Raw genomic sequence first — 137,566 nt, 5'->3', positions numbered from 1 at the left:
CTCTGCCTGAGGTCTGTGCCTGGTCTTTACTTAGATTTGCTGCTCACCCTTCAGGTAACAGCTTAAGGTTATTGGCTCAGGGAGGCCTTCCACGATGTCCCAGACCTAGTCAGGTCCTCTTGTTCCACTCTTTCTCCACATCATACCACAGCTGGGAGGTGTTTAATTGCTGGAACTAGTTCCAATGGGACAGGGGTTTCGTCTGATAAGGTCGCCTTATGTTACCAGCTGGTTTTTCGGATTAGCATGTGACTTATGGAGTGTGACATTGGGGTGGGTTGAGGGATGGTTGTACCGTTTCACATGGAGAAGTCTGGTAAAGACCAGTTTTGAGGATGATGATGATGGGTTCTGTTTCAGACAGGGTGAGGTGGGTGTGCCTGTGACTTCCAAGTGGGAATGTTGGGGGCAGTTGGACATTCAGGCTTGGAGTTCAAAGAAAGGGCCTGGTGTGGAAATGATAAATGTGGATGTTGTTCAACACGCTGTGGAAGGGATGTGGAAATGGTGAGCTAGAGGTGGTGGTGGGTGAGGGTGTCTAGGAAGGGTGTTGAGAAGACGCCCAGAACTGAATGTATGGCTTCAAAGTAGAGTGGCCGCTTGGAGCACCTCACTTGTACACAGGTTGGGGAGTAAGGAGCATGCGGTGTCGTGGAAACCAGGGGGAGACGTGATCTTAGGAGGAGCAGCAGCAAGTGCTGCTGAGTGGTTGTGCAGGAGGAAGGCCGGGAGGGGTCAGCCCGTGCTGGGAGCAGGTCACCGAAGCGGTCCTTCACTGTGTGGGCGGAACAGTGGGAAGGAGGGAGTGGGAGCTACTGGGGCTTCCTTCAAGGGTGGATGGTGTGCACCAGAGATAGGGTGCAAGACGGAGGGCGGGGGGCCACGGGGCACGTGCAGCTGGAAGCCATCAGAGGGGAGATGCAGGTGTGTTCAGGGCCTGGGGGAAGGGCCTGCTGGAAAATGAGAGGCCAAACGCGGAGAAAAAGGTGGGCGTCTGGGGTTTCTCAGGCAGTGGGAAGCTACGGGGTCGAAAGAAAGGAGAGGTCGTGGATGTGGAGGAGAAGGTTGGCTCAAGGCTTGGGCATGCATTCACGCGGACTGTATAGAAACCTCGGGAGTTCGGGGTGTCCATTTCCTCCTTGGACGGAGCAGGGCTCGGTGATCGGCTTCTAGGCTGGGTCACATGAGGCAGCAGCCGTGAAGTGTCCTAGGGCGACTGCTGGTTCCATGGCATCAGGGAATCAGGGAACCTCCTTCCGTCCCCGTCAGGGCTTCTGGCGGGAGCGCGGGTGCGGCCTTGGGTGTCCTGGCCTCACGGGTTGGAAGCTGTGGAGGCGGCGCTTGAGGGGTGTTGGCCGTGGTGTTCTCGTGGGCCCGGCCCCTAGGTGGGACGGAGCTGCGCCTCCGATTGCTGGGCCGCAGCCCCCACTCCCTTCTGCTTTTCCTTCAACCTTTTCTCACTTTTGGAGCGGGAAAGGCAACTTGGCAGGAAGCAAGGGCTTGCGTCGACGGGCGCCCTCTGCTGGGCTGGTGCGCCGCCCGCAGGCCTGGGGCGGGAGCTGCGCCTGCGCCCTTGTGACGACGTGGAACCTGCGCGTGCGGGCACGTCAGTGGGGGCGCCCGGAAGTGAGGCCCGTGCACAGGCGCAGAGGGCCGGCTGGGCTAGGGAAGCCGCGCATGTGCAGGGCTGCAGCCACTTTAAGGCAGGGCAGCTCGCGGTGTCCTCGACGCCGATGCCCTGGCTGTGGCGCCATCTAGGGGTGTGGGTCGGGAACCACAGGCCGGGCCGGGGCTACCGCTGGGTCTGGGGTCCGAGCGCAAGGCAGGCCGTGGCGCTGCCGAAGGGCCAGGAGGACTTGGGCTTCCAGATGTGCTGTAGGGGTTGGGGAGCCCGAGCCTACGGCTCCCCCAGCATCAGGGCTGGGGACCACAGGTGAGGCACCCCACTCTCCTTGCCCCTGCCCCTCGCGTCCCTAACTGAGGCGTAGCGTCTTCGCCCGTGGACAGCCCTCTGCCTCACTGGTTCTTGATCTCCGTGGCAGACAGGGCCCCAGGGTTCTCCTTTGTAAGTCCCGAGGTGTGAGCTGGGGTCCTGAGTGTGCAGCCTTGGCCCAGGCCTGGCCCCCTCTCCTCCCCCCACCCCGCTATAGGGTGGGGTCCCTCAGACACCTGGCAGCTCTCACTGGGTCTCAGACCCAGCCTGCCCACTCTGTGGCCCTCATGGCAGGGGCAGGGGAGTGCTCACCTGGGGCTTCCCCAGCGTCGTTCAGACCCCCAGGCCGATCCCATTTGTCCAGTCCTGGCCGAGACTCCTGACCCCAGTGGCCAGCCCTGGCTTCCTCTACTGCCGCAGCTTTGAGCTGCCCCTGCAGCCGCTGCCCACAGCCTGGCCCCCGGCTCAGAAGGGGGAAAACATGGCTGAAGAAGGGCTGGATGTCACTTTCTCTCCTTCATTTGTCTTGGAGGCTGACATGGGAGAAAACCCCAAAGGACTGAGTGCACCCTCACAGTTTCACCACAAGTATCCTGACCGGGCGTCTGGTGCCGAGCTGATAGTGCAGGGCCCGGCCGCAGCCCTGCCGGAAACCGCGCTGCCAGCGGTTGGGGGCCGCAGGCCCTGACAGGAAACGCCCCCAAGCGTACCCCAGGGCCCATGGCCTCCGCACAGGCCTGCTGCCTTGGACCAGGCCCTGGCGCCATTTTGAAGCTGGGCTGGACTCCGGGACCCTGGCCTGGGATCTGGGGACTTCTCTGTCGCCTGCCTGGACAGGCTTGGGAGATGATGGAGGGAAGAGAGACTGGGCTAGACCTGACCCAGATCCTCTCCCGTCCTGGGGCCAGTCCTTCCACGGGGCCTCCCACCCAGCCCTCTGCATTCTCAGGCTCCCTCAGGTCATGGGCTCTGTGTTTTCTGTGGCAGGCCCAGAAGGAAATGCAGGGGACGCACAAGTGGACAAAACAGTAGTAGTGCTGGCACCCGGACGAAGCAGACAGGACAGGGGCATAGCTAAGGGGAGTAATACCGGGGCCTGAAGGATTTGCATGTGGGGGGTGATGGTGAGGAGAAGCCTGGACTGCAGCCCCCAGTTTTGGCTTCCATTCGGGAGATGAAATCCAGAAAGATTCACTTGAAGCTGAGATAGGAGTGCATTTAAATGCTGTGGGAGGGAAAGGTGGTGGATCCAGGAGAGATCCACAGAGCAGGACTGGACGGGCTGAGGGCTGAAGGGGGACACCAGGGAGGTCTGAGCCACTGGGTCGGCTGCCCAGCGCCGCCTCCGAGGAGCCGCAGAGGCCTGTTGGGCTTCACCTTGCCGCGGCCTTCCTTTCCCCCTGGGCCTCTGGCGGCGCTCTCGAGGTGCAGTGGACTGCTCGCCTCCCCGGACTGGGGCTCACTCTGAGCAGAGTCCAAAAGCCGTCACAGCAACACCTGTGGTTCACTTAACAGATACATTTACGACGTGTCGGACCTTGTGCCTAAAAGGGCACAATCGCGTGTGACCTTAGAAAGAAACTCGAAAGCAGATGTTTGCAGGTAGGGACGGATGCTAGGAAGGACAAGATAGGGGGCTGTAGTAAACGGGTTTGGTCTGAAGGGCTGTCAGGGAGCGGGGGTGGGGGTGGGGGCAGCTGAAATGGGAGCAGAGGAAGCCAGGACCTCTGGAGGGAATGCCCGAGGCCCTGCGGCCTCTCCCCTCCCCGCCCTGCCCCGCCTCAGCACCCTGGCTACAGAAGCTCCGGTCATGGCGCATGGCGCCCATCCCTCCAGGGCAGCCCAGACCCTCAGCCTCCGCTCTGGCTTGAGGCCTGCCTCCTGAGGCCATAGGTCCTCGTGGTGTTCCCCAGCCCTGTGCGTCGGGGTGTGGTCGTGGCCCAGGCTCCTGACTGCCTGAGTGACCCACTCGAGACTTGGCTTGTTCTCTGGCCTCACCCTGCTCACCTGGAGGTTGGGGACCATACTGGGAGGTCTGGAAGGACCAAGTGACAGCCTTCCACAGCGGTGGCCCACGGAATGGAGTTTCTTTCCTCAACAGGTATTAGAATGATCAGCATGTAACCCTGTTGTCGGAAGAGCTCAGCTGTTTGCAAAGTGCCTTTATAAGCGTCTGTTACTCATTGGTTCAGGTGCTCACGGGGCTCCCACAGTGCCCCACTTGAGGTCCTGGGCATGGAGGCTAGGTCCCAGATCTGCAGCCAACTCCTGGGCCACCTTGGGCAAGTTGCTTTCCACTCTAGGACAAAAGTCTTCTTGCACAATGACAGATGTCTGAAGGCCCTCCTAGCAAGGGCACTGGAGGATGCTGGGGCCTGTCAGGCAGGGAGGAGCCTCAGTCGAGGAGGGAGGCACAGGGCTACCCTCTCTCCTCCCCCCCCCCCCCATTCTGGCTTCTTCCCAGAGCTGGGCTTGGTTCCTTGTTGCCATGTCATCCAGCCGTAGGGGCTCTGAGCAGAGCAGATCCTTCCTAAGCCTGCATGACCTACACTTTCTCTCTGTGTCTGTCTCCTGTGTACCCCCATGGGGGGCAGAGAAGGCCACAGCCACAGGCATGCAGCCATCCAGCAATTGGGCACACGCACTCAGTGGTCATAGGGACATGTGCACCCACTGGGCTGAGTCATAGATGCCAGATGCTAGGTGAGGAGTGGGCAAAGTCCCTGCCCTGCCGGACCCTCAAAGGCCACAGACTCAGTCATAATGACAGCCAGCACTCAGGGCATGCAGCTTGTATTGCCGCTGCTCTAGTTGCTTTACATGTCCACCCCTGTTCGCCCTCAGCCTCTGTCAGTAGGTGCTATTACCTTACTTTGCAGCCCGGAGGGCTGGCACAGCAGGTAGGCCTGGCATTCTGGCCCCCCTGGCGCTCTTGCTTTCTGGCCCTTGTTTTCTCACCTTGTTTTCTCTCCTTTGGGGTTAACAGGCTGCTCCAGGGGCACCCTCATGAACAGAAACACTTCTTTGCACCCTCAGGCCCTCCGCATGGGGCTCTCACATGCACCATTCCCATTACACAACTATTCCATCCCTTCCTCTTTCCTGGCTCACGTGGGCTTCTCAGTCAAGGGCACCTGTCTGTCTGTTTACCCCGTCACGGCCCTGCTCCTGTGGCTCTGACTCATACCCCTTCAGGCCTGGCACAGAAGCGCTCAGGCCTGGCCATCCCAATTAGCAGGGCCTGGATTATGTGCATGGCATGAGGCCTGCAGTAGAGGTAGGTCTGTGGACATAGTGAGGGAGACTTGCAGGAGCACTACGAAGGCACAGCCTCTCACCCACTGGCTCCCAGAGCTCTTCCAGAAAAACCAGGTTTTCCTGCTTGTGAGGCCCAATCTCTGGAGCAGGGTGCTCAGAGCCAGGAGAGTCCCTAGAGACCCAAGTGAGGACTCTGGGAGCATGGGGGTGGGGTAGGAGTGTTGTCAGGGGTGGAGACTGGGTCCTGAGGAGGAGACCCATTTGAACTTCGCAGAGCTAGAGAGGGCGACTTGGGGCGTGAGGCCTGGGATGGGCTACCTGTGCACTCAGGCATGGGAGGGGAAGAGGCAGCTTCCGAAAGGTGTTCTGTTAGGCTATGACCTGTGTGTGTGCATGTGCACATGTGCGAATTCCTGAGTGTGTGGTGGTGGTGGTGGTGGTGGTGGTGGAAGGCAGCCCTGGGGCAGCTGGAAGAGGACGGAATCAGACCTGTGTGGAATCGATTCTTGGTTCTTCAAGTCACTCAAGTCCACCCAGAGGGCCAAATGATACCTGTTATGAGCATGAAAAATATGAAAGTAAATATCCCTGCACAGTGTGTGTACTTAATGCATAATCGCGGTGATTCACTTATGTGTGTGTCAGAGGAGGATTTTAGGGCCCATTTAGGGCTTGTGACCTGCAGGTCCTGGCAGAGCTGGTCTTAAAGGTCCTTCCTAGCCCGAGTGTCCTGTGATTCTGGGGCGCTGGCACCTGTTACTCAGGACCCACAATACCCCACTATGGGCTCAGCACAGATGGCTGTCCTGGCTGCCGAGGCTCCCACATGACAGACATGGGCATGGGCACTTAGGCCTTAACCAGGGTCTGATAGGCTAGCTTCTGTGCTGGGCATTCTGTTATTAATCTTTTCTACTTGTATCTTTTTCTCAAATTGGGACCCACTGCCTCTGTCCTCACAGTATCTTCACCCTGACCCCCTTGCCATCCCCTGTCCCCATGGACAGCCCCCTGTGTAGAGTGTATGTCCTAAGATGTGTATGTGTCCTGGTAAAGCGTGTGCTGTGTTTTCATGCAGGTGTGTCCACTTGGCTCTAGATCATAATCTGATTCTTGTTGATCTCACTTGGCTCAATTTTGGGGGTCTACCCGTGTTGCTGTGTGTATTTCCACAATATTCTATACCAGATTATTTCACTGTGTGTCCTCCACCTCTCCACCCTCTACCCTCAGTGGTGAATGCCCACACCCTCCATATCCCATCATGTCCCACCCCTCAACGCCCAGTGATGGATGCCCATACCCCCACTTTCCTTTCTGTTCCATCCCCTAACCCCCGGTGGTGGACACCCATCCACCCTCACGTCCCACTCTCCAGTGGTGGGTGCCCACACCATTCATCTTCCCTCATACCCCACCCCCTAACCCTCTGATGGATGCCCATACCCCATCTTCCCTCATGTTCCACCCCCACCCCCAGTGGTGGACACTCATACTCTCATCTTCCCTCATATCCCATTCCCCACTCCCAGTAGTGGATGCCCACATACAGCCCTCATCTTCCCTCATGTCACACCTCCCACTGCCATGTTGGATGCCCATACTGCCCATTTTCTCTTGTGTCCTAACCGCCATTCCCAGTGATGGACACCCACACATCTCATCTTCCCTCTATCCCAAAGGAGGCTTCAGGGAGTAGGACTGGCCAAAGAAGCTGGGAGGGAGGACTGGTGAGTCACAGGCTCTGCAAGGATGGCCACCAGTTTGCTCCCCCCGCTCCGCCCACCGGTGGTGGCACTCTGTTGTTTTCAAATTAGTTTCAGAGGTAGAATTTAGTGATTCATCAGTTGCATGTAATACCCAGTGCTCATTCCATCCAACGCCCTCCTCAATGCCCATCACCTAGTTACCCCTCCCACCTGTCTCCTCTCCAGCAGTTTGTTTCCTATAGTTATGAATCTCATGGTTTGTCTTCCTGTTTGTCTTATTTTATTTTTCCTTCCCTTCCTCTATGTTCATCTCTTGTTTCCTAAATTCTACATATGAGTGAAATCATAGGGTATTTATCTTTCCCTGACTTCTTTCATTTAGTATAATACTTTCTGTTTCTATCCACATTGTTGCAAATGGCAAGATTTCATTCTTTTTGATGGTTGAGTAGCGTTCCAGTGTGTGTGTGTGTGTGTACATACACACCACATCTTATTTATCCATTCATCTGTTGATGGACCGCTGGACTCTTTCTATAGTTTGGCTGATGTGGACATTGCTGCTATAAACATTGGGGTGCATGGGTATCCCCCTGTTCTGATACTTTGTCCAGGGTTCTGTTTGGTCCCTACAACAAACCTGGCAGGTGTAATTCATTCCCATTTGCAGTGAGGACTGGAAGCCAGAGACAAGTGTGTCTTCTGGGGCCACACAGCCATTGGGCAGGTCTGGTTGCAGAGCAGGGGTTATGTGGTGCTGCCCACACAGTGCTGGTGCTGCGCCTGGTCTGGTCAAGGCGGGAGCCCTGGTCTTAAGCTCCAGTGTGCTCTGAGGCATCAGCGTCCCCAGAGAGCATCCATGCCCACTGTTGGAGCGACCACAGTGGTCATAGGGACATGCAGTTCCCCAGGCAAGGTCGGACAAGCTGACTCAGGAGGTGGGGCTCGCAGAAAGACCTAGTGGAGCAGCTGTGGGTCTTCTGAGACCCCAAAACATGTCATCTCCTCGCAAAGATGGAGCTGCTTCCAAATGCCAGGCTTCCCCTCACCACTCTGTAGCCAAATGGAATGCCTTTATTTGATTTACATTCTGCTTGTTTTTCACAGTACCTTTTATTTGGCCAGTGAAGTGGTAGGTTACAAAGTTTCATTAAAACTAAGTGAGACTATGAGACTGACCTCAGGGGCACAGGCGGCTTCCTGGCAGGCCCCTGGGGTGGACTGCTAGCTTCGTCACACTTGGTGGTGTGACTGGGCAAGGTACTCAAGTGCCCTGGCCTCAGTTTCCCCACTCATAAAATGGGGCAGTAATATTTCTAAATCTGAGGGCCGTTGTTGTTGCTAGGCCCAAGTGAACTGGCAGGGGCCAGGTGCCGACCCACCGCAAGCATGAGCTGGGGGAGACCAGAGCATTTGGCACAAGGTGTGAAGGTGAGGCTTGAATGCTGGCAGGCACCCATCTAATTCTGCTCCTATGTCAGAGGAGAAACAGAGTCCCTTTTGCCTTACGCCACTCTCCCCTGGACCCTATGGAACACAGGGGCCATTCCGATGCAGTTCGCTGGGAGCTGGTCCACAGCTTGGCTTTGGAATCAGCCTGGCATTGAGCCTTGGGTCTCATCCATAGGATGGGATCACCCCAGGATTGCCACAGTGGCAACGAAGACTCTCTTTGATGAAGTCTCCTCTCAGTGAGGCCCTGACTTTGTGGCTTCTGTGTTCCTCTGCAACACACTATTTTATTTATTTTTTAAAAAAGATTTATTTATTTATTTATTAAAAAATATTTTATTTATTTATTCGAGAGAGAGAGAAAGAGAGGCAGAGACACAGGCAGAGGGAGAAGCAGGCTCCATGCAGGGAGCCCAATGTGGGACTCGATCCCGGGTCTCCAGGATCACGCCCTGGGCTGAAGGCGGTGCTAAACTGCTGAGTCACCCAGGGATCCCCAGACTTTTTTATTTTTAAGCAATCTCTACACCCACCGTGGAGCTGGAACTCACAACTCTGAGATCAAGAGTTGCACACTCCACTGACTGAGCCAGCCAGGTGCTCCTGCAGCATCCAGTTTTAGCTAGAATCTTCTGATCAGGCTCCCCACCCCCAGCATACCCCAGGCGATATTGGATCCCCTGGCCTGCCTTCAGCAAAAATCCCCCTTCGCCTGATAGTTCCCTTTCCTCATTTCCATCCACTGACACCCCCTGCCCCATAAATTCCCCTTTCTTTGTTGTATTCAGGGTCGAGCCCCATCACTCCCCCACTACAAGACCTCCCTGCAGTGGCACCCTTGCCTAAAGTCTTTCTTCCTGTCTTTAGTGAGTGCCGTGGATAATTTTTTCTGTAGCAGGGGTCATGGGAGACTGTGTGCACGGAGAACATAGTGGGTGCTCAGTAAGGGCTGGTGTCCCACTTCATTCCACAGGCCAGCTGCTAGACATAGTCTGGCTTCTTCCTGCAGTTCTTCCATGGACTGTTCTGTGGCCCTGGACAAAGTTACCACTCCATTTTCAGGGCCTCGGTTTCCCCTTTGCAAAGTGGGGCCACTGGGCCCTAGCCCCCAAGTGTGAGCCAGGTTCAGGTAAGAGTTGGACCTGCCTCCCCTTGCTCTGGAGACCCTCCAAGGCCGCCGGGGACTCTGAGCCCTTATCGCCACCAGAGGGCACCCCCGCCCAGGAAATTCACACCTCTCTCCACCCAGAGGAGGCCTTGGCATCTGGGCATCTCATGCGGACTGTGGGTTGCCAGTTGGTGGCCTGTGCTCTGGCACAGAGGACCTCTATGGAGGGTAGCCATATACTGCTTTGGAATGATGAAGACACGTGGCACCAGGGTGTGGTGAGTGACAGCCTGGACGCTGGAGCCAGCTGGTCGGGGTTCAGATCCTGGCTTCTACACTCACTGGCTGTGTGTAGCCCTGCCTGCCTCAGTTTCCTCATCTGTCATGTGGGTTGTCACTGGAACTGCCACAGGGCTCGACTCTGCTTGTGCAGACTTGACGGATTGATGGTGGTAGGGCACTAAAAAAGTGGGTGTCAGGTAAATGTCAGCCACCGTCAGAGTTCCGTTCCAAGCCAGGACGTGTGGTAGGTATTTGGCATCCTCGTGCCCTTGGTCGTTCACAATTACCCCACAGTGGGAGGTTTTATTAAGGAAACTGGAGCTTAGGGAAAGACAGCAAAAGGTCCCCCTGTTGTGATGAATGTTTCTGGCCAGATTCAGACCCGGTGACCAGCTCCTAGTTGGGGGCTAGTCATGCTGGGCTGCTCTGGAGCTTTGCGACTACCAATGGGTGGGCCCGGCTCCCTTGAGAACCTGCACAGACACCATGGACAGGGTGCCCGAGGCAGCCGTTTGTCCTCTAGTGATGGACCGAGGTCCTCCTGGACCTCTGAGAGGTTGCTCCGCGCCAGGTTCTGTGAGGATGCAGGATGTTCTCAAGCTGCAGTCCCTGGCATGTGCTGGGATCATTTCTCAGGCTGCAGGTCCATGCACATGCCACCCACACCATCTTAATCCCTTCTTCCATTCCAATCCTGTCAATCCTTCAAACTGCAACCTTCCCCAGTGACCCCAACAGACCGATTTCCTTGGTCTGTGAGGAAGTTTCCTTCCTTGTCTGTCTGGGAGAAACTCCTCTTCATTCTCTAAAACCCAAGCTTCCAGCATTACCCCTCGGAAGACTTAATGGCACCGCTGACCTCTCTCCTAGATGAGGACGGTCGCTGCCTTGCTGGACATTCAGTGAATTGAGATGCAATGTCCTAACAGTATCCTTGCATGGGTTTGCAGACATTCATTAAACATGTATCCTGGTTCTTAAGAGTTGGGATAGTACTACATGCTCGGGGTGAGCATTCAAGCAGATCAGAAGAGAAAAGTAGACGCCTCTACCTTCCTACCTGCCCGCCGCTGCCGACCACTCTCCCGGAGGAAAACTTTGTTGGATATTTTTCTGTGAGGTCCCAGAAAACTCCCCATGCCTACATGAGAATGCTCGTCCTGTTTCTCTGCACCTTCATGACCTCTCTTTCCACCGCTCGCATCTACCACCCTGAGGCCTGGGATAGGGTCTGACTTAGGTGGCTGCCTGGCACCAGCTTGCACTAGGCCCAGAGCACACACCCGGAAGATGTTGCCCAGGCTGCTTTTATGTCTTCACGACACTGGCCATATGTGTGTGGGACCTGGTGAATCTCCCTGCTGCTGACTGGGGTTTGTCCCAGCTGGCCAGCAGATGTATTTTCTTTTCCTGTGAAATGTTATTACCATTATGAAATGCTGAATGAATTTTTAACATTTAAAAGCCAGGCGATCTTCCCTAAAAATCAGAATTTTTTTAAAAAAAATATTTTATTTATTTATCTGACAGGAGGAGAGAGAGAGAGAGAGAGAGAGAGAGAGAGAGAGAGAACAAGCAGGGGAAGCAGTAGAGGGAGAGGGAGAAGCCATCTCCCCACTGAGCAGGGAGCCCAGTGGGGACACCATCCCAGGACCTTGGGATCATGACCTGAGCTGAAGGCAGATGCTTATCCACCTGAGCCACCCAGGTGCCCCTAAAAATTGGAATTTTTGATCTCTTGAAAAAATGATCAGGCCATGGGGGGCCTGCACTCCCACCTGGTGGCTCTGGGCTGGAGTGACAGCTGCCTCTGGTGCCCAGTCTGCACACTATGTTCCCACCCTCCACTCCCATCCACACACTTGTGAGCTCCCCTTGCCTGGTCCGAGGTCCCTGAGTCTGTGCTTCCCCAGGATCCCCAGGAGCCACTCTTCCAGGTAGGTGTCACCTGGGACGGCATTGGGATTTGTGCTCTGGATCCTTGCTGTTCTGTGGATAGAGATCTCTGCACATGGAGGGTCCAACCTAGCGTAGCCCCCTCAGCCTGTCCTGCTGTGGATGCCAGTGTCCCTGGATAGGTGGACCCTGGGGCACTTGGCCCATGCAGGGATTCAGACACACGAGGGAGTCATTCCAGGGTGAGGGATGGGGCTTGGACTGGCTTGTAACAACACATAGGCCAGGGACAGGTCGACACGGTGTGGGGCAGCCAGGTGGCATGGCTAGCTCTACAGAGCACTGAGTGACAGTTGTAAAGAACCAGCATAGGGATCCCTGGGTGGCACAGCGGTTTGGCGCCTGCCTTTGGCCCAGGGCGCGATCATGGAGTCCCGGGATCGAGTCCCACATCGGGCTCCCGGTGCATGGAGCATGCTTCTCCCTCTGCCTGTGTCTCTGCCCCTCTCTCTCTCTCTCTCTCTGTGACTATCATAAATAATAAGTAAAAAAATTAAAAAAAAAAAAAAGAACCAGCATAACTCAGGTTCGCTTGCAGGGAAGAGCAGGGGAGGGAGTGAGTGGAAGAGCTGGGGCCTGTGGCACATGGGGACCCAGGTGGCTCAAAGCTTCTAAAACAAAGCTGGAAATACAACTTAGAAGAATGGCCTTCAAGATGTAAAGATGGAAGCCTGGATACCCATGTAGCAAATGCAACACACTGATGGGCCTTCACCTTGCCGTGTCTGATTGGCGAGGACCATCCTTTTCTTCAGAGAAAAGGTTGCGTTTTGTTTTGTTCCCTTAAAATATGGGGCTCTCATTATCTCCGTGTCTGGGGCAGCCATTTCAGTGGATGCATTTTGCTTTGTGGAAGACTCCTGGGGTTGCCCTCAGGATTTTTGTTTCCAGGCAAGGAGAGGAGACTTCATTGGCCTAAACCTACTGACCCATGTGAAGGAGACCCCGAATCGTGGTGACCCCACAGCCACCCCTGGGCCTGCCTGCCTCCTGCTGAGTCTGGGCCTGGAGTCACTGCCCAGCTGCAGGAGTAAAGGGATGCCCTGCAGCATGGTGAGGAGGCATCAGGCAAGGAGAAGCCACTTCTCCATCCAGCGAGGCTGGGAGGAGCCCCTGGGCCCTGAGGCTGCGGTCGTCGTCGGCCTGAGGGCCCGAGAGTCACCACACCTGTGGGGAAGCTTCCAGGCCAAGGGGGAGCTCCACAGGCAACGCTGTGTCCCCCTGCACAGTGAGGCCCTCCTCAGGCCCACAGCCACTTTGGGACTGACGGAGCCACCATGACGCTCTCTTGGCCCTGTGCATTGGTCTCTTCCCAGTTGGGGCACCCATGGCTGGGGGCTGCAGGTTGCGGAGGGAGGCCGAGCTAAGGGGTTGGGGCGAGCAGAGCTGTCCTGTTGCCTCTCTCTGCCTGAAGCCTCTCTGTCCCTCCTTTCCCAGAGTGCCCCCCCCCATCTGCCCCTGCTCCCCCCGTGGGGGTGCATCGTGGGGAGGTTGTTGACAATTTGTGCATTAATCTCTCTGCCTGGGGCCTCCTGGTCAGGTGGTGCTTATCAGGGTTCCGCTTGTCAGATGGGCCTTCCGGAGCCCGTGGGTGAGGGGGGGCGGCAGGAGCCCCTGCTGCAGGGCCTAGAGGCTGCCTCACCATCCCTGGGCCTTCACATCCCCTTGCCCCCTCCCTCCCCCGCGGGCTGCCTTCTTTACCACATCAGGATACAGAACATTGCATGAATTCCGGTCTCAATGGAATTATTTCAGAATTCTGGTCAACCGCAAGCTCGGGGTATTTCACAAACTATCTATCACTGCTGTGTGGTGGGCAGAGCCTGGGCTGGGGGCAAGTAACGGATGCAGGGTGGCCCCCATCCACTGTGGGGGTGGTGAGTCCCTGCCCACCTCACTGCCCCTCCAAGCAGCACCCGCAGCTTTGCAGACAGATGTCCCCCTCCCACCCCCTCTGTCTGCAGGGGACTTAGGGGGTAGGTTCAGGAAAGGTGGCAGGATGCCAGGCCCTGGGATGGCAGGAGAGAAGCAAAGGGGGGCTGTCCAGAGCGCCGAGGGCTGGGGTCCACTCCCAACTCTACCACCTACTAGCAGTGGGACCTTGATGAGTACTTCGTAAGGCTCAGTTGATTCAGCTGTAAAATGGGGTTATGATGCTTACCCTTCAGTTCACCAGAGAGTCAGAGATGAGGTAGGCACCAGCCCTTCCTAATTCTCTCCATACTTTTAGGACTGTTATGGGGACAGCATCCATAAAGGGCCTTGGGGAGAGTAGGTGCTTGAAAACCGTTAGCTAGGAGGGTGGTAGTAGTAGTAGTAGTAGTAGTAGTAGTAGTAGTAGTAGTAGTCTGCTGATAACCTCTCCCCATCTCTCTACTGGCAGTTATACTTTTTAAAAGATTTTATTTATTTATTCATGGGAGACACAGGCAGAGGGAGAAGCAGGCTTCTTGCAGGGAGCCCGATGTGGGACTCGATCCCAGGACCCCAGGATCACCCTCTGAGCCAAAGGCAGACACTCAACCACTGAGGCACCCAGGTGTCTCTCGGCTGGAGGTTATGCTTACAACTCGGAGAAAGGAGAGACCATCACCTCAAGGGTGACAAATACGCGGTCTGCACACTGCCAGTCCCCCATTCCACATCGGGCAGACATGGCCCATTGGCCACCAATACACTCTTTCCTTCAAGTTTGGACTGTGCCTTGAATTCCCATCGCAGCACCCGGGCAGCATGTCAGCTGACAAGAGGAGGCACATGAGAAGAAGCTTCTTTCTTATTCCAGTCCCAACTGACAGGAGGGATGTAAACTAGCAGGGCAAGAAGTCTACACTCTGCTTCCCACTCCCTAAAATCCTCTGAAGTGTCTTGACCCTTCCTCTAGGAAGCCACCTCATTGGAGGGCCTGAGCAGGGCAGGGATTGGAGGAGCCAATCACATCTCCTCCTCTGCAGGCTTCCCACCAACCACGACCATGATTGAGGAGGCCCCAGCCCAGGGTGGGACATGATAGTGGGGCCTGGGCTTGGCTGGCACAGGATATCCTTCCCACAGGGCCTGGGATTTGGGCCGTCTGTTCAGCAAGATGCTCCCGGGCAGCATTGTCCAGGCAAGGCCCGAGTGCCTGGGGTGTGGAGTGCAGAGGGGGTGGGGGGCGTCATTGCAAAGCCTGTAGCCAAGCTCGGTGGCAGCCCAGCCTGTGAAGAACGGGCTTCAGGTCCTGAGCTCGGAAGACCAGCCCTTCTTCCTGTTCAGGGCTGAGGGGAAGACGGGGCTGGCAGGGCTATCGGGCCACATGCCCAGACCATGGCTATCTAGTTAGCAAGCCCAACCTTGGGATACCCAGCTGGCCATGTCTGAGGGCATTAACAAGAGTGATGGAGGGAGCATTTGGAGTCAGGATGGTCCTAGCAAACCCAGCACTCCTGTCCCTCTGGCCAGTCCCCTATGCTGAGTCCCCAGACCCAGTTCTTTTTTCTTGCCCTTTAAACGAAGATGACCTCCCTATCCCCCCACTGTGGCCCTTCTGAGCACTTCCTTAGGGGGTCTGCACGCCTGCCTTCTCAGGTCCATGGCCCTTCCTATTGTGTTAGCAGTGGCGGAAGGTACCTGTCACACAACCTGTGGCACCTGCTTCCCTTTGTTTTGGAGATTGTGACTATTGGTTATGGTCATCTGCCTTGTTCTCTTGTTTTGGTGTTTAAACTTTTCCTTTAGAGCACCTGGGTGGCTCAGTTGGTTGAGCTTCTGCCTTCGGCTTAGGTCATGAGCCCTGGGTCCTCCTGGGATGGAGCCCCAAGCTCGTTGAGCTCTCCCCTCAGTGTTCCTGTCTTTGGCTCCACTGGTGACACTGATATCAATGGCCTTATATACACATCTTTGGTCAACAGGAAAAATGCCCATAAAATAAATTCCTAGGAGTAGGTTTGCTGGATCAGAAGACCTGTGCCTGTAATATTCGTTGGCCAGGCCATATCACCTTCTAACCCCTTCCCCTGTCAGGAGCCCCCACGGACTCACCCCCCAGGGTCTCCCCACATTTTACCACCTTTGCTGGTCCCCATCAATGATGTTCGACAGAGTTGAAAAAAAAAAGATGAACAGAAACATTACAAGTTTAAAACGAGGCCTCTGAATTTGTCTCTGAACTATTAGATGGCATCAATGAAATATGATTTTGCTAGTGATGATTTATTTCAGCTATGTATGAAAAGACGGTACTTTTTCAGGACGTGTCTTGGAGCTGCAGGGGTGGCGCGACATGAGCTAGGTGATTTACTTTGATATATATCAGTATAAAAAATAAAATGAATTAGAGTTTCCTTCTGCTGTTTGACTTCAGCTCAGAGTTTCACATCTGCCCCTTGAGGGACGGTGGTCATAAAGTTGGGGATAGGCTGAAGAAGAGGTGGCTCTGAGGACAGAGGGCTCATCATAGGCAAGGCGTGGGGAAGCTGAGACGTGGGTTTGGAGAAGCAGGAGAGGGCCAGAGGGTCTGGCAGGAGGCAGCTGCGGGGCACAGTGGCCGTGGGAGTGGCCCTGCGGCACCCCATCTTTCTTCCTCTGCCCGTACCCTGGAGCTGGAGGTGAATGCTGCAGGCAGGTCAGGGCAGAGGGGGGTTGGGGATAAATTTGAGGGTAGAAGACAGGCAAGGTGATACTGGAGAGTGGTGGGGCTTTGGGGGTGAGCTGGTGAGTCAGAAATCTTAGCACAATCCATTGTTACCACTTCTAATAGCAACTTAGAAGGACTTATTACTGGGGTGCCTGGGTGGCTCAGTGATTGAGCATCTGCCTTCCACTCAGGTCGTGATCCCAGGGTCCCGGGATCAAGTCCCACATCAGGCTCCCTACAGGAGCCTGCTTCTTCCTCTGCCTGTGTCTCTTCCTCTCTCTCTGTGTCTCTCATCAATACATTTACATTTAATTAACTCATTTGGTCTTTGCAGCAACCTTATGAGATAGATATTGCTATTGTACCCATTTTAAAAATAAGGACACGGAGCCAAAGAGAGGTAGAGAGCTTGCCAGCCACCCTCAGCAGGGTAGTGGAGGAGCCGGGTGGGAACCTGGGCACTTTTCCTCCAGGGTCTGCTTTTGAGCACCAGCTTCATGGTGACAGGGGTCCTGGGGTAGCCTGGAAGCCTTGAGATGCCTCCAGTTTTAAGACTCCATTGATGTAGCCTGAATTATTAAACCAACATAACATTGCAAAAAGTCTTCAAAATAATGAAAACAAAACAAACAAAATCTTTCCCACTAAACTGCATCCCCACTGAGATCGCTTGGGCATGTTTTTGCCCAGTGAACTTTTCCATGGATATAACTTTTCCTCTCCTCTTCTTTCCCTCCCGCCATCCTTCCCTCCCTCCTGCCTTTTCTCCCTCTTTCCCTCCTTCCTTCCTTCTCTCTCCTTCTTCCATTTTATAATTTTCTGTGGCTAGATTTCCAGAAATAGATGCATGGGGCAAGGTGGATAGGTTTTTTTTTTTTTTTTAAAGGTTTGTGGCAGCGATGGTGTGAGACCCAGCCTTAAACAAGGGAATTCCTGTTTGTGGAGGCTGAATATGGGGGTTTCACAGATCAGAAGATGTATCTTAGATCACTTTTCAGAGGCTTATGGGAAGCACCCAGGAGGTCCCACGTCATTACCACTGATGGTCATCTTCACAGCATTATCTGAGGCACTTTCAGGAAGTGTGAGGGCCTGGGAGAGAATGACCCAGCTTCCAGCCTCGGCCCTGCCCTGGGGCTTTCTCATGAGAGACAGAGGCACACCATAGAGGGGGAGTACGGAACACATGGGACCCTGACCGTGAATGTGCTACCTGAGTTGGCAAACGCCAAACCTGCTGGGTCAGGTCGTGACTATAGGAGGTACAATTCACAGGATCATGACCCGATGGGCATCTCCCGCCCTCTGGAGATGAGCAGTGCACAGCCTTGACAACTTGATGAAGCAGCTATGGCCTAGCTGCTCATGGGTGACCAGGACATGTGTCTGCAGTCTGACTCCATATGAATATTCTTCACTCCCATAAAATAAAACTCATGGCCCTTTGATTTACTTTCCATTTTAAAAATTTTAGGGGCAGCCCCGGTGGCGCAGCAGTTTGGCGCCGCCTGCAGCCTGGGGTGTGATCCTGGAGACCCAGGATCGAGTCCCACATCGGGCTCCCTGCATGGAGCCTGCTCCTCCCTCTGCCTGTGTCTCTGCCCCTCTCTCTCTGTGCCTATGAATAAATAAATAAAATCTTTAAAAAAAATTTTATTTATTTTTTAAAAATATTTTATTTATTTATTCATGAGAGACACACAGAGAGAGAACCAGAGACACAGGCAGAGGGAGAAGCAAGCTCCCTGCGGGGAGCCCGATGTGCGACTCAATCCCAGGACCCTGGGATCATGCTCTGGGCTGAAGACAGATGCTTAACCGCTGAGCCACCCAGGTGTCCCTCCCTTGTACAATTTTTGATAGAAACCTGAATCCGAAGAGCCGTGTCTCCACCCTAGGAAGAGCCACGGTATAAGCCTTGGCAAATGAAAACAGTAGCTCAGCTTCTGTGTCCTGGTGGCAATAGGAGTTAGGGGAGGGGTGGTGATGGTTGTGGCAAACTGGGGAGCACACGTAGCACGTGTGGAGGTGCCTGCTACTTGGCTCCGGCTGAGGGGTGCTATGTGAGGGTGTGGGCCTAGTGCTGGCAGATGGTCCATATTTTCACTAGAGAAATCCAAAATTTGGATTTTTAACAAATGTGCAGCCCTTCAGTCTTGACCAGCTGACTCGGGTGTGTTGGAAATGTTGCTGAGGCCTGACACAGCACACGGTGGGTTGGATGAGGGCCGGAGTGGCCTTCCTGGCTCCCTGGGGCTGAAAACGGCACCTGTCTCCCCTCCATGTGGCAAGTGGCAGGCACTCATAGGGGCCCCTGCCCACCCCTGCCCGCCCCTTCATCTCTAGTCCATAGGGGCCTCGGTCCATGTCTGCAGGTGGCAGTGAGTGAAACAGAGATAAGACTCTTTAGCCAAAGGGACTGATGATAGCAGATGCAAATCCCTTCATCCGTATCAGCTCCATTTAATCAGTTTACAAATGAGGAAACTGAGGCACGGGCAGGTTAAGGGCCTCGTGCAGGGTCACACAGCCTGAAGGAGGCAGAGGCTGGACACATCGTGGTTTCCCAGCCCTGTGCTCGGGCCCAGGTGCTGGCAAGTTCTCTCGAGGAGGAAGGGTTGCTGCTCCGATGAAGCATCTCGTGAAGGGACGTGCTGGTGGTGTTTTTCAGTGAACACGGTTTTGCTTTCTGCAAGTGATTCCCGCCAGAAGGGAAGGGGCTCCAGGAAAAGGAGAGGGATGTTCTTGAGAAGACCACAGAACTCTGCTCCATCACTTTGGTTTTCCGAGGGGAAGGAAACCACATTTCCTGAGCACCCACTGCCCGCCGGACACTGTTAGTCAGCCCTCCGTGTTGCTAGCCCCCCAGCACGCTGCCACAGCCCCCGTGCACACCCCATCAGACAGGCAGGAGGCCCCGGCTCTGAGAGCAGAAGCCCCTTATCTGGAGGTACTGGCTGTGGCTCCAGCTGGGCCTGCCTCTCAGGTGGGAGACCCCAAAACGTCCACGCCAGTCCAAGTCGCAAAGAGCTCCTTCTGTGGTCCGCTCTGCTGAAGTCTGCCTCCCCGACTGAGGCCTGCTTCTCAGTCCTGGCTCTCTGTGCAGCGGCAGGGAAGGCCGACTGTCCCACTGCGCAGACCGCCACGGCTCCTCCGTGGTCCCCTTGGAGGGCACTGCGCATGTCGTAGGGGTGGTGAAACCTTGATGGTCCTCTCCCGTCTTTCAGGCGCTCGTCTCCTTAATCCCATCTCAGCTCTGTCCTCAATACTCAAAAACTCTCTTCTAATCAAGCCTAAGCTTATGAAGCTGCAAGATGCACGTGCACTTTTAAAAATGGAAATCTGTATTCAGCCGATGTGGATCACAGTTCTTCCACCTGCTGGCCTTGCACGCACAGATTTTCATGATGGGCTCCTGAAGATAGAGACCTTCCCAGCACTGGGCTCCTTATTTGAGCCTCTCGACAGCCCTGGAGATCTGTACGGGTGGCCCACCAAGGAGTGACTTTGCCCCGATCCCGCTGCTGAGACAGTGGGACCAGGACCGGCTCAGGACCGTGTTACATCCACATACCTTTCCTTTTGCCTCGACCATTACATTATTGCTATTACTAGTATTTTAAAAAAGATTTTATTTATTTATTTGAGAGAGAGAGAGAGAGCAGAGCAGGGTGGAGAGGCAGAGGAAGAGGGAGAAGCAGACGAGGGGCTCAGTCCCAGGACCCTGAGATCATGACCTGAGCTGAAGGTAGTTGCTTAACTGATGGAGCCACCCAGGCACCCCTACTATTATTATCATTAAAACAGCCATCCATGTTGGTCAAAAAGGTCAAACAGGACGGAAGGGGACACAATGAAAAGTGTAAGACCCCTCTGGTTTTCCAGACTCCCTAAGGGAACCTCTGTTTTCTGGTGTTTATATCTTTTTCTATGTATTTACAAGTCGATATGTGATATTCCTTTTTATTAAAAAAAAAACCCAAAGCACACAGATTGACTCATACTAGACCCCCTGTTAACAACTGTTCTTCATTTAATCATGATCTTGTGTATCTCTCTGGGTATCTACGTATAGGTCATTTTAATTCCCTTCTTTTAAATCTAAATGCATCTTTTAAAAAAAGATTTATTTATTTATTTATTTATTTATTTATTTATTTATTTATTTATTTAAGAGAGAGTGAGAGAGAGTGAAAGAGCACAAACAAGAGGAGAGGCAGAGGGAGAAGGAGAAGCAGCCTCCCTGATGAGCAGGGAGGCCCATGTGGGGCTTGATCCCAGGACCTGGGATCATGACCTGAGCTGAAGGCAGATGTTTAACCAACTGAGCCACTCTGCGCCCCTAAATCTAAATGTATCTTAAAAGATAATACATTCATGTGATTCAAGATCTGAAAGGTACGAAAGAGCACACAGTGAAAGCCCTTTGCTTCCACTGTCCTTAACCCAGATACGCTCTGTAGACACAGCCAGTGTTCTTTGTTCCCTGGAAGTCCTTCTAGAGACGGCCTTCCTGTACAAGCATTTTTTTAAATATATTTTTTGAAATTTTTATTTATTTATGATAGTGAGAGAGAGAGAGAGAGAGAGAGGCAGAGACACAGGCAGAGGGAGAAGCAGGCTCCATGCACCGGGAGCCCGACGTGGGATTCGATCCCGGGTCTCCAGGATCGCGCCCTGGGCCAAAGGCAGGCGCCAAACCGCTGCGCCACCCAGGGATCCCCCGTACAAGCATTTGGCATATAAATTCTCCCCCGCCTTTTTATTGAGGTATAACCGCCATATTATATTAGTTGCAGGTGAACAACATAATGGTTTATTTTTTTTAAAGATTTTATTTATTCATGAGACACACACACACACACACAGAGGCAGAGAGAGAGAGAGAGAGAGAGAGAGAGAGAGAGGCAGAGACATAGACAGAGAGAGAGAAGCAGGCTCCATGCAGGGAGCCTGATGTGGGAATTGATCCTGGGACTCCAGGACCATGCTCTGGGCCAAAGGCAGATGTTTAACCGCTGAACCATCCAGGGATCCCCCATAATGCTTTAATATTTGTGTCGATCACAAGCTGATCCCCCACCACACCCACACATAGTCACAGAATTTGTTTTCTGTGATGGGACCTTTTAAGATCTATGCTCTTAGCAACTTTCAAATATACAATACTGTGTTATTAGCTGTATTTTGCCACACAGGACTTGTTTATTTTATAACTGGAAGTCTGTACCTATCGACACCCTTCACCTTATTTTGCCCACCCCCTGCCCCTCACCCCTGGCAACCATCAACCTGTTCTCTGTATCTATGAGCTTGGTTTTTGTTTTTTGTTTCTCCCTGCTTTTAGATTCCATATTTAAGTAGATCATACAGCATTTGTCTTTCTATCTCATTTAGCATAATGCCCTCAAGGTCCAACCACATTGTCACAAATGGCAAGATTTCCTTCTCTTCCTCCTCCTCCTCCTCCTCCTCCTTCTTTTCCTTCTCTTCTTTCTTTTTCTTTCTTTCTTTCTTTCTTTCTTTCTTTCTTTCTTCTTTCTTTCTTTCTTTCTTTCTTTCTTTCTTTCTTTCTTTCTTTCTTTCTTTCTTTTTCTCTTTCTTCCTCTTCCTCTTCTTCTACAGCTGAATATCAATGGGTTCTGCACCTTGATCTGTCTCCCTGAACAGTGTCTCTCTGGAATAGATTCTCTTTCCTCTTTTTACAGCTGCATAGTATTCCATTGCAATGTATGTGCTGTAACTTATGAAAAGTCTCTTATTTCTTAGGCTGATTCCAGTTGTCCTCTGTGTATACTGTAGGGGGTGAGAAGTTTCACGGTGCAATGCCAGGCACAGTGACAGGTGCAGAGAAACATTTGGGGGCAGGGGCTCCTGGGCGCTCCTTGGAGCATAAGTGCCCACCAAGGGCTGGGTGTCCTTGAGGCCCAGGGAGTCTCTGTGCCCAGTTGTCACGGGGATGTGTGTGTCAGCACATTTCCTACCAGTGACATTTGTAGGTTGGTGACTCAGAATGCTCTTCAATGTTAATCTTACTTCCTTTCTGCCTTTCACTTTTTCTAGCCTCCCTGCCTCATGCCCTCCTACCCCAAAAAGGCGTACCAAGTCTGAGACCTTGTGGAGATCTCCTGGCATTAATGAGTCGAAAAGGTCATCCTGAACTGGGACTGTTAGAATTTAGTTGTTTTTTGTTGGGATTATTTCCAGATAGATGGGAGCTGAGAAAATGTGGCTAAGGTTTCTTATTTGTGATCTTATGATCAGGGGCATGGTGACAGCCTCTGCTCTTCCTGGGGCGGTGGAGATAGAGCTCTAGTTCTGCTTTGACAGTTGATGAATTTGTGTGAACTTGGCAACAGCTCAGGCCTGAAGAGACCAGCTGGGCTGCAGCCTAGTGTCATGCTTACCTCTTTGATTATTTTTGGTGGTGTGGGTTTTGAAAAAGGAAATCTAATGCCAACAGTTTCATGGACATGCCCTTAAAGCGGCCCGTTTTGTTGAGTCAGGGAATATTTAAACGAAGGTTCTCCCTGGAATGCAACTCCCCTACGTGGGGCCCTAGGAATGGTTTGGATTTGGACTTTGGGTTTTTCCAGGATGTGCAGTGTAGGTGAACATAGAAAAATTTGACGTTGGCATTTGGCCCTTTTAGGATCTGATTGTTGAAAGTGCCTGGGGATGGGGGGAGGGGTGTGGAGGAGGAGAGGAATGGGCTGAGAGTGCACTGGTAGGAGCTCTCCGAATGGCTCAAGAAGGACCCCTGGTGACAGCGTGGGAGCGGTGCCGCCTCTGCCCCGGGTCCTGCTGGCTAGCTGGCTCTGGGGTCCACCTGCCTGGTCACAGGAAAGTCCATGGGGAGTTGCCTTCAGGATGCCCTGTGGTGTCAGCCTTGGGACAACAACTTTTCTTGAACTTCCGTTTCGCACCAGGTCTCCCTGCCTGTGCCTGGGCTGCCTCCAAAAGGCTTCCACCACCCTCTGAACGTCCTCCTCCTTGGACTTAGGTTTTTCTCAGGGGAGCCCCTGACTCTCCTCACATGCAGCTCTCATCCATGCTTCACTCACGTCCATGTCTCTTTCAAGCCTGCCACAGACTCTGCCAACTGCAGGCCTCCCCTTACCTGCTCCCTGTGAGGTCTAGTTCTTTCCTTCATGGGCCTTTCCTCACCCCAAGGGGCCACGGGGCATGAGAAGGTGGGGGTGGAGGTCACCCTGATGTTGCACATGGGCAGGTCTCAAACTCAGACTTCAACATTCTTCCTAAAGCAAGTCAACAGCAAGAGGATGAAAACACAAGCTACAAACAGATAAAATCTTTGCAAAAGACACATCTGATAAAGGCTTGTTATCTGAAATATACAAAGAATTCTTAAGACTCAACAGTAAGAAAACAAACCACCCAACTAAAAAATGGGCAAAAGAACCTGAACAGACACCTCACCAAAGAAGGTATGCAGATGGGTGGCTCCATGGTTGAGCATCTGCCTTTGACTCAGGGCATGATCCGGGGGTCCTAGGATGGAGTTCCACATCGGGCTTCCTGCAGGGAGCCTGCTTCTCCTTCTGCCTATGTCTCTGCCTCTCTGTGTCTCTCATCAATAAATAAAATTAAAAAAAAAGAAGGTATGCAGATGGCAAATTAGCATGTGGAAAGATGCTCCACATAATATGTCATCAGAGAAATGGAAATTAAAATGAGATACTATTTCATGCCTATTAGAATGACCAAAATCTGGAATACTGACAACACCAAATGTTGGCAATGAAGTAGAGCAATATGAACTTTCATTCATTCTTAATGGGAAAACAAAATAGTACAGCCACTTTTGAAGACAGTTTAGTGTTTTTTTTTAAGTGCAATTTGTCTTGAGGAGATTTATTTTGTTTTATTTTATTGAGAGGGATAGAGAAAGGAGGAGGGGCAAAGGGCAGATGGAGAGAGAGAATCCAAAGCAGGCTCCACACCTAGCACAGAGCCCAACACAGGGCTTGATATTGTAACCCTGAGATCATGACCTGAGGTGAAAGCAAGAGTCAGACGCTCAACTGACTGAGCCACCCACATGCCCTAGTTTGGTGGTTTTTTACAAACTAAACATACTCCTACCATACAACCCAGCAATCATGCTTCTCCCAAAGGAGTTGAAAACTTATGCCCACAAAAAACCTACACATGGATGTTTATAGCAGCTTTATTCATAGCTGCCAGAACTTGGAAGCAGCCAAGATGTCCCCTAGTAGGTGAATGGATAAATTGCAGCACATCCAGACCATGGGATATTATTCAGTGCTGAAAAGAAACGAGCTACCAAGCCATGAAAAGACATGGAGGAAGCTTAAGTGCATATTACTAAATGAATGAAGCCAATCAGAAAAGACTACGTAGTGTATAATTCCAACAACATGACACTCTGGAAAAGTCAAAACTATGGAGAAATAAAAAGATCAGTGGTTGCCAGGGGTTGTGGGGAGGGACAGATGAATAGGTGGAGCATAGGGGATTTTCAGGACAATGAAACTACTCTGTAAGATACTATCATGGTGGATGCATATCCTTATACATTTGTCAACACCAGTAGAATGAGCCCTCGTGTAAACTGTGGACTTTGGGTGATAACGATATGTCAGTGTAGGTTCATTGACTGTAATGAATGCACTACTATGGTAAGGTATGCTGACAGTGGCAGAGGCTATGCACGTGTGGAGGTAGGGAGTATAAGGGAACTTTCCAAGCTTTCCACTCAATTTTGCTATGAACCTAAAACTGCCCTTAAAAAGAAAGGTTTTTGTTTTTGTTTTTGTTTTTTTAGAAAGTTTGAACATAAGATCATAGAACTTTACTGACATGGCTGAAAGAAAGAAGATGGTATTCCTCATTTGACTTTAAATTTGTGTTTCACAATTGTTCTCACTCTTTATAGAGGCTCCAGATTAATATATACATATTTGTATAAATCTCCTAATTATATTGTGTGAGTATAATTACACTGTGGCTAGCTTTTCTCATAAGAGCTTTAGTTTGTTAAATGGAAACACTTAAAAGGTCTTCTAATTTAGGTATCATGTTTTGGCATTTAATTTTTTATGTGCTGGTGGTACTCAAGTATGAAGGGCCCCACCCTCAGTCCCTTTCATAGGCCAGTGGTGTTTCACCCCTTAAGCCTTCTTCTCTTTCCTGTCATCTCCTACCTAAGCCTCTCATTCTGTGTTGTCCTGAGATGGACTTCATCTTCTGTTGTTCCCTTTGTGATCCCCAAGGCATCATGTCATTTTGTTCCAACTCAGCAAATTCTGTCATCCTGCAGGCCTCCCTTCCCAGCCAGTCCGCAGAACTTTCTTCCTGGAGCACTTGAGGTGTCACCCTGACTGGAGATCCTTTCACATCTGATCATGCCATGCGGGGCAAGGCAAATGAGCAAATATGGGGTATCTTAATTCTATCATACTTGATGTCACTGTGAACTTGGATTTGTTGCTTGGGAGCAAGGAGATCCTTATCCAAACTAAAAAGCTTAAGTTAAAAATCCTATTATATTGAATTTGGTTGGAAGCATGAATTCATGTATTTTATGTTAAAATGTTAAATGTGTTTTATTCAACAAAAGGCCCCAGTCAAGGCCAACCTTGGTTGTTGGATAACAGCAGTGAACACCCCTATGCTCAAATTGTGGTCTCTAAACACCCCTCTCCACTGAATGATACTAGAGGTCCATGGAGAAATGACTGATTCTGGTTCTAGGACAGGAGACGCACAAGATGAGTTTGGAACATCCAGTTGCACAAGATTGCTATGTTATCTAGGGTTATGCTAGGGTTCTGTTAAAAATACTCAGGAGCCAGTTCTAATGATGCCCACTTGCCAAAGATTGGACAATCACCTGAGTATCAATAAGAATAAGAATGGTAAACAAGAAAAAAAAAGAAAAAAAAAGAATAAGAATGGTAATGGATTGTAAACATTTATGCTTAAATCCATGGGTTTGATACTAAAAGCAGAATCAAAATAACAAAACTCACTATCCCCATTGGGAATCTACTCAACATTTTGAAAATGGTACACAAGAGAGAAAGAATTTATCATTTATCCTTCCTTTCCTACATCATGGCACCACTGGGTAATCAAATAGTAGAAAGTAATCAAGCTTTCCTTTTATGGGTGTATTCCTACTAAAGAATGAAGAGGAATAATGGAAATAAAATGCCACCATTTTGTAACCCTAATGAATGAATGGATTTAGGCATTGATGGTCAACTTCTGTTAACAGTATAACTGAGAGACAACCAGGCATGATATACCTCTTGATGGAAGAACAATCACTACCTATGACATAGTCTTGGTGAAAAAAAATTGAACCTGAATCTGATCAAGCATCCAACTCTAACCAACAATTTTAGGAAATGGAGCAGAGAAAAGAATGTGAATTGTTTGTTTCTTGGGCTCTAGTGTGTGCACAAATCATTGGTGAGCTTGTGAAAATGAAGTTCTGATCCAGCAGGTCTGGGGTGGGCCTGGGATCCTCCTCGTTTCCAACAAGCTCCCAGATGATGCAGACCCTGCTGGCCTGTAGACATGCTCCCCATGAGTAGTGAGGTCTAGGTGACACCACTGAGATCCAAACAGCAAAAGCCACAATGTCATGAACTCCATGGGACAAACAACATGAATTTCTTTAACAAATAAATTGTCAACTCGTCTTATGAGGGAAGTCTTAAGAGACATATCAACTGGTCACAACTGGTGATCCTTGTTTGGATCTTGATTTCAACAGACAAACTAAAAAAAATGGTGACATTTGTGAGATAATTGGAAATTTAAACATTGACAAGATTAATTTTCTAGGGCTGCCTTAACAAAGTACTGCAAACTGGGTGGCTTAGAATAACAGAGATTCATTGTCTCACACTTGTGGAGGCTAGAAGCCCAAGATGAAGGTGGTGACAGGGCCACGCTCCCTCTGAAGGCAACAGGGGAAGGTTCTTCCTTGCTTCTTACAGCTCCCTTAGCCCCTGACCTGACAGCCCTTGGCTTGTGACAACAGAACTCCAATTTTCACAGGACATTCTCTCTGTATCTCCTCCCATGATGTTTTCTCCCCGCTGGTCTGTCTCTGTGACCAGACTTCCTTCTTCTCATAAGGACACCAGTCAGATTGGATTAAGACCCACCTTAATGACCTCATTTTAACTTGATCATCTCTATGAAGACCCTGTCTTCAAGTCAGGTCACATTCTGAGGCATTCTGAGCTAGGATTTCAGCATATCTTTTTATTTTTTGGTGGTGGTGGGGATAGGATTTAACACACAACACTTGATATTTGATAATATCAAGGAGATAGCGTTCATTTTTTTTTAAAGGTATGAGGATGGTATTATGGTTATGTTCTAAAAGTTTCATTTTCCTTCAGAGAAAGATACTAAAATACTTATAAATGAAATGTTATGGTGTATATGATTTGCTATGCAGTGATATTGAAGGGGGGCGGGTAAGTGCAGATCAACAAGCGGTAGAAAACATTGGCCCTGGGTTGATGGGTCTGCAATGAGTTTACTATTTACTATTGTAAAGGCTTGAGGTTTACTATTTACTATTTACTGTTTACTATTGTAAAGGCTTGAGGTTTTTTATAATAAAGGTAAAAGACAAAAAGACGAGCAACAAATACCAAAGATGTAAAACTTCTCACATAGCTGACTTGGCCCCTTCCCCATGCTCCCATGTAGAGCCCCCAAGGCTCACGTTCTCCCACTACAGGCCTCCCTTCATACAGGCAGTCTGGATGGGTCTTACTTCATAAATCCTGCAGGAACCTCTGAAGCCCACACATCCTGGTGGGCTGCACACAGCTCCCCACCCCAGACTTCCTCCTCTCCTCTTCTATGGGCACCCCCACCTTGGCCAGCTTCCCCTGCACAAGACTAGGCCTGGTTGCTGTCTTTGCCCTCATGGGGGCAGCCACTGCTCAGAGAAGAGATGCCCCAGCTCCAGTGCAGCTGCAGGCCAGGAGCTCAGGCCCTGGAGGATACTGCTGGGCCCCATCCTGTATGTCCAGGGCAGGCCTGATGGCTTCTGAAGGAAGAGTGGCTTGGGGATGGGCTTCCCTCCAACAGGAGACTTTGCTTGCATTCAGTTCTCTCAAGGCTCTCTGAGGGGCTCCAGGCCTGGCCCCAGGGGCACAACATGAAGGCCCAAGAGTTCCCTGACAGGGATACACTGTTCAGCAGGGGGAATAGAGCTACAAGGAAGAGAGTGTCCCCGAAGGGCCCTATGATCTCTATCCAGGGTTCCTCCCTCCAGAAGTGAGAGAACCTTCTAGAATATTAAGCAATGAAGGCAAGACAGAACAGCATTGTGGCCAACTGGGAGATCTTATAAGTGTTTGCATTGCATAGACTAATACCTTTAAGAAAAAAAGGCTTTTGTAAGTGTGACCTTACTTGGAGATAATATCAAAAAGTCTAAATGTAAGGTTTTTGTTTGGTGACAGTGAAAGTCAGATAAAATGACCACTTCTGGGTCATCTCACAGACCTCATCTGGCTGGTTTCTCACAAGAGCACTCTTCAGAGGCTCATAGGGGGACTTCTCATAGGCCAGAGCCTCCCAGAGCCTTTTCCATGACTATGATCCCATGGAGAAGAGAGAAGCTTGGCTTTTTAGATCCTCCTGAGGATGAGCTTCTTGGCCTCAGGGCCTCCCAGCCCAGGTGCCATTGCTAGAGGACCAGGGCTTAGTTTCCTTTGCACAAAGCTGTGGAATGACCAGCTACATGTCAGCCATAGATGTGCTCTGGCTTGACCTGCGCAGTAAATTCTTTCCACAACTGTTTGTTGGCACCTACTCCCTGCCAGAGATAGTTCTAAGTCCCTGGGACACAACGGTAAGCACAAGAGACAATCCTTGCATTCTAGAAGGGGAGTAGATAAGAAACAATAAATGCAGCAAGTAAGGAAATTGTGTTAGGGATGTGTGCTAGGGAAACATTGAAAGGGGAGTGGGTTTCACCTGGAGTTCAGGATTTTCCAGATGAAGAGGACTCTCTGGCGGTCCCCGGGGTTTGGATCCTGATGGGCAAGAATGGGTGGGGGGCACAGCTGTGGTGCCTTTCATTAGCCACAGTCCCCAGCTCTCCTTAGTGCCTCTTACAGGCCACCTCCCTCCTGTCTGCTCCTGTCGGTATTGACCCAGAATAAGGAATAGACACGTGCTCATCTTCAGCATTTATAAGTTCAGAGCAGGGATGCTCAGACTTTAATGTGTTTCAGTCACCTGCGGATCTTGTGAAAATAGAGGTTCTGTTCAGTAGATCTGGTTGGAGGGCCACTCTGAGCACACCCTGCTCTTCCATCAGGGCCTTCCACCCTGTACCCACAGTGGAATCACCTTGGAGAGTTTCCTAAAATACCCCCACCCCAGAGGAATTCAGCCAGGATAGCTTTAAAAGCTCCCAGGATGATTGCAATGTTTTATCAGGGAGTCAGGGGTCTCTGTTGTGCATGAGACGAGGCATCAGAAAGCCCCCCTGGAGCAAGTGAAAAGGCAAGCTGCCTGTGGATTGTGTTGAATGATAAGATGACATGGCTAGAGTTGGACACAAGCATCCAAGATCAGGGGAGAATGAAGCATGGGTGCAGCGTTTATATGAAAAGATTTAGGAAAGACCCTGCAGGAACCTCTTGAAGAACACTGTGCTTTAGCAGTGACTTTGGCATCTGGGGTGGCCCAGGTGGGAAGACTGCAGGGATTCAGGGGCTACTGTAGGGTGGGCACTTTGAGACCAAAGAGACTTGGGGAGTTGGTGGAGGCAGGTCAGGAAGGTGACTTGTCTTGGGGCTTTGTTTCTTTGGGGAATTTTATTATTTTTTTTAATTTTTAAAAAGATTTAATTTATTTTAGAGAGAGAGAGAGAATTTCAAGCAGACTCTCTACCGAGCACAGAGCTTGATATGGGGCTCAATCCCAGGACCCTGAGATCATGACCTGAGGTAAAATCAAGAGTCAGATGCTCAACCGACTGAGCCACCCAGGCCCCCCTCATTTGTGTATTTTAAACAGGATCAAATTTGTGCTTTAGAAACATTACTGCCATGTGGAGGGGGAGGGCAGGGGAGAAGCTGGAGTCAGAAAAACCAAATTAAGCTATTGTCTTATTGAGAAATTACAGGAGTGCCCTGTGGAGCAGGGGCTGGATGGGGTGCTAGGGTGGGGAATGTGGGTGGGGAGATCCCCAAGAAGGCACCTGGGATGTCCTCAGAGTACCTCAATGCTCTACAGATGTTTCCAGCCTCAGACCTGCAGATTTCATCTGTCCATAATGCCGTCATAGGTCAACTGAGGAGGAGGCTGGCAAGGAAGTTCCACCATCTTTCACTAAGATGACTCTTGCTCTCAACCTTATTTCTCCAAGGTTTGGAGGCTTACCTTTAATTACCACCATTCATGATTTCCTTAGTGGAGGGACAGGATTTGTAAGTTGGTCTGAATGTCTCAATGTCTCAATGCTTACTAAGAGGAAGGTGAGAAGTTCAGAGGCCAGGTCATTTTTGTGTCTCCTGCTGGCCGGAGAAAGCCCAAGAGAATAAAACTGGTGACATTTTGCCCAGAGATCTGCTTTGGTATGTGAATCTATCTATTCGTTCAGATTAGGCATTTTATTTATTTATTTATTTATTTATTTATTTATTTATTTATTTGGGCTTTTATTTGTCCTGCACAATCAAATTGGTTTATTTCCTGTTTCAGGAACTGTGTTCTTTATGTTCGATCCCTAACCATGTAGTGCACTACAGTACTTATGAGAGAAAAATAAGGGCCTGGAGACAGATAGTAAATATAGATAGCCAGCACCGGAGCTCTTATTAGGGGGGGACCCTCTTTATTCAGGAAAATACCTCTGTGCTGGGAGGGCAAGACTTGTAGTTTGGAAGGAGATGAGAAAATAAATAGAGCTACACTGTTGTGCTACAAAATGAGCTTCCCAGCCTGCCCTGCAGCTCTCAGGACCACGTCACCTGTTCTGACGATGGAGTGTAAGCAGCCCGCTTCCCCAGGGTTCTGGCCCACCCCGCTGTCCTCCGGTCCTCCCGGAGTCCTGGAGCCCCGGTGGCCTCTCCAACCCCTCTGCTCTCTTCCCTGAGCAAAGACCCGCCCTGGAGCCCCGCCGGGAGAGGTTCAGCGCTGGCTAAACCCTGTGGATTAAGAATTCTCTTAAGTCACAAAAGTAATATGTAATCAATGTAGAAAATGAAGATAAACCCAAGTATATACACTGAAAAAAGTGAAAGTCCTTCTGCCCTCCTTCTTCCATCTCTATCCAGAGTCTGAGGAGGTAGGCCCAGGTCACAGTTGGGGAGAAGCTCTGCACATTTTCCTGAGCTCTCTCTGCCATCCTGGAGCTTCTCCCTCCGAATTCTGGGCTCTGCATTTGCCTGAGCACTCAGGGTCAGCCACACTCTTTCCAGTGGCCCCAGAGGAGTCCCAGATTGGCCTCTATCCTAGCTTATTTAGTTATTCCTTTTTGAATGGATGGCTGTTGGCGGTGTGTATGTGTGTGAGTTTTTCACTAGAATATTTTTGCAGCCTCATTGCTTCATCTTCCCAAGAGGAAACCCTACTGTCATTGTCCTCATCATCGACATTGAGCGCGTTGCCACTGTATGTAGGACGCTGTGCTCCACTGGGGGACACAGACCAGACCTGGACAGGGCCCTTGCTCTGTAGGTTTGGCTGGGTAGATGGGGTCAATATGTCAAAAGGTAAGGTCACTCGCTGAGTACCAAATCAGGAATTTGGGGACGAGGGGGCTAGAACTTGGGGTGCTGGCCGGGGTGGTCCACACCTGAGGAAGTCATCAGAGCTGTTTCTGGAGGTTTGCACCCATGCCAGGGGAGCCAGGTGGCTGAAGGTTCAGAGGCAGGAAAAACGGGCTGACCTGGTTCCTGGGTGCTCCTCAGGGTGTCCAGCAAGCACTGGTCTTCCTAACAAAGGTAAAATTAAGGTGCCAGAATTCATTATCTGGCCTTTCTCAGGGCTCACAGGCTCATCCCTGCTTCGGTGGTGGTACTCCCCCCCCTTCTCTCTTTTAATAAAAATAACTATGAAGGGTTCAAGGCGCTTTTCTTTCACGACATCTCAGCACTTAGGTCCCAGCAGCGCATCGGTGGCAAAGAATGTCCCCTGTCACAGCGGCTGCTTGCCTTTATTTGAAGTGTCTGGCTGAGCTATCTCCCTGTGACATGCTTCTTTCAGAGCGAATTATTCATGCCCCCGTGGCCCCCACCTCTCCCTCAGCTCCTGGGTTCTGTTCATCCCGCAGGTGTGAAGACAGGCCCGGCCTTTGTGTGTGAGGAGTGTGTCCCCCCTCCTTCACGCTCCCCCTTGGATCCCCTCCAGGCCTGTCAAGGCTTTCCTCGCTCTGCGCTGTGCTGCATGCGTGCGGGGCTGACGTCTCCTGTCATCCTGGCGAGGGCTGCGCGGCCCCCAGCCTGCCTCTAATCTCCCCCTCCACAAAGGGCAGCCCTGTCACTCAGGGAGACGGAAGGCAAACCTGGATCTGGGGCCATGCAGTAATGTGTCCACCCCGCCTGGGGTAGGAGGAAGCAGGCCAAGTAGAGTGGCTCCAGCCCTCCAAATGGCAGCAGGGCAGAGGGGCAGAGAGAGGGGATGTGGAACCATTTGGGGCCACCAGGGTCAGGGAGCCAAGTTTACGTTGGGAAAATGTGATGGCATCATGCTCAGAGCGAAATGAAGCAAGCTGGCCAATCCAAGCAGTGCTATCAGTTGGTGTGCATGGGACGGGGGGGGGGGGGGGGGGGGTCTGGGTGATGCTCTCAGGGCCATCGTAGGAGAATGAAAATCACCTACAGAAATCCAGCCAGCATCCCCATGCTCCACCGGACTCCAAAACTCTTTCTCTGCCTCCTAGATGGACAGTGATGAGAATCTGATGTAGGGCAGCCTGGGGGGCTCAATGGTTTAGCACCACCTTGGGCCCAGGGCCTGATCCTGGAGACCCGGGATCGAGTCTCACGTCGGGCTCCCCGCAGGGAGCCTGCTTCTCCCTCTGCCTGTGTCTCTGCCTCCCTCTCTGTGTGTCTCTCATGAATAAATAAATAAAATCATAAAAAAAAAGAATAAAACAATCTGATGTAGGGAGGCAGGAATGCAGTGAGCAAACCGGGAGTGGCTGGGTGCTGCTGTCCTACTGGTTTCCCTTTAAGGCCCCAGTCTCCTTGTCGTGTCTGCTGCAGAGGGAGGACACAGAGAGAGTAAATGGACCACTGTGGGGGAAGGGCCTGGCAGTGCCTGTATGCAGAAGGTGCTCCCTGTTGTTATTGCTATCCTGACACAGAGCAGAAGTGCCAAGTAGGGCCTGCAGGGATGTGTTACCTGCTGACAGGCTTCCACTCACTTATCCAGTGTTTATAAATTTGTACAAATTCTAATGTGGAAAAATGTGGAGATTCCACGTAGAAACCTGGCCTCACGGAGCCCACCTTCCTTCAAGGCTGGAGCAGGCTGGAGCAGGCTGGAGCAGAGCAGCATCTCCCGGTTGTGTGCTTTGCCTGGCTCCTGCAGGCATTGGTGTTTGAGAGACACCTCTGGGACCTGGAACACACTTGAGTTTGAACCCCTCCCTGCTGTTTGTGATCTATATAGCTAGCCTCTCTGAGTCTCAGTCTCTTTATCTGTAAATGGCACTCACAGGCCCCAGTAAAATGAAAATGAGAGGAGCATTGCATACGTCACCTAACTGAACTGGGGCGAGAGAGTGGATCCTCAATAAAAGGGAAGACACTGTTACTGAGGTTTGGTTGTCATTGTTCCTTATCAGACCAGCGTGGTGTGTACCCCCTGGGACTAAACATCTCCCCATCCCCTGAGAGTGGGCGGTGGGTCAGCGGGCAGTGCACCAGTCAGGCAGGCCTCTGGGTTCCCAGGGCCTCAGCTGCAGCCCAGCCGCTGTTTGGTGCCCCACAGGGCAATGGGGGAACGTGGCAGGAGCAGCAGCCCGAGGGGCTCTGGGGGACCCCTCCTGAAAACCCTCTGCGGCCGGAAGCTGGCCTCTTGGAGGGGAAAACAGGTGCTGGCACGCCAACCCTGAGCTCCCCACTGTAAATTAATCCACCCAAGCAATTGGGAACAGAAAGTGCTTCCTGTCCCTGCCCGGGACAATGGACAATAAATGCAGCTAGCCCTCTGGGCCCCAGCCCCTGACCTCAGAGGCTCCAGGAAGAAGTTCCCAGCACACACACACCTGCGATGTGTTGAGCTCTTGGCACTGTTCTAAGCTTGGGGCTGAGCTGGGCTCCTTTCTCTCAGGAGCCTCCAGCTCTTTCTGGAACTGAGCCCAAGGAACCTTCCCCAAGACATGCATTTCCTGGGGAAGGAGACCCCCAGATGACACATGCTGAATAAGCTTCCTGAGGTTCAGTTTCATCTGATGCATATTTATAAAGCCCCTACTATGCAAGAGACCCATACGATTACCAGCGCATCATCAAAAGGTTTTTCCTAAAAGCTGTTGTCTAACACTAAGTAAAAGTACAGCACGATCGTGCTCCTCCCCATGTGGCTCCAGGTTGTGAGACTGGAAAGGCACAGAGGTTCGAACATCCGGTGTCACTTGGGAAGCTTAAAGGTGGGGCACAATGGGGACGCCTGGGTGGCTCAGCGGTTGAGCGTCTGCCATCGGCTCAGGGCGTGACTCTGGAGTCCTGAGATCGAGTCCCACGTCGGGCTCCCTGCATGGAGCCTGCTTCTCCCTCTGCCTGTGTCTCTGCCTCTCTCTCTCTGTGTCTCTCATGAATAAAAATAAAATCTTTGAAAAAAAAAAAAAGATGGGCACAGTGTAATATAGCAAGCGAGTGAAGACAATGAGGAAAGTGATTAATTACAATAATTTCTGACCCCAAAGATAATCATTATGTCAGTGAGACTCTTGTCTGAATTATTCCCTGGGCTGACAGAGGCTCCGGGGGAGGTAGGGTCCTTGGAGTGAAGGGCAAGGCCGGGAGATTCCCCCAGGCTCAGGGACAGAAGGCTCCTTCTTACCTTCTAAGCCTGTGGCCAGGGCTGTGGTTTGACCGTAAGGGACAGTTTACTTTCGGAGTCTGGGCATGAGCGCACACAGCTACCGTGAAGTTAGTGGCCATTCTGCTTTGCCCGGGGTGTGTGCAGATTCTTTTACAGAATAATGGACCATTGTGTTCTTAGGGGAAAAGGGAAGGTCTCACGTCCAACCTGAGGGGAGCTGGAGAGCCACTCCCAAAGCCTTTGGGCAGAGGTCGGGCGAGGGGCTCTCTCAATGTGTCTCTCCTGTTTTTCCCTGTAGAAAATCTGAGTCGCAGGGGAGAGAGGGACATCTGTTGGGAGCTCCAGGACAAGGCAGGGGGTGAAGGCTTCCTTGTCCTGGGCCAGCTCTGTGGCCGTCCAGCTCCTCGGTGAGCAGGTACTTGGAGAAAAATACATCCTGAAAATTCTTCTTTAAAAGCTTCTATTTGTGGAAATCAGACCTGCCCATGGAGTGAGGCTTCTGAATGTTCTCTGAGGCTGGATAGGGGTGGATGAAGCCGTGAGCTCATTTCTTTCTCTGGGTGTCCTCCTCACAGCCAGCTTGCTCCAGGCAAAGAGCCCTCTGGGGAGGTCCCGTGTGAAGGGCCGGTCCTTCCTGTCCCCTCCTTCTGACCATTAATGAACCACTCTCTCTCTCTCTCTCTCTTTTCCTTTTCAACGATTGGGCCGTTGGAATCAAAGCGGCCCTCCGGTGACTCAGGCGTTTCCCATTGCCCTATTCTAGCATCCTCTACTCTTAGCACTGAGAGTTTTTCACGTCCTATTTGGAACTGATAGGAAACCCTTTCATTGTTTCAGTACATGGATATTAGCACTGATGAAGGAAGCGTTCCATCAGATAATCGGCCGTTGCCGCGAGCTGGTTTCCAGAGTCAGCGCTCCCAGCATCACTGTGTCCCCACCTCCCAGTGACCCCCAGACTCGCAGGCCCTGGGACACCCTCAGTCAGGACAGACAGGGGATCCGTGAAGCCAGGGGCTCTGCGGCTACAGGACACGGGAGCCTGGCCCCAGCCCCAACTGCCTCCACCCTATCACCATTTGAATTGGTGCCTTCTTGTCTCCTAGAGAGAGAGAGAGAGAGAGGGTGATGACAACATCAGGGATGGGAATTGCCATTTCTCGGGTGCCCGCGGTGGGCTGGGACTCTGCTCGGCCACCTGCAGACATTTCCTCCTCCATCCCTCCCAAGTGCTGCTTTCTAGCTGTGCTCCTTGATGCCCCAGGGTCCTGGAGATACTCTCAGAGACCTCTGAGAACTTCCCTTTGATCTACTTTCCCTGCTTGCTTTTTGTGTGAGCCCCTTTATTTAAACAAAAGGTGCGGCCACTAAAAAGTTACCTGAAGAAAGGTCGCCTACCCATGGCTTTCTAGGGCAGAGATTTTATTTTGCAATTATATATTTGTGGGTGGTTTAAGTAAAGTCTGGCTCTCCCACTGGACTCTCAGCTGCGAGGATCAGGGCCATGTCTCGTGTTCAGTGTGGTCTCCTTGCCCCTGGTCAAAAGCCCAACCTAGTAGGTGCTCAATAAAAATCTCCAGAATGGATGAATGGTTGTCACCCTCCTCCCCCTATAGTTAGAGATGAGGATCTCAGGCTCAGAGAGGGCAAGTGATTTTCTCAAAACACACAGCAGGATTTGCACGCCAGGTGAGTGGCTCTTCTTTTCCTGAGAGAGGCTGCAGTTGGGAGGTAAGGCTCAGGCCAAGCCAGTTCTGGGAATGGGGATGAGGGTGGCGGGAGAGAAAGAGTGGAGGGGCTTCCCACAGCACTGTTCTGATTTCTAACAGGGAATTTCCCCTTGACAATTTCTGTCCCTTTTTCAGAGCTAAAGTGACAACCCATGTCCACATCCCCGGTTAAAGGTGCTCCCTCCTCTCCAGGAAACACATGTGCGTTTTGGATGGAGCCATCTGTGAGGGAGCTGCCCTGGAGGAAAATGCTGAACCGCTCGGCTATTCTCAGCTCTCACCTCTCTGCTGGTGCCAAGTGGGTCGGCGTCTCCTGGCTCTTGAGTTCTAACTGTAGCTACCATTTGTTGAACATCCCTTATGTGCCAGGTACCTTGTCGATGTTATCACCAACCCTCAGACTGAGCCCTCCACAACAAGCTTTGCTGTGCCTAGCTCAGAGGGGGACACTGAGACCCAGAAGGCTAGATGGCCTGCTCAAACTCACACGGACTTGGTGACTACGACCTGGATTCTTCTAGGCCTCTCTGTGCCCCCACCTGACACCCCAGCAGGCTGAGTGCTCACGGGGCATTGGGGAGCTAGTGGAAAACACAGATTCCAGGCCTTATGGAGAGTCAGATTCAGCAGGCCCCCAGGCAGGGTCCAAGAATCTTCATTCTGCCAGTTGTCCAGGTGATGGCCGTGCACAGGCAGGTCTGTAAATTGCTGGTGGGTGATTCATTGCCCCACTAGCTCCCCTGGTATAGGCATGGAGAGTTGCTTTTCTTGTGTGGTCTGGCTGAGATAGAGATGGTGGTAGGAGACTTATCTATTTTTTAGTCCCCAAAATCCTCCCTGGAAGGATGAGCCCTGGGTCCCAGGTTATCTTACCCTGGGATAACCCCAGAAATCTTATGTATGAGGCCATCTTTTAACAGCCATAGAAGAAAATCTCACCCATTCCCAGTGCTGACTTTAGCTTTATTTTATTTATGTATCCTTAGCGTGCTGAAATACACCCAATGGAGAATTTGCTGTCTTAACCATATTTAAGAGTGAAGCTCAGTGCCATTAAGTACATTTACATTTTTGTGCAGCCACCCCCACCATCCATCTCCAGAACCCTTTCATCTCCCCAAACTGAGATTCTGTCCCCATTAAACACAAACTCCCCACTCCCTCCCCCAGGCCCTGGCACCTACCACCCTACTTTCTATCTCTGTGTATTTGACTCCTCTAGGGACCTCATGTAAGTGAATCCTGCAAGATTTGTTCTTTTGCGTCTGGCTTCTTTCACTAGGCGTAATGCCTTCACGGTTCCACCATGTTGTAACATGCATCATAATTTCCTTCCTTTTTTATTTTATTTTATTTATTTATTTATTTATTTATTTATTTATTTATTTTAAAGATTTTATGTATTTATTCATGAGACACACACACACACACACACACACACACACAGAGAGAGAGGCAGAGACATAGGCAGAGAGAGAAGCAGACTCTATGCAGTGAGTCCGATGTGGGACTCGATCCTGGGATACCAGAACCATGTCCTAGTGCCAAAGGCAGGCGCTAAACCGCTGAGCCACCCAGGTGTCCCTCCTTCTTTTTTTAAAGGTCAAATGGGGATCCCTGGGTGGCGCAGCGGTTTGGCGCCTGCCTTTGGCCCAGGGCGCGATCCTGGAGACCCGGGATCGAATCCCACATCGGGCTTCCGGTGCATGGAGCCTGCTTCTCCCTCTGCCTGTGTCTCTGCCTCTCTCTCTCTCTCTGTGACTATCATAAATAAATAAAAATTTAAAAAAAATAAAGGTCAAATGGTATTCCATTGTATGGATAGACCACACTTCATCCATTCAGTCACTGACAGACACTTGGGTTCCTTCCACCTCTTGGCCTTGTGACTTCAGCTTTACTTTAGCATTATCAAATTGTGCACACCTGAAACTAAACATCTGTACTGTGTACCGCTACAACAATAAAACCAAAATAAATGTATGTATTTAAATACAGTCAACATGACAAGACTGATGAAATTCAAATGGACAACGTTACCTTCCAGCTGTGGATAATGTTGTCTCAGGGCAACCTGGCTGGAACAGGAAAAGGGTGTCGGCTCCCTCGGTGCAGACTGTGAAATCTGGCACGTTCGTTAGCCACTTGTGATGACTCAATTTTCCTACACTTTTCTCACTTGTACTATTGCAAAGCCTTAGTTTTTTATGACACGCATAAATGCTGCTTGCCCTTCTCTTGTCATAGATGAATCCTTTACATCCCATGCCTGCCTTGGTTCTTAGCATCCTACGGCCATAAAGTTGTACTCAAGGACTATCAGCAGATGACAAACCCCATCGCTGGTACGTGGCTGCCCTTTATTAGAAGGCAGCCATGCAAATGATTATGGAAATGACTTTCCGAAGCTAAAAACTCTTGGTGCACTAGCAGAGTCTGAACCCTGTGCCCGCTGGCCCCAGTTTGAGACACACTGCGCTAAGCTCCTGTTAGGCTTCTGCCTGCCTGTGATGTCAGCGGCTGTCTGAAGTTACCAGCTAGTCTCTCAGGCTACTAGCAGGCTTTCAGACTGTCCTGGCTGACCAAAGAGCACCTCTTGTCCTACTCCAAAATCCCGAGTCCCTCTGAGACTTCTGTTTCAGTTCTGGTTTACCCACGTCTCGTTTTCACCTCATTGCTGGGCAAGCTCTGAGATCAGAGAAACCCGCCTCTTCAGATTATGGGCTCTGCCCAGGGCCCAGGATATGTGGGGCCTCTCTTTGCCTGATTTCTTTCTTCTTTTCTCCTCCTGGCATGGTATCTTGGAGAACTTTGATGATTTTTAACAGTCCAAGTGAGCATTTTTTTTTAATTTTTTAAATTTATTTATAATAGTCACAGATAGATAGAGAGAGAGAGAGAGAGAGAGAGAGAGAGAGGGAGAGGCAGAGGGAGAAGCAGGCTCCATGCACCGGGAGCCTGACATGGGATTCGATCCAGGATCTCCAGGATCGCGCCCTGGGCCAAAGGCAGGCGCCAAACCGCTGCGCCACCCAGGGATCCCCCAAGTGAGCATTTATTGAGCACCTACCACATGCCACACATTATTTCTTCGAAGCATCACTGCCTGTCAGGAAGGTCTGTGGTGTCCCCACTTTCCACCTGGGACCCTCAGAGATGTCAGGTAGTTTGTCCAGGGCCACACATGCAGGAAGTGGCAAAGCCAAGCCTGGCCGACTCCTCGGGGCTCCACACCCTCTCTACCACCAGGGGCAATTCTTGGGCCATCGATGTCTGGCACCATTTGTAGGAGGTGAACTGGCTCTGAAGCCAGTTCCCAGGCCAGGCTCGCCCAGCATGGAAAGTTGGCTGTCGGCTTCCAGGCCGGCGCTTCCTCAAGCAGCTGGCATGGAAGATGAACAAACATCTTTTTCCCCAACATCAGTTTTTCCCTGTGTTAAATAATGACTGCCACGGTCACTGAACTTACTCAGTTCTCTTTCACTGCAGATGCCTGATGGTCCATTGGGGTGCGATGGGCAAGCCAGGCTCCTTGGGGCTCCTTGGGGTGCCCACTGCTGTCTCCAACATTGTTTATGTGGGAAAGCTGTTCCATCATCCAAACAACAGCCTCACAAAAGAGTCTTAGGAACACAATTAGTTCATAAATTGGGAACTTCCTGTCTTTGTTGGGGGGGGGGATGGGCACAGCAGGAAGTTTTGAACACTAAATGAGATAATACATCAAAAACCCCACAGCATGGGGGCGCCTGGATGGCTCAGCCCCTTATGCATCTGACTTTGAATTGTATTTTTTTTTCATTTATTCATTTATTCATGACAGAGAGAGAGAGAGAGAGAGAGAGAGAGAGGCAGAGACACAGGCAGAGGGAGAAGCAGGCTCCATGCAGGGAGCCCAATGTGGGACTTGATCCTGGGTCTCCAGGATCAGGCCCTGGGCTGAAGGCAGCACTAAACGGCTGAGCCATCCAGGCTGCCCATGCATCTGACTTTGGTTCAGGACATGATCTCAGGGTCCTGGGATCGAGCCCCACGTTGGGCTCCCTGCTTAGCGGGGAGTCTGCTTCTCCCTCTGCTGCTCTTCCCTCTCCCCGACCCTGCTCATGATCTCTCTCTCAAATAAGTAAATAAAATCCTTAAAAAAAAAACCCACCCACAGCATAGTGCATTGTACCTACTCAAATAACTAGTTGCCATCATATTTTTATTATTGTTATCATTATTTCACATAAAAGCAAAATCTGCGTGGCTCAGGGTGGCTGATTGGGACCAATGAGCTGTGACTGGTATATTTATTTGTCTTCCAGTAAAGGTTTCCTGACCCATTAAGGCTGTCCAAAAATGGAATGGGCTGGCAGTGAGTCCCCCATCACGGAGCAGAGAGGAGCCGTTGAGATGGGGAACATGTGTGGTGGAGGGAGGCTGGGGCCAAAGAGCCTTTGAGGATCTATCTAATGTCAGGTTTTAGCTTCTCTCCCTCCCTTGGCCAACCCTTGGCTTGAGTCAAGCCGAGTCTCCAGCACACCAGCATATATCTCTGTTGTGTCCTGTGGAATGCCTCGTGGCACCTTCGGAGGACTTGTCCAGGCAGTGGAGCAAGGACTTTGGAACCAGCGGGTTCTGAGTTTGAATCCTGACTCTGCCACTGCTCAGGAGCAAAGCACTTGGCTTTTCTGTGCCTGGAACTAACAGTATAAAGCAGCCGAGGCCGTTGAGAGGATTAAAGGAGAGAAAATATGTAATGTGTAATCTGGAATAAGACTCCGGTTGCCTCCCTTGCCAGCTGGGAAAGTCATAGAGTCTCTCTGCATGTCAGTATTTTCAACTCCGTGATGGGGCCATGACCCCTGCCTTAGCACAAGGTCGTGGTCCTAGTGACATTGACAGTCACTGCAAAATAACCTGGCATGGGCTAGGCCCTTGAGAAATGGTTATTTCAGGCTTAGCCAAATCCTTCCCCTGTGCCATTGCCATTAAACCTTTCTCAATTTTCCTTTTATGCTACCACAGCTAACATTTACTGAGCACTTACTACTACATGACAGGCATAGTTCTAGATGAGTTCCGTAGAATACCTCGTTATTCTCACCATGGCCCTGTGGATGGGCAGTATATGGTCTCCACAGAAGAGGAGAGGCGGAGGAGTGAAATAGCTTTCCCAGAGTCACACACCTTGTTAAATGGCAGAGCCAGTGTTTGGATCTGGGTCTGTCTGGCTGCAAAGGTCTTGCTCAAGAGGGAATCAATCTGTAGGCCTGCAGGTTGCTTGGCTGGCCAGGCGCCTGATGTCCAGCTGCATCCCCTTTGCAGCGTTGGCAGGCGGCACCAGGATGCCGGACTGTGGGCTGGCTGCAAGTGCAAGGCATGCATCGGCTCCGGAAGAGTCTGAAACGTCCCCTCTGTTCTCACCAGCCCGGTGCTCTGAACCTCTGCAGATTCTTCTTAACAGCCTCTGGGAAGTCAGTTCCCAGCCTCAGCCCCCACAGCTCAGGGTCCCAGAGCCCCAGACTGGTACAAAGGGGTGTGAGCAAGAGGTAGCGTAGAGTGGCAGGAAGTCGAGAGGCGGCAGCTCTACCCTGGCTCTGGCCAAGTCAATGGCTGGGACTTTGGGCAAGCCGGTCAAACTCTCTGAATTTCCCCTTCCTCCTTTTTTAGCATGAAGGGTCACTAGAGATTTCCCAATAGCGATTCCAACACAAAATTTCTCTGATTGTTAGGACAAGAACTAGGAATAGGATTTACATCAGTGGGAAAGTGAGTTAGGACAATACAGTCCAGAAGAGGGACCTTGAATGAGCCTGAATGTAAGGAAGTGGCTAAAATATTGACCAAGATTTCTCCTGAGATCCTAGAGTTTCAGTTACAAACTGTTCCCTCCTTATAGGGTGGAGATAGTGGGCAAATGGACTGAGCTGGGGCTTAGGGTGTAAAGAAGAAGAGTTGCTGGCGGGGGTGGGCGTGGTGCTGAGTCTTTCTTCATCAGCAGATTTCCAGAATCCATCTTCTAGATCATTCTTTCCCTATCATATTTTGAGGCAGAGGTGTGGCTCTCAAACCTATGGGGACACTGTCCATCCCAGTGACCTGCTTTTGGAACTTTTGTTTCCAATTTAGCTACTTTGCCTACAAATAAGACATGCTGTCACCAAGTGGCAAGGCTGTTTCCATCTTGCCTACATGCTTGGGAGGTTTAATGGTGGCTGTGGTTTGTCAGAAGTGAAGATTATACTGGCTTAAAGTGTGTGTGTGTTTGTATGTGTGTGTGTGTGTGTGTGTGTAAACAGAATTATGCATCAGCATTTTGGTAGTTGCCAACTCTGTTCTAGATACCATTAAGAGTCCTTAATAGCAAAGCCTTTCTCTCAAATTCTCATCAATGAAGATATTACATCATGTAAGAGAATTCTTTAGGAATTAGAATAGGGTACATCTGTGGAATAGAAAGTCAGGGCTCTTTCCTTTGAAAAATGAGGTAAGAGTTTTTTTGACTTTTATAAAGATGACTAAGCAATTTGTCCCAACCTTTCCACAGGGGACAATTAGAAAAACTGGACCAACCAAAAGAGAACAAAATGCCTGCTTGAAAGCATTGGAGAGCTAACAACACTGTGAAGCATTACTGGGCCAGCACCCAAAATAAAGCAAAAAAATCGGAAAGATGAGTTCAGCATTTGGGACTACTTTTTCCATGAGAGTGTTTGCCAATTTCAGAAGAGGTGATTGAGACCTGAGCCACTGCTCTTGACAGTTGGTGGGGCGAGGAAGAGAAAAGTTGTGAGAGCTGATGTACTGCTTGTGCTCTAAGTCCGGATCCTGAAGCACTATGCCCTGGGAGTAAGGGTGAAATGGAGGTGGACCTAGACTGTTCCTGGTGGAAGCTGCTGCTCAGTGTCAAAGAATCTCAAACTCTAAAACTAGACTCAGGATTTGGTGCCTAAAGAACTAGTAGTGCCTTTCCGGAAATGTTTAATACCTTTACACGCTTTTTGGGAGAAAAAAATTAATATCTTTCCAGAGGAACATAATAGCATTCTACACCTAAATTATTTCTACAAACAATGTTTAAAATTTTAATATCAAGGGGGTCCTGGGTGGCACAGTAGGTTAAATGTCCAACTCTTGATTTTGGCTCAGATCGTGATCCCAGGGACTTGAGATCAAGCCCCGTGTGGAGCTCTACGCTTATTGCAGAGTCTGCTCGAGACACTCTCTCTTTCTGCCCCTCTCCCCTACACTCTCTCTCTCTCTATTTATCCCAAGATAAATAAATCTTGGGACACCTGGGCAGCTCAGAGCAGTTGAGCGTTTGCCTTTGGCTCAAGGCGTGATCCCAGGGACCCAGGATTGAGTCCCGCATCAGGCTTCCTACGTGGAGCCTGCTTCTCCCTCTGCCTGTGTCTCTGCCTCTCTCTTTCTCATGAATGAATAAATAAAAATCTTAAAAAAGATCTTAAAAACTTTTATATCAAGTAACAATAAAAGTAGCTAGGCACAGGCACGGATAAGACCACAGGAATGAAAACCAGAAGAAACAACAGTTAGTGGAAAACAAATAAGGAGAAATGGACAAATCCACAATTTTAGTGGGAGATGTTAATATGCCCCTTACCCTCTCTCAGTAACTTATAGAACAAGAAGAAAGAAAATCAGTAAGGATATAGAAGATTCAAATAACGCGATCAGCAAATTTGACCTACTGGGCGCATGTAGAACATGGAACACAGCTACTTTAGAATACACATTCTTTTCAAGCACACATTGGAAATTTACCAAAAGTGTACTTGTACTGGAAGGCAAATCTTGGGAAGCTTCAAAGAATTGAAATAATACCGAATTTTTTTTCCGACCACAAGATGATTAGTTAGAAATAATGATATCTAAAAAAAAAATCTTAAAAAGATATCTAAAAAAATTCTCACATTTGGAAATTAAGCAGTACTTAAAAAATACAAAAACTCTGAAGGCCAAAAGAAAAAACACGATGGGAATTAAAAATATGTTTTGAATGAATGGTGATTAAAATATCACATGTTAAAATATGTGGAATGCAGTTAAAAGTCATGCTTGGAGGGAAAATCATAGCCTGAATGCATATATTAGAAAAGAGTAAAGGTTGAAAATAAATGAGCTAGAGAGTTGATTCTATTTGGCTCTCTAGTTTTTTTGTTTTTGTTTTATGATAGTCACAGAGAGAGAGAGAGGCAGAGACATAGGCAGAGGGAGAAGCAGGCTCCATGCACCGGGAGCCCGACGTGGGACTCGATCCCAGATCTCCAGGATCGCGCCCTGGGCCAAAGGCAGGCGCCAAACCACTGTGCCACCCAGGGATCCCCAGCTCTCTAGTTTTTAAGTTGCACTGGGAGAACTTGACTTCACAAACAGGGCATGTGAATCATGTTATTTTCGCATCTTGCCTGAATGAAGTTTAACATTTTTGTGTGGCAAAATATTCTACATATCAGGGGCACCTGGCTGACAGCTGGTGGAGCGTGTGACTCTTGATCTCAGGGTTGTGAGTTCTAGCTCCACATTGAGGGTAGAGATCACTAAAAAAAGAAAATAGTATTATACACATCACTGCAGAAGCCTCATCTAATTTGACATGTCATCAGCATTTAATATGGTTGATCATTCTTTCATTCTTGTAATTCTTTCTTGGAACTCTTTCTTCACTTGGTGCTAGGGCAGGTCCTATCAGCTTGCAAGAGTTGATTGTGTGCCAACGACCTGTTCAGTCACATCTCATTGGTAGCTTGAAACGGGCCCTGGTGGGAGTGTTTACACCATGGAAAGTAGAAAGCACTACAAATCAGTGCATCTATTATCTATCTATCTATCATCTATCTATCTATCTATCTATCTTATCTATCTATCATCTATCATCTATCAATCATCTATCTATTTATCTATCTATCTATCTATCTATCATCTATCTATCATCTATACAGTTGTCTACCTGTTTTCAGCAAGCAGGTTTACAAGCTCTGGAACAGAGTTTACTGGCTGCTCTGAATTGGTCTCCAGGAGCTCCGACCACCCCCTGACTCCACACACATTAAATCTCCTGCTGACTCTGCACTTTTGGGTGGTTTAGATTTGCAGTGCCCATTAGCTATCCAAGGGGATGTGGTGCGACTCCCCTGAGTAATGGATTCCCTGAACGATTGTAAAGATGGATGGTCATTTGGGCTAGGAAATCTGAGGGAGAGGCGGCATGGGAAGGTAGGGGAGAGAAGTGGCTGCCACCCAGAGCTCTTAAAATACACTGAGGGAGAGTTGAGATTTAAGGACATTATTAGTTAAAGTTGAACACCTGGGAAGAGTTCCTCTGGGGGTATAGAAGAAGGTTTTAGGTAATGTGCCAATGGGCATGGATATTTATTTAAATGTATCTTAGTGTAAGTGATAGTGACATAAAAGCTTTCTTTTAAAATATTTTCGTTTTATTGTTACTTATTTTTTTGTGTAGAGGGATTAAGCATAGTTTTAAAAAAGATTTTATTCATTTATTTGAGAGAGAGAGAGAGAGAGAGAGAGAGAGAGAGAGAGAGCAGGAGCAGGGGGAGGTGCAGAGGCAGAGGCAGAGGCAGAAGCAGGCTCCCAGCTGAACAGGTTGCCAAATGAGGGTCTTGATCCCAGGACCTCCGGATCATGACCTGAGCTAAAGGCAGATGCTTAACTGACTGAGCCACCCAGGCGCCCCAGGGATTAAGCATATTTAAGGCTGGAAGGTATACAGGGCAAGGAGACATTTGAAGCACCAAAGAGTTAGCACCTATTGTTGCCACCTCCCGGTAAGACATCCTTGACCACCACCGTGTAAGAACCCAGGTACATATTACGTAGCGTATTCTTTTTTTCAGTAAGTGTTGGCTGAACACATACCATATGCCAGGTGCTATTCAAGGACTAGGTATAGGGAAATGAGTAAAACAGATCGAAATACTAAAATACTTTCATTTTAAAAAGCAAGCCCATCAAAAGGATTAATAGTAAGTAAATGATAATACAGGTGTTAGACAAATAAAGCAACAATTATGAAGGTGGTGTGAGAACAGAGGTCTGAGAACTCAAACATATCAAGATAGGGAAGAGGTGGGATGGTGGAAGCCAGCTGAAACCTTGCTGTCCCAGGAAGCCAGGCAACGACGCTCCAAGCTGACAAATGAAGGGATGGCAGTTCCAGACTTAGGATTTAGGCGTATGGGGTCGAGCATAATAAGAAACTAAAATTAATGAATTACTACTGTTTGCTCAGGGGAGTCCAAGGTCAATCAGGGATCATTGATTTTCATTATAAGCCTTGTGCTACTAGTCTTTTAAAAAAATTAATAGATTTCAGTGGCACCTGGGTGGCTCAGTGGTTGAGCATCGCCTTCGGCTCAGGTTGAGATTCTGGGGTCCTGGGATCGAGTCGTGCATTGAGTTTCCCACAGAGAGCCTGCTTTTCCCTCTGCCTATGTCTCTGCCTCTCTCTGTGTGTCTCTCATGAATAAATTAAGAAAATATTTAAAAAATTAATAGACTTTATATTTTAAGACAGTTTTAGATCAATGGAAAATTAAGCCTCTCCCCAGTTTCCTTTATTATTAGCAAGGAAAGTGAGAAACGGTCACAGGAAAAGGAGCCTAATGAGATGATTAAATGCCACATGGCACCCTGGATGGGGTCCTGGGACAGAAAAAGGACATTAAATAAAAACTAAAGGACATCTGAAAAAAGTATGGATTTGAGTTAATAATAACGTTAATAATTAATTAATAATTATTAATTAAAATAATATTGTCAGTGTTGATTCAATAATTGTAACAAAGTTACCACACTAATGGAAAAATACTATCAATAAGAGGAACTGGATGAGGAAGTATGGGAACTCTCTGTGCTAGTTTGCAATTTTATTTGAAGATGTTAATGAGTTTGAGGAGGGAGACCCCAGAGGTAAAGGGTCCTGATGTATCACTGTGGGTGTTCACATTGAACACCTGGCTGAGGTCATGCTTGTCGGGTGTCTCTACTGTGAAGTTACTTTTTCTCCTCTTTTCCACACTGAACTCTTCGGAAGGAAGTCACCAGGCGCAGCCCACAGCGAAGGGGCGAGTCCTGTGGTCCCTCCTTTCATGTGGAATATCTTCATAATTCACTTGGGAGTTCTTCTACACAGGGGATTTGTCTCCTTTCTCCCACTTAGTAATTTATTCAGTCATTCCTTGATATCAATATGGATATTTATTCTTATAGTTGGGCTACTAAATAGTAACCCCCCATTCCCTCCTCCCCCAGCCCCTGGCAACCAACATCCTACTTTCTAGGATACTTGTTAATCATCTGAATATGTTTTTTTTTTAAGATTTTCTTTATTTATTCATGAGAGACACAGAGAGAGAGGCAGAGACACAGGCAGAGGGAGAAGCAGGCTCCATATCCCAGGACTCCAGGATCACGCCATGGGCCAAGGCAGAGGCTCAACCACTGAGCCACCCAGGCGTCCCTCCTCTGAATATGTTAATGAAAGTCTTGTCTGATTTCCCCAAAGAACAGACCAAGGAGGACTATGTGCCCAGGAGGTGCACCAGGGAGCGTCCTGGGGACTGCACCTGTTAGGTGGTGAGAGCGCCGGGTCAGGCGCAGAGGTGAGCTGAGCTGATGCTGCTGGACAGAGGCCTCAGGACCCTGCCACTAGGTCCTCCAACCCCTGTGTGGGGGTGGGGGAGCCTGGCGCTGGACACCAGTCATTCAGGCAGGCCTGAGCCCTGGGGAAGGAGGGTGGCCTTGGGAAGGCGACACCACGTTGCTGAGAGCAGTTCCTGGAGAGGGTCACAGCTGTGTGCCCTCAGCGGCCAGCACCCTGGGTCCCTGGGGAAAAGGTGCCGCTGCTGCCTTGGTCCGGGTACCACCCACGGCAGCCACCTCCTCTGTGTCTGCAGGTTTGCCGCCACGCATCCAGCGCTGGCTTTCCTCTCATTTCTCCTGTTCAGGACTTTCGCTTGTCGATGTTGAGAATTCATCTTTTCAATCAGTACTGGAGGATTCTTAGCCAGCATCTCTCTGACTACTTCCTCCTTCCAGGGCTCTCGTCTCTCTCCCTGCCACTCCCATGCAATGTACTGGGCATTTCATTCTCTCCTCTGACCCTGGCCCTCTTTCCTGTAGCTTCCATCTCCCAGCCCCTGAGCCAGGACCCAGACACCTCATCAGCTCTGTTTGTCCTTCTCTAATCTGCATCCCTGTGTCTTGTTTGAGTCTCATCCTTCTATTTCTTTAATTGCAAATATTTAAATGTTTCGAGGTCCACTTGGTTCTTTTTCAAATATGCTTTTTTGAAAAAATAGTTTCTTCTTCTCTCCCATTTCAGATTACTTATTTTATAACTTGGTTTACAACATGCTATTACAGTTTATGTCTGATGATTCTGTCTGTGGTTTTAGGGTCCCAATCCTGTCATCTGTTGTGTTTCTGATAGCCGGTTCCCTGTGTGTTTTGGTGTTGGGTTACAGGTGCATCGGTGGCAGACCTGCATCCGTGGTCTCTGCACAGCCTAAGTTGGGGGGGCGGTGTCTCTCTTGGAAGATACTGTGTTGCTTCTTCCAGGTAATGTTCTTCAAGAACATTACCAGCCCAGGATTGCTTTTGATATTAATTGATTGGCTTGCGGAGTATAGCCTAAACTCTAACCCACAACTCCAGTGTTGGTGGAAGGGTAGTTGGAATTCTCATGGAGAGAATTTTGTTTAGGGTCCTGACACTGATAGCGATCCTCTTGGCTACCTTTGTCTCTCCAGGAACTTTTCTACCAGCTGCCATAATTTCATTGAGACGGGAGCTCTTTAAGGGTCCCAGACAGGGCTGGGGATTCTGTTATTACCTTCTGACCCCCACAGGCTGTTCCCAGGGGGCTGTTAGGACCCGAGCTTTGGATGGATTGACAGTTCTTGCTATCACCCCACCCCCGCAGAATTTCTGAGTCCTGTATTCTTTTCCAGTTGCTCCTTCACTTCTTCTTCTTCTTATTATTATATTATTTATTATTATTATTATTATTAGAGAGAGGAGTGTGCAGGGGTGGGAGGGCAGAGGGAGAAGGAGAGAAAGAATCTTATGCAGGTTCCATGCTCAGCACAGAGTCCAACATGAGACTCAATCCCATGACCCTGAGATCATGACCTGAGCAGAAATCAAGAGTCAGATACTTAACCAACTGAGCCACCTAAGCAGCCTTATTTTTAGAACAGTTTTTAATTGTAGAATAACTTGAGATTGGTAGAAAAGTGACAAGGAGTTCTCCTATACGGTATATCCAGTTTCCCCTACTGTTAACACAGGACATTGGTGTGGTACATTTGTCATGATGAATGAACCAATGAACATATTATTATTTTTTAAGACTTTATTTATTTATTTATGAGAGACACAGAGAGGCAGAGACACAAGTGGATGGAGAAGCAGGCTCCATGCAGGGAGCCTGACGTGGGACTCGATCCCGGGACCCCAGGATCATGCCCTGGGCTGAAGGCGGCACTAAACCGCTGAGCCACCCAGGCTGCCCTGAACATATTATTATTGATTAAAACCTGTACTTTATTCAGATCTCTTTTAGTTTTTATCTAATGTACTTTTTCTGTCTCAGGATCCCATCTAGGAGATTATGACATTTAGTTGTCAGGTCTCCTCAGGCTCCTCTAGACTGTGGCAGTTGCTCAGATTTTCCTTGTTTTTTGATGACCTTGAGAGTTTTGTGGAGTACTGGGCAGGTATTTCATGAAATGTCTCTCAGTTGGGATTTGTTCTGCCTGTGGTTTAACTGTGGTTATAGGTTTTGGGAGGAAGACCACAGAGGCAAAGTGCCTTTCTCATCACATTATAGGTGCATGTGTTGATGTAACATATCACTGTTGGTGTTGACCTTGACCACCTGGCTGAGGTCATGCTTGTCAGGTGTCTTCACTGTGAAGTTATTTTTTTCCTCCCCCTTTCCATACTGTCCTCTTTGGAAGGAAATCATGGTGCACTGTCCACACTGAAGGAGTGGGAGTTTTACTTCACTTTTTTGATGCTCCTTCACTTTTGACTCTTGGGAATCTTACTCTCTCTCTCTCTTTCTTCTTTCTTTCATTCTTTCTCCTGTCTCTCTCTCTCTTTCTTTCCTTAAAAGATTGTATTTATTTATTTGAGAGAGAGAGCTTGAGCAGGGTGAGGGGAAGCAGAGGGAGAGGGACGAACAGAGTCCCTGCTGAGGAGGGAGCCCAAGGTGGGGCTCCATTCTGGGACCCTGGGATCATGACCTGAGCCAAAGGCAGATACTTAACTGATTGAGCCACCCAGGTGCCTGTCCCTCCCTTCCTTCCTTCCTTCCTTCCTTCCTTCCTTCCTTCCTTCCTTCCTTCCTTCCCTTTTCTTTCTGCAAAATCTGCTATGTATTGAAAAGAATGTTTATTATACTTTAACCAATTCTAGGAGATACTAGACCATTCAAAACTGTGTGACTTGGGCACTTAACCTTTCTGTGCCTCAGTTTTCTTATCTGAAAAATGGGAGACTCATATTCCCACCACAGAGGGTCACTGTGAACAAACATATAAAGTATTTAGGGAGCACCTGGGTGGCTCAGTTGGTTGTCTGTCTTCGGCTCAGGTCACGATCCCAGGGTCCTGGGATGGAGCCCCACATCAGGCTCCCTGCTCAGTGAGGAGTCTGCTTCTCCCTCCCCCTCTGCCCCTCCCTTCTGCTTGTGCTGTCTCATGGTCTCTCTCTCTCTCTCTCATAAATAAATAAATAAATGAAAAAAAAGAAAAAAATAGAAAACACAAAGTGTTTAGAACGGTATCTAGATGTAGTAAGCGCTATGTAAGTGTCAGCTATTATTAGAATGATGACTGCATATTGTTTCACTGTCATTTTGCTGGAAATGGAATTCCCGTGTACTCTTTTATTTTTTAAGTAGGGTCTATACCCAACACAGGGCTTGAACTCAATACCCCAAGATCAAGAGTTGCATGCTCCACTGACTGAGCCAGCCAGGCACCTCCCCTGACCATATACTCTTTTTTTTTTTTTTTTTTGAGAGACAGAGAGTGAGAGAGCGAGAGCTCTCACGTAGACAAGTGGACAGGGGGAGAGGGAGAGAGGATCTCAAGTGTGGAGCCTGGTTTTGGGCCTGATCTCACAACCCTGAGGTCATGACCTGAGCTGAAATCAAGAGTCGGACACTTAATCAACTGGGCCACCCAGGTGTCTGTGTACTCTTCTGATTAAAAATATTTTTGAAAGAATGATGGTATTCTGGGGCTGCGTGGCTGGGTCCATTGGCTTGGGGCAACGGCAAGACAGCAGCACCCCATGCACATAGCCACGTCCAGGGCACAATGGTCAATACCTGTCCAGGAAGTATCAGGAAGTCCATGTGAAAGAGAGTGGGATGGCAGAGCAGATGGTCGGAGAAGCAGCTTGTGAGCCAGGCGGTGCAGCCAGGATGAGTGCTCAAGGCAGGATTCCACACTGGGAAAAGGCTGGTGGGAGCCAGTGTGTCTCTTGGACACAAGGTTAGACTTCCTTTCCATGTCAGAGATCAAGGCAGATGGAACATTCTAGAAGCCTGAGACTCAACTGACTGGCTCTCACACTGGGCAGGAATTTGCCTTGTATCCCTCACCAGAAGCTTGGAGAGAATTTTCCGAGGCCTGCCTTGAGTTGGAGGAAAGCTCCTGGTGTCATTCCAACCTGAACTCTCGCTGGTTGCAGGACCAAGCATGGCTGTTGCTGTGTGGCAGGAGGCTCACTTGAGTGGGGCCAGTTGGGGCAGGGCCCAGGCTGGCCCACAGCAACAATGGCAGCTGGTGTGCTGGTACATGTCATGGCAGACACTATTGATCTGCTGTCCTACATCCATCCCTATCTTCTGCCTATAATATATCAGCAGATAGCGACTGAAGTAGCTTTGAGGAGGCCTTTTCTTTCCTGACAAAAAGAGATGGACTCAGCTCCAACTGATCCTCATTCTTTCCTCTCCTTGTCTTGGATGTGGATCTAATGGCTGGAACGACAGCACCCGTCTTGTGACCATGAGGAAAGAGACTCACAGAGGTTTCAGCCATTGAACCGCATTTGGATTTCTCCTTATGTGAGATAAATAAATCCTAATCTAAGTCACTGAAGTACACACTGCGTGTGTGTGTGTGTATTTGTGCGTATGACTGAACATAATCCTAGTCATACCCCAGTCTGTCATCAATTTCGGCACCCCTAATGATCCTCCAAAAACACAGGCATAATTGTGCCCCTCTCCTTGGGAGATACCACTCTGCTCTATCAGACTAACAGACAAAGACTGAGAAAATTCCAGGGCTTGTAGGCGTAGGGAAATAATTCCCAGCATCCACTGGGAATTGGTGCAATGCTTTGTGAGGACAACCGGCGATAGCTTTCCAAATTAAAGATGCTCACAACCTTCTTGCAAGCGATTGCACGGAGTTAGGAGAGCAGAGCTCCCGCACACCGTGACGCTGGCCCAGGGACAACCTCGTGCTGGCTGGCGAAGCTGGGCTTGGCAGAGCTTGGGGCCCATCCCAGCTGAGGCCTGCAGTGTTGTGGCCGGTGGCCGTGGGTTTCCACCCAGCCGGCCTGCAGCTGGGCCCTGCCTGCCGGTAATAAAGAACATGGCGACCTCCCTCGCCCGCCTCGGCCGGCCCAGCGGCAGGAAACATTCCAAGAGCACCTGTTTCCTGAGGACTCAGTCGGGGGCTCCCGGGCACCATCTGGGCGCTGCCCCACATGTTGTTTGCATTAGGAGTTTAGCAAAACAATTCAGCTTTGACTAATCGCTCTTTAATTTTTTCAGCCACATCCAGAGTCTCACCCCTGCCCTCCTCCCTCTTTCCTCAGCAGCTCTTCTCAGGAGTTCCCTGGGCTGCCGCGCACACAGGCACAGTACGCTCACCGTATACCCACTCACACCCCACGCGCACCACACACACCTACCCACACCCCACTAAACGCACACACACTCACACATATATGCACGTTCACACAATACACTCACTGTTACAACTCCCAGACACTCACACACACTGTCACACATGCACATTCACACACACACACCCCTCCACCTTACACAGTTCTGAAGAATAACCTCCTCTCCCTGGAAAGATGGGGGCTTTACTCCTCTGAGGTTGGCAGGGGAAGGGAAAGCCGGGGCCTTAGTGCCTAAGAACTTGGGGGTGCAAAGCAGAGTTGAACACCAGGGTCGAATCCTAAGTCTGCAACTTTCCGCCTCTGGGCATCTTGTCCACCTGTCTGTGGTTCAGTCTACTCCTTCATCAAAACGTGGAGCTACTGCCATTGCTGGTGCCTCCATACAGGTGAAGAGCTTAGCACAGTGCCCTGCTCAGAGTAAGCGCCCTTTGTGTCTGGTTTAGCAAATTCCACAAATCAAAGTAACACCGAAACTCAGTGCTGAAATGAACATGCTTTGCCTCCAGATTTTTCTGATTGCATAATTCTGCATCAGTTCCCCAAAGCTGAATGTTTCTCCTCCCGTGGGTGTCCCTGCTTTACTGCATTTACTGCATCTATGACAGATATCTACGGGGCATTGGGGCGGGGAGCCTGTGGCCTCCTGGGTCAGGTCTGCAGTTTCCACTGTGAACTGGCCAGGGAATGCCCCCAGGGCAGATTGCAGTGGGGAGGGGGGAGGGGGCGGGGCAGGGAGGGGGGAGGCTGGGGGAGGGCTTGGGGAACTGCCCGGTGGGAATTAGTTGGGGTCGGTGATAGGCAGTGGGCACAGCCTCAGGAAACTGGGGTGGCCTCAGCGAAGCCCCCCAGCTGGAGTTAACACGCCTGTCCGGCTGGACCGGGCCCAGTTTCCAGGTGGCTCCAGGGCGGGGGTGCCCAGGGGGGCTGTGGCGCCGGTGGGGTGGAGGGTGCCCCGAAAAGGGCTGGCAGGACCGGCAGAAAGTGCCCAGCCCTGGAACTGGCTGAGGGCTTCCTGAGGCCTCATTCTGGCCTGCCCCCGAGGCCACGGCCCAGGCCTGATGGCCCTAGCAGGGCCGCCATGTAGAACAAAGCGTCCTGCAGGAATTCCGGCTGGGTAATGCGCTGCATTGTGGGGCTGGGCCCTGGGCCCGGCCACCCCACCCCCACCCACCCCGCCCCACCAGCTGCTCATGATCTGGGGTCTTGCAAGTCACCATCAGCACTTAAGATGGCCAGGACCCCCTTGGTGGGCCCGCCCCCGAATTCCACAGCTGCTTTGATACTCACCTCACCTCTCCCCTTCCTGTCCTCAAAAGTGTTTGCCTGGGACCAGCAAGCCGGCGGGAGGGGGCACTTCCTGGCGGGCTGGACTGCTGGGCCGAGCCGAGACTCCCAGACTGTTACAGCAGCGAAGATTTCCTTCCTGAAAAACACAGCAGCCTCTGCTTTCTGTCCCTCTGGGTTTCTCTCTGGAGAGCCTGGGCAGCCCCCACTCCTTTGCTCCCCGCTGGGCCCAGCCCTCCTGGACCAGCAGCCCCAGGGGACAAGGGGACAGTCAGTGGTTACCCGTGAGCATGCCTGCTGTCCTCCGTGGGGTCAGGGGGCAGGACGCGGCCTCTCACAGGCAGGGCCAGCGCCAGTTCATTAGAAATAGGCAGCCCCTTCCTCTGGGTGTCCCCACCGCCAGGCAGGTGCCTTGACTGTGCACAGCCTGCCAAGGTGGACTCAGAGTCCAGGACAAGTTTCTTAAGCTCCTGTGCTCTGCCTTCTCATCTGTATAAGGACATCTTTTTCCCTCACCCCATTATCCAATCTGCCCACCAACACTGCCCGCATCGAATCCTTTGCCCACCCCCTGCCACCACCCAGTCCCAGCCCTCCCTGGGCTCCCCACCTCCTGCCTAGGTCCCTGTGTTCCAACCACAAACTTTTCTCCCCACAGCAGGGGGCAGTATCCCATTTCAACCAGTCTTCCCTCTGCTCAAAACTCTCCCAAGGCTCCCGTGTCATCCAGAGAGGGAAAGCCCTCCCCTGCTTTCCTACTACTCACCCTCAGCCACCCCCCTCCACACACACACACACACACACACACACACACACACACACACACACACACACACAGTGGCTTCCTTCTGTGCCTCATACACATCGGCAAGGCCCTGCCCCAGGGCCTTTGCAATGGCTGCTCCCTCTTCCTGGAAGGTGCTCACCTCAGGCACCACCAAGGTTTGCTTCCTCACATCCTTTGAGGTTCTCCTCAAATGTCACTTTCTTTGTTTAAACCCTCCTCCGCGCCCCTTCCTGCTTCAGTGTCTCCCAGGCATGGCCAGGCTTCATGAACCTTGTTTCTGTAGCTCCTTCTTGCTGTAATGTCAGCATGGAAGATTGAAGGTGTCGAGGCTTGCTGCTTTGTTGATGGCTGTGCCCGTGACACCTGGAAGGTCCTTAGAAGGTGCTTGATAAACAACTGTTGCAAGAGGGAATGAAGAACACTTCCCTTAAGAAGTTATGAGCACTGCCTAAGTTAATATATGTAAGGTACCCAGCTGGGTCAGACAAGGAGCCAGTGCTCAGTGGATGAGAATGATGATGACCATGATTAGTGGTAGTAGTATTGTAGTTTTGGTGGCTCTTTGTTGGAAGTCCTTGGTGGACAGCATCCATTCCCTCTTTTTTTGATAACTCACTCCATTCACCCTGGGAATGATCACTCCCCTCCGCAACTCTGGGCCCATGTGGTTGCCTGGGACTGGCTCCCCGCTGATCCTGGGGTGGACCACCCCCCAGCCACAGCTAGCCAATGCCCTGCGTTCCCCTGCCCACCACAATAGGCACAGAAATGGTTTTGATCTGAGTCCACTGGAAACATTCCTGTTTCTGATGGCCTCTGATGGCCTCTGATGGCTGAGCAGATGTAAGGGCTGGAACTACAGCAGCCATCTCTCCACCAGGAGGAGAGAGAAGCCACCAGAGAAGGTGAGCCAAGCTGAAAGAGCTGGGAACACCTTTATGGTATTGAGAAACCTTCTTAATTTGGGCTTAATCCGTATCTGAGTTTTTCAGCTACTTATGTCAATAATGCTCATCTTAGACCAGTTCAGGTTAGGTCGCTGTCACCTGCCACCAGAAAAGTCCTGCTTCATTTGGAATCTGATGTGGAATCCTCTGGAAATTTTCTCCCTCCACCCCCATCCTTACCCTTCACTTCCTTCCATTGAGAAGGATGTTTAGCCCCTTCTGTCTGGTGTTTGGTAGCCAGTAATCCCTGTCTTTATTTGATTCAGCTCCCTTCCCCAGCTTTCCTAGGGAGCCAGAACTTAGGATGTCTGAGTTTTAACACACTACTCACTCATTCACCAAAGTAATGGCATTAATGCTTGAGCATGGAGGGTAGGACGCTCTGGTTAATCAAAGGCTCTGGTTGACTGAGAGTTTTCATGTCCTCTTCAGCCTTCCTCTGGGACCCTGTCTCCTCCCTTCTTCTCTTGCTTATCTATCATAGCCATCCTGCATCTGTGTGCTCCCTGGACATGTCAAGTCCTTTCCTGCCCTGAGAACTTTGCACTGGTTTGGATGGTCTTTCCTTCAGATCCTCCCGTGGCTGCATCCTCATCCTTCCATTAACAATCCAATTGTCACCTCCTCTGAGAGGCCTCTCTGGGCCAACCTGTCACTTTTTATTCCAATGCTACCATCCTTTTGGCAGCACTTATCACTTTTGGAAATTATTTTATCCACTTGTTTATCTGTGTCCCTTGCCAGAGTATAAGCCACACGAGGTCCGGAGTCTCACCTGTCTGACCTGGCATCCCCAGGATCCATGGTCTCCCCATGGCACCGCACTGCTTTATTTGCTTCCTAGGACACATGGAATCTCATTGGTCTCTGACACCTGGGATTGGGGACCTCGAGGAGAGACCTTCATGCCACCGTTACCAAGTCTGGCTTATTTTTCATCCCGACCCTTCCCTTCTGCTCCATCCCACCATCCCGACCTTAGTTCAGGCTCTTGTCATATCACGTGGTAGCTCCCAGAGAGGCCCCCTACCTCTCTGCTTCTCTTCTCCCTCTGCAGCAAGGCTGCAACACCCATGCCAGGCACTTCATCTGCATTTCATTCATTCTTTTGTTCTCTGCCTTGTGTCTCCCTTAGAGGAAACAGAAGTCACTCTAGGTAGGTATTTTAAGCAGGAGGGGAGATTTAATACAGGGACTTGGGGGCAGCCTGGGTGGCTCAACGGTTTAGGGCCGCCTTCAGCCCAGGGCCTGATCCTGGAGACCCGGGATCGAGTCCTGAGTCAGGCTCCCTGCACGGAGCCTGCTTCTCCCTCTGCCTCTCTCTCTCTCTGTCTCTCATGAATAAATAAATAAAATCTTAAAAAAAAAAATACAGGGCCTTGGGTGCTACAAAATCTTTGCGTGGGCTGGTGGAGTGGGTCTGGGCTGAGCCTCCAGGATGAGCTCAGAAAAACACGGCGGAACCTGGCCCCAGCTGTGCTACCGTCTGAAATTAGGGGATCACAACCACCGCTGGAACTGCTAGTTCAAGAACATCACCTTTCAGCTGTGACCCAGGGATTGGAAGCCGCTTCAGCTGCAGAGCACTGGTCGAGGCCCTGAGGCTGGAGCCTGGAGCCCGAGGCCCAGGGCCAGGAGCAAGCCCGCGGAGACCCAGCATCTCCAAAGCCATCCTTACCAGCAGAAAATCCCAAAGGCCTGCTCGCCTTCTAAATCACACATGAGTGCATCTGATTGGTGGAATCTCCCTTGTCGTAAAGGAGTCTGGGAAATGTAGTTCCCGTGTGCCAGCATCTGCCCCCACAGTGTGGGCTGCAGAGGAGGTGGGGCCAGACCCTCGGGGCCCAGTGTGGTGTCTGCCACAACGACCCTGACCCCAGGACCTTTGGGTCCATCCCGGGGAGGCCTCCCCCTCTGCTGTGTCAGGCCGGGCCCCTCTCACACGTCCTTGTGACAGCCTAGGTTTCTTCTTAGAGTGCACACGGCCGTTCCTACGGATGATAGTGTGCGGCCACCAACGAGGCCTGTCTTTGTGGGAGACTGTGGGCCCATGAGGCAGGGGCCCCTCGTGCGAGAGGAGGCCCTGGCACAGGGAAGGAGCTCCAAGGGGACGATGCTGCTGAAGGAACCCCACAGCCTTCCTCCCCACTCCCGAAGCACCCCACAGCCTTCCTCCCCACTCCTGAAGCATTTCCTGCTTGGACGGCCTTTCCGACAGCTCCCCCTGCTATTTTGAACTGCTTCCTGTCTTTGGGGCATCTGCCCTCTTCCAGGCAGTGGGAAGGAGGACCTCTCTCAGAGAAGAGAGGTCAGCTTAAACTCCCAGGAGAAGATGTAAGGAGGGGACACCTGCCAGGCCACCTGCTGAGGTGGCCTGGGCCTCCAGGCCTGAACAAGGACCCTCACTTGTGTCCTACTACCCACCCCACTCCCTGTACCCCACCACCCTGGTGGCTCTGGAGATCCGCCCATGTCAGTGAGCTGGAGCACTGTGAAGAGAGGGCAGATAGGGTGCAGGGGCCAGCAGGGTAAAGGCTGCTCCCAAGAACTGCAGCCAGCAGGCCGGCCCAGAATGCTTTTGCTCTTCCCCTTCCTCTTACCGTTGCCCTCTGTGCCCTCTCTGCCATCTGGCATGTGTGGGCTGCAGGCAACAGCTGGCTTCCCTGGAAAGCTATCTGGGGTAGCCCTTGCTTCAAGGGGCCCAGGTCTCATAGGAGCCTGTTTCTGCCTGCTTCTCGCATCTGCTTTCTTCCTCACTGGAGCCTCCCTCAGGAATGTGTGCCCCACGATGTAACTAATGGCCCTGGCCACACCAGGGCTCTGCTTCTCTCAGGTTCAAATCCTTGTCGGGGCACTGCCTGCCAAAGTGCTGTTATTCGCCCTGGTTGGACCAGCTTGGCTAGCATTTCTACCCTGAACCAGTTATTATGGGGTGGGGGTAGGAGAACAGGATCTGGAGGTGGTGGGACCCCTGAAGGCACACGGAGGCTTAGGAGGTGCTCGGTAAATGCATGAATGGCTGGATGAAGGATGGAACACGTGGGCACTCAGCCTCAGATGCTAAGAGGAGATGGACTCCAAAGGCTTATATCCGGGGGGTCCTTGTGCTTGGGGCTGGCGTGGGGGGATCCGGGCCAGGGGACAAGAGGCCAAAGGGGCTTCTGGAGAGTGGTTTCCTCCCTGGGGCACAAAGGCCTGTCCTGGGGGACCAGGGCTCTTTCCACACCCTGTACAGATTCCTGTAATGACCACCCTTGTGTTTACTCCCTTAGTACTAAGCAAAGTTCTTGTTTGGAGGACCCTGGTGGAAGAAGTTTGTTTCTATGTGACCTTGAATATTGTAGGCACATGGGGGTGGATGCCAACTGGCCCCAGTATCTATTCTCTTCTTTCCACGGTCACAGAACTTTCAGTGAGACACGTAACCACTTCTGAGATCACATCCCCACATCCCTGTAGTTTGACGTGGTCACAGGAGAGGTTATGAACCATCTTCTGCCTCCCTCCATCCTGCTGCCTGGAAGGTGGCTGTGGGGATGGGCCATCTTGGACTATGCAGAGATGTTAGAACAATTAGCCAGAGGGAGCCTGTGTCTCTGACACCGTGCAGCCACTGTATTAGCAGAAAGGCTATGCCCAGACTAGTAGTGACAGAAAGACAAACTCCTATATTGTTAACACTATTCTTAGTTTGGGTTTCTGTCCTATAACCTGACTAATACATCAAGGAGGCACCTCCTGGGCTGGATGTCATGGCGGCCAGAGAAGTCTGAGAGAGAGAGACCCCCATGGAGCAGCTCCTTCTCCACCCATCAACAGGATTTGCTTGCGGATCTTTCTAGCCTGACACTACCACCCTTCCACTCCCCACCCCTAACCAATTAGAGTCCCCTTGGCCTTCCTCTCTGTCCCCTTCTGCTTCAAGGACCCTCTTGGCCAAAAGTACATGTCTTACAATGGAATAACTCCCTCCCCTAGCCCGAAGCCCAGGGTACCCCCATGGGTACAAATGCCCCCTGTCACTGCCTCTCCAAGTCTCCCCCCTTCTCCTGTCTTTCCATGCCCACCCCTCCTGCAAGACCACTGAGGAGATGCCTACCACCTCATTTCCAGTTCTCTGTCAGGAACCCTCCTGCCCTCCCTCCCCCACCTGTGCCCTGGTATGCGCCTGGAAGTGCCAAGGATTCCCCATCCCTGAAAGTGCTCAACAGTGAGGCCCATGGGCTAGTCTGCCAGGCCTCTCCAGGCTGCCCTTCCAGAAACTCCCAGCCCCTTCCTGCCTGGCTTCCTGCCCAAACCCTTCCTGGAAACTGGGCCCACCCTGCCCCCAGCCCAGGGCGCCAACATTTCCATGGGGTAATTCAGCCAGCCCTCCCCAGGCAGGGCCCCTCCTTTCGCTTACAATATTGAAAGCTTGGAAAACAACTTAGGGGATGGGAGGGAGAGTCCAGGCTAGCACCCCCTCCTTCTGTGGTCTCCAAAGAGGGTATGAAAGACAAGGGAAGAAAATTGGGGAGTTTTTATATAAATGTCATCCAAAGGGCACCTGGGTGGCTCAGGGATTGAGCATCTGCCTTTGGCTCAGGTCATGATCCCAGGGTCTTGGGATTGAGTCTCACATCTGGCTCCTCGTGGGGAGTCTGCCTCTCCCTTTGCCTGTGTCTCTGCCTCTCTCTGTGTGTCTCTCATGAATAAATAAATAAAATCTTAAAAAAGTCATCTAAAATGAGGAATTAGTGAAGCTTTATTTATACATGAAATGTGAATAGTGTTGCAAAATATGTAAAATAAACAAAGATATTGGGATGCTTGCTCAAAAGTGTTTTACTATTAGGTGCAGGATCCACGGTTTGGTGACTATCAACCTAAGGCTGTTTCTGCTCAGTCCACACCCTGAACCTGTGTCCCTCTGCTGGGAGACATGGTCTTCATGGAAGTAAAACTCTAGGGCCAGACTGGTTATCAAGAGAGGTGGGTGGGGCCGGCAATTGCTGCTGGGGAACTGCCATGTTGTGGTGTGTGTGAGGGGGGTGTTCAGGTCAGGAAAAGGTTGGGCAAGGTCCTGGGAAGATGCCAGAATGACTGGAATGATGGTTCTAGGTATGGAGGATTTTATTTGCTTACTTGATGAGAAAGGGGCCAAGTTATCCCTTGTAAAACAAATGGAACCCTGGCTTGACTTTCATAGTTTATTGTGTTCAACAGGATCACTTCACTGCATTCAACAGAAACTCAACTCAATGCCTTAAGGAAAAAAGATAAATTATTGATTTATGTAATTGAAAACTCTTCCAGTTTCAGGAATGGTTGGCTCCAGGGCTTCTTTCCCAGGAGGCTTTCTCCTTATGATAGCCAGATAGTTCCAGAAGCTTTAGGCTCATCATTAACAAGTTCAACAATTTCAGTGGTATGAGAACTTCCTTTTCCTATGAGTTCCAGGGGAAAAAACCCCAACAGCACAAGGCTGACTGACCTTGTGGTCATATGCCCACCTCTGAACAATCATGTGGATTTGCTATTGGCCAGCCATGGATCACATGATATAGTCTTGGTGCTGATGTGAAGGGTGACATCAGCTGCTCTCCCCCTTTGATAGAGATTCTCCCCCCCCACCCCAAGAGATTCTCCTTGGAAAAGTCTATTCTGCACTCAAGGGGAAATAGAACTGGCTATGTCCCCACATTTACATAGCTGACTATATGGATGTCTGGTTGTTCTAGCATATTTCCAACAACCATGCATTTATTTTTTCTCTAGGAAATCAGGGGGAGGAATATATCCCTCTCAGCCAACAACATGTTTGTGGCAGCAGAGGGGGGGTTTGATGGGGCCTCTGCAGAGAGCTAAGTACAGGACCCAGGCCAGGTATCCATGGCTTGGGTGCTAAGGTGGTGGGGCAGCTTGGTCCTCCCTTGGTGTCCTGGTCCTGGGATCTAGGGTCTGCAGAGGTGAGAAAATGAGTGACAGACAAGCTGTGCAAACCAGTAGGGAGGCTTTCCTATTACTTCGATTTGGGTTCAAATATGAGCTCGGTTACTCTATCATAGGTGACTTTGAGGAAGTGACTTCATCTCTTTGAGCCTTGGTTTTATCCCCTATAAAATGGAGTATTCCCTTCACCCAAGGGGGCTTTGAGGAGTGAGAGAAATGATATATCTATAGTGCAGAGCACAGCCCCAGGCACACAGTAGGGCTGGTGACCAAGGTGATTATTATTGTAGGTTCTGGGCGTTATGAATGTGTGATGGTGGAGTAGAGGGGTCTGGCCAAGTGTGGGGGCTGTCTTGCTCCTGTTGGGTTGGTTTGGGTTATAGCTGTGGCTGGACTGAGTCAACAGGTGGGAGGCCTCTGATGATATGGCTTAAAGGCTCTGAAATTCAAGGCCAAGGGGTAGGAGCTGGCATCAGGAGCTCCTGCCTCGGATTCCTTTCCTGTTGCTGCAAAAAGTCCATCCTCATAAAGCCCCTCAGCATAAGTGGATATGAAAGACTGGTGCTCAACATCTGTGTCACCACCTTCTGGCATCCTTTCCAATACTGTAGAGGTTGGGAAGCAAGAAAAAAACCTTTTCCAAACTCCTTTGCAGCTAGAGCTCTGGGAATGATTGAAATTTCAGCAAATACTCATCTGGCCCCTAAAAATGACCCCTGGGGCAGAGGGTCCACAGGACATTTTCTCAATCAGATCTTTGAGTAATACATTGGTGAGGGGAACATCAGAATTTTGAAAGTAAAGGCTATTCTCTGCAGGATAGTGATGACAGTGGGGGATGTTCCCATTGAAATGAGCTCCCTGCATGGATTGTAGAAATGGCCACAAAAATTCTTCCTGTTGTATCCACAGAAATCTGCAGTTCTTCCCAGGTGGAGTCCGGTTCTCCACATCTTGTATCTGGATACAATATCTCCAATATTTAATCTGCTTTGGACAATGGAACAGTAACAAGGGTGGCCCAAGCCAAAGTTTGAAAAATATTTGCACTCTGGAGCTTGTCTGCCCTTTCCTCCTGCTTTGGAACCTGGCCTCTGGTTAAGAATTCTGGGCTAGGCTGCTGGATGATGAGAGACACGTGGCCCACTTGTCCTTGTCTCTCTGGCCAACAGCCAGCCAATTGCCAGACATGTGAGTGAGGATGTCCTAGGTCATTTGGCTACCAGCTGACTACAGGCACATGAAAGGCTCAGCGAGCCCACTCAGACCACAAGAACTACTCAGCTGATCACAGAATTGTGAGCAAAGTGACAGGTTGGTGTTTAAGCCACTAAGTTTTGGGGAAGTTGACTGATTCAAGGAAGCAGGAGAGTATGGGTGGTGACACCTAACCACCAGAGATAAGGCGGGAAGCTGGGCAAGAGCAATAAGCAGGATGCTTGGCCCACGGAAATCTTCAGTGGTAGCGAAGTGATCATGGTGTCCCTGAACTAAAATACATGGGCAGCTTAGTAGTCCTATTTGATCTGCATGCCTCAAATTCTGATATGTCATATTTTCATTTCTGTTATTCAAATATTTTCTAATTTCCTTTGTAGTTTCTTCTTTGACTCCTGGGTTATTTGCAAGTGTGTTGTTTAGTTAATTACTGACTTCTAATTTAATTCTTTTGTGGGCAGAGGGAATATTTGAATCCTTGTAAATATATTAAGACTTGTATCATGCAGAAAACTGTTTGTTTCGGTGAGTGTTCCATGTGTACTAGGAAAAACTGTGTATTTAGATATCCTTTGTATGGGGATCCTTGGGTGGCTTAGTGGTTTAGCACCTGCCTTTGGCCTGGAGTGTGATCCTGGAGTCCCAGGATCGAGTCCCACATCGGGCTCCCTGCATGGAGCCTGCTTCTCCCTCTGCCTGTGTCTCTGCCTCAGTGTGTGTGTGTGTGTGTGTGTGTGTGTGTGTGTGTGTGTGTCTCATGAATAAATAAGTAAAATCCTAAAAAAATAGATATCCTTTTGTATAATGTTCTAAAAATGTTAATTAGGTCAATTTGGTAATGTCATTCAAGTCTTTTATATAAGGAGGTGTAATGTTTTTGGCCTTGCAGGCTGTACCATCCCTGTTGCAACTACTCGACTTTGCCATCATAGCAAAGCAGTCATCAACCGTATGTAAATAAATGTGCATGGCTATATTCCAAGAAAACTTTATTTACAAAAACAAGACTGATCTGTTTGCTGACCTCTGCTCCATATCCTTACTGATTTTCTGTCTACTTTGTTCTATCAGTTATTGAGAGAAATGTGTTGAAATCTCCAACCGTAACCATGGATTTGTCTATTTCTCCTTTTAGCTCATCAGTTTTTGCTTCATGTATTTTGAAGCTATGTATTGACATTTAGGATTTTTAGGTATCAATTAACCCCTTTGTCATTATGAAGGGCTCTTTTAAATTTCTTGTGATAGTCCTTGTTCTGAAATCTACTTTATGTGATATTAATATTACCACCCACCCAGCTTTTTATTTTTATTTTTATTTTTATTTATTTATGATAGTCACAGAGAGAGAGAGAGAGAGAGAGAGAGAGGCAGAGACACAGGCAGAGGGAGAAGCAGGTTCCATGCACCAGGAGCCCAACGTGGGATTCGATCCCGGGTCTCCAGGATCGTGCCCTGGGCCAAAGGCAGGCGCTAAACCTCTGCGCCACCCAGGGATCCCCCCACCCAGCTTTTTAAAAAAGTGTGTGTGAGTGTTTGTGTGTGTGTGTGTGTGTATTTCCATTTTTTTACTTTTCATCTATTGGTAAACTTTATATATATATTTTAAAGATTTTGTTTATTTATTCATGAGAGACACAGAGAGAAACATAGAGGGAGAAGCAGGCTTCTTATTGAGCCTGATGTGAGACTCAATCCTGGGACCTCCAGATCATGACCTGAGCCAAAGGCAGATGCTCAACCACTGAGCCAACAGGCACCCCAGTAGCCTTTATTTTTAAAGTGAGTTTCTTGTAAAGGCCTTAGGTCTTGTGTTTTTATCCAATCTGACAATCTGCCTTCTAATTAGAATGTTAAACATTTACACTTAATATGATTATTGACATGGCTGAATTTAGTCTAACATATTTTAGTTGATTTCTGTCTCATCTGTTCTTCATTCACTTATCTTCTTCTGCTTTCTTTTCTTTTGCAGTGTCTAATGTGCTATTAATCCTATTTAGGGTATTGTTCATTTGTGGAAGTTTGATTTTAGTCTTTTTTTAAAAAAATTTTATTTATTTGTTTATTTGAGAGAGAGAACATGAGCAGGGGAAGGGGCAGAGGGAGGGAGGGAGAGAGAGAGAGAGGGAGAGAATCTTCAAGCAGAGTCGGAGCTGGGTGCAAAGCTTGATGCGGGGCTTGATCTCACAACTGTGAGATCATGACCTAAGCTGAAATCAAGAGTCAGGAGCATCTAGGTAGCTCAGTTGGTTAAGTGTCTGCCTTCAGCTCAGGTCATGATCTCAGGGTCCTGGGATGGAGCCCTGCATCTGGCTCCCTTGCTAGTGGGGAGTCTACCTCTCCCTCTCTTTCTGCTTCTCCTCCCTGCTTATGTGCATATATGCTCTCTCTCTCTCAAATAAATTTTTAAAAACCCAGAAATTAAAAGTGAGATGCTTAACTGACTGTGCCACCCAGGAGTCCTGACTTTGGCCCTTTTTATATCAATTTCTATCTTCATCATGTTCATGTTCTCCTCTCCCTTCTTGAATATATTATGTTTATAGTAGTTAACTATTATAAATATCCTATTAATACCATTGTATAACCATTTTGTCACCTGTTTTATTTCTGGGTCTGTTTTTATTGATTACTTTTTCTCCTTTATTTATTTATTTTTTACTTCTTTGTGTGCCTGCTAATTTTTGTTTGGATGACAGGCATTGTAAATATTATGTTCTTGATTGCTTGATTTTATTTGTTTTGTATTTCTTTAAATATTTTTGGGCCTTGTTCTGGGATGGAATTTAGTTCTTTTGAGGCATGCTTTTAAGCTTTGTTAAGCTCAGGACAGACTTTAAGGCTAATTAGGCTCCATTACTGAGTTGGGAGAACTTTCCACTCTGGATGGTGGGAACACAATCTGTGTATATGTGTAGGATTAGGAGAAAAATAATGGTCTGAATAGAAGAACAGAAATAAGAAAAAATGATATTCCAGTTATCTATGGCTGGGTAACAACCTATCCTAAAATATAGTAATGTGAAACAACTCTTCTACTATGCTAACGGATGCTACGGGACATCCATTTGGACATTTGGACAAGCACAGTGGGTCCTTTATGCTTCCGACTATCTAGACCCTCAGTTGGGATGACTTGAATGGCTGGGGGTAACTTGGACAACTTCAGGGCTAGAACAGTTGGGATTGGAGGATCCATTTCCCAGAGGGTCTTTTCATTCATGCATCTTGCACCTGGGCTGGAAGGACTGAAGTATGGGCTCAGGTATGATTGTCTGCTAGATCATCTACATGTGGCCTCTCCAGTGTGGCAGAGGGATAGTTGAACTTCTTAGGATGGTTGGACTTCTTACATGGTGGCTCAGAGCTCTGGGACCAAGGGTTTCAGCAATAAGGTGGAAAGCTGCATAACCTTGTATGAACTAGCACTGAAGGCTCTATAGTATCATTTGTACCATATGCTATTAATAGAACTGGTCAAAAGCCCTCCCATTTTCTTTTTTTAAAAGATTTTATTTATTTATTCTTGAGAGACACAGAAAGAGAGAGGCAGAGATATATGTAGAGAAAAAAGCAGGCTGCATTCAGGGAGCCCAACGTGGGACTTGATCCTGGAACTCTAGAATCATGCCCTGAGCCAAAGGCAGAAGCTTAACCACTGAGCCGCCCAGGTGTTCCAAAAGCCTTCCCATTTTCATAGGGAAAGGGTTTGGGGGGAAAGGGTCAGAGAATGTGCACTCATATTTTTTAAAACCACCACAAATGTTATCTTGGACCAGAGGTAGAGATGGATGATTAACAGTGTTAGATGATGCTGTATGAATAGGTAGATTGAGGGAAGAAGAACAAATTGTTGAATTCATCACCATGGTAATTCTCTCAAGGGTTAATAAGGCAATGGGAAGTGGGAGAGCCAAAATAGCCAGTGTCGACTGCAGGAATGCTGCACATAGACTTCCTAAAGTAGGTAGACCAGCAGAATAGAGACCTGCAACAAATACCTTTTAGGAACTTCTGGAAAGAGTTGTCTGCACTTCTGTCTTCCACTTCTTTACTACCTGCTTACTCCCTGAACCTTAGAAATCTGGCTTCTGCCTCCACCATCACTGAGACTTCTCTGGGAAGAACCTCTATCATTTGCTTGGGCCTTCTGACATGTGGATTCCTTCCTTTTCCTTTGATTTTTTTCTATCCCTTGTGCTCTCCCATACAAGAAATAGAAAAGTGTCTTCCAAGGATCTTCTCTTGTTCCTCTTCTCTTTTGACTTCTTATCCACTCTCATGGTTTCGTTCTCACTTCTTTGTTGATAACTTTCAAACCTCTCTTTCCCCACCAAGCTTCTCTCTTGCACTTTAGACCTCAGTATGGCATTGCCTCCTGGACATTAGAATGTCACACAGGCATTTTAAATTCAGAATATCCAATATTGAATTCATTATCTCCACTTTTCATCATATGGTTCCTCTTCCAGGATCCCTGTCTCTGTGAAGGAGCCCACCAAACGTGAAATTGCTAGATCTAGAAACCTTTATATTGTCCTGATCTCTTCCTTCTTCTCACAGCCAATCAACCAATCAATGGATTTTATTGATCCTACCTCCTACATGATTCTTCCACTCACATCTTCCTCTTCATCTTCACTGTTAACCACTGCAGTTTGAATTTCTATCAATGGTTGATTATATTTTTCCAGACCAACGCTTCCTCTGAGAATAAGTAGAAAATATGAGCTAAATATCTAAAAACCATATCTCTGAAGAGTTACCATAGCAATGAGGGATTGTGGAATTAAAATATGGGTGAGAAGGGACACCCAGGGAAGTCTATCTGGTATTTGGCTCCATTTCCTTCTCAAGGCAATTATTGAATCTCCCAGAGGCTGAGGCCAGAGGCCAGACTTATTTTGGGGCAAGTAGTTAAATTCTTTACTACACATTGTTTCCTTCAAAGAAGACTGCTTTTGATTGGATCAATATGTGGAGCAATTATGCCCCAAGGCATTAATGAAAACAGTAAAACAACCCCAATTAGTGAAGCTTAACAGCTGGATAGAGAAAGAAACAATCAAGATGAGATCTGCCCAAATCATTTTTATCCCAGGGTGACTGCAGGCATACTCAAGGCTGCAACCTCTGAGGAGCAACATCAGAGGCTTCACACTGCAGAATGGTAGTGAGAGATGACTTCACTAATATACCCAGCCTAACACTAAAACAAACAAACAAATGAATAACAATATCAAATCTGGTATAGGAGACCAGTGCCAGAGAAACCAGTATCCAGAATTGCTGTAATATATCACCTAAAATGTCAAGTTTCCAACAAAAAATTATGAGTTATGCAAAGAAACAAGAAAGTATGCCCCATACACCAGGAAAAAGGAAGGCAACAGGAACTACCTGTGAAAGTCATCAGACTTGGATTTAACAAAGATTTCAAAGTGGCCATTATAAATATGTTCATGAGATTAAAGAAAACCATGATTAAAGAAATAAAGAAAAGTATAATGATAATATTGCATTAAGTAGAGGCTATCAATAAAGAGAAATAATTTTTAAAAAATAAATGAAAATTCTGGAGTAAAAGAGTAAAATTCCAGAGAAAAGGATGAAAGATGAAAAAATTCATCTAGAAGAATTCAATAGTAGATTTGAACTTGCAGAAGAAAGAATTAGTGAACATGAAGATAGATTGATAGATATAATGTGATCTAATGGGGAGAAAAAAGAATGAAGAAAAATAAACAGAGCCTGAGAGAATCCATGTAAGCACACAAACATGCATTTAATGGGAGTACCAGGGATGCCTTGGTGGCTCAGTGGTTGAGCGTCTGCCTTAGGCTCAGGGCATGATCCCAGGGTCCTGGGATTAAGTCCTGCATTGCGCTCCATGTAAGGAGCCTGCTTCTCCCTCTGCCTGTGTCTCTGCCTCTCTCTCTGTGTGTCTCTCAACAATAAATAAATAAAATCTTAAAAATAATGGTAGTACCAGAGGGCAGAGGAGAGAAAAAAGAGCAGAAAAAATATTTGAAGAAGTAATGATTGAGAACTTCCCATATTATTGAAAATATATTAATTTACATGTCTGGGAAGCTTAACAAATTCCAAGTAGAAAAATGAAAAGAGATCTACAAACAGACACATTAAACCATAAAAATGTCAAAAGTCAAAAACAAGGATGGGGTGCCTGCCTGGCTCAGTCAGAAGAGTGTGCAACTCTTGATCTCAGAGTCACAAGTTTGAGCCCCATGTTGGATATAGAGATTACTTGAAAAATAAACTTAAAAAAAGTCAAAGACAAGGAGAAAGTAGCAAGAGAAAAATGACATCACTTACAAAGGAATCCTAGTAAGATTAACAGCTGATTTCTCATCAGACAATGGAGGTCAGAAGGCAGTGGGATAACACGTTCAAACTGATCAGAGAAAAGTTTTTTCCAAGAATCCTATATCCAGCAAAGCTATCTTTTGAAAGCAAAAATGAGGTAAAGACATTATCAAAGGGCAGCCTGGGTGGCTAAGTGGTTTAGCGCCGCCTTCAGCCCAGGGCCTGATCCTGGAGACCCAGGATCGAGTCCCACGTAGGGCTCCCTATATGGAGCCTGCTTCTCCATCTGCCTGTCTCTCTCTCTCTCTCCCTCATTAAATACATACATACATACATAAATAGATAGATAAATAAATAAATAAATAAATAAATAAAAACAAAAAAGACATTGTCAGATAAATGAAAACAGATTTTTTTGCCAGTCAACCTGCCTTACAAGAAATACCTAAGGAGGTTCTTGAGGCTGAAATCAAATTTCCCTGGACACTATTTTGAATCCACACACAAAAACCAAGATCACTGACAAAGATAATCATGTAATTATAAGAAAGAGTATAAATACATATTTTTTCTTTTTCTTCTCTTATGTGATTTAAAGAGCAATTGCATAAAACAGTATGTATATAATAATGTGTTGTTGGGCCTATACCACCTTAAAATGTAATATATAGCACAAAGGAGATGGGTGGAACAGAGCTGTACTGGGGATAAGGAAATGACTCCAGATAGTAACTTAATTCACATGAACAAATGAAGGGAGCCAGAAATGATACATAAGAAGAGCAATTTAGCTAAACCTATAAATATATATTTGATCTTTCTTCTCAGTTTCTTTAAGAGACATGAAATTATATAAAGTAATAATTATAGTAATGTAAGGTTGAGTTTAGAACATTTACAGAAATAATATGTAACATAATGACAAAAAAAGGATGAAAATGGAATAGGATTATATAGAAGTAACATTTCTATATCTCACTAGAGTTAGGTTAGTATAAATCAAAAGCTGATGGTAAGGAAATACCTCAAGAAGATATAGTAAAAATGTCACTAAAGAAATTTAGATGTTACCTTAGGAAATATTGTTAATGCAAACAAAAGCAGGAAGAATACAGGAACAAAAAGACAGGAGACACATAGAAGCAAAAAGTAAAATGATAGATGTGAATCTAACTATATTAATAATAACATTAAATATGAATGAATTAAACAGTCCAGTAAAAGCAGAGATTGTCAGATTGAATTTAAAAAAAAAAACAAGTTTCAACTCTATGCTGTTTACAGGAGACACACTTTAGATTAAAAAATACAGACAGATTGAAAGAACAAGGATAGAAAAAGAGGTATAATACAGACAGCAACCACAAGAAATCTTCACTGGCTATACAAATATCAGACAAAATGGACTCAGAACAAAAGAAGTTTCTAAAGATAAAGAAGGACATTTTATAATGATAAAAGGGTCAATCCATCAGGAAGATATAATAATTATAAACATATATGTACTCACAAACAGAGCATCAAAACACATGAAACAAACACTGACATAACTGGAGTTGTAAACAATTCAACAGTCATGGTTAGAGATTTCAATACCCCACTAACAGTAGTGGATAAAACAACCAGGCAGGAGATAAAAAATCCAGAGGACAACGCTATAAACCAATTAAACCTAAGACACATCTATAGAATACTCCAACAAAATACACATTCTTCTCAAGTGCACATGACTGTTCTTCAGGAGAGCCCATATGCTAGATCATAAAACAAACTTCAGTAAATTTTAAAGGATAAAAATAACACAAGGTAAGCTCTCTGGCCAAAATGGAACGAAGTTAGGGATCAATAACAAAATAATTTAAGAAGCTCACAAATATGTGGAATTTAAACAACATTCTCCTAAATCACCAATGGGACAAAGAAGAAATCGAAGAGAAATCAGAAAATGCTTTTCAGCGAATGAAAACAAAGACACAGCATATCAAAACAGCCAAAGTAGTCTTAGAGGGAAATATACATATTCAATAAAGAAGGAAGATCTCAAATCAATAACCGAACTTTCCACCTTAAGATCTGGGAAAATAAGGGCAAATAAAACCTAAAGGAAGAAAAAGGAATGACATAGTGAAGATTAAAGTAGAAATTAAGAAAATATAAAATAGGAAAACAATAGAGACAAGCAGCAAAACCAAAAGCTGATTCTTTGTGCACTGCTGGGGATTTACCCCAAAGATGCAGATGCAATGAAACACCGGGACACCTGCACCTGGATGTTTCTAGCAGCAATGTCCACAATAGCCAAACTGTGGAAGGAGCCTCGGTGTCCATCGAAAGATGAATGGATAAAGAAGATGTGGTCTATATATATAGTGGAATATTCCTCAGCCATTAGAAACGACAAATACCCACCATTTGCTTCAACGTGGATGGAACTGGAAGGTATTATGCTGAGTGAAGTAAGTCAATCGGAGAAGGACAAACATTATATGGTCTCATTCATGTGGGGAATATAAATAATAGTGAAAGGGAATAGAAGGGAAGGGAGAAGAAATGGGTAGGAAATATCAGAAAGGGAGACAGAAAATGAAGACTCCTAACTCTGGGAAACGAACTAGGGGTGGTGGAAGGGGAGGAGGGCGGGGGGTGGGGGTGAATGGGTGACAGGCACTGAGGGGGGCACTTGACGGGATGAGCACTGGGTGTTATTCTGTATGTTGGCAAATTGAACACCAATAAAAAATAAATTTATTATTAAAAAAAAAGAAGATCAAGAAAATTGGCAAACTTTTAGCTAGATTAACCAAGAAAAAAATGAGAGAAGACTCAAATGACTAGAATCAGAAATGAAGAGACATTACTACTGACCTTACAAAAATAAAAAGAATTATAAAGGCATACTATGAACAATTTCATGTTAATAAATTAGACAACTTAGATGAAATGAACAAATTCCTAGAAAGACAAAAAGCACCAAAAGTGGCTCAAGAAGGAATAGACAATCTGAATAGATCTCTAATAAGTGAAGAGATTGAATTAGTAATTAAAACAACTACCCACAAGGAAAGCAGCCAGGGCGAGACGGTTTCACTGGTGAATTCTAGCAAACATTTATAAAATTAATACCTATTCCTGGGCAGCCCAGGTGGCTCAGCAGTTTAACAGCACCTTCAGCCCAGGGCCTGATCCTGGAGACCCAGGATCAAGACCCACGTTGGGCTCCCTGCATGGAGCCTGCTTCTCCCTCTGCCTGTGTCTTTGCCTCTCTCTCTCTCTCTCTCTCTCTCTCTCTCTCTCTCTCTCTCTCTGTGTCTCTCATGAATAAACAAATAAAATCTTTATTTTTATTTTTATTTTTTTAATTTTTATTTATTTATGATAGTCACAGAGAGAGAGAGAGAGAGAGAGAGGCGCAGAGACATAGGCAGAGGGAGAAGCAGGCTCCATGCACCGGGAGCCCGATGTGGGACTCGATCCTGGGTCTCCAGGATCACGCCCTGGGCCAAAGGCAGGCGCCAAACCGCTGCGCCACCCAGGGATCCCAAACAAATAAAATCTTTAAAAAATAGTAATAATAATACCTACTCCTCACAAATTCTCCCAAAAAATAGAGGAAGAGGAAATACTCTCCAACTCACTCTATGAGACCAGCATAATATCAAAATGAAAAACCTCACATGGAAAGAAAACTACAGACCAATATTTCTTATGAATATCAATGCAAAACTCCTAAGCTAAATGCTAGCAAACAGAATTCAGCAACATATACAAACAAATTATGTACCATGATCATGTGGGATTTATGTGACATTGCAAATTTGATTTAACATGCAAAAATCTAACATAATACAACTTGTCAATAGAATGAGGGATAAAATACAATAATCTCAATAGATACACAGAAATAACTTGATAAAACGCAGCTCTCTTTTATGATAAAAACACTAAAATCTTGTAATAGAAAGGAACTTCCTCAACCTGATAAAGAGCATCTACAAAAACCCCATCACTAACATAATACTTAATAATGAAAGACTGGATACTTTCCCTCTAGGAATAAGAACAAGACAAGAATGCCCACTGTTGCCACTTCTATTCAACATTGTTTTAGAGATTCTAGCCAGAGCAATTAGATAATTAAAAGAAATAAAATAGGGACGCCTGGGTGGCTCAGCAGTTGAGCACCTACTTTTGGGCTCCTGGAGTCCCGGGATCAAGTCCCACATCAGGCTCTCTGCATGGAGGCTCCTTCTCCCTCTGCTTGTGTCTCTGCTTCTCTCTCTCTCTCTCTGTCTCTCATGAATAAATAAATAAAATCTTAAGAAAAAAAGAAAGAAGATACATTCATATTGGAAAGGAAGAAGTAAAATTATTTCTATTCACAGATATGAGGGATCCCTGAGTGGCTCAGCGGGTTTAGCGCCTGCCTTCAGCCCGGGGCATGATGCTGGAGACCCAGGATTAAGTCCCACATCAGGCTTCCTACATGAAGCCTCTTCTCCCTCTGCACATGTCTCTGCCTTTCTTGCTCTCTAAATAATAAACAAAATCTTTTAAAAATATATTCACAGATATGATATTTTATATAGAAAATCCTAAGGAAACCACTAAAAGACTATTAGAGATAATAAATTCAGCATGGTTGCAGGATATGAGATTAATATACAACATCAATTGTATTTCTATACACTTGCAAAAAACAATATGAAAATGTAATTAAGAAAACAATTCAATTGACAATAGTACCAAAAAGAATAAAATACTTATATTCAATTTAACAAAAGAAGTATAAAATTTATATCTTGAAAACTACAAAACTTTGTTGAAAGAAAATAAGTAAATTCCAAATAAATGGAAAGACATTTCATATTCATGGATTGGAAGACTTAATATTACTTAGATGATAGTACTCTCTAAATTGACCTACAGATTCAATTCAATCTGCATCAGAATCACAGATGACTTCCTAGTATAAATTTAAAAACTGATCCTAAAATTCAAATGGAATTGCAAGACACCAAGATTAGCCAAAACAGTCCTGAAAGGTAAGAACAAAGTAGGAGGACTCAGATTTTCCTATTTGAAAACTTACTACAAAGCAATAGTAATCAAGACAGTGTAGTAGTGGCATGAGGACAGGCAACATGTGGAGCAGTGGAATAGAATCGAGAGTCTAGAATTGAACTCATGTGTCTATGGTTAATTGATTTTGGACAGTGTTACCAAGATGGAAAAAGAATGGTCTTTTCAACAAATGGTACTAAACAACTGGATAGCTGCATGTCAAAGCATGAATTTTGACCCTTATATCACAACACACATAAAAACCAAAACAAAATCAATCAAGAACCCAAATATAAGATCTAAAACAACAAAACTATTAGAAGAAATGCCTGGATAAATCTTAATGGCTCCATATTTGGCAATAGATTCTAAGCACACCAAAAATAGGAGCAATGGTGGAAACAAAAAAAATTGATGAGTTCAATTTATATTGAACTCATCAAAATTAAAAATTTTTATGCTTTGAAGGACACTATCAGGAAAATGAAAAAACAACCCACAGAATGGGAGAAAATATTTACAAATCATGTATGTGATAAGGAATTTGTATCTAGAATACATAACGAAATCTTAAACATGGTAATAAAAAGACAACCCATTAAAAAGAACCGTTAAAAGATTTAAGTGGGCATTTTCCTAAAAAAGATATACTAATGTCCAATAAACATGTGGAAAGATGCTCAACGGTCATTAGTCACCAGGGAAATGCAAATTAAAATGACAGGATACCACCTCACACCCATTAGGACGGCTCTAATAAAAACAAGTCGGGCGGGGGATCCCTGGGTGGCTCAGTGGTTTAGCGCCTGACTTTGGCCCAGGGCGCGACCCTGGAGTCCCGGGTTGAGGCCCGGGTCGAGTCCCGGGTGGAGTCCCGGGTGGAGTCCCGGATCGAATTCCAGATCGAGTCCCACGTTGGGCTCCTGGCATGGAGCCTGCTTCTCCCTCCTCCTGTGTCTCTGCCTCTCTCTCTCTCTCTCTGTCTATCATAAATAAATAAATAAATAAATAAATAAATAAATAAACAAACAAACAAATAAATAAATCTTAAAAAAAAAAACCCAAGTCGGGCAATAGCATGTGAAGTGGAAACCCTCATATACTGGTGGTGTGCATATAAAATGAAGCAGCCACTTTGAAAAACAGTCTAACAGTTCTTCGAATGGTTAAATACCATATGACTCAGAAATTCTTCTCTTAGGTATCTACCCAAGAGAAATGAAAATACTTATTCACACAAAAACTTGAATACAAATGTTTATAGAAGCACTATTTATAATAGCCAAAGGGTAGAAATAATTCAAGTATTCATTAACTGATGAATGAATAAATAAAATGTGGTCTATCCATACAATGGAATAGTATTCAACCACAAAAAAGAATGAAGTACTGATACATGTTACAACACAAATGCACCTCGAAAACATTTGTGCTAAGTGAAAGAAAGCATTCATAAAGACCATACATAATACAGTTCCATTTATATCAAATATCCAAATAGGCAAATCTATGGAGACAGTAGATTAGTGGTTGTTTAGCGCTGAGGGAAGTAGGAGTAATAAGAGAGGTGATAGCTAAAGTGTATGGGGTTTCTTTAGGGCCTGTGAAAATGTCCTAAAATTGACTATTGATAATTGCATGTATCTGTGAATATTCTAAAAAACATGGAATTTTACACTTTGAATGGGTGAACTGTGTGATATGTGAATTATATCTAAATTGAACTGCTGTTAAAAATAAGAATGAACCAGAAACAGACCATCCTTCAGAGGGACTGATGGTTAGATTAAGATGATCTGGGATTGGAATGTTCCTAGCTGTTCTCCAGAAGAATAATGTCATCCAGAACTTTATGTTATCTATGATTTTTCACGTACAACATCTGACACTCATCCTATGCATCCCCTAGTAACTTGTCCAACATCTGTAAGCAAATTATTTCACTGTGTTGTTTGCAAGTTTTGCACAAATTAGGATTTAACTTGTGACAGAGCTTCAGTCCTATCTAACCCCTCCAAAACAAAACATAAATATATTATTTTTTCACTTATTTTTTTAAAAAGATGTTATTTAATTGAGAGAGAGAACGAGAGAGAGAGCACAAGCAGTGAGGGAGGGAGCAAATGGAGAGTGAGATGCAGGCTCCCCGCTGAGTGGGGACCCTGATGTGGGGCTCCATCCAAGTACCCTGAGATCATGACCCCAGTGAAGGGCAGACGCTTAACGGACTGAACCATTTTCTCACTCACTTTCTCACTTATTTTTAAAGTAAATATTGAAGTTGTAATATAACATATATACAGAAAAGTGGATGACTTGTAAGTGTACATCTTTTTTTTTTTTTAATTTTGAAAAGAGAGAGGGCAGTAGGCAGGGACAGAGTCTTAAGTGGGTTCCATGCTGAGTATAGGGCTAGAGGCGGGGCTCCATCACACCACCCTGAGATAAAACCAAGAGTAGGACTCTTAACCAGCTGCACCAGCAAGGAACCCGATAAGTGTACATCTTGATGAATTTTCACAAACTCAACAGTCCCATGTGTGCAAGTAGCAGCCAGATCAAGGAATAGAACATTCCCAGCACCCTGGAAACTCTTGTTGTGTCCCTTCCTAGCCACTCACCTTTCCCAAGGATCACCAATATCCTGTCCTCCAACACCTGTCTTCCTATGCTTCTAAGATTAATTTTGCTTATTTTTAGTTTGATGTATTTTCAGAGAACACAAAGATGTGTGTACCAGGATGTTTAATGTAGCTTCATTTATGCTAGCAAATGCCTGACAACAGCCAAAATGTCCATCAGTTGGGGACTGAGTAAATTTATTATGATGCCTCTTAAAATAAAATTCTATGCAACCATTAGAAGTAAGATCCAGATATGCATATGCTGACATGGAAAGATGTCCAGGATATGTTAGTAAAGTGAAAAACCAAGTTTTATGTCCATCTATATCTCATTCATATAAAAAGAAAAATCTGTATTTATGTACTATTTGTGTGGTTGTAAATGAAAATGGTCTGGCAATATATATGCCAACTATTCACAATTGGGAGGAGAGATAAGTTAGGAAAGGAAAAGGACTTGCACTTAAAAAAAAAACCCATCTGGGTATCTATTCTTTTTACAAGAAACATGCATTCCTTTTGTGTGCAACATTTTTTTAAAGACTATTTTTTTAAAGATTTTGTTTGTTTATTCATGAGAGACAGAGAGAGGCAGAGACATAGGCAGAGGGAGAAGCAGACTCCCCACAGGGAGCCTAATGCAGGACTTGATCCCAAGACCCTAGGATCATGCCCTGAGCCAAAGGCAGATGTTCAACCACTGAGCCACCCAGGTACCACCTGTTTGCAACTTTTAACTGCAATTTAAACATTTAAGAAAAATCACAATGCCTCTGGGGTTAAAGTAACTCAATTGAAAATAATGGTCATGGATTAATGAATTTTTACCAGTATATATATATATATATATATATATATATATATATATATATATTAAAATTATAAATTCACATACTCTCTGACACCGGGGTTCCACTTCTTTGGAAATGAAACCTTTGTTTATATACCCTAGAAGGCACCAGTGAAGATGTTTATTGTTTGTAAGGGTGAAAAAATAAAAGTAACTTCAGTGTCCATTCACAGAGGAAGAGCTATGAAACCATGGTGTAATCATTCCCTAAATAAGGCAGTTAAGGAGTATGGAGTAGATCTATATTCATTCGCATGAAGATGCCTCCAAGATATATTGTTGAGTGAAAAAAGCAAGGTGCATAATAACATATAAAGCATAAAACTTATATCAGATAGCCCCTCCTCAGTGAGCATACACACATATGTACACAGGGCATGTGAAAATGTCTAGAAGGATGCATTCCAACCTGATGTCAATTTTTGCCATCCTTGGAGGTGGTGAGCCTTAAGAACAAGGTTTCAGTTTGAGGATTTAAGGCAGCTAGGTGGTGAGATTGAAATAAAACCAACTTTCCTTTTCTTGAACACTAACTGTATGTGTGCCAGGGGCCCTCGTGTCCTTTATCTCACATAATCTTCCAAGAACAACTACAGGCTTGGAGAAGGTAAATGACTTCCATGGTGTCAGAGGGTAAATAACAGAGCTGAGATTCAGATTCAGGTGGGTTTTACTTTAAAACCCATTTTCAGTCTGTTTTTCCCTGGTAGAGGGAGATGTAGGGGCCCAGGGGAGCAGGAGGGGCTTTGGCAGTGGTCTACTCCTCACCTGGTTCCCTGTTTAATTTGCAAAATTCCTTCCATTGCTTTACTTCTTAGGAATGGCCAATGATGGTCCTGAGCAAGGGAGTGGCACCAAGCTCCAAGCTGGGGCAGAGATGCTGCTTAGCTTACTTTTGTGACATCTGGCAAGTGGTTGTCTAGTTCCTTCTGTGATAAGTCCACTCTCTTTCCATCCTATCCATGGAGAGCTCTCAACAGGAGGAAGTTCTCTCTGAGAGGGAATTTGGCTCTGTCTCCCTGTAACTTCACCACGGGTCCTAGCTTTGTCATCTATGCCCCTGAGGGCCACTTGCTTCCCCCCTTGGGACAGTCCTGCAGAGGCTTAAAGCCACTGGCTGGATCTCCTTCTCCACAATGACCCACTTCACTCCTTACAGGATGAGGTCTCCATTCTCCTCCCCATTCCACCCAAAAATGTCCCCTCCAGACTCCCTCTCAAGATTGGCCCCATACCTCTGTAATGTGGGACCTCCTGTGGAGGATCTGGGAGTCTAAGGGGCAGCTGATAACCAAATGAGAGTGTTTCTTGGAGTCTGTAGAGTGTGAAGGAGAGAGTGGATTGGAGGTTCTCAGAGGAGAAGATGTCAGAAATCCTGGGACTTGTGGCTCACATGCTTCCAGGTGGCTTCAGGGAAGGTCTGTCACAGTTCTTGACACCCCACAGCCTGGGCCACTCCAGACCCCCAGCATGGAACCCCAGCCTGTGGCCAGGGTGGCAAAGCCAGGCGCTTCTCCTCCCAGAAAGCGTCTCACGGTGGTTTCCGTAAGTTGGTGGCGATTGCATAACTCTTTCACCAACTGCCATGCCGGATATATTTTGCAACCCAGCCCGCTGTGCCACACGTGTTGGCTGGCATGGCCAAGCCCCTACACAGGCCGGAGGAAGTCTGAGAGTGAAACACAACTGACAGTGCCTCCCAGGAATCTGCCAGCAACAGGACTTGCTACTCGCTCCCTGCCAGGCACAGAGTCCCTGCTGGGCACAGCAGGAGGCTTTCAGGGCCCCCTGTCTTCCAACCAGCGAGGGGAGCCATGAATTCCACAGAGCAGCCGGGTGGAGGTGTGCACTTCTGAGAAGCCACCATCATATGCCAATAGCTCTTCTTGGTGTTCATGTGAAGATAAGCCCCAAAAGTTCCATTGGAAGGAGACTCCCACCCATCACTTCATGGGCTGAATCCTACTGGGGCAGGTGCAGGAGAGGATCCACAGGTGTATCATTCAGAGAAGACATGGTAGAGGGTGAGTTCAAGAGTGAGTTCTGAGCATAGAGGAGGAAGGAATGAGGGGTCCACTGGGTGACAAAGGGAGGGGAAATCCCACCAGCCTAAGGACCAAGGACACCTGTAGGGGTTGACTGAGGGGGTTTGAGGCTTGGCCATTTGCTCACAGCTCTTTGGGCACTGGTGTTTCAGGGACTGGAGAATGATCCAGATGGCATCATGGTGCTCCCAAAGTAAAAGTCAGGGATCTCTGAGAAAATGGAGCCAAGTATGGAGAGGACTAGGGATATTCCCACTTCCTGACAAGTTTCTGGCAGGAGTCGGGAGTGTAGTGAATGCTATAATATGTCATGCAGATCCCCAAATTACTCCCCAGCTGCTCGGAGACCTGGCTGATAATGGCTCTCTGCTGAGTCCCTGTCTAGTAACCATTCACAATTAAAGAGAGCTACCTCTACCAATCCCAGACCCCCTTCTTGAGGAGTCTGTGTCTGATGACTGGTCAGGGCAGGAGTCTAAAGGCTCAGCTCCCTTGCTCCAACTTGGGACAACTGAAGGCCATTTCAGCCCCAGAGCTCCCCATGAGTTTGGCTGAGTCTTTGTAGTGACTGTGCCACAGTCTATCTTCTCTGCCCCATCCTGCTTCCCTTGTTCCCTCACAAGATGCTGATTTTCAGAGCTCACCAATAAACCTCTTAGAACCTTAAGACCCAACCTGGGAGAGTATGTGGAACCACAGAGGAATCCTGTTATACTCAAGGGTGGAGACCAAACTATTCAGATATGTGCTATTCAAACTAGTGGTTTCTTTGTTCTTTGGTGCTAGTGTATTCCAGCCAACTCTTTCTGGCCACCCTTGTTTGGGCAGTCTTGGGACTGCCTTAAACCAAAAAAGGCATCCTCTGGTTGGCAAAAGAAAGCAATTGGCCACTAAATAAAAGATTTGGAGACATATCTGTGCCCAATTAACTTTCTAGGGGGAGTTGCTCAAATGAGTAAAATGAATATTGAACTTGAGTTGGATATAGTCACTTGTGAGTTACTTTATTTTGTAGAATCTCTAGAACATTTTTGGAGCAAGGAAGCCATCCAATTGCCACCCCCCCTGCCACTTTTTAAGTAGGCTTCATAATAGGCATTGAGCCCAAGGTGGGTCTTAAAATCATGACTCTGAGATCAAGACCTGAGCTGAGGTCAAGATTCAGACGCTTACCCGACTGAACAACCCTGGGGCCCCCATCTAATTGCCTTTTAATTTCCACAGCAAAAGCAACCATCTATGTATACTCGGGCAGGACAAAATCAGTACTAGCCAGCAGCAGTTGTACTAAATCATTCAGCAGAAGTGATTTCATACATATATTTGGGCTGACCTATTTACCAAGTGGCATTCTGTTTTTCATCACAGCAGTTGGGAATCCCAAACCATCTTTAAAAAAAAAAAAAAAGGAGATATTGCTTCATGTAACTGGAAAACCTAAGAGTGGTCTTCAGGTATGGTTTGATTCAGGGTCTTAAATTATGTCATCAAAACTCTGTCTGATTTCTCTATGAGATTCCACACTCAGACAGTCTTTCCTTTTGTGTGGCAAATTAGCTACAGCAGTCCTGGTGTAGCTAACACCCTCCACAGTTGAAGAATTGAGTGGGAAGTGAATCTAATTTCCAGCTGCCTAAGCAAAAGTCTTGGGATTCACTTTGCTTGGCCCAGTTGGCTTGGCTTCAGCCAACTCTGAACCAATTATTGTGCCTCTAGAGAACTGCTGTGGCCTGACTGGTCATATCTAAAGTTTATCTGTAAATATTTTCTGAGTATCTGCTTGTTGTTAGACCTTGTCATAGGTTCTGGGGATTATATCAATATTGTCATTCATTTATGCAGAAGAACTTGCTTTCTAGTAGGATAAAGTGACATATGACAAACTTTAAAAATAATCCATTATCTAATTTAATTCACACAAAGATCTTATAAGAGGGGCAACTTATTCTGCAGATAAGGGAAGAAAGACTCAGGAAATTTAATAGCTCTCATACAGCTTAATGGACTGATAGATACCAGATAAATCCTGACGTTGGGAGGAGTGGAGATTTCACAGCCCTTGGTAGGCCTGGCCAGAGAGGGATCTGGTAGAGACTGGAGATCCTAGAAAATCTTTTCACCAAGGCAGGAAGAGTGCAAAATCTTGAGGCTTCCTCCAGCATGGAGCCTGGGATGATTTGGTTGAGGCTCCATGAGCTACTGAGGAATGTCTCCAAATAGAATTTCTTTGGCTGGAAGCACCAGAAAAACTGGCTATAGGTGGCCTACACATTAGACCATCATTATCTCATGTAACAGGGAGTCTGGAAGTAGGCATTCTTGAGTAGGTTTATACAGAGGCTCAGGGACAGCATCCAATACCCCTGGACTGCCCCCTCTTTCCCCTTTTCCAGCCTTGGCAGCATAGTTTTCATTCCTAGGATTGGCTCTTCAAGGTCAGCAGATGACTGAATCAGCCACAGGATTCATAGCTTTACACAGCAATGTCCAAAAGCCAGATGGAGAGAGGGTCCCTTCCTTGTGCACCTTTGGACAGAGGAAAACATTTTCTAGAAGCAGTCCAGAAGACCACCTGCCATGTCTGGTTGGCCACAATTATGGCATATGATCATGCCTAGTCAACATAGGACTCAAGCTTAGTGGCCATAACAAACATCCAAAAGTAACAGTGGCTTAAACAAAAGAGATGTTTATTTTTCTCTCAAGGTAAAGTCCAAGTAGGTAGTCCTAGGCTGATTTCTATGTCCACAATTAATAGAGACCCGGGTTCTTTCTATCTTATGTCTCCTCCATCTTTAAATTGTGGCTTTCATCTTGTGATCTAAGATGGCTACGCCAACTTCTCCCAGCATGTCTTTGTTTAACCAACTAGAGAGGCAGGAGGTACTGGAGGCATTCCACTTTCCCTTAAGGGCATGACTCAGAAGTTCAGATTTGATTTTGCTCATTTCTCATTGGTTCAACTAAGTCAAATGTCCACCTTCAGGTGCAAAGGAGGCTGAGTAATTTAGACTTTATTCTGGACTGTTACTATAGGAAGAAGAAGGAAATGAATATTAAGGAACAATGAGCTGTCTCTGCCACAGAACAGAATTATTAGAGAATTAATCTAGGCTAGAGCCCTGGTGCTAAAGAGAGAACCAGTCCCTCTCAAGTACGTGGCTTCCCAATGCATAGGCAAATTTGGGATTTGATTACAAGAACAGAAAGAGGAGAATGATGGTTCATAGGTATGGTAGGCAGAATAACGACCTCATAAATATATCTACATCCTAATTTCCAGGAACCACGAAGGTTAGCTTAGAGGATGAAATTTGGAACTTTAGAGCTGATGAGACTTAGGTGAGATTTTGGGGTTGATAGTGGATTTAATGGGTTTAGGGACCTTGGGATGAGGTGAATGTACCTCCTGTGTGGGATGCACGTGAATCTTTGGGGGCCAAGAAACTGCAATAGGCTAAATAATGACCTCTAATTATGTCCACATCCTCATTTCCAGAACTGTGAATTTTGGTTTCTATATATAGTGAAAGAGACTTTGCTCTTGTGATGTGATGAAGTTAGGGAGATTATCCTGGTTTATCCCGGTGGGCCTGAGGTAATCACAGCAGTACTTTTAAGAGAGATACAGGAGGAGTCAGAGTCAGAGGAGAAGTAGCATAGCAAGGAGGCAGAGATTGGAGTGACATGCTCTAAAGATGGGACAAAGGGGAATACAGGAATACAATACAAGGAATACAGGCACCCCTTAAGAAGCCACTTAGAGAACTTCAGGGAGACAGATTTTCTCCTCATAGCCTTCAGAAGGAACTGCACTGCTAATGCCTTGACTTTAGACCAGTGAAGCTCATTTCAGACTTCTGACCTCCACAACTGTAGGAGAATGACATTTGTGTTGTTTTAAGCCACTAAGTTTGTGGCCATTTGTTATAGCAGCAAGAGGAAACGAATACAGTAGGCAACCAACAGTGCCCACCACAGCACAACCAAGGAGCTGCAAGTCATCTGATGGCTGCAAGCTGAAGGGTAGAGAAGGAAGTGACAGGTGATGCTGGGGTGGGGAATAGGAAGCAGTCCTTGGTGTCCCAATCCCATCATGTAGTGAGGGCTTAATGTGTTCCAGGCACTATGAAAGGCAAGGTTTCTACTTCAATATTCACAACTCAGCAAGAAGTAGGTATTTGAGGGACACCTGGGTGGTTCAGTGGTAGAGCATCTGCTTTTGGCTTGGTAGTGATCCCAGGGTCCTGGGATTGAGTCCCGCATCAGGCTCCTTGCAGGGAGTCTGCTTCTCCCTCTGCCTGTCTCTCTCTCTCTCTCTCTCTCTCTCTCTCTCTCTCTGTGTGTATCTCATGAATAAATAAATAAAATCTTAAAAAAAAGAAAGGCATTTAAATTTCAGCTCTCCTAGATGTTGCCAAATAGCTATCAAAAATGTCCATTCATCTTCCTTTTTTCTTTCTTTAACATTGAAAATTTTAACCAAGCTTTACATATATTGATTCAAAGAGTCAAATAATTCTGCATGACTTTTTAGGAGAAATTGCATTCTCTTTCCAAGTTGTCTCTTTCAAATGTCCTGACTTACTCTTAAAAAAAAAAAAAAAAGATTTATTTATTTGAGAGAGAGACAGAGCGAGAGTGCACATGATCAGGAGAGGCAGCAGAGGGAGAGGGAGAACTAGATTCCCTGCTGGGCAAGGGGCCAAACTCACAAACCTGAGATCATGACCTGAGCCCAAACCAAGAGTCAGATGCCTAACCAACTGAGCCACCCAAGCTCCTGACTTACTCTTGTAATATTTACCTCCATATCTCTAAATCCTATACTTGCTATGCTACTTAAATATCAGCCTTAAATTGTCATGTAAGATGAAGATTTAATGCCCTCTTGTCCCCAATGCTCCACCCACCCCATTTTCTCCCAATCTTTCCCTGCAGTTAGACCATAACTTTGGTTAGATCATTATAATGAATATGTAAACACTGCTTGAAATAAATGATGCTTGTATTTTCTTTCTTCTACAATTTTCTTTTTTTCCCCTGGAGTTGGTCTGTCTTGGTTTCTGTTCTCTTTGTTTGGTTTTCGATGTACATTTACTACTAACTTCAGTCTCTCAGCAGATAGTCTAGCTGCCTTATTAAGATGTTTAATGCATCACACATTCTTTCAGTTTACTTCTTGGTAACACATCCCCTGAAGCCCTTAGGCTTGCTCCAATCTGGATAGCTCCTTCTCCCCTGACTTGGTACATGTCTGGGGCCTGGGGATTCTCTTCATTTTTCTCATCCTTGTTGATTCTTTTGTTTCCTCTGTGCTAACCAAGGAGTCGTCTCTGTGCCCTCATCTCTCTTGGTTTCCTCCTTCATTATGGTAACACACATCCTCCAATAATTTCTGAAAAGGGTTACGTAGAAGACAATTAAAAAAAAACTTTCATGTCTGAAAATGTGTTTATTTACCTCATACCTGGTAGATAGTTTGGCTGAGTATAGACTTTATGTTTTTCATCCTCTTACCCCAATTCTGGATATAGCCAGTGTTGCCCCTTAATGAGCTTTGAGGATTTTGTGGTTCAATTGAGTGAGTTTTCAGTTTTCCTTACTTCTGGTTTAAGATTCCACCTTTTGGGCCTTTCACATCTCTCTTTCCAAAATCTACAGGGTTTTCTTGCTGGGGCTGTGGTCTCAGAAGCTGTAGGAAGAATTTCAAGAAAACTGGGTTCAACATTATGTGAGGAAGACATTTCTTAGAGCTCTGAAGAGACTTCTCAGAAGGAGGGAACCTGTCATCAAGGGAGAACATGCAAGCAGCGTCTAGAAGACCACGTGGTAGAGGTGTCAGTGAAGGACTCCCTGACTTTCTGAAGGGTTGTTCTTAAGGATGCTCTAGGGCACTTCCAGCTAGAGTCTGTGAGTCCCTGAATTAACCTCTATATTCCCAATCAGGGTCCTTTCCAGGGGAGAAATGCTCCACGGAACCCAGAGTTGAGTTCTGGGAGTTGAATTTAAGGCTTCAACAATCTGCCTGCAGAAATGGGCTTACCAAGGCTGGGAACAGGGCCCGTTCTTTGATGGGCAGTACTGGCCTTCAGCCTTCCTGTGAGTGCTGAACAGAGCACCTCTGGGTCACTTCTCCCAAATCCATCCGTTAAGGATGGCTCTTTTGAGCAGCCAATCTGTGTAAGGATCAACTCACTAAAGGCCATATTTCCATTATCATAAGACAAGTATAGTTGCAAGAGGAACACACTCCTTAAAAGTGTTCTTAGAGCAAGTAGATAAATTGCTATATTTGGTAAAATTTTCAGGAAATTCTCTTTCTTTCTTTCTTTCTTTCTTTCTTTCTTTCTTTCTTTCCTTTCTTTCTTTCTTCTTTTGTCTTTCTCTTTCTTTTCTTGCTGGCAGATTGGCCTCTTCTGAGGGACACCGTCCTGGGAAAGACAGCAGGGCATTTCTCTTCTCTACCCTTTCAGAGGTGTCCCTGGGTCTTTGGCTTCTTCACCCATAAAAGGAGAGAAATGCCAGCCCCATGATTTTGTAACTACTTCACATTTAGATATGTCCTCTCTTGCCATGTCATGGAGGAATGAAGTGTGAGGAGGCAGGTTGCTTCCTACTCACTTTTCCCAGCATGGACTTCTCTCCTGAGCTCCTGTGTGTCCAATAGCCTCAGGAACCCTCCCTCCAAGTCTATACCACAGACCCTAGACCTCTGTCTCAGATCAGGTTTCCTAGAAGCAGAGCCTGAGACAGGGATTTGGGTGTCTGTGGCTGACTGAGGGAATGCTCTCAGAAGAACCCTGGAAGCGAAGAGGAGAGCAGGGCCAGGTGGGGGAAAGAGGTGAGTAAGAAGGCGCTCCCAGGTGAAATAGGACTTCAGTGTGATACCACAAGGAGTCTGGGGCATAAATGGCACCACAAAGCTAGTCCCTCCTTTGAGTCAAGGCACTGGCCTTTAGTACCTGTGTCAGGTTGTCATTTGTATTAGGTTGCCTCACAGAGAGGGATGTCATCAGATAAGAGTCATTCTGTGATGCTGCAGAGAAGGGGCAGCAGTGAGTCTTAGCAGTCAAGGCTCACAACAGCTGGGTGAAGTGGCTCAGGAAAGGGGGTCTGAGGCAGAGCCCTAAAATCATTCACTGCAACATCCAAAACTGAATTCACCTCCTCTGTGGGCTGAACTTGCATTTCTGGTAGTGCTGGCACCCTCCTCCTGGACTCCACTTTCCTCTCTGTGCAACCACCACCAGCCCCAGACCCCAGGTCCTCTCCCAACACTCTAGACATCCTTAGTCAGGGAGCTCCCTTCAGCAAAGGAAACCCCCACCCTAGAAGGGATACTCCCAGCTTCTGTGGAAGTGCCTTGGTCTTTTTTTTTTTTTTTTTTTTTTGTGCTTTGGTCTTGAAGGAGACCTAAGCAGCACATCACAACATCTACTCCACGTAGAGGTCATTTGCATTTTATAGAGGAAGAAACTGAGTCCAGAGAGGTTAAAAACATGTGCAAGGGCGCCTGGGTGGCTCGGTTGGTTAGCATCTGCCTTGGGCTCAGGTCATGATCCTGGGGTCCTGGGATCAAGCCCCACATCAGGCTTCCTGCTCAGTGGGGAGTCTGCTTCTCCCGCTCTCTCTGGCCTCTCACTTCCCGCCATGCACCATGCGCAGGCTCTCTCTCTCTCTGTCATAAATTAAAAAGAGAGAGAGAGAGAGAGAGAGAGAGAGAGAGAGAGAACATGTCCAAGGTCACACAGTTACTAAACACAGAGCTATGACAGGTACCAAAAAGTAAAATTTCTGAGTCATATGCAGGGGTGTGGTAGAAAATGTGTAATAAAATAAAAACCCCTATTAGTAGTGCTTGCCAATTTCCACAGCTGATTTCAAGTGACATGATGTTGCCAAGTGCAGAGTTGGGAAGAGCTACGCATCACTGTATGGCATTTCCACCACAAAGACATAATATACACAATCTCAAGAGATATACATAATAGTAAAAGGTAATAAAACAGGAAGTGATAAATCGAGTATTTTAAAAATTCTATTCTTAATATAAATTAATCATAAGTTTATGTAATTTAATTTTTAATAGTGGTGTGTTTAACTACTGACTCACAGGTTTCCAATACATTTAACTATCAATCTTGTGAGTTGGTATGAGCCCGCCCTGGCACACCACTGGATAGTTTCAATTTTATGGGGAAGCAGTCCTTCCAAAGTTCAAATCTGGTCACGTAGCTCCCTCACTCAATTACTCTCAGTGGCTCCTCAGTGTCCCAGGAGAAAGTCCAGAATAAATTTACTTTTCCAACCTCAGGTCTATACTCTTTTCTCCCTGATTCTCCTCCTGCCAGTCCATAACCCAAACCTGCTCCTTTGTTCATTGTGGTCCTCCTGCCCTGCTCTCAGCACCTTCTCTCCTCTGACTCATCCTTTGAGGTCCAGAGTGGGCCCATATCCCTGAGCTTGCCTCTGAACTTAGAGAGCACTTCCTTCTCTGAACACATGCCAATTAATATCCCCCTTCCCTATCAATCTCTGATTGGCGCAGGTCACACTAACTTCTCTTACAGATCTTAGGAGCTTAATGTGGTAGAAGTTTATAAGTCTACTCCTTAATTTCCATCACCTATTTCACCCATTCCCCCATCCACCTCTTTTGGTTTTGATATAGCATCTGTCCTGTTTTCCTCTTCTTTTTATAGGCTTTATTTTTTAATTTTTAAAAATTTATTTATGATAGTCACACACAGAGAGAGAGAGAGGCAGGGACACAGGCAGAGGGAGAAGCAGGTCCATGCACCGGGAGCCCAACGTGGGATTCGATCCCGGGTCTCCAGGATCGCCCTGGGCCAAAGGCAGGCGCCAAACCGCTGCGCCACCCAGGGATCCCCTGTTTTCCTCTTCTGATCTTCTGCTTTCATATTGTATCTGCAAAAGTTCTTCTACTAGCAGGAGCCCTTTGCACCCTAGTGACCACTGTAATAGTAATACCATGAGGTTACTAACATCCAAGATAAGAAGTCCTATCTTCAATGCTCCAAATAATACCTCTTCGCCTTCCTTCTTTGGCACTTATTATTACTGATGGAAAATTCATCCTGAGACAAGATATGTGTGAGATTTTCTCTACTCATATGATGGTTTTCTCCTAAATGTCTGACCTTGCCACTATTGAATCAGACTTGTGGAAATTACAAAGATACACAGTTTGGATTTAAACTAGGAATCTGGGGAATCCCTGGGTGGCTCAGCAGTTTAGCGCCTGCCTTTGGCCCAGGGCGCGATCCTGGAGTCCCAGGATTGAGTCCCACGTCGGGCTCCCTGCATGGAGCCTGCTTTTCCCTCTGCCTATGTCTCTGCCTCTCTCTGTGTGTGTGTCTCTCATGAATGAATGAATGAATGAATAAATCTTTAAAAAATTAACTAGGACTCTAAATGCCTTTCATATAAACAGAAAGATAAATGTCAAAAAAAACTTTATGACTTCCATTCAGTGGCTTGGGGTGTGGTGAAGGTGGAGGCTCAGCTCTGTGCTGCTATTTGGGGTCCAGGCTGACAGAAGTTCAGCCCTCTTGGACAGGAATTTCCAAATTTGTCCCAGCTGACCAACATCCAGCTGGGCAGAGAGAGTAGAGGAATGGGGCCTGAGGCTTTTCTAGAGCTGGCCTGGAATCTGCTGACATCACTTCTGCCCAGAATTCAAGCACATGGCCCATATGACTAGAAGGAAGGCTGGAAAATAGAGTCTAGCCAGTGTGCAGAAGGAAGGGGAAATCGTCTGGGTAAAGAGCTAGCCTGTGTCTGCAGTCATTTGCACGCCATATGCCTGCTTTCATTCACTGACCTTCCCTGTGCCTCTGGGACGTGCCTTCCAACAAGGGTGGGAGTTCTTCAGGCTGTAGAGGCTATACTCAATCATCTGTACCCAGAAGATGCTCAGTCTGAGTGGCATGGAAATCATTAATTGATTGCCATAACAACCCCACAAAGCCGGAACTCTTATTCTCCTTCCATAGGTGAGAAAACTGAGTTTTGGAGAGGCTTGTCTCAGAGCAGGGCTCAGTGCCTGGTTTCTCTGACTGAAGACCTTGGGTTTTCTCCCTTACACCACAGGTGAATAAATGACTGGGTGCATCAGGTAAATTGCTGTGTGGGATGCTTATCCTCCCTTGCCAGCTCAGTGTCAGAGATGTACTCAGGGGTATTGGTGGCTGGATAGTCTCTGTTGATGGGAATCTCCTTCCCTGCCAGGGCTTCCCACAGTGCTCTCACCCCCTCTTAGCTCTCCTCTTCCTGGTGGGCTTGGTGTGAGTCCCATGAATCAGGAAACCCCCCCCCCTTTTTTTTTAGTACCAACTATATGGCAGTTTAGTTCTAGGCTCAGAATCAACTTACATCAAACATATATTTAAGTCAGATGTTCATAACAATAGTTAACAACAACCACCTCACCCAACACCACTGGAGAACACTAGGGAACCAACTCATTAGTTTGAAAACTGGTTTTTAAAACAGGGAAAGAAGTAAGCATTTGATCTATCTTTCCAATACAAAGTGCCCCTCAGGGCCATCCAATGGTTGATGAATGGAAGCGTGCCTTGATAGAAGTATGTCAGCTCATGAATGATGAAAGAATGATAGAATTAGAAGACCATCAGTGTGTACACAGTAATGAAGTAAAAGATCTGGGCAGCTATCCTTAGTGGCTACCAACATCACAAAAGGAGAGACAACTAGATGTTATGTGTCCCTGAAGAAAGTAGACATCACCATCTATGAAAGAATTTTGCCCCCAAAATCAAAGCTGAATCTCATCAGGCTCCAACAGAAAATAGAGAGAGGAGCATGGGAAAAGACACCAACAGGGATTCAAATTAGCAAAATGCAAGAAGTAAATTACAAGGAACAAAAGAGGAACATCACAGGTTAAAAGAAATCTGAAAAATGTATCAATCCACTGCAATATACAGACCTTATCTGGATCCTTATTCAAACAAACAGTAAAATAAGAATTATGAGACAATCAGGGACACCTGTGCCTAGATATTTCATATTACTAAGTAATTGCTGTTGATTTTTTAAAGTGTGATAACTTTATTGTGGTGATGTTTTTAAAAGCCCTTATCTTTCCTAAATACATATTGGAATTTTTCCAGATAATAAGATGATGTGATGTCTGGGATTTGCTTCAAATAACCCAGGGGAGGGCAGCCCCAGTGGCTTAGCAGTTTAGTGCTGCCTTCAGCCTAGGGCGTGACCCTGGAGACCAGGGATCGAGTCCCACGTTGGGCTCCCTGCGTGGAGCCTGCTTCTCCCTCTGCCTATGTCTCTGCCTCTCTCTCTGTGTGTCTCTCATGAATAAATAAATAAAATCTTTAAAACAAACAAACAAACAAACAAATAACCCAGGGGAGGGACACCTGGGTGGCTCAGTTGGTTAAGTGTCACCTTTGACTCGAGTTGTGATCCCAGGTCCTGGCCGTGTGGTTGGGCTCCTTGCTTAGTGGGGAGCCTGCTTCTCCCTCTCCCTCTGCCTGCTGCTTCCCCTGTTTGTGTTCTCTCTCTCCTCTCTCTCTCTCTCTCTCTCTCTCTCTCTTTAAATAAAATCTTAAAGACAAAAGAAAACAAAATAGCCCAGGGAGAGAGTATGTGAGGTGGAGTGTTCAGGATGGCTGTTTGTTGATCATCATTGAGACTTGGGGAAGGGTACAGAGGGGAAATTACTTTTCTATTTTTGCTGTAACAAATTCCCACAAATCCAGGGACTTAAAACACCACATACTTATTATCTCATAGTTTTGTAGGTTAGGAATCTGACACAGGTCTCATTGAACTAAAACACAGCATCAGCAGGGTTGTTCTCTTTCTGACTCTAGCACAGAATCATTTCCGTGGGATCTCTGGGTGGCTCAGTGGTTTAGCGCCTGCCTTTGGCCCGGGGCCTGATCCTGGACACCCGGGATTGAGTCCCACATCGGGCTCCCTGCATGGAGCCTGCTTCTCCCTCTGCCTATGTCTCTGCCTCTCTCTCTCTGTCTCTCTCATGAATAAATAAATAAAATCTTAAAAAAAATCATTTCTTTGTCTTTTCCAGCTTCTAGAGGCTGCCTGCACTCCTGGGCTGGTGGCCCCTTGCTCTGTCTTCAAAGCCAGCAATATTGCATCTCCAACCCTACTGTTACATCTCTTTCTCTAACTATAGCCAGACAAGGCTCTCTGCTTTTAAGGATTTATGTGATTAGATTGGGCCCATCTGGGTAAACCAAGATAAACTCCCACCTCAAGGTCCTTAACCTTAATCACATCTGTATAGTCCCTTTTGCTAAGTAACATATTCCCTGGGGTCTGGAATTAGAATATGGACATCCTGGAGGTGGGGTGGGGGCGTTATTCTGTCTACTGTGGCCTAGAGTCATCTTATCTCTCTACTCTTTTTTTTTTTTAATTTTTTTTAATTTTTTATTCATTTATGATAGTCACACACACACAGAGAGAGAGAGAGGCGCAGAGACACAGGCAGAGGGAGAAGCAGGCTCCATGCACCGGGAGCCCGACGTGGGACTCGATCCCGGGTCTCCAGGATCGCGCCCTGGGCCAAAGGCAGGCGCCAAACCGCTGCGCCACCCAGGGATCCCCTTATCTCTCTACTCTTGTGTGTGTTTCAAATTTTTCATATTGATAGGTTAAAGACAGTTTGCTAGATGTTGCTGACTGGGGGCTGTTATTTTAGGAAGGGTGGCAAGACAAGTCTGGCTGAAGCGGTGACATCTGAGCTTAGATAGGATGCACAGTGGGAGGTCTATAAACAGCCCATGTAGCTCAGGTGAGCACAGGGAGCAGTATATCTGAAAGACAGTGAGACCCTGGTTTCCCTCACTGTCTCAGCTACAGGGTCACTGGGCAGCCAAGGAGCCCTGTACGGTTGGATGCTCATCAGCTCACTTTATCTGGTAGGATAGGGGCTGATGGGTGCTAACAGGCACGAGCCCCTTGCTCCCAGGTAATTAGCAGTATCGGGCAAGGTCTGACCTGGGCATCAAAGGTCATCATAAAATGTATGCTTTGTAGCCTCTTTGTAGTATGTATGGTTTCCTAGAGCTCACTTTATATAAGGCCTAATTTTAGACACTTTATATCAACTCATTTACTCTTCACCACTGTCCCATGAAGAAGGTAGTACCTATGGTCTATGAGCCAGGGTTCAGCCAGGGAGGAACCAGTGGGAGATCTTCAGTAAGAGATTTATTGCAAGGGACTGGCTTATGTGATGTTGGGGCTGGTTGGGCAAGCCCCAAATCCTTAGGGCAAGTGGTCAGGAAGGACAGACTGAAACAGCAGCTGCGAGACACAAGGTGGAAGGCTTCTAAAAAGAAAGCCTTTATTCTGCTCTCAAGATTTCTCAACAGATTGAATCAGGCACACCCCAATTATTGACGATAACCTCCTTCACTTAGAAGAACCAGTTATGAAAAAAAATAAAAAAAATAAGAACCAGTTATGGACTACTTTAATCTCATCTATGAAACACCCCAAAGGCAACACCTAGATTTGCATTTGATTGAAAACCAAGACTATAGCTTTGCCAAGTTGATACGTAAAATCATCACAGATGGGGAAACTGAGGCACAGGTTAGTGAAACGTCTTGGCTAAGGTGTCAAAATACATAAATAGCAGACTTGAACCAAAGGATGTTGGCTCTGGGGTCTATCCTCAACACTGTTGTGCTTGCTCCTCTTAGCCACTGGTCATGGAGTTAACCTTGGCCCTGGCTGCCTTCCTCTATCTTGTTATATGGGAATGATGCCTGAGCTGGAGTTGGAAGTAAGTCAGATTTAAGATGTGGGGGCTGGGGCAGGTGGCACCATGGTTGGGAGCACCAGCTGTGCAGCAAGACTCTCTAAGCTCACGTTCTGGCTGCACTCTTAAGAGTTGTGTGATATTGTCAGATAGGTTTCTTAACCTGTCTGTGCCACAATTTCCCCATCTGTAAACTTTGCATAAAATAGTATCTGACTTGTAGAATATTGTAGCAATGAAATGAGATAACAGAGATAAGATACCTGGAATAGTAAGCAGTCAATGAATGTCAGCTCCTAAATTCTGAATGAAGAGCACATTGTGCCCCCCACACCTGAGGGCTTCCCCAGAGCTGCCTGCTTCTCAGTTCTGTGGCCCATCAGAAGCCTGCTAACTCTGCTTCATGGGAGGTTGCCCTCCTGGAGGGTAGACAGGTAGAGGCAGCTCCCCTAGCCATAGTGGCTTCTGAGAGACATGTGGCTTCTGGTGCTGCCCTGTACAGAGCTGTCTGCTGGCAAGAAGTAATACACAGTCACCTGGCCCGGGCCCATGCCACCTCTGGGACCAGCAGGTGCCCTAGGTGCAAGGGAAGCCTGAGGTCCAGGAGGAGGTCTGTGGTGGGAAAGGCAGGCTCTCAGGAAGTAGGACTGGCCAGGAGCCACAGGTATATCAGAGATAGGGTGCTGTCCAAGGATGCAGAGGCCAGGGACTCTGGTAGGGTGAGCTCTCTCAGCTTCCGTTAAGGGAAGGAGAAGCAGACTGGTCCCCAGGCCCCACCCCGAGCCTTGTTTCTCTGCTCCTGCGATCCTGGGATAAGATTGGTGTCAGTAGTAAGCCCCTGAGCTCATCCTAGGCTCCCTCCACCCCCAGTCCGTTAGCTTCTCCTGGGTAAGAAACCACTCCAAGATTTAATAACCTCAAGTGGCAACCATTTATTATTGCTCACAAGTAGGGAGGGGTAACTGGGTCATTCTGCTGATCTGGGCTGGGGTCTACTAATCTTGTCTCTGTCCCTGTAGTTTTGCCAGAATGTCATATAAATGGAGTCACATAGTATATGACCTTTGAGTCTAGCTTTCTTCTTATTAAGTTTTTATTTAAATTCCAGTTAGTTAACATACAGAGTAGTATTAGTTTCAGGTGTACAATATAGTGATTCCACCCTTACATACAACACCCAGTGCTCATCACAAGGGCATTCCTTAATCCCCATTCCTATTTCACCCATCCCTCCACCCACCCCCACTCTGGTAACCATTAGTTTGTTCTCTAGTTAAGTCTGTTTCTTGGTTTCTCTCTCTCTCTCTCCTTATTTTTGTTCCTTTTGTTCAATTGTTTTCTTTCTTAAATTCCACATATGAGTGAAATCATATGGCATTGTCTTTCTCTGACTGATTTCATGTAACATAATACCCTGTAGGTCCATCCACATTGTTGCAAATGGCAAGATTTCATTATTATGGCTGAGTAATATTCTGGTGTGTGTGTGTGTGTGTGTGTGTGTGTGTGTGTGTGTGTGTGTGTGTTATATACCTCATCTTCTTTGTTCATTTATTGACCAATGGGTGCTTGGGCTGCTTCCATATCTTGGCTATTATGAATAATGCTGCTATAAACATAGGAGTGCACATATCTTTTTGAATTAGTGTTTTGTCTTCTTTGGATAAATACCCAGCAGTGGAATTACCAGGTTGTATGCTGATTCTGTTTTTAATTTTTTGAGGAACCTCCATACTGTTTTTCACAGTGGCTGCACCAATTTGCATTTCCACCAACAGTGTATGAAGGTTCCTATTTATTTTTTTATAGATTTTATTTTTTAATAATCTCTATATCCAACATGGGGCCCCAACTCACAGTCTGAGAACAAAAGTTGCATGCTCCACTGACTGAGCCAGCCAGGCACCCTCAGGGTTCCTATTTCTCCACATCTCCATCAACAGTCTAGCTTCTTTCATCTAGCATAACTGAAATTCATCTATGTTGTTGTGTGTATCGGTTTATTCCTTTTATTGTGCATTGGTTTCCTACTGCTTCTGTAACAAATTGACACAGAGACTTAAAACAACACAAATTTATTATCTTATAGTCCTAGAGTTCATAAGTCCTAAAATCAAGGTGTTGGCAGGCTGGTTATTTCTGGAAGCTATGAGGGGAGAATCCATTTCTTGGACTTTTCTTCTAATAGTTACCTATATTCCTTGGCTCATAACCTCTTCCTCTATCTTCATTCCAGTCACTGCTTCCAGCATCAACAGCTTTCTCCTCTGACTGACCCCTCCTACCTTCCTCTCATGATTACACATGGACACATCCAGATAATCGAGGATAATCCTCCCATCTCAAAATCCTTAATCGCAGCTGCGAAGCCCATTTTGCCATGTAAGGTAACACATTCACAGGTTCTGGGATTAGGATGTGGACATCTGTGTGGGACCATTATTCTCCCTACCACTATTGCTGAGTAATAATCCATCATATGCTTATACCAGTGTGTTTATCCATTCAACAATAGAAGGACAAAAGCATATATTTAGATTCTCTGGTTGACCAACTTTTCTCCCAGGAGAAAGTGAGAAAAACTTACTTCACCTTAAGGTAAGCTAAAAAGATTAAACAAACAAACAAGAACAAGAAGAAAAAGAAGGAAAACTCCTTTATTAGGATTAATTATTTTAAGTTTATTTATTTTTTTTAAATATTTTATTTATTTATTTATGACAGACACCGAGAGAGAGAGGCAGAGACACAGGCAAAAGGAACAGCAGGCTCCACGTGGGGAACCCGATGTGGGACCCGATCCCAGGTCTCCAGGATCACACCCTGGGCTGAAGGCAGGTGCTAAACCGCTGAGCCACCCAGGGATCCCAAATTTTTTTAAGTTTAAAAAATAATTTCATTGGGGGATCCCTGGGTGGCGCAGCGGTTTAGCGCCTGCCTTTGGCCCAGGGCGCGATCCTGGAGACCCAGGATCGAATCCCACGTCAGGCTCCCGGTACATGGAGCCTGCTTCTCCCTCTGCCTGTGTCTCTGCCTCTCTCTCTCTCTCTCTCTCTCTCTCTCTCTCTCTCTGACTATCATAAATAAATAAATTTTTAAAAAAGGAAAAAAATAGATATTTAAAAAAATAACTTCATTGAGGTATATTTACAAACAATAAATTTCTTTCATTTTAGATGTACTGTTTGAAGAATTTTGGTAATTGAATAGTTATGTTGCATTCACCATAATCAAGATCTAGAACAATTCCATCAGTCTAAACATTAGCCTTGTGTTCCTTTGCAGTAGTTCCCTTTTCCAACTCAAGAAACCACTGATCTGCTCTTTATCACTGCATACTAGCACGTTTTTAAATTAATTTATGTCATTGTATAAATTAATGTTTCATTCTTTTTATTGCTGATATTCCATAGTATGGATAACCACAATTTGTTTATCTATTCCCCAGATAATGAACATATGGGTTGTTTCCAGTTTGGGATTATTATGGATAATGAATATTTACATGAAAGTCTTTTTTTAAAAAAGATTTTACTTATTTATTCATAAGAGACACACACGGAGAGGCAGAGACACAGGCAGAGGGAGAAGCAGGCTCCCTGCGGGGAACCCGATGTGGGGCTCATCCCAGGATCCTGTGATCACGCCCTGAGCCAAAGGCAGATGCTCAACCACTGAACCACCCAGGCGCCCCTATGTGAAAGTCTTTATGTGGACATACATTTTTATTTCTCTTGTGTATATACCTACTAGGATTGCTGAGTAACATGGTTAAGTGTATGGTTAGCTTTATGAAATATTACTGTACTGTTTCCCAAAGTGACCAAATCATTTTGCATCCGCATCAGCAATGTGTGAGAAGTCTAGTTGCTCTGTTTCATCTTTAACGCTTGGTATTGTCAGTCTTTAACTTTAGCCATTTTAGTGGGTATTTTTTTTTAGTTTTTTACTTAAATTAAATTTAATTAACATATACTGTATTATTAGTTTCAGAGGTAGGATTTAGTGGTTCATCAGTTGCATATAACACCCAGTGCTCATTACATCAAGTGCCCTCCTTAATACGTATCCCACAGTTACCTCATCCTCCTACCCATCTCCCCTTCCAGCAACCCTGTTTGTTTCCTATAGTAAAGAGTCCCTTATGAGTCCTCTCAATCTCTTTTTTGTCTTATTTTATTTTTCCCTCTACTGGGTATATTTTTACCCACTAAATATTTTTATATTTTACAAAAAAATTTAAAAATATTTTATTTATTTATTCATAAGAGATACAGAGAGAGAAGGGAGAGACATAGGCAGAGGGAGAAGCAGTCTCCATGCAGGGATCCCAATGTGGGACTTGATCCCGGGACTGCGGGATTACATCCCGAGCCAAAGGCAGAAGCTCAACTGCTGAGTCACCCACGAGTCCGTATTTTACAAAATTTTTATGTTTATACAAAAATATTTTTATATTGTAAAGTGCCTTTAATTTGCATTTCCTTGAAGACAAGTGATATTGAGCATCTTGTCATGTCTTGTTGACCATTTTCTGAAGTGGCTGTTCAAATTGTCCATTTAAAAATAATCAGATAATTTGTCTTATCATTGAGTCACAGGAGTTGTCTTTAAAAAATGAATTCTGGATACAAATTCTAATCATATATATCTTTTTCTAGTCTGGGGCTTGATTTAAATTTCAATCTTAAGAAATTAGGAAAAGAAGAATAAATTAAGCCCAAAATGTTGAAAAAAGGAAGCAAAAAAGAGCAGAAATCAATGAGACAGGAAATAGAAACACAATAATCAATGAAAACCAAAATCTGGTTCTTTGAAATGATCAGTAAAATTGGTAAGCCTATGATTACCTTGATCAAGAGAAAAAATACAAATAGCCAATATCAGAATGAAAGAAGAGACATCATTACGGATACTGATAGGTATTTAAAGGAGTATAAAGAAATATTATGAATAAGTTTGTGCTAGTAAATTTGACAACCTAGATGAAGTGCACTATTCCTTTGAAAGACACAAATTACTGGGTGTCTCGGTGGCTCAGTAGGTTAAGTGTCTGTCACCTTTGGCTCGGGTCATGATCTCAGGGTCCTGGGATTGAGCCCTGCATCAGGTTCTCCACTCAGCAGAAAGTCTGCTTCTCTTTCTCCCTCTGTAATCACTCTTGCTTTTGCTTTGTCTCAAATAAATAAATAAAATCTTTTTTAAAAAACTTAAAAAAATAAACCTTCCTAAAGGAAAATATTTAGGAAAAAAATAATGTAAACCCTGTACAAGCTACTTCAGAAAATAGAAGATGGAGGAACACTTCTCAACTAATTTTCTGAGGCAAGTATTACCCTTATGCCCAAAGCAGACAAAATATCTCAAGGAAAGAGAAGTATGGACCAAAATCCCTCATGAACATAGATGCAGAAGTTTTTATCAAAACTTTAACAAATTAAAAAAAAACTTTAACAAATTAAATATAGCAACATATAAAAAAGATAATATATCATTACCGTGTGGGGTTTACCCCAGGAATGCAGAGGTGATTTTCATATTCATAAAATCAACTCATGTAACCCTCTATATTAATAGATAAGAGGGGGAAACCATATGATTCTTTTGAAAGATACAAATAAAGCATTTGACAAAATTTAACACTGATTTACAACAAAAATTCTCAGCAAACTAGGAACAGAAGGGAACTTCTTCAGCCTGACGAAGGACATCATGAAAAACCTTAGTTAACATCATACTCAAACATGAAACACTCAGTTTTAAGATTAGAAACATACAGATGTCTGCTATCACAAATTTAAGTCAACGGTTATACTGAAGGTCCTTGCCAGTATAATAGATAAGGAAAAGGAATAAATGGCACACAGTTAGGAAAGAAAGATGTGAAATTGTCTTTACGTGCAAAAGCATGATTGTGTACACAGAAGACGCTAGGGAATAATTTTTATTCTTATTATTTTGTTATTTATTTATTTATGATTTTATTTATTTATTTGAGAGAGGGAGAGAGGCAAACTCTCCGCTGAGCAGGGAGCCCCATGTGGAGTTCCATCTCAGGATCCTGGGATCATGACCTGGGCTGAGGCAGATGCTTTTTTTTTTTTTTTTAATTTATTTACGAGAGTCATACAGAGAGAGAGAGAGGCAGAGACACAGGCAGAGGGAGAAGCAGGCTCCATGCACCGGGAGCCCGACGTGGGATTCGATCCGGGGTCTCCAGGATCGCGCCCTGGGCCAAAGGCAGGCGCCAAACCGCTGCGCCACGCAGGGATCCCGAGGCAGATGCTTAACTGACTGAGCTACCCACGGGCTTCAGGAATAATATTTTTTTAAAAAGCTACTAGAACTAACAATGAATAAAAGCAAATTTTCAGGATAAAAATCAACATACAAAAATCCACGTTTTTCTTTTTCTTTTCTTTTTTTAAAGCAGTTTCCATGCCCAGTGTGGAGTCCAATGTGGGGCTTGAACTCACAACTCTGAGTTGAAGACCTGAGCTGAGATCAAGAGATGGACGTTTAACTGAACCAGCCACCCTGGCACCTCTCCACATATTTCTATATCAATGAAAAAGTGGAAAGTGGAATTTTTTTTTTATTTACTTATGATAGTCACAGAGAGAGAGAGAGAGAGAGAGAGGCAGAGACACAGGCAGAGGGAGAAGCAGGCTCCATGCACCGGGAGCCCGACGTGGGACTCGATCCCGGGTCTCCAGGATCGCGCCCTGGGCCAAAGACAGGCGCCAAACCGCTGCGCCACCCAGGGATCCCTGGAAAGTGGAATTTAAAAAATAATTTATGATATCATTAAAGATAAAATATGTAGGAATCAATTTAGTAAAAGATGTGTAAGATGTGTCCACTCAAAACTACAAAATCTTACACAGGGAAGTTAGAACAGATCTAGCCGAATGGAGTTCTATTATCATATTCATGAGTCAAAAGATCCCATATTATTAAGGTAACAATTATCCTCAAAATGATCTATACATTCATGACAATTCCAATAAAAATCCTGGCTTTTTTAAGAGATAAATTGAGGGTGCCTGTGTGGCTCAGTTGGTTAAGCATCTGACTCTTGATTTCAGCTCAGGTCATGATCTCAGGGTCCTGAGCTGGAGCTCCACATTGGGCTCTATGCTCAGTCAGGAGTCTGCTTGTCGATTCTCTTCCTCTGCCCATCTCCCAACTTGCACATGCTCAAGCAAGTTCTCCCTCACAAATAAATAAATAAATCTTAAAAAAAAGAGAGAGATAAACTTACAACCCAATTACAAAATTATGTAGAAATGCAAAAAACCTAAAAGAACCAAAATAATCTTGAAATAGAAGAACAGGGTCAGAAGGTTCACACAATCTGATTCAAGACTTTCTATAAAGCTATAGCAATCAAGATAGTGTGATATTGATGTTAGGATAAACCAATGAAATGATCAATGAAAAAGAGTCCCAAAATAGATCTACACTTATATGGTCAATTGATTTTTTTTACAAAGATACCAAAGTAATTCAATGGGGAAAAATGCTGCTTTTTAAACATATAGTAATATAGTTTTAGAGCTTAAATAATTGAATATCTTTATGGGAAAAGAGAACTTTGCTGTACTGAAAAATTAACTCAAAGAGATCATAAATCTAAATGTAAGAGCTAAAAACTCTTAAAAGTCTAGAAGAAACCATAGGAAAAAAAACTTTGTGACACTGGATTAGGCAAAGATTTCTTAAATAGGACACAAAGGCACCATCTACAAAAAAAATGAAATAAGTACCCTTTTATTATTTTTAAATCACATACTTATTACATATTCTTTATTAGATTGTTGGAAGTCCTTATTGTTTTTTGGATTATGAAAGAAATATATCTGTTGTTATAATTTAAACGATGCTGCTCATAGACAACCCTAAGGAATACATGCACACATTATCATATAAGGTTTTAAAAAATAGTAATGGAATTATAATACATCTATTATTCTATAACTTGTTTTTCTCCACTTGAAATAACAATGGACAATATTCCCTATCAGCACATCAGGACTTTTGCTAACAATGTTTGTATATTTATTTTGTCCTGTGCTACTATTTCTGCATAACATATCACAAAGTGTGTGACTGGGTAAGCACAGTTTAAATTTAGGTAGATCCTTGCTAATTGCTCTTGCTAAAAGTTGCATCAATTTATATTCCCACCAATAATAGAGGAGGGTGCTTGCTTTCTGATAGGCCCACTATCAATGGATGTTATCACTCTTGTTACTTGTATAATTTTTTGTGTGTGGCCCATCTGCTAAATGAACAATGGTACCTCATTGTTGTTTTTAATTATCATTTATTTGACTATAAATGAGGGCATGCTTTCCTTTCATATGTTTATTGACTATTATATTTCTTCTTGTGCGAATTGCCTATTTTTCTATTGCGTTGTTTGTCTTTTCTTTATCGATTTTTAGGAACACTTTGCATATTATAGATATTGACTGTTGCTTCATTATAAGGATTGCAAATACCCTTTCTCAGTCTATTGTTTGTCCTTTAAGTTTGTGTATAGTATCTTTCACTATACAGAAGTTGGAACTTTTTATGTAGTCCGGTGAATCAATCCTTTTCTTTATTTGCTGCTCTCTGTGCAATGCTTAGAGAATCTCACCCTACCACAAAGTTACAAAAAAAAAAGCTGTGTTTTTTCTTCATGTAGTGAATTCCTGTATTTCAATTATACTGGTGATATTTTATTTTATTTTATTTTTTATAAAGATTTTATTTATTTATTCATTAGAGACACAAAGAGAGATAGAGGCAGAGACACAGGCAGAGAGAGAAGCAGGCTCCATGCAGGGAGGCTGACGTGGGACTCGATCCTGGGTCTCTAGTATCAGGCCCTGGAGGCACTAAACCACTGAGCCACCCAGGCTGCCCTACTGGTGATATTTTAATGCTTGATCTGGGTATTGGGTACATTTTTTATATTTTTCTGCTTAATCTTTTGTGTGCCTGATATCCTCCACAATATGTTTTTGTGAAGAAATAAAGGGGGGGGGGAGAACCTAATACTTTTTTGATGGGTTTGCACTACCAGAAAAACTAAATCTGGCAAAAACAAACAAAAACAAACAAACAACACAAGACTCTGTGATATTATCACTGAATCTAAGCAATCTCTAATGTCTGGGATCTGCACCATTAGGAACTGGCTACTAAAGAGATGAGAGCCCCAATGCCCACCTCAAACACAGCCACAGAGAAGGAGGGGCAGGAATCACCTCTCAGAGAGCAGAACTGGGGCAACTGAACAGCCTGCCTAAGAGGCTGCAAAGAGTTCCTGACACATGAATGACCTTGCCAACGTTATGGCAAGTGATAGGCACCAGTCACCAAAGACCACAGAGTGTATGGATGCCTTTATATGAAAATTTCATAATAGAGACAGAAAGTAGATTAGTGGTTGCCAGGGCTGGGAGGAAAGAGAGATGTAGAGTGACTGCTAATGGGTACAGGGTTTTTTGGGCGGGGGGGGGGTTATTAATATCTTCTCAACTTAGATTGTAATTGTGGCTGCATAACTCTGAATATATACGAATATACTAAAAACCCTGGTATACCCATTTGCTGCTGTTCTGCTTTTCCATGTTGTAGTATGAATCAGTATTTCATTCTTTTTATAGCCAAATAATATTCCACTGTAGGGGCTGACTAGTTTATCTGTTCACCAGTTGACTGGCATTTGGATTGTTTCTATTTTTCGGCCACCATAAATAAAAATAATGCTGCTTTGAACGTTGATGCACAAGTGTCAGTGTGGAGACAAGTTTCCTTGTCCCCAAGTTTCCGAGTGCCTTGGGTACATAACTTGGAGTTGCATTGCTGGGTCATATGGCAATTCCATGTCTAACATTTTCCAGTATTCTGAGTTGTGCTATGAGCTAGTGCCCACTACGGTGGCTAATCATGTACTCTCCCCTTTCCCACGCGAGAGTTGATATCATACTTCTCCTTTCCTTTCTGCACAAGTCACATGGGGGTGATGGGGGAGTTAAGATCTCAACCCGGATGGGACGCCTGGGTGGCTCAGCGGTTGAGCATCTGCCTTCAGCTCAGGGTGTGATCCTGGAGACCCGGGATTGAGTCCTGCATCAGTCTCCCCGCAGGGAGCCTGCTTCTCCCTCTGCCTGTGTCTCTGCCTCTCTCTTTCTCTCTCTCTCTCCCCCTCTCTCTCTCTCTCTGTCTCTTATGAATAAATAAATAAAATAGTTTTTTAAATAAAAAGATCTCAACCCAGGGTCACTGGAATTCTGGTCCTAGGGCTGGATGTGTGACGGGAAGAGGCAGTGTGTTCCCTCCAATATACCTTTCCATTGCTGCTATAACAATTTACCGCAAACTAAGAGGCTTAAAATGGCTTCCCGTCAGTATCTCAGTTTCCATGGGTTAAAGGTCAAGGCAGAGCGTGCCTCCACTGGGCTTTTTGCTTAGGGTCTCCCAGAGCTGATCAAGGTGTCAGCAGGCTGGACTCTTCACGAGGCTCTGGAGGGAGAGCCACTTGCTTGCTGAGGTTGTTGTCAGAATTCAGTTATTTGTTGTAAGATGGGATCTCCCCATTTCTTTACAATGTTTCTTTGTGATCATGCTTCAAACCCTCCTCATGCTTTGCATCTCTCTTCCCCTTGCCTATCCCATTCTAACTTCCTCTTCTGCTTTCTTCTTCGGCAACCTGCTGGGGAACGCTCTCTGCTTTTAAGGGCTCACGTGATTACACTGAGCCCACCAGGACAATCTAGGATCATTTCCATACTTCAGGGTCAATGGGTTAGTAACTCTACCTATATCTGCAAAGCTCCATTAGCTATGTGAGAAACAAATTCAGTTTCCAGAGATTAGGGTGGGCATCTTTAGGGTCCATAATTCTGCCTACTATGCTTCTTTCAGGAACAAGCACAGAGTGAAGAAAGCTTATGGATGTTGGATAGTCAAGATGTGAGCTGAATGGGCTTCTGTAATTCTTGCCACCCAGCATCCATTCCCATCCTTCTGAAACCATATCCTGATCTTCTTCTAGGATCACTGCCAGGCCCCCAGTGAGTTGCTGCAGGTGGGCTCCTGGTTCAGGCTTAGTGAGTCTGGCCATTGTGTCCTCTTGGCCACAGAGGCCCCCTTCAGGGATGAGCATGTGACCGGAACTAAAGCCAATGAGAACATGGAAAGAAATCCTATGTTCTCCTCACTGCGTTTGGACATGCTGCAGCCATTTCACAGCCAGGAGGCTACAGCCTGTCTGAAAAGGGACCTTCCATGGAAGCAAGAGAAGCCTGTGTAGGAGTAAGAATGTCATCTGTGTTCTGATTGAAGCCACCTGAAGCATTCCAACCTGGAATTTTCAGTTCTGTGAACTAATGAATTCCCTTTTATCTTAAACATATACAATTAAATGAACACCTATAGTGTGTGCTTGAGGATATATATCTGTGGAAATATATGGTCTTTGATGGTTTGATTCTAAGTGGAGCAGACAGATAAGAACCAGAGGCATGGACCAGGATATTTCATAAGTGGGGAGAGGCTGTGCTGGGAGGGAGAGGTTGGGGGGCTATTTTTATAGAAGAGATTTTTTTCATATTGGAGAACTCTTATCTTTAATATAATTTCCCATATACTCTTTACCTAGATTTACCAATTGTTTACATCTTGCCCCTTTTGCTTTATTCATTGTTCTGTATTACCATGGACATATACATATGTGGATTTTTCTGAACCATTTGAGAGTTTGTTGGAGACCTGATGCCCCTTTCCTATTATATATTTCAATGTGTGTGTCCTAAGACCAAGAATATTTTCTTAACATAAACACAAAACACTTAATCAAAATCCAGACAATACGATACAGAACAAGACTGTTCTCTAATCCCACAACCATATTCAAATGTCATCAATTATTTCAGGAGTATCCTTTAAGAGCTATTTCTGTCCTGGTCTAGGATCCAGTGGAGGATCACATGTTGTTGGGTCCCTTTTGTCCAAGACACGATTAAAAAAAAAAGATTATATTTATTTATTCATGAGAGACACAGAGAGGGAGGTAGAGACACAGGCAGAGGGAGAAGCAGGCTCCCTGTGGGGAGCCTGATGTGGGACTTGATCCCAGGACTCCGGGATCATGACTGAGCCAGAAGCACACACTCAACCACTGAGCCACTCAGCTGCCCCCAGGAGATGATATTTGAATGTAGCTTGGCGTCTTTGACACCTCCGCCCCGGGAGTAGAATCTGCCAGAAGAGCAAGAGCCTCAGTGGGATAGGGCTCCACAGCTAGCCTACTGTTCTCCATGCAGGTGGAGATTTGGGCTTCTCAGGATACTTTTAAGACAACTACTAGTGGCTCAGGAAACACAAACCTTCAATTTCTTCAGAGAACAAGTAGTCTGCAGTGGGAGTTCTGGACATGGCACAGCAGCTTGGTGAAATCATCGGGGACCCAGACTCTTCTTGTCTTTCTGCTCAGCATCCTCACCACGTGTCCCCCAAGCAGCTGCCACACGCCCACATGTCATGTCCCAACACGAGTTGGTTCAAAGAGTGTGTACTTGTTTACTAAGGCTGCCATAACAGGCACCACAGGCCAGGCAGCTTCAACAACAGATATTTATTTTCTTACTGTTCTGGAGGCCTGAAGCCTGATATCCAGGTGACAGCAGGGCTGTTGTCATTGAGGCCTCTCTCTGGTGTGCAGATGGCCACCTTCTCCCTGTGCCCTCGCATAGGTGTTCCTCTGTGCGTGTCTGGATCCTAATCTTTTCTTGTTATAGGGACCTTGTCAGAATGCATTAGGGAGAACTCATATGACCTCATTTCACCTCAATCACCTCTTCAAAGGCCCTGTCTCCAAATACAGTCATGTCTGAGTCCCTGGAGGTTAGGATCTTTTTTTTTTTAATTTAAAGATTTTATTTATTTAAAAAAATAAATAAATAAAAAATAAAGATTTTATTTATTTATTCATGAGAGACACAGAGAGAGAGGCAGAGACACAGGCAGAGGGAGAAGCAGGCTCCATGCAGGGAGCCCGATGTGGGACTCAATCCCAGGTCTGTAGGATCAGGCCCTGGGCTGAAGGCAGGTGCCAAACCTCTGAGCCACCCAGGGATCCCAGATTAGGATCTTAATGTACGAATTTAGGGGAGACTCAATGCAGCCCATAACAGGGAGAAGGGGACGATGACAATCCTCCTCATGTTTCTCTCTTGTCTGAGAGGACAGTTATCCCCAGAAGTCCTGGGCAGACTTGAAAAAGTATAGATTGCGGCACCTGGGTGGGGGGGGGTGCGGGGGGGCTCAGTCAGTTAAGTGTTTGCCTTCAGCTCAGGTCATGATACTGTGTGTTCTGGGTTGGAGCCCCGCATTGGGCTCCCTGCTCAGTGGGGAGCCTGTTTCTCAGTCCACCTGCTGTTCCCCCTGCTTGTGCTGTCTCTCTCTCTCCCTCTGACAAATAAATAAATAAATTTAAAAAAAAGAAAAGTATAGATTATTAAGTTGCACCTTTGAGGGGTGGAAATAGCCAGGAGGCCTGGCTCCCAATCCCAGCTTTGTTACCCACAGGCTGCTTGCCTTTGTGCAGCCTGCTTCCCTCCTCGCAGCCCTGTCCACCTGTAAGGTGAAAGGCATCTACTAATGACAGTAGTAATAGCTACCATTTCTGGAGCTCGGTGTCATAGAGGGAGCTGGGACATCCTCTGTGCCTCTCAGCCTCTGGCAGGGGGTGCATGTCACGCAGGCACAGGACCCATGCACCTGCTGTGACCTGCTCAAGGGGCAAAAACACTACTCTTGGAAGATCCCTTAGGTCATCCACAAAGGGCTGAGTACCCCAGTTGTGACTCACGGCCCTGTGCACAAACATATGTGCAAAAGCATAGACTGTTCAAAGTATCTCTCCTGTTTTAAAACACTATCTACATGGAACCTACGTATGTGCTCTTCTGTGACTTCCTTCTCTCACAGTGTCATTGGCAAGGCTCCTCCACATTGATGCGTGGTATTGTCCTCTATGTTCACGGCTGTCCATACTCCACTGTGTGGCTATGATACGATTCCTTTCTCCTCCCTCCTGGGAGGGTTGTTAGATTGGGTTGCTTTCAGGTGTGTTGTTACTTCGGGTGTGGATATATCCCAATCATTTGATGCTGTGGAGAACTTTGCCCATGACCAGCACCCATCTCTTTTTTAGCATTGCCATCTGCTGCCAAGACTCTTTCCGCTGTGTGTCTCATACCCGTCCCGACTGCTGTAAGGATTCCCAAGGAAATAAGCCCATCCGATGCGCCTTGGCAGCATTGCCTCTCTGTCTTGCTTCTCAATCCAGTAATTGTATGTGGCTCTTTGCAGATAACTATTGTTATCTATTTATCTATTGCCGCATTTTAAAAAACTATCCTGTAGGATGCCTGGGTGGCTCAGTCCATTAAGGTCTGGTCAGGTCATGATCCCAGGGTTCTGGGATCAAGTATCCCATCAGGCTCCTTGCTCAGCAGGGAGCCTACTTCTCCTCCTGCCTGCAGCTCCTCCTGCTTGTGCTCACACTCTCTCTCTCTGACAAATAAATAGATAAAATCTTTTTTTTTAATTGAAAAACTACCCTGAAACGTAGTGGCTTAAAACATACTGTATCCCACAAAACTTGGGTCAGGAATTTGTTTTGTTTTAAGATTTTATTTATTTATTCATGAGAGACACACAGAGAGAGGCAGAGACACAGGCAGAGGGAGAGGCAGGCTCCTTGCAGGGAGCCTGATGTGGGACTCGATCCCAGAGCCCCAGGATCTCCATCTGAGCCGAAGGCAGATAACTTTTTTTTTTAAGATTTTATTTATTTATTCATGAGAGACACACACACACAGAGAGGGGGGGGGGCACAGGCACAGGCAGAGGGAGAATCAGGCTCCATGCAGGGAGCCCGATGTGGGACTCCATCCTGGGCCTCCAGGATCAGGCCCTGGGCTGAAGGCGGCGCTAAACCGCCGAGCCACCTGGGCTGGCCCCTATCTGCTCCATGACATCTGGAACTTCAGCCAGGACAGTTCAAACATTGATGACTCGTTCTCAGCATGCGGTCTTTCCACTTGGCTAGCTAGAGCTTCTTCATGGCCTGGCCTCAGGGTAGCTGGACTTTTTACCTGGTAGCTCAGGACTCCCATGGAGAGGGTTTCAAGAGACAAGAGGTGGAGGCTAATAACTGAAGCCCTGGAATTGGAAACGTAGTGTCCCTTCCACCATCTTCTCTTGTCAAGTAGTCACAGAGACCACCCCAGACTCCAGGGAAGGGGACATCTCTCTCAGTAACAGAGAATTTGTGGTCAACTTTAATCTATCACAACTTGAATTACCAAGACTCTTTAGTTGTGGGAGACAAAAAACTCACTTCAGACTGGCTAAAGGAGAAACACAAGAGGGGCTGTATTATTGGCTCATGTAACTCGAAGGTCAGCGACATGTATCGGCTTTAGGCACAGGGGTTTAGGAGTCCAGGGGGAGGGTTGGCCCTAACCCCAGGCTTCAGGGATGCCTATATGTCCAGATGCTGATAGAGCTTGCAGTGCCTCTAGGACCCATCTGTACCCTGGCTGTCACCCACAGCTGGCTTGACCTTTTCCAGGAAAGCCTCTCAGGAAAGGCAACATTTGGGCAGAGACCCAAAGTAAGGGAAGAAGCCATGTGGATAATTTGGTACAAGAAACAACAGGTGCAAATGTCCTGGGGCAGGCATGTGCCAGATATATTTGAGAGACAGCAAGGAAGCCAGTTGGACTAGACTTGAGCCTACCAAGGGAATGAGGTGAGAGAGACAAAGAGGGAACAGATGGTGTGGGTTCCTCTGAGTGAGGCAGGAGCCCTGAGTAGGTGTGAAGTGGAGCAGGGACAGGGTCTGACTTATACTTCCACAGGATCCCTCTGGCTGCTGTGTTTCTGAATGGACAGAGGGAAACTGAGGGACTTCCACTGAGGAAGCTAGTCCAATAATCTGCATGAAATGATGGGGAGGCAGTAGCTGTGTTGATGCCAGGAGGTGGTCAGATTTAGGAATGACACATTGAAAGTGGGTGTGGGAGAGGGGGAGGGAAGGATGTGGTGGACCCTGGCTTACACCTGACTATCTTCTAGGGATTGTCATTGTGGCCACTTCCCTGCTCGCTCCTTCCCCATTACACCCCTCCAGTTAGTCCCTCCTGCCCACAAGGTGGCAGAGTAATTTCCAAAAGTAAACTTAACCCATCCTACCAGGGAAATTCCAGACTTTTTATTTCTTCATCTTAATAGTCAGACTATTTCTTCATGATTCAGAAAATATATAATGAGCCCATTGAACCCATGATCCTGCCAGTAATAGAAATTTACCTTTTAGAAACAATTTGGTGGGATCCCTGGGTGGCTCAGTGGTTGAGCGTCTGCCTTCAGCTCAGGGCGTGATCCCAGGGTCCTGGGATCAAGTCCCACATCAGGTTCCCGGCAAGGAGCCTGCTTTTCCCTCTGCCTGTGTCTCTGCCTCTCCCTGTGTCTCTCATGTATAAATAAATAAAATCTTTAAAAAATAGAAACAATTTGGTTTATAAAGACAGGGATTGATTTAAAGTAAAAAGATTAACAAAATAGCACAGGTATGAAGAGATGTGACAAACAATTCAGAACATGGTAATGGATGTGACCTGGCTTTGGGGAGGCTTGCCATGCACCTGGGCCTCCCCCTACACCCCAGCCATTCTGAGTGGCTGCTTTCTCCAGAACATGCTGGATTCTTTCACCCTCCTGTCTTTGCACGTGCTGCTCCTCTGGCTAGCTCTCAAGTGTCACCTCTGAGGGTTTCTTTGCAAGTCATTTATTTTTCACATTAAAATTCGTAATCCATCTGGAATTTATTTGGATATATGAGGGGTCAATTTTATTTTCTTCCTGTGCCAGCACCAAGTATTTCACGATCTATCCTCCCCCACTGCCTTGAAATACTACTTTTGTCAAGTATTATATACTCTTCCACACACCGGAACCTATTTCTGGGTTCTCTCTTCTTCCCCATTGTCTATTCTTATGCCAACACCATGTTGATTTGATTATAGCAGCTTTACAGTATGTTCTTATTTTTGGTAAGGTGAAAACCCCGTGTCATTCTTTTCCCAATTCTCCTTGGTTATTCCTGGGCATTTATTTTGCCATGCGATCTTTGAGGTCCATTTTACCTAGGTTTTTAAATCACCCTAAACACATTTAATTTGCATTTAGAAACTGTGGAGGAATGGACATTTTATGGCATTAAGTTTTTCCATCCAGGAACATGGCATGACTTGCTCTTATTTTTCAGGCTTCCAGAAGATTCAGTTCCATTACGCCTTTAGACTTTTACTACATATGCCTCATTTCCATAAACAATATACAGTACTATTTTGTGTCTAAAATTATGCCAGTTCTTTTTTTGACAAAGACATTACTTGCCTTGTACCTGCCCATACAATGTGACTGCAGCACGGCACTCCATTCAAAGAGCTTTCCACTGTTTATCCAATACCCTCAAGTTGGGCCCTTAGTTTGCATTCAAAGTCTCTTTCTTTCTTTTAATGGTTTTTTTTTTTTTTAAAAAGATTGTATTTGAGAGAGAGAGAGAATGAGTGAGAGAGAGAGAGAGAGAGAGCACGAGTAGGGGAAAGAGAGGGAGAGGGAGAAGCAGACTCCCCACCGAGCAGGGAGCAGGACTCGGGGCTCCATCCCAGGACCCTGGGACCTGACCTGAGCTGAAGGCAGGCACTTCACAGACTGAGCCATCCAAGTGCCCCAAAGTTTCTTTAAAAAAATTTTTTTTCTTTCTCTCTCTCGCTTTCAATAATGCCCCATGACTATCCTTGCCCACGTCTCTTTTGTTCACGTGTGAGATCTCTCATATGGCTAGAAGAGGACTTGCTGGGTTGCGTGGCATTTCTATCTTCAACTCTCTAGGTGCAACCAAATTACCCTGCAAAATACTTAATACCAGTTTACACTTTCGTCAAGAGGGCAGGAGAATTTTTTTTTCTCTACATTCTAGTCAGCGATGGGAAACTTCTGTTCCAACTCTTCTTGCAAGGTTCTGTTCTTCTTCATCTTTATTTTTTTTAACGAAATTTTTTTCCATTTTGGTTTTTAATCTTTAGGGTTTTTTTTAATCTTTACTTTTTTGTATGGGATATACATGTGAGTATGTGTGACTGTATATCTATCTCTATCTCAATCTCTGTATCTCTATCCATCTGTGGAGTTTCAACAGTAACCGAAGCTTACACAGTAGAAAGTCCTCTCTGATCCCTAACCCCAGCCACCCACACCTCTGTCCTTTTGTGTGTGCCAGCAATTGTTAATGATTTCTTCTGTTTTCCATCCAGAGAAAGTCTATAAATATGTACACAAACATCTTCTCTCCTATCTTCGTTTTTATTTTTTTTAATTTTTTATTTATTTATGATAGTCACACACACACACACACACACACAGAGAGAGAGAGAGAGAGAGAGAGAGGCAGAGAGGCAGAGACATAGGCAGAGACACAGGCAGAGGGAAAAGCAGGCTCCATGCACCGGGAGCCCGATGTGGGATTCGATCCTGGGTCTCCAGGATCGCGCCCTGGGCCAAAGGCAGGCGCCAAACCGCTGCGCCACCCAGGGATCCCTCCTATCTTCGTTTTTAATCAAATGGTAGCACACCACACTTACTTTTGTGCACTTTTAGTTTTCTGCTAAATCTATTTGGGGATCACTCAATATCCTTACTCTCTTCCTCCCTTCCTCCCTTCCTCCCTCCCTCCCTTCCTTCCTTCCTTCCTTCCTTCCTTCCTTCCTTCCTTCCTTCCTTCCTTTTTTCCTTCCTTCCTCTCTCTTTTTCTTCTTTTTCTCCCACAATAGCAGCACAACTATTCTATTTTTTGGTTGGATGACAATACTTTTACCATCTCTTCTACACAAACATCTTTTGTTTCTAATTATTTGCCACAAAGTACAAAGCTACAGTGAATGTCCTTACAAATTTCACAAGTGTAAGGGCATATCTATACCCCATAAATGGAATCATTGGTTCAAAGCATACATGTGTTTGTAAATATGATAGTGTTACATTGCCTGTCCTACTCCAAAAGGGCATCAGTTGACGCTCCCACCAGCCTGTCTCCCCACTCCTGTAGGAACATAATATGTAATCAAATGTTTTGATATGGCTAATACTGATAGATATGAGATGGTATCTCAAAGTGTTTTAGGATTTATTTTCAAACAGCATTATGTGGTATAATTTACACCAGAGTTTATTCATTTTAAATGTACATTTCGTAAATTTTAGCAAATTTATGAAGTTGCAACCATCACCACAATCTAATTTTAGAATATTTCTCTTCCCAAATCTTTCAATGTGTTTTAAATTTTCATTTCTCTGAGTGAAACTGAGCATGTTTCCATCAACCTAAGAGCCATTTCTAGTTCCTTTTTTAAGATTTTATTTATTTATTCATGAGAGACAGAGAGAGAGAGAGGCAGAGACACAGGCAGAGGGAGAAGCAGGCCCCATGCAGGGAGCCCAACGTGGGACTCGATCCCGGGTCTCCAGGATCACGCCCTGGACCGAAGGCAGGCACTAAACCCCTGAGCCACCCGGGCTGCCCCATTTCTAGTTCCTTTTCTGTAAACTTTCTGTTCATACCCTTTGCCTATTTTTCCTCATATTTTTGTCTTATTAATTTGTAGGGACTCTTTATATCTTATGCTCTCAGACTAGGATAAGTGCCTCTACCCCAAGCACCCTGTGTTTTCAATTCTTATAGGTTGGAATGAACAGGATCTCTTAATGTGCCTGTATCTCCACCACCCAGTGAGTTGTCTGCACACAGTGACTATATCTGGTTTCATTCCATGCCTCCACCTCTCGGCATAGGACCTGACCCAGAGGAGGTCGCTGCGAATATACTTGCATTCAATATTTGTAAATATATGTTCTTTGCTCCTCAGAGTTCCCATCACAATTTGTGATGATGTATTACTCTGTGTAGTTATGTCTGACTGTTCCCTGTGGATAGGTACCATGGATGTTTTAGTCGATACTCTATACCTGGAGTCCAAAACACTATGGCCAAACACATTAAAGTGTTGATTGGATTAATTAATTAATTGATTAATTAATTTATTATTAAGTGGTTTACAGTACCTGGATGGAGAAAGATATTGGAAATTCCATCAAAGGATACAGAGAAGGAAGGCTAAAACCAACATAACCATGGCACACAGTATTTCTACGAGGGACACATTCCTGACCCATAGGCCCCAAGTGGGTAGGGGGAGACCCTGGTGCCCAGGGGGCTGGTGATACAGGACTCCAACATTACAATACCATGCAGGAATGTAGGCCCAGGGTATCCAATCTTCCAAATTTTCAAGAGAAGCTGGAAATGAAGTTCTTTATGTGGTATCTCCCACTTTGAAATGTTGGTGACAAGGACGCCTGGGTGGCTCAGTGGTTGAGTGTCTCTGCCTTTGGCTCAGGACCTGATCCTGGGATCCTGGGATTGAGCTCTGCATCGGGCTCCCTGCATGGAGCCTGCTTTTTCTTCCGCCTGTGTCTCTGCCTCTCTCTCTGTATCTCTCATGAATAAATAAATACAATCTTAAAAAAAAAAAAAGATATGTTGGTGACAATGAGTCACTGCATGGGTCCCTGAGACTTGGATTGCCAGTTTTCTTTTCTTTCTTTTTTTTTTTTTTAAAGATTTCATTTATTTATTCATGAGAGACAGAGAGAGGAGAGGCAGAGACACAGGCAGAGGGAAAAGCAGGCTCCATGCAGGGAGCCCGACGTGGGACTCATTCCCGGGTCTCCAGGATCAGGCCCTGGGCTGAAGGTGGCGCTAAACTGCTGAGCCACCCGGGCCGCCCCTGGATTGCCAGTTTTCAAAGCCTGGATTACAAAACTCTTTTTAAATACACGCTTATGACTAATTCACATAACCCTGGAGGGAGGTTTGCAGAAGCAGACCTGAGGCTCAGCAAAGGAAAACATCTTGCCTGAGGCCACCCAGCAAGAAGAGGGGTGAATATGTATGCTGGGGGGGGGGGCAGTCCTGGCCCAAAGCCCTGCCTTAACCCACAATCCTCTCCAGGGAGGGCACTTCTGAGGGAACAGGGAGCTAATTCTCTGAATCTTTGGGCAAAACCTCTTGCAGGGTTTGTCTCAAGTGCACCTGAGCAGGGCGAGACTTAGCCTCGTGTCTGATTTGCCCCTTCCAGCCTGCAGACAAGCTGGCTGGACTCCCACCTGGAAGCCCAGTGGGGCTGTGGCCTTCTCTGGTTCTACTTACTTCACTGTCCATGCTCCATGCATAAGCAATTAATCATCACCACCTCATGACAACTCGGGCATAATTATCTTGTATTATGAGTGAAGTCTCACCCGGTGGCCCGGGCTTTCCTGGAGAGGCCATGGCTCCCTGAGAACACAGGGTGAGATGTGTTCCCTGCCCCAACAAGCAAGGAAGGCGCACCTTGCTCCGTGATCCTCTCTCCCTTAATTCCCAAGCCTCTCTGGACTTGCTGATGGGGCAGGTTGGTGGAGCCAGGCATCCTGGTGCTAGGGTGAGCAGAACACAGGGGGAGGGTAGAGGGGAACGGTCCAACAATAAGGAGAGATGATAATGATAGCAGGGCCGAGTCTGGCCCACTTGCTCTGGCCTCCTCTTGTCTTCATTCACTTGTTCCCAAACTTGCGCCTGATGCCAGACCAGTTGTCGCTGGAGATTCCAGCCCCTGGGCTATTGCTGGGGAACAAAACAGACTCCCTTTCTGCAGGACAGGAGAGCTGGCAAGTTGTATATACAGAGAGGAGACTATTTTACATCGTGCTAAGTACTCACTAGAAAAGAAATATATGGTACAGACCAAGAAAAATCTGAAGGCTCAGTTTTTCTCTGAGGGGTGACATTTGAGCAGAGGCAGTACACACTCTGGGTAGAGGGAACAGCAGACACAAAGGCCCTGGGGTGGGAACGTTTTGGCTTGTTCAAAGAACAGAGGGAACGCCCCTGTAGCTGGAGCAAGAAAGAGAGAAAACGGGTCTGAATGACCAGCAAAGGCTGTTACGGGTTCCAGAGGAGTTTGGCTTTTATACTAAATTCAGTGGACACATTCTAAGAAATGACTTCTTGCCAACTAAGCTGGGTGACCTCTGGCAGTTTGCTAGGTCCATAATTTCCTGCCATCCATCTATCCTTTCACAAGACACTTCTGGAGCATCCGCGGGATGTCAGCCCAGCCCTGCGGACAGGGCAGTGACACAACAAAGCCCCTGCTTCTGGAGGGTCCGCCTCCTGGAGAAAGGACCCCTGCCCAAGCTCTTCTGGAGACCTGGGCTCCCGCGGCCGGCTGCGGGGACCCCGCTCGGGCACCGGCGGCCGCCAGGTGGCGCTCGGCGCCTGCGCAAGGGCCGCCGCTCGGGGGTCGCGGGGCCGGACGGGACCCCGGCGGGGGAGGGGCGGGGCCCGCGCGGCAGGTTGTGTGACTTTGGGTTTGACCTGCCTAGAGATGAGCTAATCCCGCCGTATAATAGACTCCGGGGAGATAGGGAAAATGGCTGCGGCGCTATCTGCGTCGCCATGGGGACCATCGCGCGCGCGCGGGCGGGGCGCGAGCCTGGAAAAATACAGCCTTTGTCGGCGGCGCGTGTCACTCACGGCGCGGAGACCTCAGGCGGCGGGGCTCGGGTCTCTCTCCTCGGGCGCCCTGGACCTGCGGAGGCGGGTGCGGGCCCCCGGGTGTCCCCAAATTCCTGGAGGACCCCTCTTCCTTACACGCCCGCACACCCCGCTTTCTGTCACTTCCTCCTACTGTGGCGCCTCCCACGCCCGCACACACCTTTCTCTCCCCCTGGCTGTCGCTTCCCCAGCTGGAGGGGGTTCCAGCTCGCGTGTCCTGAGCCTGCACCGGCAGGCCAGGCGCAGGGACAAGCCCCGACGACTGCTCCCCCCCCCCGCCCACGCAGAAACTCAACACCACCACGACCACCCTGACGCACACCCGGGCACCCCAAGGCGCACGCCGGGGTGAACGCGGACAACTGCACACTCATTCACTCCTGGCGCTCGCGGGTATGCGTGGATACACGCTTACGGACACCGAGGGGGTGGGGCACCTGCAGACACACCACACCCAGGGGAGTAACACACCCATGGCTGAATCTAAAGGTAGACGCGCTCCGCGGCGGCAGAGGACGCCGCCTCCTGAGTGCACTCCTGAGCAGCCCGGGCAGATACAATGAGGCACCCACATTTGTACACACGGATTTGCACACCCACTCCTTCTCGTGTCTACCCACCCTGAGTAACGTGCGCGCCTACGCACGGGCAATATCCCTTCCTCTGTGCGCCCTCAAACAGCCTCAGCTGGGCCCTCTCTGGGCACTCACAGCACACACGCCCGCCCCGTGTTTGGGCGTGGGCTTGCACACCTGCACTTTCTTTAGCACGCTTCTTTGACACACCTGCTTGCACACCAAAGCCCTTTCTTGTTCAGGGCCCGTCCACACTGGCACACGCGAGAATGTCCATCCAAATATGCCGGGCACAGCCGAGGGCTCACACGCGGGTGCCCCCGGCAGGCGGGCAAGCAGGCTGGCGGCGCGGCACAGGGCGCCCGGCGCGCCCCCCGCGGACGGCTATCTGCCTGCCCATCGGCGCGCGGATCTGCGGTGGTAAATGATGCATTCGATGGCGGGCGCATTTGTTGTGCGCGCTCTGAAAGGGCTGCGATAATCTGGAAGGCAGAGATAAGGAACACCATTTATTCCGCGGCACTTTGGAAACAATTCCCAGCCCTGTACAACCCCATTCTCGGGCAGCCTCCGGGAGCCGGGCAGATAACGATTGGCTATTCATTATCTTCGCCGGGAACAAAGATTAGCCGGCCGAGATGAAAAATTACCCCGGACAGCGGCGCAGCCCCACGCGGACCCCCCTGCCCGCCGCCGCCGCCGCCCGCGCCTCGGTGCCCCGCGCTCACGCCCTCCGCCCCGCAGCCCCGCCAGCGGCCTCCAGCGCTCCTTCGCGCGCGCGGGTGCGCCGCACTGCCCCGGCCCCTCCGTCCATCTGTCCATCCCGTGCAGCCTCTCTTTCCGCGTCCACACTTGCCCCCCTACTGCCTTCCCTCTTCTCTCACTGCTCTCAGAGCCTGTCCCTGCTCCCTTCTGTCTTCTCGTCTATTTTTGCTTTGTTGTCCTCTCCCTCTCCTCTCTGTATCTCTCCCTTGTCTCTCTGTCCACATCTCTCTCTGGTTAACACTTTCCCCCGCTTTTCTTCCCTTGTCTCTGACTCTGCCACTTTTAAGTTGTTTGTTTTTGTCTGTTCCTGCACGTCCTCAACCCACCCCTCCTACTGGTGTCTCTGCCCCTCTATGGCAGTTACTTTTTAAAATCTGTTCTCCGGTCTCCCTGTCTCGTCCCCGTTCTCTTTCTGTCTGGGTCTTTCCATTTCTGGGCCTCCGTGTCTCTCAATCTACCCCTACCCTAGAGGGCCTCGCATCAATGGGTCTCATACCCCATTCCCTCTTAAGGCTGTGTTCCTGACTGCAGACCAGAGGCTGGGAGGCTCCAGCTGGCTCCCGCCAGACCAGCCCAGCCCAGCCCAGTCCTGCAGAGAGACGACAGGTGGAGTGGAGGTGTAAGACCTGGAACCCCCCTCTGAAAAAATAAGAGAACTAGAAAAGGCCCACTAGACACTCAGGCCCTGCTGGGTTTATGGGGATCTGCTCTTGTGCCCCAGCCCTGGCTCCCCCATGCCCCTCCCCAGTCAGGCTGGGAGCCTTGGGAGCGGGTGGTCCCAGCGCGGCCACCTCATTAGAGCAGTTATTCAGCACGGCGCTGGTGTCCGCAGATAAGCCTTATCAGTTCATCTCCCCCTCCCACAGACAGACAGTGCCTTCGAATGGCACCCCGGAGCTCCACTGGCCGCCTGCCCTGCCAGTTAGGGATGGTGGGTGATCTGGGAAGACACACATACTGTGTGTCACCCAGGGACACACTCCTCCCCAGACAACTGGGTAGAGAAACAGACATAGTTCAAAGACAGATTCATACACGCAGATGCCCACACCCTAGGTAAACAGACACAAACACCCAACACATATCGGTTCATACATGGAGCTATACACAGTTACGCAGACATACTTGGTTGCACTCTACACTGTCCATCCTCCCATAATCAGTTCGAAGATACAATGATACACACCCAATACCCAGTGCTGGTAAAGACACACACACACACACACACACACACACACACCAATTCATAGACACAGGATACCAAGACACACACTGCTACTGACCCACATAGGGACACACACCAATTTATAAATAAATACTTGGAAATACCCACTTCCCATCATATGATTCATGGACACAATGATCTCACAGATACACAGCCACAGGGGACACACATCCAGTATCACAGAGACCCTCTCCCACAGGCACTAATAGGGTCATGCGCTGAAACTGCCACATATAATACACAAGGGTCTCTCTCAGGGACCCACAAAACACAGATTCTCAATATACAAACTCTCAAGGACCCACAAGAAGAAATGGGCATACTAATACACTCAGTTTTGCAGACTTCCCATGTGCTCACAAACGCACACAGACACACAGGGGCACTCAGGATAGATATTCTCCTGCATGCACACAGCAAATACATATGCAATGCAGTCACTATCAGCCTCAGAGAAAGACCCACAGATAGAAGATGCCCACAGAGATGGGGGGCTGGATACTCCTCTCTGGGACACACACTAGTTTTCCCAGGACCAGGGACTTCCAATCCTTCCAAAGCAAAGCACTTTCTCTTTGGGCCCAAGATCCCCAGGCCACTTACTCACTCCCTGGGCAGCTGGAATGGGACCAGCACCACTACCCCCCCACCCCTCCCACTGTGCTGTGGAGGTGAATTTTGAGGTACAGACCTTGGAAGTTCAAGGACCAGATTCCCCTAGATCACAAACCCAAAAGCAATCTTGACTGAAGACTCTCACACCCCAACTCCTCTGCCTAACCTTCCAAAGACAAGCCCTCTACTCCCTAGCTCCCTACTGTGAGAGGGTTCTTTGGGGATGAGCCAGGGACCTGCCTCTTGCTCCACTCCTGAAATGCTCTGGTCTGCTCTGGAGTTGAGGAATTCGAGTCGAAGTATACTTGAGGAAGAGAGAGGCCATGTGTCTACATTTAGCCGAATCAGCCTGGAAGTAAGGGAGGTGTGTGTGTGTGTGTGTGTGTGTGTGTGTGCGCGCGCGCGCGCGCGCGCGCGCGCGTGCCCGCGCACACGCACGCCCTGGCGCGAGAGCCACTCGCCACTCGTACCAGATTCTCAAGCTACGTTTGGGTGTGAGCACGTGTGCATGCCAGTGTGACCCACATCTCCTGGCTGAGGATGTCCACGCAGCCACAGCTGTGTGCGCTAACGCTTGTGCACACATGTGTGCGTGCATGAGCGCTATTGGAAGCGGGTCGGAGAAGGAGGAGCAGGCAGCTGTGTACGTGTGCGCGCTTGTGGCCACGGTTCGTGAGGGTCCCCGGGGAAAGTCTCCAGAAAGAGATGTCCCGGACTTTCCAAACATACACCCCTGAGAGCAGGGGTGCTCATTTGTGCGCCCCTGCGAGGGCGGGAGTAGTCTGGAGTATGGGCGAGCAGGATGTTGCGCCTTGAGTGCCTCCAGGCCCTCGGCCTGCCGCCCGTCGGCTGGACCAGGGAAACGGGGCGCAGAGCTCAGGGCACCCTCCTGCCCCCCTGCGGCGCTCCCGCCCCCTCAAAGTGCTGTCGAAATAAAAAGCAGCAGCCGCGGCGGCCGGGAGAGGGGAGGGAGAGGTAGCGGGAGCGAGAGGGAGGTAACAAGGCCAGCGCCGCCGGCTCGCCGCTCCAGCCTCTACCTCCTGGCCGCCTTCGCCCCCACCCCAGCCGCCCCCGTCGGCCACCGGGCGAACAAAAGCTCCCGCCGCGCACCATGCGGCCACTCGGCGCGCCGCCCGGGCCCCGCTGGTGACGCCGCCAGCCCGCCGGGTCCTGTGGGCCCACCTAGCCACACACAAGGCTGTGCGCCCCGCTCCGCTGCGGCCCCGTCCACCCGGGGGCGCCGCCCGCCGCACCTCGCTCGGTAAGTGCCCCCAACGCCGCCCGGCCAGGGCCCTTCCAGCCCCCAGGTTTGGCCCACCCGCCCCGTAAACGCCGTCCGCCTCGCCCAGTGGCCCCTGCCATGTGGCCTTCGGGATTCACCCCGGTCCCGCCGGCGACTCGAACCCCAGGTTACAGGGGCCTAATCCCGAGGGAGTATTTGCGGCGTTGAGGGCAGCAGGCCCGCCTCCGGCCTCTCGCTTTCCCATTTCTCGGATGCAGCCGTACACAGGCCGCGAGCCCGGGTTATCCCCAGTGCCTCGCAAAGCGCCCCACCTCCCGGCCCCCGAGCTGGGGTCTTTGTCTCGGCCGCCCCCACCTCCGGGCCACGGCGGCGGAGGCGCCCAAGCCCGGCAGCCGAGCGGCGGCTGCACCTGCCGACTGGTCCCGTGCGCCGGCTTTGCGCGGCTTAACCCGCTCGCTCCTGCGTGCGCCCCCGCGCGCTGCGCCCCCCGGCCCTTTATCCTGGTGGGGGGTGGGGAGCGCCGGGTCTGCAAGTCTCCCCCTCCTGCCCCAAGCCCCAGTCGGAATCTGTTTAGTGGGATTTCAATAAGAATGGGGCCGCCGCGGGCTCCGGGATCTGCCGCCGGGAGGCGTAGACGGCGGTCTGGGTCTGTCTGGACGCCGGGCGTTTAGAATCCTTCAGCCGCGGCCAGGCTTGAACTCCAGGTTGCCCCGACCGCGGGGGGAAAGATCCGGCGTTCAGGGCCCCCGGGAGTGGCGACCGCTCCTTTCCGGGAAAACACGGAAGGAAATTCGTTGTTTTGGAAAAAGCTACGTCTCCCGGGGATCGGGAACATCTGGCGGTGAGCTCCGCGTCTACACAGGCACCTAGTGATGGGATTCGTTTATGAGTAGGCAGGATTGGAGAAGCAGGTAGGGCCAGTGCGGCTGCCCAGGCGTCTGGAGAGCGTTTCCCGGCCGAGCTGACAAATTGCAAACAAATTGCGTCTAACGAAACGGATTTACCAGTTGTCAGGCTGCGGGGCCGCCGGCACCCCGAGCCAACCTCGGCCTTCGGGAAGCCCGGAGAAACGCTGCCGGAGTCTGCAGGTTCCAGCCAGGCTCCCGGGGCGGCCGTCAGGCTCGGAGGTGGGTGGTTAGAACCTGATAAGGAGGAGCACGATCCCCCAGGCTCCTGACCCAGGGTGGGGCAACTTCTCGACCATGGCCCGGGTTTTAAGATTCCTAAAGGCCCAGGAGACGTAACGGGGTGGGACAGCCATCATGGAGGCCAGAGGGGAGGGAGACTTCACAGGTGGGGGGCTGGAAGTGAGCCCCAATGAGCAGAAGGGGCCGTGGGGACCCTGGTCCCCCGCTGCAGAACCCCTCAGGAGCACCGGCTGCAGGCCGCAGGCCTGAGCACATCTGAGGCCTTGCCCTATGGGGACTGCTGAACCCCTCTGGCTAAGGCAGCCCCCACTTCCTCCTCAGTCCCCCCTCAAGGCCCATTGCCAGTGTGGGGCTGGGAGGTCGCTGAGTTGACAAATATCCCCAAGGAAGTCAGCCCCTAAGCAAACTGGTTTCTTTGAATCCCCCCTCCACTGCCAGCCAATTAAATGCCCTAGGGAAAGGTGGGAAGAATTAGGTTACAAGACAGGACAAACTTACAGACCCAGAGGGGCTACCTGGGACCACTGAAGTTTAAACAAAGGGCGGGGAGGGAAGGGCCGGGTAGGACGGGGAAGACTGGGCAGCTGAGAGCCCTGACCCGGGCGGCCAGGCCCTGTAGACCCAGGCCTCGGATCCCTGTGCTGCCAGCTCCCGGGAGAAAGCATCCTGAGCCGCCGGGACCCATGCTTTCTCTGGGGACCTCAGGCCACTTGAAAAAGGCAGTTAGAAAATTCAGTTTCTGTGCTGCCCTTTCCCGGTCCTTCCTGAAGTCTCCTTCTTATGTAAGGAAAGTGACAGCTTCTCGGTGCAAGCAAAAGGCAGCACCCGCATAAGCAACAACCCTTGGAAATGAACAAAAACATGAAAAAGGGAACGCATCCCTCTGAAGGTGTTCTGAAGACTCTGAATCCTGAGGCTCTAAACAATAAATCTGCTCTTCTCGGGTGCAAGGATGCCCCCTGCAATCCTAGCCGATTTGGGGGGAAGCCCTGATCCTACCCCGCCGTTTGTTTGGGTACAAGTGATAGGATGGTCTCCGCTTCCCACTGGGCAAGATGCCTAGCTAAGCGTCTGTCTGGCACACACGGACACTCATGATTGGAGTGGGGGGTGTTTTACTGGCCAGCTGGGCCCTCTCCTCCCTGGAGCCCCTCTTTTTGCTCCCAGGCGGGTTGGTTTCTGCGAGAGAACGCAGCAGTCCCGCGTCCAACGCAGGAGTTTCAATTATAGCGGAGGCCTCCTGCCCAGCCAGCTGCCTGCCTGCCTTTTGGAGGAAGGCAACCCCGGCTCTCCAGAGACTTAGAGGAGCTCCCCCGCCCGTTTTTTTTTTTTTTTTTCTCTCTCTCTCTCTCTCTAGGCCAGGACTGCGGGAAGGGAGACTGGTGCGGATCTCCCGAGGCCCCTGCTCAAGCACTGCTTAACTGCCCTGCTAAGCTCCTCTGCCCGGCGATTTTCTGAGCCGCCGAGCGGGGTAATTAAATCCCCAGCCCAGGTCGGTTCTGCGCCGGGCCAGCGGGCAGCTCGGGGCTGCTGTTCAGGCAGGAGCCTGGCCTGGCTGGTCACCTCTATGCCAGTGGTGGCCCAGACGCTGCTCTAGAGGGACTTCGGGGTGTCCCAGAGGAGCTTTTAGCCAAATTCCAAATGATGAAAACCTGCAGACCCACCCAGAATGGGGGTCATTTGAACCATGCCTTTGGGGGAAATAAAGCGAATTACCTGTTTTCCCGCGGGCCTGGCGCAGCCACGTCCCTGCGCTCCGAGGCGCGGATCGCAGCCCCACGGAAAGCTCCCGCTTGGCTCTGGCGTTCATGCCCCGGGGCCGGCAAGCCGCCGGCTGCGTCCTGCGCTGGGTCCCGCAGCCTTGCCCGACGCCGGGGATTGTCCCCGGAGCCGCGGTGTCTTTGATAAGCTCGCGCTAGGCTCCAGGTACGCAAGACAGGCTCGGGGCTCCGGCGATCGCATTTTACGCCTTGATGAAGAATCGTAAGCTAAATGCAAGGAGGAGAGACAGACGAACAGAGGCAGCGAGTCCGCGGCCAGAGCGCGCGTTGCGGGGAAGCAGAGACGGAAGGCACCGAGGCCAGTCACCTGCCCGCCCCGGCCGCGGAGGCCCGGCCGCGGCCTCCCTCGCGCTCCCACTCCCCGGCCCGGCGCGCTGGCCCCGGCTGGCGCCGGCCTCCGTCCATGCGGAGCGGAGTTCCGAGAAGCCCGGGCTGGCCCGCGCGCCCGGAGTGGAGCCGAGCGGGAGGCGCGGCGGGCACGGGGCAGGAGGGTCCCTAAGCGCCGGGACGCGCTGGTTCCCAGCCAGAGGGGCTCCGCGCCTTCGGCCCCGCGTCTTTACCTGAGCCAGGGCCTCGGACAGATGATCGGACAGCCGGAGGCAGAGGCAGGAGGCCCCTGGCCCGCGCCCGCACCCCCAGGCGCTGCCCGGAACTGGCCTGGGAGAGGGTGACTGGGGCGCGCCCGCGGAGCTGGGCCTGGCCGGGAGCCCCCAGAGCCGAGGGGACCGAGGGCTTTCCTCCCTCCTCGGATTATTAAAAAGTTCATTTCCTGGCGAATCGGGTGACGTCAGGGGCCCGGCGTCGCGGTGGCGGGGCCGCCCGGCCGGAGAAGCCGCCTCCAGTTACCCAATTACCGACTGTCAATCCCGCCGCCCCTCCCCCACCCTGCCGGGGGTGGCCCGGACCCCCGCCCTCTCCCGGGTCCCGGACCCACCTGGGATCCCTCTGGGCTCCTACTCCGAGAGCCGTAGACTCAGCTAAGGAGAGGGGCTGCAGCACGACGATTACTCCCCCTAACCCCCGCACCTGTCTCAATCCCCCCAAAGTTCTTTGTCTCCGACCCCCCTCCCGCCCCCACCTCCGCCTCCCTCGTCGGCCATAGGCTCCCTTGGAGCCTCGGTGTCCTCGGTCTGTACGACGGGAGAGGGCAAGGCGATTTGTGCTCGGGCCCGCTCCCCCCGCAGAGCTGGGTCTCTGCACTGGAGGTGTGTGGAGAGCGGTTCCAGGTGACTTAGGGGAAGGAGTTCTCAGTCTACCGCCCCCCTCTCCCCGGGGGCCGCCCTAGGGACCCCCGGGGTGGGGGAGAAATGCCTCCTCTTGCCCGGAGGCGTCTCCTTCGAGCCGGCGCCGGCGCCAGTCCGGGTCTCCGCGGCCTCGCCCCAGGCAGTTCGGCCCGCTGGTCTGCGAAGGCCACGCCCGGGAAGGGGACGCCCCCTCCCCCTCTCCCTCTCTGGGGCCGCCGGCCAGGCCACCTCCACCCGGTCAAGCACAGTCCTAAGCGGCCTGTTGTCCGGGACCCAGAAGCCCACTCGTGTGGCATAGTTCCTCCCCCTCCTTGCTCCTGCTGTCCCTCAGCTGTGCCCCCAACAATCCCCTGCCCAGCCAGCGCCCGAGGCGGGGGAGGGAAGGGTCGGGTAGGTAGTTGGGACTCCAAGCAGCTACTTCAGTGCCAAAGGAGGTGGGATCCGAGAGTGGAATAGCTGGGGTCCCGGGGAGAGGACACTCAGACACCCAGAGGGTGCACCCCCCGTGCTCCCGGGGAGGGGTCCCCCGTTGGAGGTTAGTTACTGGGAGGAGGGCCCTGAGGTTAGGGGGATCCGGGAGCGTTCGCGTGAGGGGGCGCGGCAGTCGGCCAGCGGGGTGAGGGTCCTGGCGGGGGCGGGGGGGCGCGTTGGCAGCAGGGGCCGCCGGGAGGGCGCTGGGAGGGGGCCTGCGGGCGGAGGGGGGCAGGCCCGCGGGTCAGTCCGGGAGTCCGGCGGCCCGAGTTGCGGGCGCAGCCAATGGGGGGCGGAGGCTGGGCGGCGCGCGGCGCTGATTGGCTGGCGCGGGCTTCTTAGGCGTGCACGGCCCCCGCTTCATGTCTGTGCAGGAGTCGCGAGCTGGCGCCAGGGCGGCCGGAGGATGCCGAGGGGCCGGAGCCGGGCGGGCCCGAGGCCGAGGCGCGCGCTGTCCCCCGCTCGAACCCCGTGAGCCCAGCGGCCCGAGCGCAGTTCCTGAGCCCGCCGCTCCTGGGGCTCCGACCGGTGCTGATCCCCGCCCCCGAGGCCGCAGTCCCCTCCCTGCGGCGCTGCGTGTGTAAGTTTGGGGTGCGCGAGCTGGCCGGGGGCCTGGGGCGCGCCAAGCTCCGGGAGGTCTCTTCCGGGGCTCGAGGCCGCCGGGGCCGGCTGCGAGTCACGGCTTTGATGTGCCTCGGGGGAGGCCCTGGTGTGCCGCCTGGGAGTGCGCTCAGGGGCTGGCTCCCAGCCGCTGGGGCAGCGTGTGCGTGTGCGTGTGCGTGTGGGGGGCGGGGGGCGCCAAGTCGGTGTGTGTATCCGGCGCCAAGCGTAGGTATGCGAGTGTCGCTGGGATCGTGTGCCCCAGTGGGTGCCCAGGCGTCTGCCTCTGACTTTTAGCCTGTGTTTTTGTGTTCATGTACCGGGAGGGAAGGGAGTCAGTGTGAGCGTCTGACCTAAAGCGAGACTCCGTATGTGCTTGTTGGGGTAGCTGCTGTCGGGGCTAGTCCCCGAGTGTCACGCGGCGCGCGCGAGTGTGCGGCTCTGGGGCCGGGGGTCACCATGCGAGTGTGCGCGGCTGAACCCTCTCCTCCGCCTTCCTTTCGTTTTGAGCCTTGAGCTTTCCTCCCACCCGGGACCGTCCCTCGGCTGCGCTCGGCCGGGGCGCAGCGGCTGCGGGACTCCGCGTGGCGGGACCTCAGGGGATGTCAGGCCGTGGCGGCGCCCCTCACGCCCCCTTCCGCCGCGCAGGGACGCCGCCACCGCCTCGGCCCGGATCCCGAGCCCCCGCTGCCGGCCATGGAGGTGGCGCCGGAGCAGCCGCGCTGGATGGCGCACCCCGCCGTGCTGAATGCGCAGCACCCCGACTCGCACCATCCGGGCCTGGCGCACAACTACATGGAGCCCGCGCAGCTGCTGCCTCCCGACGAGGTGGACGTCTTCTTCAACCACCTGGACTCGCAGGGCAACCCCTATTACGCCAACCCAGCCCACGCGCGGGCGCGCGTCTCCTACAGCCCCGCGCACGGTGAGCCCAGGGCCGGTGGGTGACTGGGAAGCCCCGCGCCGCGGGCGCCCGGCGCGGGAGGGGAGGAGGCCCGACTGCCTGCTTCCCGGATGTGAGATCCGCAGGAATTGGAGCAGCTGAAAAATTGGGGCGGGAAAGGTGGGGGCAGCAGCCTCTTGGGGAGGGTTTGGGCACCAGGGGGTTTCTGCCCATTTGCTGCTGGCCTGTGGGGGTTCCCTCCAGGCCTTGGGGGTCCAGTGGGTTCCTTCTGCGCCTCTTGTCCTTCAGCTCCGGACTGACATTCTCGATTACTGCCGGTTGGGGTGTTATGTTTCTGGTTTTCTTTGGGAAGAAGGTTACTGCTGGTTGTTTTGTGAGTTGTGGTGTTGTGTACCTGAGTCCTGGCCGGGCTCAGCCTCTGCCCATCCTGACCCCTCTCCTTCCTCCTGCAGCACGCCTGACTGGAGGCCAGATGTGCCGCCCACACTTGTTGCATAGTCCAGGGTTGCCCTGGCTTGACGGGGGTAAAGCTGCCCTCTCAGCCGCAGCAGCACACCACCACAATCCCTGGACCGTGAGCCCCTTTTCCAAGACACCACTCCACCCCTCAGCTGCTGGAGGCCCGGGCGGCCCCCTCTCCGTGTACCCAGGGGCAGGGGGCGGGAGTGGGGGAGGCAGCGGGAGCTCTGTGGCCTCCCTCACTCCCACTGCAGCCCACTCTGGCTCCCACCTCTTCGGATTCCCACCCACTCCACCCAAGGAAGTGTCTCCGGACCCCAGCACCACGGGGGCTGCCTCTCCAGCCTCCTCTTCCGCAGGGGGTAGCGCAGCCCGGGGGGAGGACAAGGATGGCGTCAAGTACCAGGTGTCACTGACCGATAGCATGAAGATGGAAAGCGGCAGTCCCCTGCGCCCAGGCCTGGCTGCCATGGGCACCCAGCCCGCTACACACCACCCCATCCCCACCTACCCATCCTATGTGCCGGCCGCTGCCCACGACTACAGCAGCGGACTCTTCCACCCCGGAGGCTTCCTGGGTGGCCCTGCCTCCAGCTTCACCCCTAAGCAGCGCAGCAAGGCACGCTCCTGCTCAGGTAACAGCAGGTGCCAGTGACTTAGTGGAAGTGGGGTTGGTTTGTGCTTTTGGCGGGATGTGGGGTGGGGGAGGTGGGGGGGGAGGGCTGTGATAGGGGAGATGGGGCAATGTCACCCTTCCAGATCTGGGGATGGGCGATGATCCCCTCCAACAACTTCTTCCAACAGATGTTTGAGACTCCAGCATGGGGGAGGAGGAGCCCTAAAACTTTTGTTCTTTTCTTAACTGTTCCCAAGGGTCCCCAAAGTTCGTTTCCCTTCCCCCCTCCTCACCCTCCCTTCTAAGGTTGGCCACTGCCAGACTGAACACAGAACGGGAATTCCCCCTTCCCTTCCCCTTAATCTTAAGTGAAAATGTGAGCAGCCTCTTGACTTAGTGTGTGAGAGAATTCGAGACTCGAGTGACAGCAGTGAGGCTGTGTGTACGTGTGTTTGTGAGTGTGCGTGCATGCTGTGGGTGCACTCGTAGGTGCTCCAGACCCTCAAGGAATCTGGTTCTCCGACTCAATCAGTCCAATCTTGGGATTTCGATGTTTCCCAATCTCCTTGGGAGATTTCCCCCAAAGCAACATTCCCAGGGCTTTTTCGTGCTCCCTGCCCCCTGGCGTGTCCTTCATTCTCCCTGCCTGAAGGCAGGAGTGAGGGGATAAAGCTGTAAGTGCCTCTGCCCGTTTGCCGGAGGAGAGGGCTGGGGCCAAGCTGGTTTGTCTAAGAATCTGGCCAGAGAGCTGAAACCAGGGTTAGTGCCGGGCTTTTTACTGTCAATGCTTACCTCCCGATCCCTTTAACCAAGGAAGAGGAAGATTTTTTTGAACTTTTACTCCTGAGTCCAGGGACCTTTCCTTGCGCCTATACATCGACAATTTAGTTGAAAGTAAATGGGGAAACATTTTCCCGGGCTACGTGATGCAGGGCATCTGGCTACCCTGCCTGATTGCTGCCGCCACCTCGGGCAACCACCCCAGCCCCGCCTGGGGAGGGGGGCCTGTTCTGCTCAGGCTGGCTACCTTGCCTTTAATTAGCCCCTTCTCCCAAGTTTGTTTTACACATTCTATTTGAATTCCAGATGGTCTTTGAGTAACAACAACAAAAAACAAAAACCAAAACCAAACAGCCCGTCATCCGTCGACAGAAGACCAAGGTCACTTACTTAGTCTACTGGGCTTAAAAACGAAAGGGCTTATGGTTGATTTTATTTTAAAGAATGCCACCCTCGATCCGAGTCGGGGACCTGAATTCTAGGGCCTCAGCGGAAAAGGGGGAAGCTGGGGAGAAAGAAGGAAATCCCCCCTGCTTGGAGAACAGAAGCCGGGTGGGAGCTGCGGGCAGAGGATCCTGAGGTGGCAGACGCAGCTGGGGCAAAGGGAGAGAGAGAAGAGGAGAGGAAGACGTAGAAAGTGAGCCAGGACCCTCCCAGGCCCAGCCCGGTGGAGCGGGCGACTCCCGCCACCGCCCTGCCGCCGGCGAGGTTTGCTGTAAATACCCTTTCTTTGTAGCGCGGAGAATCCCTGGGGCCCTGGCCCCACTCCTCCTTCTGCCCCGTTTCCCTCCCTTCCAGAGAGAGTTTTTTATTTTATTTTATTTTATTTTATTTTATTTTATTTTATTTTATTTTATTTTATTTTATTTATTTTATTATTTTATTTTAATTTTTTTCAGAGTGTTATCCTTTAATGAAGAACTGGGTCAGTGGCCAGAGAGGGTTTTAAACAGGGAGCTTCAGCCTTAAGGCTACTTTCCGAACTCCTCTCCTGCAGGGGAACCTCCTCCGAGTTCCAAGGAAGGGGAACCTTCCTGCCCAGAGTCGGAGCTCAAAGTCACCCCGGGGCAGCCCGCTGCCTGCTGGGCGCCTCCGCCCCGCCCCCGACTCTCTCCCCTGACCCAGTCCATTAAGCTGGCCTGCTGTATCTCCCTGTCCCCCCTGCAGAAGGCCGGGAGTGTGTCAACTGTGGGGCCACGGCCACCCCTCTCTGGCGGCGAGACGGCACTGGGCACTACCTGTGCAATGCCTGCGGGCTCTACCACAAGATGAACGGCCAGAACCGGCCACTCATCAAGCCCAAGCGGAGACTGGTAGGCACGGGCAGCAGGTGGCTGGGTGGGTGGGTGGGGGGCCCAACCTGGGCTGAGCCGCGACTTATTTAAAAAATAAAAGTAACATCACCCTACCCTTCCAATGCAGCCGCTTTGCCTCAGATCCTTTTATCATTAAAATCACTTGGGGTCACCTTTCTTTTAGGCCAGATTTTTTCGGCCCGGGCCGGTCTCCGGGTCTGCAGCCCACCAGGTAACCTCACCCCACCGAGCTCAGGGATCCCCCACCTTGAGTGTCCAAGGGCCCAGCTCCTGTGCCCTGGCCTCTGGCTAACTCTTTTTAAAAATAGGGCCATGAAGTAAGTTTCCTTGTAGCCCAGCACACAATCTCCTCGCGCTTATTTAAATAAAACACACACTCACACCAACCACCAAAAAAACCTGCCCTTTATTATTTTTCCATGGAGTCACCTATACTGTGTATTTTCATTTGAGTGATTTAAAAAAAATGCCCTTTCGGATCTCCTGCCGGAGTTTCCTATCCGGACATCTGCAGCCTGAAGATAAGGAAACTTCGCGTATCTGTTTCCGGACTCCGCGAGTTTTAGAGCCTCTCCTCGGCTCAATCCTGCCTCTCGCTGGGCTGTTTTGAAATTTCTAATACCCTCCACTCTGCAAATAATGCGTAAAATGCTAAGAATAATAAATATATTTTTTTCAAGGCGAAGTGATTTACGAGGCTTAAATCGCTTGCCACTTTGGGGGCCCCCTCCCCCTCCACCCGAGTGAGCGGGGCGGGGTGAGGGCCCAGGTGGGGGTAGGGGTAGAGGATACCACGTTGGCCCTTGAGTCAGAATTCCAGCTCCAGGCTGCTTACTCACCCTCACCTCCCTGCCCCCCTGCCCCCACCAGGCAGCAGTCAGGCAGGTCCCTCCAGCGGCGCTCCTGTGCTCTGTGCCTGGTGCTAGGAGCTCCGGCTCAGGCCGGCCCAGGCTCTGATGGTCTCCTTCCCCCAGCCGTCCTGCTGCCTGCTGCTCTTTGGGAGCTGGTGGGGTGGTGGTGGTGGTGGTGGTGGTGGTGGTGGTGGCCTGGGAGGGGGACGGGGCGGGGGGGGGGGTGACAGATGAGTTCTGTCACCGTGGGGCTGGTGCTTGTGGGCCCGCAAGAGGGCATCTGCTTTCTCCGGTCAAGACTCTCTTACTTTCCTTTGTCAGGAGACTTCAGGTCCCTTCTCCAGAAACCAGACACTCATTTCCAGTCCCCCTCTGGCCTGCATTCCCTGAGGGGCTATGGGGCCGCTAGCACTCTGTGGCTTGGGGTACAGCGTGCCTGATGGACCAGCATTGTGGTGATGGGAATGTTCTGACTCTGCACTGTCCACTGTGGTTGTGACTGTTGATTCCTTGAAATGTAGCTAATGCCATAGAAGGAATTGAATTTCTCATTTTACTAAATTGTAGTTCAGTTGAATTCAAATAGCTCCCATGTGGCTAGTGGCTACATACGGGATGGAGCAGCTCTAGACTCCCTAAACAGTTGACGTCCCCACCCTGGGCAGGTACAAGGTTTCCCTGCCCTGGCCTCTGTGGTGCCATCACGCCCAGGGTTGTGGAGTTTGAAAGGAGGCACGTGGGAATGCAGCGCCTGACCCAGGGGCTCCAGGGGAATGGAGCCAACCTCCTCAGGGCCTCAGTTTACCTGTCTGTGAAATTTGTTTGATGGTTGGGGGAAGTAGCTGATTTGTCTTTTTAGCTTTGCAACCCGGCTGATACTGAGATCAGGCTTCTAAGTGTTCTTTATTTTAAGTTCTGCACTGGTTTTGGTCTCCAATTCTAAAATTCCACGGCTTCAGAGATGCCTGGATTCCCTTGTGAGATTTCTCACTCCTGGGCTAAGTTGGCAGGGATGGGATGGAGCAAGGGTCGGGAAGGGAGGTCGAGGTGGGGCGTGGGAGCCCAGCCTGCTGACGCCGCCTCTCCCCTCCCAGTCCGCCGCCAGGAGAGCCGGCACCTGTTGTGCAAATTGTCAGACGACAACCACCACCTTATGGCGCCGAAACGCCAACGGGGACCCTGTCTGCAACGCCTGTGGCCTCTACTACAAGCTTCACAATGTGAGTCTGCCCCGCCCCTGCCCGCCCCGCCCCTCCCAGGGGACCGCTCCTCTTTGTGCTGCCAGGCGAGGGGCCCCAGCCACAATCTCCAGCGTGGCTTGGCTTGGGAGGCGGCTGCCGCTGGGCTGGGCAAGCTCCCAGTGCCAGAAGGGCTTCCCATAAGAGGGGGCAAGCTGGCTAGAGGTGTGTCCCCCAAAGCGGCAGGGGGCGGGGAGGGTGTGCTGCAGGTCCAGGGAAGTGGTGCCTCTTTAAACACAAAAGACAGGCATATAGTTTGGTTGTGTTGATGTGGGGGCGGTACTGGCACTTAGTGGGCTCAGTGCCCTGCAGGCCCCACACAGTGAAAAGCCCTTTTCTGGAAAGCGTAGCACGCTGGCCTGGCAGGGAAGACCATGATGGGCCGAGGGCATTTGCAGGTGGGATCCCTGCCCAGACCTGCCTTTGCCCCCATGTGGAAGCTGGGGGTGGGGGTCTTGTTCTGGGAAGGGAACTGGATCTCCTGAAGGTTTTGTGGTTGCCCCCAGGTCAACAGGCCACTGACCATGAAGAAGGAAGGGATCCAGACTAGGAATCGGAAGATGTCCACCAAGTCCAAGAAGAACAAGAAAGGTGCAGAGTGCTTTGAGGAGCTGTCCAAGTGTATGCAGGAAAAGGCCTCCCCCTTCAGCGCTGCTGCCCTGGCTGGACACATGGCACCCGTGGGCCACCTCCCACCCTTCAGCCACTCGGGACACATCTTGCCCACCCCAACGCCCATCCACCCCTCCTCCAGCCTCTCCTTTGGCCACCCCCACCCATCCAGCATGGTGACCGCCATGGGCTAGGGCCAGGCCCCCGGCAATCGGATGGAGAGATGCCAAGAAGGGTGGCCAGCAATGCAAGGCTGGGCACTCCTAGGCAGGGTGGGCTACACCCTTAGCGGTCTGCCCTTCCCCGAAGACTGATGCCACTCCTGCCAGCCCAGCCGGAGCCCCACGCTGCCTCTCCTGTGGGCGCTCCCCTTGGCCCTCAGCGGTCACTGTGAAGATCCTCACCCAGGCTAGGAGGCAGCCTTGGCCCGGCTCACTGCCCAGGTGGGGTTTCCATCATGGATTGTTCAGAGAACAGAACGGACAACTTTATGAAGAGAAGGGGTGGGGGGTAGGGGACAGACGAAGAAAGCTGTTTTTAGAAGGAGAAGGGAGTAGGCCAAAATAATTTATTTTGCTCTCTTTTCTAACAAGGACTGGGAGACAGAGGTCTGAGCTGCCCCCTGAGTTCTCTGAGTTTTCTTTTGCTCCAAGGGCCGCCTGGCCCATCTGCTTGCTAGGGCCCTGGGGGTAGGTGTGCGAGGGGCTGGGGTGGGGGTGGCCTGCATCTTCTCCCCTGGCTTCCTCTCCTGAAGCAGCTGAAGCCCAGGTTGGGCTGAGCCAGTGCAGGCAGGCCACCAGCCTGGGGAGGCGGCGCGGTGCGTGCCCTGGCGGCCAGGCCCAGTAGGGCAGAGACAATCATGGGCGGTCCTGCGCAGATTCCCAGGCCAGGGCTGGGTCACAGGAAGGAAACAACATTTTCTTGAGAGGGGAAATGTCTCCCAGATCTCTCCCCTGGCTCTGAGGCCGAAGCTGGTGTGACCCGTGTACCCTTAACAAGCCTGAGCCACAGCCTGACTCCTTTGCCAGGTGGACCCCTGTACATACATCCCTTTTCTGCTAACCCCTCAACCCCTTCCCCTCCCACTCTGAGACAAAAGAAAAAAATATATATCTATATAAAAAGACTGCATAAGCTTAACTCGCTGAGGAGTTAGTTGTTTTATTTTTAAACTCATTTTGGGTCCAGTCAATTGTACGTTGCCACGGAAGCCCTCGCTATGGAAAGGAATAAAACCTACAAACCAAGGCTGTAGCTTCGCAATTATTTTTGGAAAAGTACTTGGATCCCACAGCCCTAGGATGGGGAGCCCGGCCCTGGGGAGGCTGCTCTTGGCTTCCAGGGGCTGGTCTGGCAGGTGGCGAGGCAGGGGTTGGGGGTGGGTCCAGGGAGAGGCCACGACCCTGCTGGGGTCCCTGGAGACGCCTGGGTTCTGCTCTGCTTCGCTGTGGCTGTCTGGATCCTTCCCAAGGTACAGCTGTACATAACTGTGTCCGAGCTTAGATTCTGTATGCGGAGGAGGTGGGTGCGGCAGCCGGCAAGGGCCTGGCCCGGAGGAGGATCCTGCCGAGCCGAGCCGATGTAGTCGACCAAGTGCAATATGGGCCGGCGATCGCTGCGGGGGTGGGGGGCACCGCAGCCAGAAGTAACTTATTTTGTACTAGTATCCGCATAAGATAAAGAATCAGCAGTATTTTCTGTTTTTATGTTTTATTTGGCTTGTTTTATTTTGGATTAGTGAACTAAGTTATTGCTAATTATGTACAACATTTATATATTGTCTGTAAAAAATTGTATGCTATCCTCCTATTCCTTTAAAGTGAATACTGTTAAGAATAATAAAATACTTTTTGTGAATGCCTCTGGCCGGTCTTGTGGGCTCCTGGGCTGCTGAGTCCTGGGTGTGGAGATTGGCAGTCAGACTAATGGGTCCTCCTGGGTCCAGTGATTTAGAGAGAAGGGCTCCTGGAATAGGGGATGGGGCCGTCTGGCTGGGGTGGGAGATCCTGATCCCCCCTGCATTGCTCCCATCTGAATCTCCTCATTGTCACCCCCATTGGGGCTCCTGGTGGATAGGTGGCTACTGGGGAAGCACGAGGAGGCCCTGGTTTCTCCAGCCTTTGGTCTATACACTGATCCTTTTCCTGGGGCATTTGTGGAACCCAAATGCTCTTGTGGAACAAGAGCCGCCCCTGCCCCCACTCCATCCATTTCCTACCAGATGCTGATCAGTGCCTGTTTCTGAGCTACCTGGTCATCAATATTCCTGTTCATTGACAGATGTGATCACCAATGTTTTTGATCACTGATGTCACTGATTGCTGTCATCTTCTGTCAACGAAGCTGGTCATTGGATATGGCTACCATGACTGATACTCTTCATTAGTGACAGGTCTGATCACCAGAGCCTGTGACCATAGACATCTGATTACTAACAACTGATCACCAACACTCAATCACCAATATTTTATCGATGCCTCCGATCAGTGACATGTCTGGTCACCGACAGCCATGAAGTGTGATCACCAGTGCTTCAGTGACTGTCCTGGCCTACTAGTAATACACCTGGTCATGAGTATCACCTACCACCAATATTGCTGATCAGCACCTCTATTCATGTTTAATATTCCGTGTGTCTGGTGCCAACATCTCTGACGACCATTGTGTTTCCTCAGTATTTCTATTCACCAGATTTGTGACCCCTGGCACCTCTTATCACTCATGTTCTTGATTCTTGATGCTCTAGTCTTCAACGCACCCAGTCATTGATATCCTAGTTCAAGAAGCATGATCACCAATGTCACTAATCAATGGTTTTCTAATCATTGATAGATCTGATCACTCATATGTCTCTCCAATATCTCTAATCACATTATTTTCATCACCAATGTCTCCTTAACAGTGACTTTGGTCACTTGTCTCTAGTCTCCAACATCTCTAACCAACAATATGCCTAATGACCAATGTCTCTGATCATGGGCTCCTCTTTCCACCAAATTTTCTGTCAGTGCAATCACCAGTGGCCCTGGTGACTGACATCCCTGGCTCCTCAGTGCTAATCACCTGGCTTCTAGTGTCCAGCATAGGGACGGACTGTAGAGTCTCATCTTCCAAGTCCCTGATGACCAGTGTCCTTTATATCCTGATTGCAGGAGGCACTGACTACCAGCCCCCTGGTCAACAGTATCCCTTAGCCACCTGTGTCTCTGTCACTAAAGTCTCTAACCATTGCTGCCTTTGGTCCCTATTAGATCACTCATCTGTAAGATCTCTGGGTGTCTCCAGCCATTGAATATGATAACTTGTCTCCTCTATGCTCAGTCATTAAGGATACGGGCACCAGTATCCTTCACTAACACTCCTGTTGCTCACTTCTTCAGTCCCCCATGTTCATGATCAATGATGAATATCAAATCAATGCTGATCACCAAGACCTCCTGTTCCTCAGTGTACAGCCACTACCTCTCTGATCATGT

General features: G+C 48.6%; 1 protein-coding gene across 4 annotated transcripts; it reads left to right on the top strand.

Moving 5' to 3' along the window:
- The first annotated feature begins 64,226 nt into the window (after positions 1-64,226).
- On the top strand, positions 64,227-135,931 carry GATA2 (GATA binding protein 2). Of its 4 annotated transcripts, none has more exons than XM_055344238.1 (7): positions 64,227-64,303; positions 97,155-97,300; positions 127,963-128,239; positions 128,671-129,312; positions 131,241-131,386; positions 133,335-133,460; positions 133,985-135,931. In XM_055344238.1, the coding sequence occupies exons 3-7, from the start codon at positions 128,011-128,013 to the stop codon at positions 134,282-134,284; spliced, it is 1,443 nt and encodes a 480-aa protein (XP_055200213.1). In that variant the 5' UTR covers positions 64,227-64,303; positions 97,155-97,300; positions 127,963-128,010; the 3' UTR covers positions 134,285-135,931. The 4 variants fall into 4 exon arrangements, with proteins under 4 accessions (XP_055200213.1, XP_055200216.1, XP_055200214.1 ...); XM_055344241.1 differs by lacking the exon at positions 64,227-64,303 and adding an exon at positions 65,134-65,156; XM_055344237.1 differs by lacking the exons at positions 64,227-64,303; positions 97,155-97,300 and adding exons at positions 120,958-122,088; positions 127,089-127,294.
- Positions 135,932-137,566: the final 1,635 nt, after the last annotated feature.

The sequence above is a fragment of the Nyctereutes procyonoides genome, unplaced genomic scaffold (genome assembly GCF_905146905.1).
Source record: "Nyctereutes procyonoides isolate TBG_1078 unplaced genomic scaffold, NYPRO_anot_genome, whole genome shotgun sequence".
Lineage (NCBI taxonomy): Eukaryota > Metazoa > Chordata > Mammalia > Carnivora > Canidae > Nyctereutes > Nyctereutes procyonoides.
Note: the sequence above shows the minus strand (reverse complement) of the source record. Positions and strands in the feature narration are given on the sequence as shown.

Excerpts from the sequence above, each read along its gene's own strand:
- GATA2 (XM_055344238.1), top strand. The coding sequence starts at position 128,011 with ATGGAGGTGGCGCCGGAGCAGCCGCGCTGGATGGCGCACCCCGCCGTG. Across the intron at positions 128,240-128,670 it reads CTCCTACAGCCCCGCGCACG|CACGCCTGACTGGAGGCCAG; the intron begins GTGAGCCCAGGG and ends TTCCTCCTGCAG. Across the intron at positions 133,461-133,984 it reads TCTACTACAAGCTTCACAAT|GTCAACAGGCCACTGACCAT; the intron begins GTGAGTCTGCCC and ends GGTTGCCCCCAG.